We start from the raw sequence: 144,179 nt of genomic DNA on the forward strand, positions 1-144,179 counted from the left end.
GCGGCTCGCCACAGATGCATTCTGACATAGCTCAGGGAAAGTGCTGCTGATGGTGGAGCTGCTATAGGGATTGTGTTAGGAGTGATTTTAGGCTTCAAGAACCCCAACGGTCCTTCTTAGGGCCACACCTGACTGTGTGCAGTACTGTTGAGGCTGCTTTTTGCAGTGTTGCCTTTTTTTTTTTTTTTGTATATCGGCCGTGCAAAGCATTGCGTCCTCAGTCTGCAGTAATTTTACATAGTCCAGGGCCAGTAGTGGTGAGCCTGAGTGTACTGCATCTCTGCTGGGGGTAGTAGTCCTAATTAATACGCAGCCAGCTAAGTGTTACAGCAGGCTTGCACAAAATTCTTTCCTGGCTCTGCTGTGCGTTACACATCACCGCTGTCATCCTGTCCAGAAGGAAACAGTCTGCAGTAATTTTACATAGTCCAGGGCCAGTAGTGGTGAGCCAGGGACAGTAAAAGAGATATACTGTGTATATAGGCAGTGGGCTTTTCCAAAAAAATTTGGGAAAAAACATTCTATTTGGGCTGCCTGTGACCGTCCTGAGTGTACTGCGTCTCTGCTGGGGGTAGTAGTCCTAATTAATACGCAGCCAGCTAAGTGTCACAGCAGGCTTGCGCAAAATTCTTTCCTGGCTCTGCTGTGCGTTCCGTAAGCGAAGTCAGCCTCCAACCACAGGCCAATAAGCGGCACATTTAATTACAGCGTTCTGTTTCTGCACTACTGGTAATACACCATGCTGAGGGGTAGGGGTAGGCCTAGAGGACGTGGACGCGGGCGAGGACGTGGCGGCCCAAGTCAGGGTGTGGGCACAGGCCGAGCTCCTGATCCAGGTGTATCGCAAACGACTGCTGTGGGATTAGGAGAGAGGCACGTTTCTGGCGTCCCCACACTCATCTCACAATTAATGGGTCCACGCGGTAGACCTTTATTGGAAAATGAGCAGCGTGAGCAGGTCCTGTCGTGGATGGCAGAAAGTGCATCCAGCAATCAATCGACCTCCCAGAGTTCTGCGCCGTCCACTGCTGCAACTCTGAATCCTCTGGCTGCTGCTCCTCCTTCCTCCCAGCCTCCTCACTCCATTACAATGACACATTCTGAGGAGCAGGCAGACTCCCAGGAACTGTTCTCGGGCCCCTGCCCAGAATGGGCAGCAATGGTTCCGAATCCTCTCCCACTGGAGGAGTTTGTCGTGACCGATGCCCAACCTTTGGAAAGTTCCCGGGGTCCGGGGGATGAGGCTGGGGACTTCCGGCAACTGTCTCAAGAGCTTTCAGTGGGTGAGGAGGACGATGATGATGAGACACAGTTGTCTATCACTCATGTAGTAGTAATTGGAGTAAGTCCGAGGGAGGAGCGCACCGAGGATTCGGAGGAAGAGCAGCAGGACGATGAGGTGACTGACCCCACCTGGTTTGCTAAGCCTACTGAGGACAGGTCTTCAGAGGGGGAGGCAAGTGCAGCAGCACGGCAGGTTGGAAGAGGCAGTGCGGTGGCCAGGGGTAGAGGCAGGGCCAGACCGAATGATCCACCAACTGTTTCCCAAAGCGCCCCCTCGCGCCATGCCACCCTGCAGAGGCCGAGGTGCTCAAAGGTCTGGCAGTTTTTCACTGAGAGTGTAGACGACCGACGAACAGTGGTGTGCAACCTTTGTCGCGCCAAGATCAGCCGGGGAGCCACCACCACCAGCCTCACCACCAGCATGTGCAGACATATGATGGCCAAGCACCCCACAAGGTGGGACGAAGGCCGTTCACCGCCTCCGGTTTGCACCGCTGCCTCTCCCCCTGTGCCCCAACCTGCCACTGAGATCCAACCCCCCTCTCAGGACACAGGCACTACTGTCTCCTGGCCTGCACCCACACCCTCACCTCCGCTGTCCTCGGCCCCATCCACCAATGTCTCTCAGCGCACCGTCCAGCCGTCACTAGCGCAAGTGTTGGAGCGCAAGCGCAAGTACGCCGCCACGCACCCGCACGCTCAAGCGTTAAACGTGCACATAGCCAAATTTATCAGCCTGGAGATGCTGCCGTATAGGGTTGTGGAAACGGAGGCTTTCAAAGGTATGATGGCGGCGGCGGCCCCGCGCTACTCAGTTCCCAGTCGCCACTACTTTTCCCGATGTGCCGTCCCAGCCCTGCACGACCACGTCTCCCGCAACATTATACGCGCCCTCACCAGCGTGGTTACTGCCAAGGTCCACTTAACAACGGACACATGGACAAGCACAGGCGGGCAGGGTCACTATATCTCCCTGACGGCACATTGGGTGAATTTAGTGGAGGCTGGGACAGAGTCAGAGCCTGGGACCGCTCACATCCTACCCACCCCCAGAATTGCGGGCCCCAGCTCGGTGGTGGTATCTGCGGCGGTGTATGCTTCCTCCACTAAAGCACCCTCCTCCTCCTCCTCCTACGCAACCTCGCAATCAAGATGTGTCAGCAGCAGCACGTCGCCAGCAGTTGGTGTCGCACGGCGTGGCAGCACAGCGGTGGGCAAGCGTCAGCAGGCCGTGCTGAAACTACTCAGCTTAGGAGAGAAGAGGCACACGGCCCACGAACTGCTGCAGAGTCTGACAGAGCAGACCGACCGCTGGCTTGCGCCGCTGAGCCTCCAACCGGGCATGGTCGTGTGTGACAACGGCCGTAACCTGGTGGCGGCTCTGCAGCTCGGCAGCCTCACGCACGTGCCATGCCTGGCCCACGTCTTTAATTTGGTGGTTCAGCGCTTTCTGAAAAGCTACCCACGCTTGTCAGACCTGCTCGGAAAGGTGCGCCGGCTCTGCACACATTTCCGCAAGTCCCACACGGACGCTGCCACCCTGCGCACCCTGCAACATCGGTTTAATCTGCCAGTGCACCGACTGTTGTGCGACGTGCCCACACGGTGGAACTCTACGCTCCACATGTTGACCAGGCTCTATGAGCAGCGTAGAGCTATAGTGGAATACCAACTCCAACATGGGCGGCGCAGTGGGAGTCAGCCTCCTCAATTCTTTACAGAAGAGTGGGCCTGGTTGGCAGACATCTGCCAGGTCCTTGGAAACTTTGAGGAGTCTACCCAGATGGTGAGCGTGGATGCTGCAATCATTAGCGTCACCATTCCTCTGCTATGCCTCTTGAGAAGTTCCCTGCAAAGCATAAAGGCAGACGCTTTGCGCTCGGAAACGGAGGCGGGGGAAGACAGTATGTCGCTGGATAGTCAGAGCACCCTCCTGTCTATATCGCAGCGCGTTAAGGAGGAGGAGTAGGTGGAGGAGCATGAGGAGGAGGGGGAAGAGACAGCTTGGCCCACTGCTAAGGGTACCCATGCTGCTTGCCTGTCATCCTTTCAGCGTGTATGGCCGGAGGAGGAGGATCCTGAAAGTGATCTTCCTAGTGAGGACAGCCATGTGTTGCGTACAGGTACCCTGGCACACATGGCTGACTTCATGTTAGGATGCCTTTCTCGTGACCCTCGCGTTACACGCATTCTGGCCACTACGGATTACTAAGTGTACACACTGCTCGACCCACGGTATAAGGAGAACCTTTGCTCTCTCATACCCGAAGAGGAAAGGGGTTCGAGAGTGATGCTATACCACAGGACCCTGGCGGACAAGCTGATGGTAAAATTCCCATCCGACAGCGCTAGTGGCAGAAGGCGCAGTTCCGAGGGCCAGGTAGCAGGGGAGGCGCGGAGATCAGGCAGCATGTACAGCACAGGCAGGGGAACACTCTCTAAGGCCTTTGACAGCTTTCTGGCTCCCCAACAAGACTGTGTCATCGCTCCCCAGTCAAGGCTGAGTCGGCGGGAGCACTGTGAAAAGATGGTGAGGGAGTACGTAGCCGATCGCACAGCCGTCCTCCGTGACGCCTCTGCCCCCTACAACTACTGGGTGTCGAAGCTGGACATGTGGCCTGAACTCGCGCTGTATGCCCTGGAGGTGCTTGCTTGTCCTGCGGCTAGAGTCTTGTCAGAGAGGGTGTTTAGTGCGGCTGGGGGAATCATCACGGATAAGCGTACCCGCCTGTCAACCGACAGTGCCGACAGGCTTACACTCATCAAGATGAACAAAGCCTGGATTTCCCCAGACTTCTCTTCTCCACCAGCGGACAGCAGCGATAGCTAAGCAATACGTAGGCTGCACCCGCGGATGGAAGCATTGCTCCCTATCACCATCAAAAATGGGGACCTTTTAGCTTCATCAATCTGTGTATTCTATTCATCCTCCTCCTCCTGCTCCTCCTCCTGAAACCTGACGTAATCACGCCGAACGGGCAATTTTTCTTAGGCCCACAAGGCTCAGTCATATAATTTTTGTAAACAATTTTTATACGTTTCAATGCTCATTAAAGCGTTGAAACTTGCACCTAAACCAATTTTTATTTTAACTGGGCTGCCTCCAGGCCTAGTTACAAATTAAGCCACATTAACCAAAGCGATTAATGGGTTTCACCTGCCCTTTGGTTGGGCATGGGCAATTTTTCTGAGGTACATTAGTACTGTTGGTACACCAATTTTTTTGGGCCCTCGCCTACAGTGTAATCCAATTAATTTTTTGCCCACCTGCATTAAAGCTGACGTTACATCAGCTGTGCTGGGCAATGCAATGGGATATATTTATGTACCGCCGGTGGCTTCCTGGGACCCACCCATGCTATCGGTCCACACGGAGTTGTAACTGCATGTGTCCACTTCTAAAGAACCCCAGTCTGACTGGGGCATGCAGTGTGGGCCGAAGCCCACCTGCATTTAACATGACATTACCTCAGCTGTGCTGGGAACTGCAATGGGATATATTTATGTACCGCCGGTGGCTTCCTGGCACCCACCCATGCTGTCGGTCCACATGGAGTTGTAACTGCATGTGTCCACTTCTAAAGAACCCCAGTCTGACTGGGGCATGCAGTGTGGGCCCAAGCCCACCTGCATTAAACATGACATTACCTCAGCTGTGATGGGCAATGCAATGGGATATATTTATGTACCGCTGGTGGGTTCCAGGGAGCCACCCATGCTGTTCGTCCACACGGATTTCACAATAGGGAGTTGTACCTGCCTGTGTCTACTTATAAAAATCCCCAGTCTGACTGGCTATCGTCCTGCCCCTTTTAAAGAGGGTCGCTGCCTAGCCGTGCCAACCCTCTGCAGTGTGTGCCTGCGGTTCCTCCTCATGGCAGACGCACTTATAAATAGACATGAGGGTCGAGCGGCATGAGGGCAGCTGAAGGCTGCGCAGGGACACTTTGGTGTGTGCCGTGGACACTGGGTCGTGCGGGGGGGGGGGGGGTTGGGCAGCATGTAACCCAGGAGAAGTGGCAGCGGAGTGTCATGCAGGAAGTGATTGTGCTTTGTTGGAGGTAGTGTGGTGCTTAGCTAAGGTATGCATTGCTAATGAGGGCTTTTCAGAAGTAAGAATTGTTGGGGGGGGGGGGCCCACTCTTGCCGCTATTGTGGCTTAATAGTGGGACCTGGGAACTTGAGATGCAGCCCAACATGTAGCCCCTCGCCTGCCCTATCCGTTGCTGTATCGTTCTCATCACTTTCTTGAATTGCCCTGATTTTCACAAATGGAAACCTTAGCGAGCATCGGCGATATACAAAAATGCTCGGGTCGCCCACTGACTTCAATGGGGTTCGTTATTCGAAACGATCCCTCGAGCATCGCGAAATTTTCGTCCCGAGTAACGAGCACCCGAGCATTTTGGTGCTCGCTCATCTCTAGTTATAGCTTATTACAAGTGTGGAGGATAAGACTGTGCTACTGTATGATGGTAGATCTGGAGGCATGATTGAAGTCCCTGGCTTAGATGCAAACTCTGCAGACTCCCAGCCATGCCCCTTTCTCCCTCAATATTATGTGCCAATTGCACCAATAGTATCTTCTGGGCTCCCTCATTTTTACAGCATTCAGCATCCAAAAACATGTGCTAAAATTATTTTCTGGGTCAACACGATTCAGGTGAGAGCAACTTTAGGGCCCCTGCACACTTGCGTTTTTCTTGCGCATTTTTTTCACGTGTTTGTCAATGGGACTTTCTAATATTAAAAACGCATCACATAAAAATTGCAAAGCACAAACTTGCGATGCGTTTTTTAACATTAGAAAGTCCTATTGACAATTGCCTGAAAAAAACACGCAAGAAAAACGCAAGTGTGCAGGAGCCCAAATACAATTTTTTTTCCAAGAGCCATAGCATTTTTTCTATCGACAGAGCTCTATGAGGACTTGCTTTTTGCGGGGTGAACTCTAGTCTTCACTAATTCAGTTTTTAGGAAGATATAACAGTTTGATTGCTTTCTATTAAATTTCCTTCTAGAGGTAGGCTTAACAAAATCTGCGATTCTGGCATGTTTTTTATTTTTAATGATGTTACCCCGGCAGTATAAATAACACGGTAAATTAATTCTGTAGGTCAGTATGGTTATGTCAATACCAAATTTATATAGGGTTTTTTTTGGCAGCTTTTTCACTTTAATTATTTTTTCACATCGCTGTGTTCAAAGACCATAATAACATTTCTCTTTTTTGGTAAGCAGCGCTATGTTAAGGGGTTTTTTTGAAGGATGAGTTGTACTTTTTAATAATACCATCTGTTAATTCATACTATGTTTTGATCACTTTCTATTCTGTTTTTTGAAAGGCGATATAGGCAAAATTAGCTATTTTTGCCATGTTTTTTGTATTGTGTGCACTGTGTAGGTTAAATAATGTACAATCTTTTGTTCTCTGGGTTATTAGTAAATAAAGAAATACCATATTTGTGGGGGGTTTTCACAATTTTTTTTATTTTTTTTTTACTTTTTATTTTTTCCCACTGAGGGACTTGAATATCTAATATTTTATCACTATTATCATACACTGCTATTCCATAAAGCATTGTATTATAAATATTGTGAAGCTTAGCCAGAGGCTGAGCCTCGTAGGCAACCGTAACTGGCAGACCTGGAGGTCATGCCATTTTAAGTAGAGATGAGCGAGCACCAAAATGCTCGGGTGCTCGTTACTCGGGACGAAATTTTCGCGATGCTCGAGGGTTCGTTTCGAGTAACGAACCCCATTGAAGTCAATGGGCGACCCGAGCATTTTTGTATATCGCCGATGCTCGCTAAGGTTTTCATTTGTGAAAATCGGGGCAATTCAAGAAAGTGATGGGAACGACACAGCAACGGATAGGGCAGGCGAGGGGCTACATGTTGGGCTGCATCTCAAGTTCCCAGGTCCCACTATTAAGCCACAATAGCGGCAAGAGTGGCCCCCCCCCCCCCCCCGCACTGTCAGCATAAAGATCGTTCTCCTCTGCCACAGCTGTAACAGCTGTGGCAGAGAAGAACGATGTTAGCCCATTGAATTCAGTGGAGCCGGCAATACAGCAGGTTCCACTGAAAGCAATGTGCTGCCGGCGTGCGCGGGATGAATTGTTGGGAAGGGCTTAAATATAGAAGCCCTTCCCTGCAATTCATCCAGAAATGTGTAAAAATAAAAATATATACCGTATATAACGGCGTATAAGGCGACGGGGCGTATAAGACGACCCCCCAACTGTCACCTTATACGCCGGGAATACAGCGGAGTAAAAAATAAAAATCATTACTCACTTCCCCCGGCGTTCTGCGGCGCTGCTGCAGGCTGTCGCTCCCTCCTGGTCCCCGGCAGAGCATTGCTTTCTGCACGCAGGGCTTGAAATCCCCGCCTCCAGAAAACACACGTGCCTTCAGCCAATCACAGCCAATGACAATGATGTCATTGAATGGCTGTGATTGGCTGACGGCGTGTGTTAGCTAATCACAGTAGCTTTCTGGAGGCGGGGATTTCAAGCCCTGCGTCCAGAAAGCGATGCGCTGCCAGGGACCAGGAGGGAGCGACATCCTGCAGCAGAGCCGCAGACCGCTGGGGGATGTGAGTAATGAATTTTATTCTTTGCTCCGCTGTATTCCCGGCGTATAAGGTGACAGTTGGGGGGTCGTCTTATACGTCCCGTCGCCTTATACGCCGGTATATATGGTATATATTTTTATTGTAACACATTTCTGGATGAATTGCAGGGAAGGGCTTATATATTTAAGCCCTTCCCGACAATTCATCCCGCGCTCGCCGGCAGCCCATTGCTTTCAGTGGAACCTGCTGTATTGCCGGCTCCATTGAATTCAATGGGCAAACATCGTTCTTCTCTGCCACAGCTGTTACAGCTGTGGCAGAGAAGAATGATTTGTCTTCTATATGTTCTCAATGGGGTCGGCGCTGCTGCCGCCGGCCCCATTGAGCGCATATAGAGAAGAGAACAGGAATCGCAGATCGCACATAGGTGCGATCTGTGATTTCTATGGCCTAAGAAGGACCGTTGGGGTTCTTGAAGCCTAAAATCACTCCTAACGCTCTCCCTATAGCAGCTCCGGCATCAACAGCACTTTCCCTGAACTATGTCAGAATGCATCTGTGGCGAGCCGCGGGCGGACAGATTTTAATACTCGAGTGACACCTAATCTCGCCAGCCACTCACTGCAGGGGGGTGGTATAGGGCTTGAACGTCGCAGGGGGAAGTTGTAATGCCTCCCCTGTCTTTCTATTGGCCAGAAAAGCGCGCAAATTTCTCAGGGAAGAAAATGAAAGTGACTCGAACATCGCGTGGTACTCGTCTCGAGTAACGAGCATCTCGAACACCCTAATACTCGAACAAGTATCAAGCTCGGACGAGTATGCTCGCTCATCTCTAATTTTAAGCCTTTGGGTGCCGTAGCAAACTATTGTGACCCTGTTATCACATCACAAGGGTCCAATAGTTGATGGAGCCCTTCCCCTCTGTCAGCATTTTACATACCGTGGTTTCGTTGGTCAAAGTGTTAAACAGTGGGCATTGGAAGTTTCTCTGGTTGCCACTGTTTGAGCAACAGCCAACCACTCACTCCGAAATCAGTTTTTTACTTGAGTATGATAACGTATTGAAAAGCCATTGTTATATTTTCCTAACATAGCAGATGGCACTAAAAAGCTATTGTGTGTTAAAATAAACTGTGGAACAGAACTTTCCATTAAAGTAGCCCTTCGATTTCAGGACTAAATTCTGTCCCAGGACAGGAGGATGAGAAGTGTGTACTACCTGCAGTTGTTCTCCTCTGCTGTCCCCCTCATCCACTGGTTGTGGGCCCCATTATGGCTGCAGCAATTTTCTAACTACCTAATGTACACTGTGCACTCCTCTATGATTGGCTAGTGCTGATCTTCTGAACAGCTCTGGCCAATCAAACAGCAAGTTTAGTGCATTGGTAGTCTAACACTATGCAGTGCACTATGGGGATTAGGTAGTCTGAAGACTGAGTGGACCATCTTCGATGGCTGAAAACAGGACCTGGAACCAGCAGATGGGAAAGACAGCACAGCAAAACAACTGCAGGTACTATACCCCCCTCTGGTCCTGGGACAGAATTTTTCCCAAAACCAGAGAGTCACTTTAATTCATTAAGGGTGGTTGCCCATTTACCTGATAAACCCGCTTTAATAGGGCCCCCTGTATTAAAATAATAAACTGAACTATACTTACCCCACTGTGTTCCTGGCATTTGTTGTGAGAGATCATATCACTCTGCAAATTAGGTGACCTCTGCAGCGAATCAGAGGCTGTAGCATCATTGCTTGTTCTCCTGGCATCGTTACTCACATGCTGAGCGCCATGATGCTAAACTTGACGCTGCAGCGCTCTTACCTGATTTCCTATAACATCCGCTGTTAAAATAATCACCGGGACCACACCGGGGCCGCAGCGTTAGATCCTGGCGGTGGTGAAGGAGTAAGTATAGTTCTGTTTACTATTTTAATACAGGGGGCCTATTGAAGCACGTTGCCTGGTAACCAGCCAACCCCTTAATTATTGGTTAAACTTTGCTTAAACTTTGCTACATCTGTATGTATAGTAATGACTGACACCTTTCAAGATGTCTAGCTTCTTCTCAAGTTACAGAAATAGCTAACATACAAGATCCTGCATAAAGCATATTTAATATAGAAAAACATCTGTTTTAGAGAACTTGTGGTTGCAGAAAGAGGAACTCACAGGGAGGGGTAGGGCTGAAACAGAGATAAAGATGAAAGAGTTAATTATAGGAGAGATAGACAGATTTGGGCTCCAAAAAGACATACAAAACTTACAAAAAGGTAAAAAAAAAAAAAGAGCAGGAAGTACCAACTGGACCGGAGTGCAACAATGTTACTGGTTCGTAAATGAATGATCATTGTCTAGTTTAGGCCACGGTGAGGCTGGGATAGGAAGTGTAACTTCAGCAAGCAGAGCACTAACCACAACGAGCCTGTCCTCTTCCTGTTACTAGGATCAGTGTCACCAGCTTATGTGTGCATAGAGATTGTGATAGAACTAGCTATAGAATCACTAACGATTGTTGCAGTGCAGGACATAGGACATGTGCTGACCCTGTTAGTATATAGTGCAAGCAGATTGCAGAAGAAGCAGAAAACAAGGGATACAAGCAAGCTTACACAATAAGCTCAAATTGGGTTGGATGCACAGGATACATGGATCAGTCAATATGATGCGTATTATGAAGAATTAGAGAAGACATTTAATAATGAGGAGAAAAGATACAAACATAAGAAATCAAGAGATCAAAAGAAATAAAGCACAAGTACAGGCAAAGCTGGATGGAGAATTAGTTGTGACCAGATAGTAGCAACTAAGAGTTGTGGTACGAAGAGTAAAAAGGGGGAAGAAGTGCTATTAAATGGGGAGCAGAGACACTGCAAGATATCTAATGCCATCATCAGGGTCACCTACTAAAGAAAGAGAAGTGCAGCTTTTAATGGCTGACCATGAAAACGGTGAGTATCCTACAGTTTTACTACTAGAGCATTGATGTCATTGTTATGTATGATCTCATTTTGGATGATCTGTATATTATTTTATTGTTTGATGATCAATGTGACTCATAGAGATCAATGGAAACACTTTTCAATATATTGAGAAACTGCTTAATTAATGGAATCTGACAATTAGAAATGTCAAACTTCACAGGAATTACCTGTAAGCAAACTCCAGGCATACATATAAGAGTAAGATGCAGACTTTATAGAGCAAGTCATCTCTACTCTGCCAATAGGTAGCTTAGAAGCTGGTAGACATTGTGTTTTTGCCACAGACATAGGTTTGTTAGGTATCGTTTTTAAGCAATTCTCTAATATATTGTAAACAATGTTGCAACTTGGTCTGAGATTTATTGTGCTTTCTCCATTGTGTTTTTTTCTGTACTTAACACATTATTCCATGAGTTTTATTATATGTGGCTCCTTACAAAGAGCCTATTAGTAGGTAACATTTGAAGTGTAAGGAACACTTGTTTGATAGATGCATTGACCATTGTTAGGCTCCATATTAAATCTCACATGGGATTGTGATCTGAAATTATATTTGCTGTTTGCATCATATCACATACAATTTTAATATAAACCCTTTGAGAAAAATATATTGTGTGCTAAATCTGATCATTGCAAAAAGAAATCAGCAATCTGTAATAGTCATTTACAATTTCATGTGACATACATTATAGGAGCACATTACAGTACATGTAATATTGTGCTACACTATATCCAATGACAAAGCTCCAGGGAGCAGCTGAACAGTTGGATCAATGGATAATCGTCATTCTTCACTTGACATATTAGAGTTGCCTCCACTGCTTGCTCTCCTTGGATTAAGTGGTTCCTGTGGAGTTGGGTTCTCTGAAGACTTTGCACCCATTGATGCAAGAGAGTTACCATTCAGTCTCATTCCATGTCAGGTGCTATATCACACTGGGATCTAACACAACTGCATAAGTGCTACCATAGAGCTCGAGCTCTATGAAATGAATTTCTAGGAAAGCATTGACTACTCAAGCAGATCACACACTATAGTACTGCTGATGACAATTTGATCCTTTGCTGCCTATCGGTAGGTAAGATATATTTACATGTGTCTTGCCATACAGACAAGATATTGAACAACTTTGTATACTGGATATAAACTTGTGGTAGGATTAGCTACTAGTATCATATTGATAACTGATGTGTAGTGCTGTGAAACATAATGTTTAAAGGCTATGTCCACCTTCACAGCCAATATTTGTATTCCTGTAATAGAAATGAAAAATGGAGCAATTTCAGAAGTTGAACTTGATTAAAAATTTCCTGAACTTTTATTTATACAATTTATATGCAGAACTACGTGTCTACAAGGTAATTAACCCTGTGTATTCTGATTTTATAGCCATATTCTTCTCCATCTGTGATTTCCCAGTTTATTAGGCCAGATTCGCAAGGGCAAATTTGTGCATTTATTTGCACACGCAATATGCAGAGAATAGAACCCATTGAATTCAATCTATTTGTTCACATGCACGTATTTTATCTGCGCATTTCAGTTGTGCAAAAAAAAATGCAACATACCCTATTTTCCTGCGCATTTGCACATCAGAATTCCCCATGGGGATGCACAAACACATGCAAAATACAATAGGAGATGCGTAAAACACTGCATAATTGCGCAGAAAAAAGACCATATCTGGAACTCATTAGACTAATTAGCCATTTCAATCAGTAGGTATTTTTTTGCTGCATGCAAATGCACATGGCTGACATGTGGGAAAACTGCAGTAAAATATGCAGAAGTATGCACAAAAAAGCACAGTTTGGCCCACAAAAATGCTGCACTCATGCGTGCACAAACACTTATAGGATTGTGTGAATCCGGGCTTACATACCAAATGTACATTGGCAAAAAGTTGCAGATTTTTCAGATGGCCAAAATAGACTCTTAACCCTTTCCAATCCAATTTGTATCCTGGTTTTCCTAGGGGGATTACTCTTTTTCTGCTGTTATACAACAGCGCTATATGCTGGTTAAACCTAGTACTGCATGCGGTGACACGTTGGATAGGCTCCGACAGTAGAGATGAGCGAGCGTACTCGGAAAAGCACTACTTGCTCGAGTAATTTGCTTTATCCGAGTATCGCTGTGCTCGTCCCTGAAGATTCGGGTGCTGCTGCGGCTGACAGGTGAGTCGCAGCGGGGAGCGGGGCAGAGCGGGCGGGAGAGAGGGAGAGAAAGATCTTACCTCCGTTCCTCCCCGCTCTCCCCTGCAGCTCCCCGCTCCGTGCCGGCACCCGAATCTTCAGGGACGAGCACAACAATACTCGGATAAAGCAAATTACTCGAGCGAGTAGTGCTTTTCCGAGTACGCTCGCTCATCTCTATCCGACAGCAGAAAGCCTGGCAATATACAGTAAGAGAACCCCGACGGACGTCTTCCAACATCGGAGCTGTACAGCCTTAAATCATAATGTCTTTAGATTTCAGACAGTGGATTGGAAAGGGTTAAAGGAGACACATACACAGGACAGACCTTATAGTACATCATAGTGCCTGATGCTTTTTAATGTGTTTAATAGACCTATTGGGTTATCCTATACACTAGTGTTTATACTAACAGGTTTCCTTGCACATTGCGATCTCAATGGCTTCTTTCTCTGGGATTTCCTTTGCTTGAAATATACAGCACGATGTCCCTACTTTATTGTTCCTGTATTCTGTGCAATTGAAATGGGTTGGGCGCGTGAGTGGCGGGTTACACAATGGTGCAGCAGCTGACTGGTGAAGATGGAGGCAGGATTTTTTTTGAACAAATTAACTATATTTAACATAAAACACAGTGCTGGATCACTCACACAGATACATAGTATGATAGGCCGAAAAAAGAATTATGTCCATCCAGTTCGGCCTATTATCTCCAAATGTTGATCCAGAGGAAGACAAAAAACAGAACCCACTGAGGTAGAAGACAATTTTCCCCATTTAAGAAAAAAAAATGGCTTCCCGACTCCAATCTGGTAATTGGAATAATCCCCGGATCACCGACTCTTCTGAACTTATATTAATTATTACACCATATAATATTGTATCACTCAATGAAGACGTCTAAGCTCCTCTTGTACATTTTTATCAAATTTGCAATCACCATGTCCTTAGGCAGAGAGTTCCACATGCACAACAAAAAAATTACAGACTGTGTCTTGCAGTTTGTTCCCCATCTGGGTCCATGGTGCCATCAGCTTGTTCCGAGACTGAGTCCCATGTGACAAGAGAGTCTCCACATGGTGTGTTGTCATGATTTTCAGTCCCTGGCCATCAGGGCCCTCTTGGTAGCGATCACGTGGCCACTTCCTAGCGTGAAGATGCAATCTGCTGCATTGCTCCTCCGCCACTTTAAAATTTTACTGGTTGTGCTGCTACTGCTTGGCTTCTCTCTATGCTGCGTCTTCCCCTGTTGTGGTTCAGCTTCTTTACTTTACATAGGATGCCCTCTAGGCTCCTGAAAGCTTCTCAGCTTCTTAGGACACTGAGCTTAGGCCCCTCTTCACTTCCCTGTATACGGAAAGCTCTTCCAGCAGTGATGCATCAGCTAAGTCACTACTGATGTTATCCAGGAGGCAGAGCCTCCTCCTTCAGGGCTCGCAGCTCTTTTAAGGCCCATTTACACTGGACGAATGTCAGGCAAACGATTCCTGACACTCGTCCCTATGTGTACTTGCTCCCCTGCTGTCCGTTACTTTCTGGAGCTCAGAGTGCCTATTTTCTGATCCACTTCCCATGCCTTGCCTGACAGAGGGGCAGATTTTTCTGCTGAAGCTCATCTGGGGCTCATACAGTGGCTGAGCCACTGTCTTCTATGAGAGGGGAGTGGGGCACCACTCACCCCTCTTACACAATTATATTTCACTTTTTAAGTTGTCCTATCTGAGATTCCAATAACAGTGCTTCCATTTGTGTAACAAACTTATGTTATGGGAAAGATTTGATAAGAAAGCAGAAAAGCCAGAAACCTATTCCCTGCACTCTTTGAAACGTTTTAGGATACGCTATGTTTGCTGGGCCAAAAGTAAAGAAAAGGCTGCCATAAAGAGCATCCTAAATTCTATTGTATGTTTACTAGTAGAAGTAGCGAATTAATTATAGAAGTGCTTCATATAGTAGAATTGTTGTTCGTTGTTGATCGGTATTGTCCTCGGCATTGTTCTCTGAATAGTTACAATACACTTGGGACACATGAAAAACTTGGAATGCTTTAAATAGCAAATAGGAGCAGACGCTTCCTCTTTTTACGATAAATACCTCAATGCATCACACACAGGACTGAATTTGTAATTTAGATCCTTTTTGTAATTGCATCTGTTGGCCCTGATCAAGGTTCTGAAATCTGCTGTCAACAGCAGTAATATAAGGAAATGAAAATGTGCTCTCACAGGGAAGCGTGTAGTTCTGGGATAGTGTAATTGGAATTTTTTTATACTCATCCACTCCCGCAATCCAATGCTGTCACTCATTGAAGCCGGTGTGCGGTACATAAATTCGACTTTTCCCATGCGTGCACTCTCCTATGCAGGTGTATGGGAGAGCACCCGCACGGGACAATAAAAAAGTTGGATTTTGCTTTAGCAGGTGACAGCGTTGCATCACAGGAGTGGGTGAGTGTAAAAAAAAAGCACATCACCCGACTTCCTATCTCGTCCCCTAACAGCACCATAACTTATTGGATGGTGCTTTGGGGCATGACCATTTCTCTTTAAGTAGCATGGTCTTCGTTTTACCTCACCTTTAAGAAGCTTTTCCCGTGGAATGCAATCTGCAAGAAAAATTACAGCTCCCTGTATGTCCTGAATGTCTGCAGTTGTCAGGTCATGCTGGGAGTTATAGTTCTCTATGGGGGGGAATGGATGACAGAAGTTTGAAATTGAACTTATTTTAGTTACCTTCAGTAGTACACAAGAGGACACACATTTTTTTTTCATAGTAGTCTCCTATTAGGCCTTTATCTCAGATTATTTCTGTCCTGAGTGCCCTCTCGGTAGGTAGCCTCCTTCCTGGCACTTGTCTTGGACTAGTGCCCCTTTCAGCTTTGGGTGCATCCACATCAGCATTGGAGTTTCCATTCGGAACCTCAATGGTTGATTTCTGCTAGAAAGCAGGATGAAATTCACTGGGGGACCATTTGGCTCCATCTGGTTTCATCATAAGATCGACCGTTCGGCCAGGGGGTGCTGAATGTGAACTCGCCCTTAGTGAACCCGGTATTTGTGCTCAAACAGCATTGGGCAGCAGCAAGAAGCTGCAAGATGATTGGTAATGGGGGCCCACACATTGTAGTTGAGAAGGCAAGGCCCAAGGAAGGAGGATACTGGCTGGCTTGCAAATGCATCTAGATGTCATCTCAACCAGTGTCTATATAAATAGGTAAACTGGTCAATGTATATATATGGACACAGGTTGGCTGAGATACTGATTATCTGTATGTACTACAGTGAGTATACTGCACCGTGTGCAGCTCATTTAGGGTGCTGGGGGCAAACACCTGACACAGCGCCCACTGGAGGTTTCACCTGCTCCCCCATGGGTGAGTCCGCGTCTGCTTATTGTATATGAGGCATAAGACATTGGTGTATCGTAAGAGGTTGAATACCAGTGGGATGTAGCATGGGTAGACTGTAGGTAAATTGGTATGAATGAAATCAGGCGTTTTGTGCGTTAAGAGGCGTACCCAATGTGGTGGCAAAGGTCTAAGTTCCCGGTAGTAAAGTTAATACCAGATATGTGCAGTAATTATCTGAAAGTAGCGTGTGACTTGTTGCAGCCCAGCTGAAAGGGTTGTAATGGAGATGTACCATGAGTAGAGATGAGCGAATGTACTCGTCCGAGCTTGATACTCGTTCGAGTATTAGCGTGTACGAGATGCTCGTTACTCGAGGCGAGCACCACGCGATGTTCGAGTTACTTTCACTTTCATCTCTGAGACGTTAGCGCGCTTTTCTGGCCAATAGAAAGACAGGGAAGGCATTACAACTTCCCCCTGCGACGTTCAAGCCCTATATCACCCCCCTGCAGTGAGTGCATGGCGAGATCAGGTGTCACCCGAGTATATAAATCGGCCCCTCCCGCGGCTCACCACAGATGCATTCTGACATAGATCAGGGAAAGTGCTGCTGATGCTGGAGCTGCTATAGGGAGAGTGTTAGGAGTTATTTTAGGCTTCAAGAACCCCAACGGTCCTTCTTAGGGCCACATCTGACCGTGTGCAGTACTGTTGAGGCTGCTTTTAGCAGTGTTGCACATTTTTTTTTTTGTATATCGGCCGTGCAGAGCATTGCGTCCTCAGTCTGCAGTCATTGTACACAGTATAGGGCAAGTACTGGTAAGGCAGGGACAGTGGGAAAGGTGAAAGAGATATACTGTCTATATAGGCAGTGGGCTTTTTCAAACAAATTTGCCTGTGACCGTCCTGAGTGTACAGCGTCTCTGCTGGGAGTAGTAGTCCTAATTAATACGCAGCTAAGTGTTACAGCAGGTGTGCGCAAAATTCTTTCCTGGCTCTGCGTTGCCCGTTACATCACCGCCGTCATCCCGTCCGGAGGGAAACAGTCTGCAGTAATTTTACATAGTATAGGGCCAGTAGTGGTGAGGCAGGGACAGTGGGAAAGGTGAAAGAGATATACTGTCTATATAGGCAGTGGGCTTTTTCAAAAAAATTTGGGGAAAAAAAAATATATTTGGGCTGCCTGTGACCGTCTTGAGTGTACTGCGTCTCTGCTGGGGGTAGTAGTCCTAATTAATACGCAGCTAAGTGTTACAGCAGGCGTGCGCAAAATTCTTTCCTGGCTCTGCGTTGCCCGTTACATCACCGCCGTCATCCCGTCCAGAGAGAAACAGTCTGCAGTAAGTTTACATAGTATAGGGGCACTACTGGTAAGGCAGGGACAGCGGGAAAGGTGAAAGAGATATACTGTCTATATAGGCAGTGGGCTTTTTCAAACAAATTTTGGAAAAATACTATCTTTGGGCTGCCTGTGACTGTCTTGAGTGTACTGCGTCTCTGCTGGGGGTAGTAGTCCTAATTAATACGCAGCTAAGTGTTAAAGCAGGCTTGAGCAAAATTCTTTCCTGGCTCTGCGTTGCCCGTTACATCACCGCCGTCATCCTGTCCAGAGGGAAACAGTATACATATATACGCTGCCTACAGTATCTGTCTGCTGTCTCAGCTCAGCCTTTAAAAAAATAGAAGCAAAACACTTAAGGCCTACTAGTGGCCTTTGGACACTTGACTGCTTCTGCGCTGTGAATTCCACTAGCTCAGTCATACGCACCTTCGTCTCACTACAGGCTTGCGCAAAATTCTTTCCTGGCTCTGCTGTGCAATCTATCGACCACCCAGAGTTCTGCGCTGTCCACTGCTGCAACTCTGAATCCTCTGGCTGCTGCTCCTCCTTCCTCCCAGCCTCTTCACTCCATTACAATGACACATTCTGAGGAGCAGGCAGACTCCCAGGAACTGTTCTCGGGCCCCTGCCCAGAATGGGCAGCAATGGTTCCTATCCCACCGGAGGAGTTTGTCGTGACCGATGCCCAACCTTTGGAAAGTTCCCGGGGTCCGGGGGATGAGGCTTGGGACTTCCGGCAACTGTCTTAAGAGCTTTCAGTGGGTGAGGAGGACGACGACGATGAGACACAGTTGTCTATCACTCAGGTAGTAGTAATTGCAGTAAGTCCGAGGGAGGAGCGCACAGAGGATTCGGAGGAAGAGCAGCAGGACGATGAGGTGACTGACCCCACCTGGTTTCCTAAGCCTACTGAGGACAGGTCTTCAGAGGGGGAGGCAAGTGCAGCAGCAGGGCAGGTTGGAAGAGGCAGTGCGGTGGCCAGGGGTAGAGGCAGGGCCAGACCGAATAATCCACCAACTGTTTCCCAAAGCGCCCCTCGCGCCATGCCACCGTGCAGAGGCCCAGGTGCTCAAAGGTCTGGCAGTTTTTCACTGAGAGTGCAGACGACCGACGAACAGTGGTGTGCAACCTTTGTCGCGCAAAGATCAGCCGGGGAGCCACCACCACCAGCCTTACCACCACCAGCATGCGCAGGCATATGATGGCCAAGCACCCCACAAGGTGGGACGAAGGCCATTCACCGCCTCCGGTTTGCACCACTGCCTCTCCCCCTGTGCCCCATCCACCAATGTCTCTCAGCGCACCGTCCAGCCGTCGCTAGCGCAAGTGTTTGAGCGCAAGCGCAAGTACGCCGCCACGCACCCGCACGCTCAAGCGTTAAACGTGCACATAGCCAAATTGAAGAGCCTGGAGATGCTGCCGTATAGGCTTGTGGAAACGGAGGCTTTCAAAAACATGATGGCGGCGGCCGCCGCGCTATTCGGTTCCCAGTCGCCACTACTTTTCCTGATGTGCCGTCCCAGCCCTGCACGACCACGTCTCCCGCAACATTGTACACGCCCTCACCAACGCGGTTACTGCCAAGGTCCACTTAACAACGGACACGTGGACAAGCACAGGCGGGCAGGGCCACTATATCTCCCTGACGACACATTGGGTGAATTTAGTGGAGGCTGGGACAGAGTCAGAGCCTGGGACCGCTCACGTCCTAGCCACCCCCAGAATTGCGGGCCCCAGCTCGGTGGTGGTATCTGCGGCGGTGTATGCTTCCTCCACTAAACCACCCTCCTCCTCCTACGCAACCTCTGTCTCACAATCAAGATGTGTCAGCAGCAGCACGTCGCCAGCAGTCGGTGTCGCGCGGCGTGGCAGCACAGCGGTGGCCAAGCGTCAGCAGGCCGTGCTGAATTTACTCAGCTTAGGAGAGAAGAGGCACATGGCCCACGAACTGCTGCAGGGTCTGACAGAGCAGACCGACCGCTGGCTTGCGCCGCTGAGCCTCCAACCGGGCATGGTCATGTGTGACAACGGCCGTAACCTGGTGGCGGCTCTGCAGCTCGGCAGCCTCAAGCACGTGCCATGCCTGGCCCACGTCTTTAATTTGGTGGTTCAGCGCTTTCTGAAAAGCTACCCATGCTTGTCAGACCTGCTCGGAAAGGTGCGCCGGCTCAGCGCACATTTCCGCAAGTCCAACACGGACGCTGCCACCCTGCGCACCCTGCAACATCGGTTTAATCTGCCAGTGCACTGACTGCTGTGCGACGTGTCCACACGGTGGAACTCTACGCTCCACATGTTGGCCAGGCTCTATGAGCAGCGTAGAGCTATAGTGGAATACCAACTCCAACATGGGCGGCGTAGTGGGAGTCAGCCTCCTCAATTCTTTTCAGAAGAGTGGGCCTGGTTGGCAGACATCTGCCAGGTCCTTGGAAACTTTGAGGAGTCTACCCAAATGGTGAGCGGCGATGCTGCAATCATTAGCGTCACCATTCCTCTGCTATGCCTCTTGAGAAGTTCCCTGCAAAGCATAAAGGCAGACGCTTTGCACTCGGAAACGGAGGCGAGAGAAAACCGTATGTCGCTGGATAGTCAGAGCACCCTCCTGTCTATATATTAGCGCGTTGAGGAGGAGGAGGAGGTGGAGGAGCATGAGGAGGAGGGGGAAGAGACAGCTTGGCCCACTGCTGAGGGTACCCATGCTGCTTGCCTGTCATCCGTTCAGCGTGTATGGCCTGAGGAGGAGGAGGAGGATCCTGAAAGTGATCTTCCTAGTGAGGACAGCCATGTGTTGCGTACAGGTACCCTGGCACACATGGCTGACTTCATGTTAGGATGCCTTTCTCGTGACCCTCGCGTTACACGCATTCTGGCCACTACGGATTACTGGGTGTACACACTGCTCGACCCACGGTATAAGGAGAACCTTTCCACTCTCATACCCGAAGAGGAAAGGGGTTCGAGAGTGATGCTATACCACAGGACCCTGGTGGACAAACTGATGATAAAATTCCCATCCGACAGCGCTAGTGGCAGAAGACGCAGTTCCGAGGGCCAGGTAGCAGGGGAGGCGCGGAGATCAGGCAGCATGTACAGCGCAGGCAGAGGAACACTGTCCAAGGCCTTTGACAGCTTTATGGCTCCCCAGCAAGACTGTGTCACCGCTCCCCAGTCAAGGCTGAGTCGGTGGGAGCACTGTAAAAGGATGGTGAGGGAGTACGTAGCCGATCGCACGACCGTCCTCCGTGACGCCTCTGCTCCCTACAACTACTGGGTGTCGAAGCTGGACACGTGGCCTGAACTCGCGCTGTATGCCCTGGAGGTGCTTGCTTGTCCTGCGGCTAGCCTCTTGTCAGAGAGGGTGTTTAGTGCGGCTGGGGGAATCATCAGGGATAAGCGTACCCGCCTGTCAACCGACAGTGCCGACAGGCTTACAATCATAAAGATGAACAAAGCCTGGATTTCCCCAGACTTCACTTCTCCACCAGCGGACAGCAGCGGTACCTAAGCAATACGTAGGCTGCACCCGCGGATGGAAGCATCATTCTCTATCACCATAAAAATGGGGAACTTTTAGCTTCATCAATCTGTGTATTATATTCATCCTCCTCTTCCTGCTCCTCCTCCTGAAACCTCATATAACTTTTGTAAACAATGTTTATATGTTTCAATTCTCAATTCAATAAAGCGTTGAAACTTGCACCTGAACCAATTTTTATTTTAACTGGGCCGCCTACAGGCCTAGTTACAAATTAAGCCACATTAACCAAAGCGATTAATGGGTTTCACCTGCCCTCTTGCTTGGGCATGGGCAATTTTTCTGAAGTGCATTTGTACTGTTGGTGCACCAATTTTTTGGGGCCCTCGCCTACATTGTAATCCTAGTAATTTTTAGCCCACCTGCATTAAAGCTGACGTTACCTCAGCTGTGCTGGGCAATGCAATGGGATATATTTATGTACCGCCAGTGGGTTCCAGGGAGCCACCCATGCTGTCGGTCCACACGGAGTTGTAACTGCATGTGTCCACTTCTAAAGAACCCCAGTCTGACTGGGGCATGCAGTGTGGGCCGAAGACCACCTGCATTAAACCTGACGTTACCTCAGATGTGATGGGCAATGCAATGGGATATATTTCTGTACCGCCGGTGGCTTCCTGGGACCCACCCATGCTGTCGGTCCACACGGAGTTGTAACTGCATGTGTCCACTTCTAAAGAACCCCAGTCTGACTGGGGAATGCAGTGTGGGCCGAAGCCCACCTGCATTTAATCGGACGTTACCTCAGCTATGATGGGCAATGCAATGGGATATATTTATGTACCGCCGGTGGCTTCCTGGGACCCACCCATGCTGTCGGTCCACACAGAGTTGTAACTGCATGTGTCCACTTCTAAAGAACCCCAGTCTGACTGGGGCATGCAGTGTGGGCCGAAGCCCACCTGCATTAAACCTGACGTTACCTCAGCTGTGATGGGCAATGCAATGGGATTTATTTATGTACAGCCGGTGGGTTCCAGGGAGCCACCCATGCTGTGGGTGCACACGGAATTCCCATTGCGGAGTTGTACCTGCCTGTGACTATTTATAAAAAACCCCGGTCTGACTGGGGCATGCAGACACCTTGACAGAATGAATAGTGTGTGGCACATGGGTTCCCTATTGCTATGCCCACGTGTGCAGCTCCTGATGGAGGTGGCACAAGATTGGATTTCTCATTGCTTCTGTACAGCATTATGGGCTATCGCCCCGCCCCTTTTGAAGAGGGTCGCTGCCTGGCCGTGCCAACCCTCTGCAGTGTGTGCCTGCGGTTCCTCCTCATGGCAGACATGCTTATAAATAGACATGAGCGTGGTGTGGCATGAGGGCAGCTGAAGGCTGCGCAGGGACACTTTGGTGTGCGCTGTGGACACTGGGTCGTGCGGGGGGGGGGGTTGGGCAGCATGTAACCGAGGAGAAGTGGCAGCGGAGTGTCAGGCAGGCAGTGATTGTGCTTTGTTGGAGGTAGTGTGGTGATTGGTTAAGGTATGCCTTGCTAATGAGGGTTTTTCAGAAGTAAAAATTGTTGGGAGGGGGGGCGGGGCACTCTTGCCGCTATTGTGGCTTAATAGTGGGACCAGGGAACTTGAGATGCAGCCCAACATGTAGCCCCTCGCCTGCCCTGTCCGTTGCTGTGTCGTTCCCATCACTTTCTTGAATTGCCCAGATTTTCACAAATGGAAACCTTAGCGAGCATCGGCGATATACAAAAATGCTTGAGTCGCCCATTGACTTCAATGGGGTTCGTTAATCGAAACAAACGCTCGAGCATCGCGAAAATTTCGTCTCGAGTAACGAGCACCCGAGCATTTTGGTGCTCGCTCATCTCTAACCATGAGTATTGCGCACAACATAGTAAATTGTGCGTGTCGTTTCATGCAACATTTAAGTACCAGAGCCCTTCTGTGAAATGAAATGTCACATATACTATTGTGTTTTTTTTTTCTGTTTGTACTAATACTGCAGTGGACCTATCCCAATAATATGTGGCCCTTAACCAGCAGAATAAGGCAGATGTACAAAGTTTAACTTGAAATAAGTGAATGTGTTGTTTTGGCATAGATATGTGCTTCCTAATAAAGCTTTTCCTTGGTGTTCTAGAGTCTCCTGTCAAGCACACGTAGATCCCCCTTTCCTCTTCTCCTAAGATTAAATTGAGACGTAATACACTACAAAAAAGTTCAATGCCGCAGTTTATTTGCCCCTTTAATAGCTTTACAATGATTTTTGGTGTGATAGGCCACTCTCACACATGGCATCGGTAAAACCATGATTTTGATCTGCATTTTCAAACGCAGGTTACTGCATTCTACAGCATTTTTTAACACACCCCATCATTCTGGTAGGTGATAATGTGCCTTTAAAAGCGCAAAAGCACACCAAAATAAATGCTGTGTTCAAGAGCAAGTCTGCGAGGTCCCATTAAAATCAATGGGAGCGTTGTACTGCAATTGGCAGTAAAAAGCGCATGTGTAAGAGTGGCCCTAAGATAAGATAACCATGGCTTTTCAGTGGCTTGAGATGAGATAACTTGTTGCAAAAAGTTATCGCACTCAAGTTAAACTTTGCTGCATCTGTATGATGGTAGAATCTCCTTAGGCCATTTAGTTCCTTATTTAGGGGTATTTGTTGCTTTTGTAACAGATGGATGGCATGTATGGGGTAGTAGCTGACAGTTGAAGGCAGTTCATTGCAGCTAGTATGAACAAACATTTGAGAATTCAGTTTGGCTGGTTCATCAGACTGTTGCAAAAAGTTTGGTTCTATCCAACTTAGTTTGAGTTGAACCGGACGTTCAGCAAAACCTGCAAAACTGGTACATAAAATTGTCTTAGAGCCATAGAAGCCCTGTATAACTATCTTAGAATGTTTTAAAGTGCTTTAATGGCACTTAGACAGTGGGCAGACGCCAGTATAGTCAATAGGGAACAACGCAAATGTGGAGACTCATTGAGAGGGCCTGTTGATTAGGACCAAAGAGATAGTATAAGGGCCCTGTTGACCAGGGGGCTAAAGGCGTATGATCAAAGGGCCCTGATGACCCATTTTTACTGAAGCATAAATGATGTGTACATTATGCGCTATGTTACATAGCACTCCATCAGATGACATGCAGCCAATAACAAAGCTCAGCAATTGATCACTGAGCTCCATTACTGGCTGCAGCCCCTGTGATAACTCATAAACCAGACAGGACTGCAGCTCTAAACACAGCCCAGAGAGGGGGATTAAAGCACAGCGGGAATGGGGAGAGGTGAGTATATGGCTATATTGTATGCTACTGCAGGGGAAAGGAGTTGAACTTTGATATTACAACTTAGACAACCCCTTTAAGCAACTTTCAAATGAAGTGTATCTTTCTCTGGAATGGTTTCGTTATAGTCGAGGTGAAATTATCCTAATATGTCCTCTTGAATATTTTTATATACAGTATTTCTAAAAGTATTTATTTGTTTCCATTCAATAGGAAACACAATGAATCAGTCAAATGAGACAAAGATCGCTTCACCAACCCGAGACGAGCTAATGGAACAAATTAAAGTGTGTTTGTACCCTATTTTGAATCCATCTAATACTGCTTACCCCTGATTTCTTTATTTCTTTATATTTCACAATAGTAGTATTACTCTATAAAACTCTTAATTTCATGCTCATTTTATTACTACGATTGAATTCAGTTTGCAGTGACTTTTATGGCCAAGGCACACACATGGTTGGATGTCAGATTTAGGGCGCCCACCCACTGGCGATTTTTTTTTCTTTGCGTTTTGCGTTTTTTCTGCAGAGCAATTAGAATTGAATGTACTCCTGTCCACTGGCGTTTTGCGTTGCGTTGCGTTGCGTTTTTTAACATAGGAACTGTCAGTTGCATATGTGTCCTTATTTTTCTCCTAATGCACCCATGAAAGTCAATGGAAATTAATGGAAAAGCCGCGAAAACGCCGCAAAAACGCGGCACGAAAATCGCAGACGCCAGTGGGTGTGCGCCCTCACACTGACATAGTTAATTTTTGCTTATCTAAACAATTTTTGAATAATAATTAGAGATGAGCGAACGTGTTCGGCCCCGCCCCTTTTCGCCCGAACACCGAACTTTGCGAGGAATTCCGTGCTCGGGCGAAAAAAGTTTGGGGGTCGCCGTGGCAGCGCGGGGGGGTGCGGCGGGGAGTGGGGGGGAGAGGGAGAGAGAGAGGGCTCCCCCCTGTTCCCCGCTGCTGCCGCCCGCGCCGCCGCGCCTCTCCCCGCCCCCCGGCGCCCCCCGAATCTTTACGCGCGAACACTGAAGTCCTCGGAAAAGCCGGTGTCCGGGTGCGTAAGTGCTCGTTAAGAACACGTTCGCTCATCTCTAATAATAATCATTCCCTGTGAAAAGGCCTTTAAACTAAGGGCTCATTCACATGGGCGAGCAATTCACGCAGCTGTTAGCTGCGCAAAAAAAAAATCGAAACTCTAGCTACAGAAAAATCATCTGAACAGACAATTTTTCTGCGCTGAAGTCCCAAACTACAGCTGCAATTTTTCCATGCTGAACGGGGGGGGGGGGGGGGGGTTTGAAAATATGCACTGCTGTAGAGAGAGATGAAGAGGAATCCCTCCAGCCCTGCTGAGATGAAGGGAGTTCCCGGCGATGAAGGGAACCCCTGGAAAATAAAGGGTGTATCCCCGGGGCTTCCCTTCATTGTGGGGACTCTCTTAATCTCAGTGGGAGTGAAGAGTTTCCCATGCAGCGGGATAAAGGAATTACCCTGGGGATAAAGGGGTTCCCGCAGCGGGGCTGCCCTTCATCTTCACGGGGACACAGTGCTTCTGGGTTAAAAGGGTGCAGCTAAACTCTCTCCTCCTCCCTTTTTTCAAGTTGCTGAAATTCAGTCGCTGATGTCCTATCTTTTTAGGTGCGATTTTTTTTTTATTATTATTATTATTTATTATTTTTGCGCGGCTAAATTTCCTTCATCTAAATGTTAGCTGTGCAAATTCCCTCATATGAATGAGCCCTTAAAGTGAATTAAGTAATTTAAAGAACACCAGCTTATACCTGGCATAGATTTGATTCCATGATGCACGGACTGCCAAAAAATGTGTTAATTTTATTAAGAACCCTGCACCTCTTAATACATTTGTTGCATTTTACTCTAGTGCACTACATATTAAGACAGGCATAGGAACGCAGTGTGAAGATAGTATGCACTAAGCTCCTGTGCCCCTCCTAAGCTCCTGCGCCCCTGTGCCCCTGCTAAGCTTCTGCGCCCCTCCTAATGGTGACTGCAAGCTTCCAGAATCTTAAGTACTATAACTGTCTGTTACAACAGAATGAGAAAAATGGAGCTTTGATTACAATAAATATAGTAAAGGGGTCGTGTCAAGATCCACCAGATAGGGATAACATTTTGTATGGAATGGTGATCGTACATGTGTCCTGCTGCTCGATTCATTTCAATGGGAGTGCCAGGTATTATTGAGCGTTTTGCACTCAACAATCTCCAATACTCGCACTGAAATGAATGGAGCAACAACACACATATGCAACTGGCGATCCATTCATGCAGGAATATTTAAGACCCTGTACTTTGAGGGGGTGGCAGTGGTTGGCTCCCCACAGATCAAAAAAGTAATTTGCTATCCTTTTGGATAGAGGATTACTTCATATCTTGGCATGATCTATTTTGAAAAAATTAATTAGTGCAGAATTTTGGACCTATTGAGATACAAAAATAGTATTGAACCACAGGGACCCCCTGCACAGTACCTCCATAGAGGTTCCATGTACACGACTGTTGGGTGCATGAGGCCTTATAGCTCAGTAAATAGTATATACTTGCAGCCTTGTTATAGAGAGTCCTTGAAGACTGGAGGTAGTAAATACAGAACATATTCAATATGTACTCTATTGACTTTTGTTTTCCTTTTGAAACCTTTTGCTTTGTCTTCCTTCTCAATTATTGTGCGCAGAACTTACAGAATGATATAACCGAAATTGTGGCTGAAATAGACGATTTTGAGCGCCTGCAGTTAAGGTGAGCGGCATTTACTCTGTAGGTTGGACATAAACTAAGAGTTTTAAGTCTAAGCTTTAATTTGTTTTCTCATAGTCGAAAGAAACAGAGGGACAATGAACTGCTCAGTGCAAGTAGGAAATTTAACATGGACCCAGAGAAGGTGAATATAAAAGAAGTAGAAAATAACAGGGAATTAAATAATATGTTACTAGTACATCCAGACTTGTTGGACCAGTGACGGGGTGTAGCTACAGGGGGAGCATAATGAGCCATAGCCTGGTTACAGGTTTAGCATTAGGATCTGGAATATTCAATTTATGCCTCTGATCAGCGGTGTGATGTCTCCAGCTCTCTAAGGGCGGACTCACACAAGTCTGTTTGCGTGCGTCTCTGCACGTTTGTTTTTTGTGTGCGCGAAATCTGCGCACACAATACGCAGAGAATAGAAGCCATTGATTTCAATGGTTCACACTCATCAATCGTTTTTGTGCGTGCATTTCGTGTGGGCAAAAAAACACAGTATGCTCTATTTTTGTGCACATTTGCGCACCAATAGCCCCAATGAAGTCTATGGGAGGTGTGCAAATATGCCCTCAATACCCACACAATTATGCAATACGCTGCACAATTCTGCGGGAAAAAGAACACATCTGGACCTAATGAAGTTAAATAGCCTTTTGTGACCCGCACCCATGTGAAAGGGCCCTGCAAGCGCAAAAGCTATCAAAAGTAATATGCACAAAAATGTGCATTGTCCATGGTGCAAATGTGCTGCGATTACACAAGTGTTTTTGCGCATATGTCCTTGTGAGGTTGTCCTCATAAAGACCTTTAGGGTATGCTGGAAGTTGCAGTTTTCACAAGTCTGAATTTTTTGAGCAAGTTCTCTCTCCGTTTGAGACGGACAAAACTTGCACGTAAAATGAACCCATCCATGAAAAGCCTGTGCAAAACACACTTATGAAAACAAGCCCAAAATATAGATGTTGCTCTATCTTTCTGCGTATACCTCAGCATCCTCATTCATTGCAAAAATACATTGCGTTGAGGCGAGTGTATTTCTTAGACAGTGTTATGCATCAGTGTTCAGGACTGGTATAGAGCAAACCGAAACAGTAGAACCCTGTTTTGGGTAGAGCTTTGCTAAAACACCGGTTCACTCAACAACACTTGTTTTGAGTATACTGAAACATTCGAACTTTGCTAAAAGTTTGGTCTAGCATGAACCCGAACCTTGGACAGTTTGACTCAGCCGAGCTCACTCAAACACCTCTGTCTCCTCCTCTTAGGGGTATTGGTAAAGTTCTGGTTCGGTTCGAACAAATTTGGGCCGAACAAAACTTTTTGCCAAAATTCGACGAACCAACTGAACTAAACTTTTCAAAAGTTCACTCATCAATAATTATAATAAATCGGCTATTATTTTATCCTCTTAAAGTGGCATGCCAGATCAGTGCAGAGTCTGATGAGAAATGGATATCAAGCACAGTACAGCAGGAATGTGGAGCAGGGAAGGGGGGGGGGGGGCATAATTTATGGATTACCTATACTGTTTCCAAGTAGATAATAATGTTTTCAATTCAGAGCTCAAATGAATGAATCTCCTGCACTAAAAAGATTCATTTAATGGTGATGGCATCTATCAGAAAGAATGACAGGCACCCACTGCAAACAATTACTGCTTGCACTTAGATAGCTGATTGAACAGAGTGAGAGACAAAAGTTGGGGTCTTGTAGGCTGATACCCCAGGTTTGGGCACTAAGAAAGTTTGTTGCATTACCAATAGATAATGTAGCTAAGCTGGAGTCTCTGATTGAAGTTATTGCCTTTACTGTTAGTAGATGTTCTAATATTATGTAACATATTTATAATTAAATGTATTTCTTTTTTCATAATTATATATGGCATCCAGGGAATTCAGTTGCTAATTACAAAGAAATTTGTGGAAAAAGAACCAGAACAAATAGCAAACTTCTTATTTAATGGTGCAGGACTCAGCAAGGCTGCCATAGGGGAATACCTTGGACAAAGGTGAGTATATGATAAAGCAGAGACAGCGTGTGTTCTTTAAGAATAAATGATACTTGCTTACTCTTTGTTAACAAAACTCTCTCAACTTCCCTATTAGTCCATCTGCAGACACAAGCTGCTCCACAATCAGTAGTCGGTCATCCGTATAGCTACCCTACAGTATAGTATGTGGGATAAATCATATTTTAATCAGCATTATATTGTCCTTGGGAACATTACCCTAATGGCAACGCTGCTAATAATCTCTTAATTGCCATTAGATTTTATAATGAATTACAAGAGTAAAAACAACTACAAGTGATCGTACACGTGACAATTAGCATAGCAGGGCGCTGCTGTTACGGGCTTATGTCACAGCTCGGTGGCCGTTCAAAGCAGCAGAACAAATTGGTTTATTTGCAGAAATAGTAACAGTCACTTTCATTACTGATCTTCTATGCCTGTCATTTGCTTTATGCTAAAACAATCAGCAGAAGACCAATACTGCAAACATGGATGCCAGAATGGGATTGTGCATGTTAGATTGTGCATAGAAAGTACACGGAGCACTAGAACTATTCTTTAATTCTAATATAGCAATTAAAATGACAATGAATATATACATGGGAGGGACAAAAATATGGAAACACCGTACAAAATGCACAGGATTTTAATCATTAGCACTGAGCTGCCCTTGTGACCCCTGCTTGGCAGAGAGCTTCCCCACCCAATTTGTGTTTACTTCACCTCTTGCCCTGCTCTGGGTGGTTTGGGGAACCAGCTGGTAACAGCAACTGAGTGGGTCAAACCCCTGACCAATGATACCTTGATGCTCGGGCAGATGTTCACTTTGGCCTGGCAGCATCTGTGTCATATTACCTCCACTTATAATTGGTCTCTACATGTCTTATTCAAATATGGTTTAAAATCCCATATAACTCAAGACATGCATTTCATACGGTGTTTCCATATTTTTGTCCACCTCCTGTAGTTTCATAACATACAAATGAAGCAAAGCTAAGGGTGGTTTCATATCTGCGTTGGAACATTCAGTTGTAGATCTGGCTCAAAACACTGGAAGAAAAAGCATTGCGTGCAGTGCTTTTTCTTCCCTCTGAAGGTTACTTGGCTAGGCGGTCCCCATTATAGTCAACGGGGTCTGTTTGACGCTGTTCTGTTCTGTCTTCTAAAGGAGCCATTCATTTTTGAGGGTGCGAAAAAATAGGACCGGCTTTATCTTGTGCGTGTTTGCACACAAAAGATCCCCATAGAGAACTATGGGAGGTGCGCAAACATGCACATCTGCCCACGTCAGTATACACTAAACGCAGCACATACCTGTGATCACCAGGCAAATTAGTCTTTTAGATCAGGGGAGGGGTGATTACCCTGCACATTATTGGTGCAGGCATGAGCACTAAATACACTGTGCAAAAAATAACTGCGTAGGAGCAAGCGTATTACGTTACACGCTCATCTGTCGAGGACGTAACCAGTCATTTTGACAATGTATTGCCTGTGGGCTTTCATAGCACTGCAGGAAAACCCATTGCATTATTGTACGTCATGGTGCATAAAAAAAGCGTCTGAATGATAAACTGGGCTCTGTGGAATGTGTAATAGTAACATCTGAATGGGTCATCAACTTATATTTTTTTTCTTTGTTTTCCATTGTATCTTCCCTTTGCTGTTATTTTCCTCTCGCCCCCATCCCATTTCCTTCCTCTTCCTTTCCTTTCTCTTTTGTTCTGTCTCCCCAGGGAGTCACTGAATATTCAGGTTCTGAAGGCTTTCGTGAAATGCCATAACTTCAACAAACTCAGTCTTGTGGATGCTCTGAGGTGAGAAGCTGATCCTATCAGTACTGTTGACTGTCAGCCAAGGCTACAACACTTTAGTAGCTCTCAACTTGATACGTAGACTTAAAGGGGCTCTACTGTATTTGATTCCGTACATACAGCTCTTGACTGGCCTACACACTTGATCCCGTAACCCTTTTTACCCCATCTCATTTTACTGACTCCATAGCATATTCTATTATACATATATTGGCCTCTTCAGTTTTTAAAATCTACATTTATTAAACAGCAGGATAGACTTGTCTGATTTAGTAAATCTATTTTCATACTATATGTCCTATAAGGGTCTATTCACATGATGCTGTTGAGGTTCAGTTCTTGCTGTGCAGTCAAGAACCTTCCACATATTGCCCTGGTTCTATAGGTAGTCTGGGTGCAGCTCATTACAGCTACAGAAGTTTGTAATAAACTTGTAATTTTTGCTGCAGGGACCACATCTCAACTGCTCCAAGTTAGGTAAAGGGGTTGTCTAGAACTTTTTTTTTACTTTCTTCCGGACAGGTGATCAGCACAGGTGTGGCTCTCAAATCTTCACCCATGAGCCAACATTATGGAAAGTGCAGGAAGTAGATCGTGCTGTCCATAACCCAGCAACCTGGGTTGATATTGCAGGCACAGATCTTGTTGAATTCAATGGCAGCTGCACGTGCAGTAACAACCTGGGCTGTTGCGCTATGGTCAGCACAATGTACTTCTTGCGCTTTCCTCAGTGACAGCAGCGATCAGGTGATCAGTGGGGATTTAAGCTCCAGAACCCCACCCATTATATAGTCATTAATAGAAATAAATCTAAATAATTCCAGATAGCTTCTTTAATAGAGCAAGGTCCTCTTTTTAGGATCCCTACCTATTAGTCAGAGTGGGGATTGGCTACAGAGACTGCCTCTCGCTCTGGAGGACGTATCCTGTTTCACTTGGACACCTCATTAATTTGAATGGGCAATGTGTAATGCTTCATTTTTCCTGTGGGTTTCTGCATGGAAATTGCCTTGTTCACATCTGCATTTTGGGATCCATTTTCCCGCTCCATTATGGGAGCAGAAAATTGATACCCAGTGGCGAAACAGAACTGTCAATGACAAAACCAAATGATGCCGAACAGACCCCATTGACTATAATGAGGTCTATTTGTTTTCCCGCTGGGCTTCCATTATTTTATAGGAGAAAACAGAACAGTATGCTGCACTATTTCATCCGGTTTATCAATGTAATTCAGCAATAGAGGTTTTGAATGTAACCCCTGCCACTGATGTGAATGAGCCCTTATTATCAAGTAACTCTTGAGACCATAGTCTATCTGAAAGTGGCGGCATTGAGTGTATCACTGCACCATTTGTAGTTGGGGGATTGGCCATCCGTGACAAACGTCACTGGTGTCAATCACGTGACTGTCTCTTTTGATTGGAAGAGCAGAGGGGAGAGGAAAAGTAACCAATTCACCAATCACAGATGGCTCTACCGGCTGCATTCTCATACTATGGTAGGGATTGACCAACATGGAGAACCTCTTTAAACTGTAAACGCCATTTCAAAATACATACATTTTACCAGAATCCTAAGCACTGACATAACATATTAAACTGCAACTTCCAATACTCATTTTGCTTTTGCATCCTCTAGTCGAATTAGTTTTGATTAACAATTGCCACTTCACAGCCTCTCCTTTCCAAACTTTTAGCTGCTAACCTCCTATCTCGATCCTGGAAAAGTCAACTGCTACTATGTGGCATGACAGATAGGGACTGGTTGGTGATACTCTAATCACTCCATAGTGGACAGTTTTCTATGCTCTCTTCCTCCTATGAGATAAGCTTCTTTTTTCCTTGCTCACCAAACAAAGAGCTCCTTGTCCTTACTCCCTGATTCTCCTGATATTGTCATTATGTATCCTTGTTGTCATGCTCATATAGAATGGTAGAGTTGGAAGGGACCTCCAGGATCATCTTGTCCAACACCCTACTCAATCCAGTATCACTAAATCATCCCAGACAGATGTCTGTCCAGTCTCTATTTGAAGACTTCCATTGAAGGAGAACTCACCACCTCCCATGCCAACCCGCTCCACTCATTGATCACCCTCACTGTGAAAATTCATCAAGCTTGCGTTTTTCTGATACATTTCAGTGCTACTACTTGTTGATATTCCTCAAATGGAAATAGTCTTAAATGTTCTTGCACACGTTGGTAAAATCTGATAATATGGCCTTCAGAGCAGAAAAGCTTGTGCGCATCTGTCGTAGCCAAAGACCAAAGATAACACTTAAATTTGCATAATATTTGTTCTTCCAGACGATTTCTTGGTAGTTTTCGGTTACCAGGAGAAGCACAGAAGATTGACCGTATAATGGAGTCTTTCTCAGCTCATTACTGCCAGTGTAACCCAAGCACTTTCAAGTCTACAGGTGACCAAACAAACCACAACTGACTATCATAATTATTAGCACTATTACATATGATTACATGGTCAGAACGGGTAGTAATTATTTATAACTAATCACTGATAGGAGGGAAAATAATCGTCAAATTAAAGACATTACCATGAAGTGAAATCAGCCACGACATGGGCTCCCCAACGGTTCATGGTGATGTGATGGACAGTTAGATAGATGTTCTCTGGTCTCAGGAGATGTAATAATTACCATTTATTATAAATATAAAAGTCTGAAGAGACACTGTTGCTCCGAAATACGTCTTTTTGGATAGTTTTAATTTATAATAAATGGTAATTATTACATCTGCTGAGACTAGAAAATATCTATCTAACTGTCCATCACATCATCATTAACCAGTGGGAAGCACATGTCTTGGCTTTTTTCACTTTATGGCATTGTCCTAGTCCTTGGTTTATACCGGAGCGGTATCATAGTAAGTGTGGTATACTTTGTGGTTGCACAGGGTCATGAGGGGAGCAAGTTTCTTTCCTTTCATTGATTTATTTTTTGAGAAATAGCCTCCAAAATGGTGCTTGGCCGTTTTTTGTCTCTTTTGTAGGATGCATGCAAGATATGTCATTATAATGCTTTATATTCGCATGCAAGTGACCTCTACAATGCTGCACAAACCAAGACAAAAAGCTGTTACCCTGGCCTAGAACTATATATAAGTTGCCTTTTATGAACACCTTAACCCCTTAAGGACCAGGGTGTTTTTTATATATTTTTTCTTTATTTTACTCTGTCATTTTTGTAAATTTATGTTTGTAACTATTTATTTTACCGTCTATGACCTCCATGACATCATATAAGACCTCTGGGAGTCATTCACTTGGTCTTTTTTTTCCTTTACTTTTTGGGCTTATTCAGATGAGTGTAGGTGCCACTATGCTCACCGGCACGGAGTGTAGTTGCGCCTGAATGAGGGAAGGTTTTCCTGTTTACCAGCTTTTCAAACTCTGTGCCAGAGCACAGGAGTTTGAAGATAACCGCGAGAAGATCTGCCAGGTCTTCCCGCATGTAGTATTCACTATGTCCGGGAAAGATAGGGCAAGTTCTATTTTTTCTCCACAGTACAATTAACAGGGAGAATTCCAATAGTAAAAACAAAACCAATGATATCCATTGAAATCAGGGGTTTCGTTTTGTCCCCTTATGCAGCCGTGATTAACATGGCCGCATAAGGGGAGAAAGCAATGTTCGTCTGAATCTGCTCTTCCACTGTAGATGGGGCATCCATAGGAGCAGCCTCCATAGGAGCCCCAGTTACAGGGGAAAACATCTCCTTGTAGTGACAATAGTCACTAACAGAGCTGATCAGGGTCTGCTAGGACCCCTGAAACCCATATACTCACCCTTCTGCTAGTCTTCAGAGCGCCGCTTTTCCTTTTCTCAGCACTGCTGCAGGATTTACACACTGATGGCAGTGTGTGTGCCTGGACTCCTCCTTCCCTTTTCTCCTGTGGAACCAATGAGGAAAGTTCAGGGAAGGAAGTTCCTGGGTGCACACACTGCCATCAATGTGTGCATCTTGCCGCAACAGTGAGTGATTACCAGCCAGGGAGCCGCAGCGGATAATCACCTTCATGGTGACTCGGCGTCTCGAAAAGTGGGGCAAAAGGGTGTCTCGCTTGGGACCCTGGGGGAAAGCGGGAAACAGGGTCTCAAAGCGGTATTGTTACGCCTAAATCAGGATGTCTGGTCACCTTTTCATAGTGGAAGTAATACTTTTATTCTTTAGTACATAGTGCTCCCTTTTCCCCTAGGTCCTTGGCTGTGTCTGACAGCTGAGGACCTGAACTTCTTCTGCTTGATTGCAGAAGCGGAGGCTTTAATCCTGTGCTGTTCTTCTGCTATCGGCTGGGATTAAAGCCCAGGACCGAGTGCTGTATATTTACCACGCTTGGTCCTTAAGGGGTAAAAAGTAGTCTTCCGGGCAGTGCCAGCAGTCAGTGCTAGGTTACACCGGGGTCAGAGCAGAAGCCACTGCTCCAACTCCTGTGTAGTGGCCGGCACTTGGATTTGCAGACGCAGCTCCCATTGACAATGTCACTTGCTCTGTTTTTGCTAATGATATATATGCTTGTAGCTAATTAGAGAATCCAAAATAATGAATCATTGTGGAGACTGCAGTACGGAGCTGGAAATGGGATATTTGATCTGCTTCCCTCCCACTGACATTACCTTTCATTTAACCACCAGTTTGTGTGCTTTCAGAGAAACACATGAGCATAAACCATCAATACTACATCTAACATTGCCGATGGGCATCCTACCCGCATAGTTTGCAGCTTATAACATATATTTTTTAATGATGCAATGATATATTTGACCCCGTAATTTATGATTTACGATGCAATGCCTCAAAGCGTCTTTTCTTGGTTGATATATGAGGGTCTCGATGTGATGATTCTGTGATAACTGTAAGTATGGTGTATCTCGCTATAGGATTTGATAAGCCTCCGCCACTTTGTGGTCTGCGGTGCTGATGTTCTGCACATCCTGTCTGATGAAATGGTCTCTGTGGAAACAGTAATTGAGGGGTTGTATTAAAAATGCAGAATGTTTGATGGCTGTGCGGCTAATTACATACCGCAACATGCAAAATGTGCCACATGCTACCGTAATCAGTCAGAATATCCGATGTACGGCTCCTGCACACAAGCGTGACGTATTAACGCTTGTGAGAGCGTGACGTGATTGCGCTCTCAATGGAGTGCTATCACATGTTTTTGCTTTTACTGTACTTCCTTGCGCTGCCGGGCCCATTCACATCAGCGCTGGAAACACCTGTATCGGTTTTGAACCGTCTTAGCAGCCTAATTAGTCCCCGGTGTTAGCAAATAACATAGCAAAATCACACAGTTACACGCACGTTTTTGTGCTGACAGGATGCGCAATTGCACACCCAGATAGATTGCCTCTATTGAGCCTCGGGTGCGCACAAAAATAGAGCATGTCACATATTTTTTCCCCATTGGAAATCTTATCACCTGTGCAATACTGAGGAAATCCTGAAAAAACATGACCTGTGGGGGTTCCTGAGGACTGGAGTTAGGGAACACTGTAGTAGGCCTATGAGAGGAGCCTATTAGACTCTGCCAGAGGCGGGGTCTAATAGGCTAAATTACATGGCAGACATGAAGGTCTTTGTTAGGCTTCCAGCTGCCGTGGGAACCCTTTGGTACCTTGCAATTGTGATCCCTCTCCCTGTCACCTGCTTACATTCTGTAGTTGCTATTGGTTGTGGTATGTAAGGGGTTGAACTGACAGGTTCTGAGGTTTCTTCCAATTTGACAGTTAGCACAGGAGCCTGGCTGTTAGAAGTCAGCCGAACCACCACCTTAAAATATGTATGTTTAGATTTACAGCCGTTAGTGGAGTCAGTAATAAGGCGTATTGGCCGTCGCTATGAGGTTATACAGTCTTACAGATGCACTCCTCCTATTATATATTGGAGGACGTACCAGGATTTCACAGGACTTTAGATTGGAATTTGTTCAATCAAGTCGCAGAACATCAATAGATGATTATTGAAAAAGTGTACATTTTACGAGGTATGCAAATGGAAGATGGAACAATGCCTGCCTCTACAGCGCCACCTATTGGAAGGCAGCATTCCTGGAAGTCAATGTCAGACATTTTAACAAGCCTTGTGGTATGCGGCGCTGCAGAGGTATTTTTCCTTCTTTCAATTTGCATATTTCCCAGAGGAGCATGGATGGCCCTTTAAGTCATTCACATTCTAGGTAATCTCCCTTATGAGAAATGATACCCTTCCTGACCCTGGCCTTCCTGTCAATAGGCCTTTCACTAGTCAAGATAGAAACCTGTTACACACTGATGAGGGGCAAACACCTTGAAACAGCTGACTGTATATGGCTACCCTTTCCTTCTGGAGAAGACTCTGGCTTTGGTTCACAATTCCCGGTCATTGTTACAAGGCTTGTTAAAAGGTCTGATGTTAACTTGCAGGAATGCTGCCTTCCAATAGGTGGTGCTGTAGAGGCACTGTCCTATCGTTCATTTGCATATTTCCCAGAGGAGCATGAATGGTCTTATAAGCCTTTTCACACCTTCTACGTGCTCTCACTAAGGAGAAACAATACCATTACAATGTCGGCTTGTGTGTTTGATTGAGAGAGGTGGCTTCATGCCACTTGTGTGGATGTAGATGATGTGAGGCACGAAGTTTGTTATACAGGGTGCGCCACGGACAAGTAGCCCGGCACCACACTGTTATGAAAGCTGTCTAAAAGAAAGTCTTTGTTGCCCTTAACAACCAATCACATCGCAGCTTTCATTTAACATCAGCAGTATAAGAAATGAAATCAGTGCTGTGATTGGTTGCTGTGTTCAACTAAGAAATTTTCTTTTAGACCCCATTCATAAGAGTTTGGTGCTGGGCTGCTTTTCCGTCACCCACCATGTAGATGCTATGGTGATGATGAGTGAGTGTGAAGCACAGCGTGTAGTTACATAACGCACACACAAGAGGGCAGAGCTGTTTTGATGACAAACCACCCCACATCAGGCTAAGATGTATATGTTAGATCAGTCCCCTTTTGTTTGCCACAGCTCAGTCCATACATCCCCCATCTGCAAATTTTATGGAGCACAACTGCATATTGTGGCCACTCGCCTTGTCATGAGTGAGAGGAAAGCAATGTACGGCTGCATTGTTTACAGTCCCAAATATTAGATAGATCACAGCACACTTTCCACCTTATAGTGTAAAAGGGAAGATAATCCTCACCACCAGTGCACACTCATTCAGAGTCCTGGATCCTGGACCATCGTTCAAATAGCACAAGGTATGGAAGAGCAGCTTTTTTTTTACGGGATCTCTGTTATCCCAATGTGTCCCAATGCGGGAGTCCCACTTAACGGGCATTTATGACATACCTTGTATGCATGCTTCAGATGGGCATAAGCCTACCGTGCCATTGTATATAGTTACTGCTCATTCTGCGGCAAGACTCACACATCTGCTGTTAGATCCACATGTTGTGCAACTAGTATGTGCATTTTTGAGTATATTGGCACAATATTACCAATATTTTATATTTAGCCAATGAAATTCATTGTGAACATTTAGAGTATACACCAGGAAATGCTACTGGCTGACATAATAAAAAAAAAGTCCATATAGCCCAACAGACCTTAAAGGAATTTTTCCATTACCTGAAATTGCTTCATAGTCACTCTATACTTCTTGGTTTCTGCTGCAGCCAATCACTAACTACAGCAGTGACCTTCTATAGCCAGTGATTGGCTGCAGTAGTCACATGTCCTGGTCAGCTACAGGAAGTACAGTGTGACTAGGGAGCAATTTTAAGAAATGGGAAAGCCCCTTTAAGGATGCCAAGGTTGCTTTAGCATCCACTGGTCAGTTATATGCCGGCACACCTTTTATTTTACTGTACTGCAAAGAGCAACCTGCTACACTTTCTTATATAGTAGCCCACTGCAAAAAGTCTACCACACTGTATATCTTTGGTTTGTTTTTTTTGCATGGTGGCTTATGTATGACATATTTTCCTGTGTGATATACAATTGCACACATCAAGGGTAAGGCCCCCTTGTCCACAGCAGTGATTTCGCCGTCGGTAAATCGCCGTTGAATCACGCCGGCTGAAGCTTTTCATAGCGGTGCTATGGAAAGCGCCGTCCCTGTGTCCACGAGCAGAGAATCATTGCGATTCTCCGCTCATGGCTGGCAATTCGCAGCATGCTGCGAATTGCCACGATTCTCCGCGGTCATCTGTCAGATAGGCCGACCTGAGATTCGCTGCGGCATACCACAATGCCTGTGGACAGGGGGCCTAATTTGGTGATTTTCCTGTGCCGAAAGTAAAAAATGTAACATGGTGAACAACCCCATACACCAACTGTAGGCTGGAAGGCTTGCGTTGGATTGTATCCACCGGTACACGTAGTCAAGCTCCAGCATAAATTATGTTCCCCTCAATTCCTTCATCTAATATATATTTCTTGTACATTCAGACAGCTGCTACATTGTTTCCTTCTCGTTGATCATTTTAAACACCAGTTTACACAACCCAAGTGTAAAGGAAAAGCCTGACCTACAGAACTTCATATCTTTACATAAAGGTGTGCATCCAGGCGGAGACCTACCCACAGAGCTGCTGACTGTAAGTACGCTCCAAAAATGGGAACCTGCCACATCCCATATGAACCATAAACAAAGCCATGGTGCTGATAGGACAGGGACTGAGGAGTCTAGCGGTGTACTTGGTATACGTATCGAGCTCCCCGCTCCTGCACTGTCACCCCTGGAATTCTGCGCTCGGTCTGTCAGCGTGATTCTTTTTTCAGTAAGGGTCCTTCCCACAAGTGTACGCAGAATTGTGCGCGATTTAGTACAACCTATTTGAGCTATGAACGAGTCTTTTTTGCGCGTGTATCAGCATGTACAAAACCACTGTACTTTTTGTGAGCGCAGAGGTGTTTATTTGCATGGAGGACACAATCATACCCCGATTTAAATGGCTATTTAGCCTATTAAGTTCCAGATGTGTTGTTTTTACTGCGGAATTGCTCAGTATACTGCGCATCCAGATTGGCATTGCGCGTGTGCAGACTTCTATGATGACCCTTGGTGCGCAAATGTGCTTAAAAGTAGAGCATGCTGCATTTTTTGTACATGCATGAAATGCACTTACAAAAAAAGGAAATTAAGTCAAACCCATTGAAATCAATGGGTTCTTTTCTCGGCGTATTGCGCGCACAAATATGCCCATATGAAGCTAATTTCACACAGGCGATATTGCGTTCGGAAATGTATGATGTCCTGGCAGATACAAAGCATTTTTATGTCAAAAATGCCTTCTATCACTTAAGGGAAGTAGAGCTGGAGGATCAGCAAGTGTTTCCTATTGTTTTCAATGGGAAGCCTCACATTGCATCACACTCTCGTGCACTTTGCATGCCATGCAATATTTTTTCCAGCCCCATTGAAAACAATTGGCGAGGCGTTCCGAAGGAACACCCAAAGATAAGACATGCTGCGAAAAACTGCTAATGTATATGACTCCATTAGAGATGAGCGAACGTACTCGTTTCAAGTAATTACTCGATCGAGCACCACGATTTTCGAGTACTTCCGTACTCGGGTGAAAAGATTCGGGGGGCGCCGGGGGGCGGGGGGAGGCGTGGCGGAGCGGGGGTAGCAGCAGGGAACAAGGGGGAGCCCTCTCTCCCTCTCCCCCCCACTTCCCGCTGCAACCCCCCACTCATCCACGGCGCCCCCCGAATTTTTTCGCCCGAGTACGGAAGTACTCGAAAATCATGGCGAAAAAGTGGCGTGGCCGAGTATGTTCGCTCATCTCTAGACTCCATTCAATAGAATGGGGTCAAACTCGTGCACACTCTGTGTGTCTTGCAGCATCCATATCTTGCGCGATATTCTCGCCTGTGTAAAAGCGGCCTGAAGGAACCTTCAGTGTGCGCACACTCCTACAGAGAACAGTATGTTTTAGAGTGCTTTCACATCTGCGCTGGGGATTCTTCTTTACTGCTCTGTTCAGGGAAAAGGGAACGGTGGTATTAGTCACCGACAGTAAAAAAAACACTTATACTGATGTATAACAGACTAACAGTACACTCTTTTGGCATGTTTAAGGTGAATGGGGCCCTATGGATTAGTTTGGTATGTTTTCTGGGAGCTGTCTCAGTGCATATACTAAGCATAGGGCATAAACACCGTGGGGGGTTTATTTACTTAGATCAGAATTTCCTAGGTCGAGCTATATTCCACAAACTTTTTAAGAGGCTTGCCCCTCTTAATATATTCATCACATTTGGCGACACCACCGTGCGCCATGAGGAAACCAACACTAGCTCTAAGACGGTGTAGGTTTCTGCTAAAACTTATGCCAAATTATGGCACACATTATAGTCAATTTGATAGGTCGAGTGTGGCTACGACTCCAGATGCAATTGATTTCAATGGTTGTGTTTTCTAATGAGGAAATGGGACTTGCTATAGCTTTCTTGCAGGTAGTATTAACTATGTGTAGGAAAGATAGGACCAATCTTCCTGTTGTTTTTTCTTCTAACTCGCTATCACTTTAAATGGCCCAATAAAAAAGAAAATCCTGTTTCATGCACAACTACGCTCCATAGTGGCGAGCATAGTTGCGCATACACTCATGTTTCGCTCTACAGAACCTCCATACCTATTTGTTCTTTATGGCAGGATATGTACGAGAGCCTGAAAAAGGAGCCATTTCAACTTCCTGAGGATGAAGATGCTTGGGAACTCACACTTGCCTTCCAAAAACCACAACGAGAGGGTTGGCTTCTCAAAACAGGTAAGTTGTTTTACCGATTGCTTATTGGCAGGTGGTTTATACATGTGACTGCCATGAACAACTTGGGTGCTTCACAGAGGTTTTCAGTTTTATGTAATTAAACCTATCAGTGCCCAACGTTCTTTGTGTGTTAATTATCAAAGGAGCGCGGGTTGTTTTTTACTTCACTTAATTATCAGCCAGGCATTGAGCTCCCGGACCGTCTGTGGTGACATCGATGGCGGTATACGATTTGTGTAGATCAGCTCATTTTGAAACTATGGACAGAGAATTGTAAGCAAACCACAAAAGTAACTACGTCAAAATGTACGGGTCTTAGTTCTCGTTTTTTTGGCAAATAATTCTGCATTCCAGCAATACCCGTCGTCTCACTTCCTATTTCTTCACAGGAATGTAAATGTCCTGTTTCCAAAATTACACACTGATCTAATATCCCTGAATGTGCAAAGAGTACCACATCCGTATATCGCTAGCTTTCATGTTCGCTGTGTTCATTGGCCATCTCCAGGTTTAGGCTCCCTTCACACACGACATCTGAGCTGGGGAAATTCTGCCGTGGAATTTCTGTTGTGTTTCTGCGGAAGTTAACAAGCTTTGCAACATTTGTTGCCGATTTTGTATATGTACTTAAAAATCAACAGCAGAACTCTATTTGTGGATTTTGGCGCAGATTTCATGAATTCTATTGGTTTTATGGAGAAAATAGACATGTTTTAGATTTCAAAACCACTGCTCTTTTCAAATATTGGCCTACTGCAGATGGACGTGACGTAATTACGCTCGCGAGAGCATGATGTGATTGTGCTCTGAAGGGAATGCTATTACGTCCTCTAGTGAGCGTAACCACTCCTTTACTGTACTTTTATGCACAGCCAGGCCTGTTCACATTGGCGCGGGCCAACCGTGCCATGTTTGAACAAGCGGGGCAGCCTAATTAGTAAGCGGGCCAGCTTACTCAGTAGGAAGGCTAGCATAATTAGTCCCTGCTGTTAACTATTAACACCGCAAAATTGCGCTGATCAAGACAAGTGTGCCTATAGACTCCTATGGGGCCTCTGGTTCGCAAATGCGCAGGAAAAGAAAAATAGAGAATGTTGCATATTTTTTTAACCGACAGAAATGTGGGCACAAAAACGAAACTCATTGAAGCCAATGGGTTATAATGGTTGCGGTTTCTGCCGACAATTTTCTGCGTGTAAAACCACGTACAAAATCGCTATTCTACTGAAGACCTTCATGTTTTCCCACAGCAAAAAAAAATCTGCAATGTGTGAAGATTTGTCAGATCTTCACTTGCCTTGTATTGTGAACGATGCAGAATTTCAACAGCAATTCCGCAACATTCACTGCCTGTGAATGTGGGCCTATAACTTTCACTGGGTGCTGGTCAAATGGTTCTAAAGCCATTATTATATATTCTGCTTTGAATGAGAGGCGTTTGCATGAGTTTTTATTCTTGCCTAAATATGGATTGGATATTAAAAAAAAAACATGAAAGATCCCAGATTTGATTAAAAGGAAAAAAAAATAGTTGGGAAATGCACTGCAAAACTAAAGACAGATCACTGGGAAAGTCAGAAGGGGAAGGAACGTGTATAAGGGATGTGACTAAATGTGTCACAGGGCATTCGGCTATGATCTGTGGGGGAACTACATAGATTACAGCTTCACTGCAATACATGGCATGGTCTATATAAGACTGCAGCTTATATAAAACTCCCAAGCCCACTTGGTTCTCTCTTTGAAGAGAAGCTTTATCCCACTGGCCCACATTAACGGAGTTAACCTGCCAACCAGTACCCTGCTGTGCACTGATGGGGGGCAAACATTCCAAAACTGCCTGTCTGCTGGTGGGTGTCTTTTCTTTCTGGACAAGACTTTGGTTTGGCCTTTATCCTTACTTGTGTTTTCAAGGACGGTTGAAAGGTCAAACATTGACTTACAGGGACCTTACATTAAGTAGCACAGTGAAGGTATTTTCCATCCCCTATTTGCATATGTTTTTCCCAAGGAGCATTGCATGGCCTATATAAGGCTCCCTAAGCCAACTTGGTGCTCTTTTAAGGAGAAACGTTTATCCTTCCCAGACCTGCAGATGCCACTAAAGTCAATGGAATGACTATTTAAAGGAAATCTATCAGCTCGAACATGCTCTATAAACCACAGGCATCATGTTATAGCGGCTGGAGGAGCTGAGCAGATAGATGTATAGTTGTATGGAGAAAGATTCAGTATAATTTTTATTTTATTCATTTATACCTCTGCACATTCTGAGCTGAACAGTCCATTGGGCGAAGCTATCAGTGATTGACAGCTAACCCTGTAGGTACAGTCATTTACAGATAGCTGTCGATCACTGATAGCTCCGCCCACCAGACTGTTCAGCTCAGAATGTGCAGAGATGTAAATGAATAAAATACAAGTTATACTGAGTCTTTCCCCAATAAAACTATATATCCATCTGCTCAGCTCCTCCTGCTCTATATGCCTGCAGTTTGGACAGAGTGTTCGAGCTGATAGATTCCCTATAAGGGATAGACGTTTCAGGTCCTTCAGAAAGAATGGCACTCTTTAAAGCTGATCTGATGGATGAGAATACCATGTGGGGACCTGCCCTCCACTAAAGGGGTTGGCCATTTTATGCATAATTAGAGTGGGGAATAGGGTTATTGATAAAATGAAAGCTGAGCTCTGGTTGTTACTGTATGAACGACAAGAACACTTTCTGTGAAAGACACTTTTGATGCATGAGACCTCTGAGCACCATGGATGTAGCAATGGAGAAGACAGAAACTTTAACCCCTTAAGGACATGGCTTATTTTGGCGTTTAGGATCAATTTTTGGTAGATTTTCATCTCTATTTTTCAAAGCCATATCTTTTTCATTTTTCCGTCGAAGCCGCCGTATAAGGGCTTGTTTTTTGTGTGGCGAACTGTAGTTTTTATCGTGCCATCTTTGGGTACATAGACTATATTGTAAAACTTTTATCATTTTTTTTATGATCGTAAGTAGAGAAAATGCATCAATTCTGCCATAGATTTTTTTTTTCTTTTTAAAGTGTTAATCATGCAGCATAAATGACACACTACATTTTTTCTGCCAGACGGTACGGTTACCAAACGTAACCAAAATTCTTACATTTTTTTTAGGTTTTTCCAGTTTTCTGTAATAAACAACCCTTTTTTTGGAAATCCTTTTTTTTCTAAATTGCTGCATTCAAAGCCCTATAACTTTTTCTGTATTTCCATGGACGGAGCTCTGTGAGAGCTTATTTTTGCGATATGAGCTGTAGTGTTTATTGGTTCCATTTTGGGGTACATACGGCTTTTTTATCCCTTTTTATTATCGCTTTTTGCCGTGCAGGACAAAAAGCGTGTTTGATTTATTGTACGGGCCTTTACAGACACGACGTTACCAAATATGCGTTTCTTTGTTGTTTTTTTTTTTTATGCTAATATGAGAAAAAGCATAAAAAAGGGTGCTTTTTTACATTTTTTTTTGCAATTTAAATTTTTGTACATTATTTTAGTTTTTTTTTACACCATCTGTGTCCCTCTGAGGGACTTACACCATACCACCGATGATCGCTACGATAAGGCATTGCAGAACTTCTCTCCTGCAATGCCTTATCGCTTATTACTGCGATCATAGGCAATGACAATACAGGACGCCGGTATCTGGTGTCCTGTTGCCATGGCAACCAGCCGGGCTCTCTGCGATAGCATCGCGAGAACCACCTGAAGTCACAGAGGGAGCGTGCTACTTAGATCGCGGCAGGGAAGGGGTTAACAGCGGGGGGCGCATCTCCGGTGCGCCCCCGCTTTTGCAGCGGGAGGCCGGGAGATCTGTCATGATTTTGCGCTATCCCTATGACGTAAGAGTACGTCATTTTGCGGGAAGTACCCCGCTCCCATGACGTACCCTTACGTCATGGGGAGGAAAGGGATTAAAGCTTTAAATTGCTACTTCATACTTAGGTGTCCAGCTGTCATTGGTAGGATCTGACATATAATGCTTAAAGAAAAGTAAACAAAAATGGCGTTCAGTGGAATGAAGATGAAGAATATCAAGGATTATCTCCGATAGATTTAAAGGGTACTTACAGTGAAGGGAGGGACATCTAGGTGAAAAAAATGGCTTCACTCCCTCAGAAAAATCAGATAGGCAGTGTAAAGCTGGCAAAAGTGAATCCAGATCCAAGCTCAGAATGTAATGCCAGATGCACTTTAATGGCAATAAGCTCAACGTGTTTCGGGGAGGCGAACAGAATAATAGCATAAAGTGGCACTTACATAAATAGTATTCATGAAAAGATAAATTCCGGACACTGCGGCTTCTGTCACCTCCTGCCCAGTTACCACCCAGAAGCAAGCCACCCACTGGATGGGGTGTAATGTGCTTAAAGGAGCCTCAGCAAGATAAATATGTTGACTATGGGTAAATTAAAGTTTATCTTCCATCAATCTGTAACACCGCAGGATGGGGGGAGGCCTGTTTTTTGTGATGAGCTCTAGTCTTCATTTATCTAATTTTTGGAAACATATATATTATTTTGATTGCTTTTAATACATTTTTTTCTAGAGGTATGATTTTAAAAATCTGCAATTCTGGCATGTTTTACGTCAATACCAAATTTATATAGTTTGGGGGGGGGGGTTTGCATCTTTTTCACTCTTTTTTAAAAGCATGTATTTTTTTGCTGTATTCAAAGACCTGTAGCATTTTTCATTATGTGAACCTCTAAGATGACCCATGTCAGATCCAAAAGTCCCCTTTGTCCAGTGTTTGTTTTACCAAGGTCCATGGTAACCAGTGGTTTTCTTCCTAAATAGCTGTTCTTTAGTAGTTTTAATGACTCAACTTCTTACTTTCTGTGCAATGATTAAGAATGCACAGAATTCTGGAGGTTCTTTATGTTATAATAAAGATTTTACGATGATGCTGAAAAAGCTGGATCGAGCAGTTTTCTGACATTGACTTTGGCACATGGCACTTTCAGTAAAAGTGGGATCCTTGCCCCTCGGGACTTAATTACATCACATTTGGTGAATGATTTTTTTCGACTGTCTTTTTCACCGAAGTCCCTTGTGTCTAGTGGTTTCTTACCTGAATTCCTGGTGACTTGTGGTTTCCTTGCTAAATTCCTAGACTTTAGTGGTTTTAATGCCCCTTATTCGTAGCTTTTGTGCCATTCTTAAGTGACTTTTCAACAAGTTTTCTTATATAACAGGTTCTCTTCACCAACTCATTTCCTGCTGTTTCATGTCTGTAAATTGAAATTTTAAGGTGGTCTTCCCCATTTTTTGTTGCCCTGCCTTGCCATTTACAATCCACTTTCATATACTGGGCATGTAGTAACACTAGTATTCTGCCAGTAGTTCACTGTCCTGCAGTTTCTTACCCTGACCTCCCATGCTGCATTATATAGTCTGTGGTCCAATCAGCAGGCGGTCAGTATCTAAATGCCAACCCCTCCGCTCTTCCAAGATGATTCAAGAATTATAGCCAAATAGTGAGTAAAATCAATATAATGTGTGCACATGCACACCCAGGGAAGGCAGAGATTGCGGCAATTGTTATCACAGTGTCTGTAGAACTGTCAGCCTACAACCTCTGAGTGCATGGCCTTGCCCCTGTGAAGATAGCTCCTCACCCATTGCTAAAGAAATGTCCCTGTGTCCTTGTTATTACTGAAGCTCTGAACCTAAAAACAGAGAGTGGATTGCAGGGGAGCTGGAAGGAAGACTCCTTGTGGCAGCCACTTCAAATGTGATTTACAGTGATAAAGCAACAAACGTTTTAATGCAGGTATATTACAGAAATGATTAGACTAACACAAGCTAGTAGATGAGCAGAAGTTGCCTGAAAGGATAGTGCCCCTTTAACTCAGTAGTATCATTACAGAATGATCAGATAAAATGTTCCCTTTCTTGAATCAACCTCTGTGTCAGTGATAAGAAGAGAAAACAACTCAGCTAAAGTCAACTTTAGACAGTTGCTCCTTTCATTCTTGTGATCTGCGCTTGAGCTACAGTATTAAGTCTGCATATCCAATAAAAATCACAAATAGAGTACTATTTCCATCACTGGCTAGTGAAAAGTTAGTTTTCGATCTGTGAACTTTTCTATCTCTGACATGTTTCTGGAGCAGGAAATTCTGGGGTTTTCCAGTTTTCTGTAACTACTTAAATTGTAATCATATACAGGATAATTACAGGTTATGCAAATGTATAATATATGTAAGATTTCTCTTCTTCCTCCTTTTGTACGTTTTCTGTTTACTATCAGTGAATGAAAACATTTTTTGCTCACATCCAGAGAATAAAAAGTACAGACCTACAGTAGTCCAGCTCTTGGATGAGATTTAGTGCATAGAACCCTGTGTAGATTGGACACAGGAACAATCTCTTTTTCTTAGAAGGGTCTCTGAAAATAAGCCGGTCACATGCTGTCCTGCTGTTGGAACTTTAGCAATCAGCTGTAGTATGAGAAAGCCTAATAATAAGTGCTCAATTTCCCTGCAGCTCCTCCACAGGAGAACTGAAGCATTGCATGATGCCCACTAAAATGCATGGACAAACCAGGTCATCCAGAGAGAGACAAAGACACTTTTTGTAGCTACATGGATGGGTCTGGTCACATGACCCTCTGAGTTGCCATGTTTATGATGATAATGCAGTGATGGTATTGCAGAGCAAAGGGGACAGGGTTTTACAAAGGCATTGGCGCTGCTCTAAAGAAAGACATGTTGCCACTAACAAGTACCTCATTACAAACTTTTTAGCCCATTTTTAATAACAAATATATAAAGTGGCCAACTCCTTTAAGGCTCTGTTCACATCAGTTTTGTGACTTTTGGTTTTAATGGGAGTCACAAAGCTGTACTGCATCTGTTGTACAATGACGGAGCCCCACAGCCCCCAACGACTTACAGTGGGGTCTGATGGTTTCTATTGAGGTTTCTGGCATTTTGACAAAAACACAGCACTGCTTGTGACAGAATCTGTGTCGGAGGCTCTGAATGAAGCCTATGATGCCGATGTGAACCCAGTACAACTCAGTATGCCTTAAAATGGTATTTTAAATGAATTTTCTGCACTGGATAGCCCATTCAAACGTTATTGCTTAAAAAATAGACAAACATTTAATAGACTTTGTGTCCATGAGACAAAGAAGTACTGAGATGCATGTCACATTCACGGCAGCCAAAACAGAACACTACAGGGAAAGCACTTTTTTGGTAAGAAAACACTTGTCTCGTCTTCCTTGATTTCAGGCTTTTCAGTTTGATTAATGAAGTGAACAATGTTTAGCTATAATGTGAAATGTAATATATGCAAAAAGTACCAGAAGTAAGGAAGTCTGTTTTACAGAAGGAGAAGTAAAGTGGAACATGATCTCACACACATACTGCAAGTGGGGATGGGAACATTGCTTCACGTACGGGAAAGTAGCAATTAGAGGTTCACTGATAGAAATATAGAAAATGAACAGCAGAGCATACCACACTGCCCATCTAGTCTGCCCTTATATTATTTCCTTTGCTTATCCCAGGCAGCTTAAATTCATTTATTGTTGATTTTCCAAACACATCTGCTGGAAGTTTGTTCCAAGCATCTTCAGTAAAATAATATTTTTGACATTGTTTCTTTTTTCCCCCAACTAATCTCAGATTGTGTCTTCTTCTACTTCTATTTACTTCTAATAAAACCACTTCCTTCCTAAACCTTATTTATACCTTTAACATATATAAAGGTTTCCATCCTGTCCCTCCTCTCCTCTAGGGTATGCAAATTAAGTTCTTTAGTTCTATGATAAATTTTGTTCTTGAGACCTTCTACTATTATTGAAGCCCATCGTTGGACGTTCTATTTTATTAATATCTTTCTGTTGGTGATGTTTCCAGAACTGACCCCAGTATTCCAGAAGTGGTCTCACCAGAGCTCTATACAGCAGGATCACAATCTCCCATTTTCTGCTGGTTATACCTCCAGCTATGAAGCCGAGCATCTTACTTTCTTTCTATGCTGTTTGGCTGCACTTTGGACTCATTTTGAGGCTGTCAGAAATTAGAACCCCTAAATCCTTCTCTTCTGAAGTCCTGGATAACACAAAATACCCAATACGATACTTAGTCTGAGGATTTCTTCTCCACCAAGTGCGTTGTTTTACATTTGGAAACATTGATCTGCAGTTTCCATTGTTTTTACCATTTATTCAGCAAGGCTAAATCGTTTTCTATGTTTAAGACACCCCCAAGAGTTTCAACGCTATTGCACACTTCCGGGTCATTGTGAAACAGACAGACCTTATCTGCTGAACCTTCTTCTATGTCACTTATGAACATATTAAAAAGAATAGGACCCAGGACAGACCTTGTGGTCACTACATGTAACTCATCCCTGTTCAGAATGCACTCCATTAACAACAACACTCTGATATCTATCTTTAAACCAACTGCAAATCCACCGAACTACCAAAGGATTAAGTACAGTTTTCAATAACCCGTCTATGAACTCTTTGTGTGAAACTCTATCAAAGGCTTTACGGAAATCTATATAGGCTCATCCACCACTTTTGTCAAAGAAATGAATGAGAATAGTATGACATAATCTGCTCTCAGTAAAGCCATACTGTTTGGGGTCCAACTGGTTGTTGGTTTTTCTATTTCTGAAAGTTGTTAGGAGTCATGCAAGAGTCATGTAGGTTGTCAGGTAAATTATGTTGTGGAGTCTGAAGACAGGAATCCCTGACTAGCAAGGGGATAGATCAAGAGGAGCAATGAACATCACTGATGGAGTCCAGAGTAAACACAGATCATATTACAGGGACTAATTGAATTGAGCTGGCAATCATCGGCATTGGCTCCAAACAAAATTTTAAAAAATGGCTTTATATACAACAGCATAACACTAAAACCATGTACTAATGAAACAATGAAGAAAAGAGAAGAGTAAAAGTGGAGAGAATAGCGGAGCAAGGAAAGAGTGGGGCGAGAGGGAGTTTTTAAGTTGTCAAATATCCTCTTAATTTAACAATTACAGATGTCAGACTAACTGGTCTGTAATTCCCAGCTTCTTCTCTACTATCTGTCTTGTGGATGGGTACAACATTGGCCATTCTCCAATCATCAGGAACTTTACCTGTAAGAAGGAACTAGTTAGACCAATTAGAGATGTGGCCATCACTGATTAGTAACCACAGATACAAAGCATATTCATTGTGTAATGAAAAGTTATACACATGCTATAATTCTAGACCTGTCCAATAGATATACTGCTAAAAGAAGGAGATTGCTAATAAGTGGTAGCCGTATGTGAATTTTTAGTACAGGTTTCATTTTCTGCATGTAGACAAGAGTGTTCATTCACCACCAGCAAGCAGAGATTTTACAACAGATGAGAAACTGAAATACAAAAGCATTTGCAATGAAGGAAATCTTCTTCAACTTGTAGGTCAGACTTACAAATTCTTGTAACTTTTTTTCATTTCATAATACAGAATAGTGTGATACAAAATATATTAGCAGAGTACAAGTTAGCAATTAACAGGAAGTCCCTACTGAGTGGTTCATTATAAGCCAAATTCAATGATCAAATCATTTCTAGAGGGGTATCCCTGGTATTGATATTTTTGAAGAATTCAGTGTGTATAAACCCCTATGCAGTTAGCTACCCCTAGTGGTGGCCATGGGCAAACAAAATTCAGTCCTGTAACTATAAAACAAATCTCCATTGAAATAGCATGGATTTATAGGTATACTTACCTGCTCTAAAACATCTCTATTAACCCTTGCACCATCCTAAACCACCAGTAATATTACATGTTAAGCAGAGTTGCAGACAGCCGATATAATGTGTGTATGTGTGTGATGGGGGAAGGAGGATTTGCCATCTGCACAGTGGGCAACAACCTGCTTGGAAACTCCTTATTATCAATTGAACTGGAGGATATTAACATATATATAGGAATAGAGGTTTGTCTCTATACACAGCATAATGGCACTTATCCATTCATTTGCAAAGGCAATTTTTATCAATGACCTGCAAGCATCTACAAAGTCAATGTCCATTTTCCTCTTCATTATGGTGATGATCAGTTTGACAGACGCAGATATTACTTGTTACAGGAGGCCGTGTGAAGACTTGGAAAAAACGATGGTTCATTCTCAAGGACAACTGTCTTTATTACTTTGAATACACAACGGTGAGAATGACACATGGTGAACGACCAACAAAAGGAGAAGGTCGAAATGAAGAAGTATTAACAACCTCCTATATTTCTGTTCTTGTAGGATAAAGACCCGCTTGGAATAATTCCTCTGGAAAACTTATGTGTTGAGTTAGCAGAAGACCCTAAGAAGCCGGTAACTATAAGGGTGCTTTCACACATACCAAAATATTCTGCTATATGCAGCGGTATATTCTGCCACACAGAAAAATCTACACCAAAATCTGTATGCCTAACATGGAAAATGGCTAATTTCTGCCGCAAATCCGACTCAAAATCTACATGAAGGAGACACAGATTAGATATTAGACAGTGAGGGGGATCAATGAGTGGAACAGGTTGCCAAAGGAGCTGGTGAGTTCTCCATCAATGGAAGTGTTCAAACAAAGGCTGGACAAATATCTGTCTGGGATGATTTAGTGATTCTGCACTGAACAGGGGGTTGGACCAGATGACCCTGGAGGCCACTTCCAACTCTATGATTCTATGTGAAATATCCAGATTTTGGTGCAGATTTCCACAGCAAAATATTCCAATACATATGGAAGTATTATAAACAGTAAAATGGAAGAAAAGTTGCTTAGGCCCCCTTCAAACAAGTGTACGTACATTTGTGAACGCCTCAGCGCAATGTTTTTTCACACCAAACAAGGCTTTTTTGTGCATGTATCAGTGTATTTTACTGTACTCTTTGCACCCACAACGCATGTTCATTTGTGCGCTGTAAACAGATGCACAGATTGAAATTGTAAATTAGTCTAATGAGTTCCAGATGTGCTCTTTTTCCAGCGGAATTATGCAGGGCATTACACATCTCCTTGCATATTGTGTGCATTTGAGCAACCCATTGACTTCTATGGGGATCACTGGTGCATAAATTTGCAGGAAAAAAAGCTGCGCTTTTTTGTGTGTGACCAAAACGCAGAGGAGAAAAAGTGCATTTTAACGAACTCATTGAAATCAATGGGTTCTATTCTCTGCAAATATCCCCATGCAAAGGGGGCCTTAGTCTAGTCCTCAGTGGTTCACATAGAAGAATGGAGGCCCCATAGCCAAGAGCAAGCCCTCCACCTCCCTCACCTCCCATCCTTTATGTCTTAAAGAGGGAGGAGGGATAGAAAGGACCAGAGAAAGATTAGCTAAATAGCCCAGTATTTTATCAGAAGTTTGCTCCATCTACACTTTTGATGGGGTATAAACCTGGATTTCTTATTAGCTAATGCAGTCCTGGATAACGCCCTTTAATCATCCTTGCAGGAAACAATAAAGATTTTTAAACAATCTTCCAACTACTTTCGGCCAAATTACATACAGTAAGCTAGAGTTTTTGAGTAGTATACGATCCCCCAAGTGGTCAATTTAAAAATTGCAAGTAAGCTGCACACATTACGTCATCATTAAATAACATTTTAGTCGCTGCATTAATTCTGCATAAATGCTGTCTTTTTCTTTATTTAGCACTGCTTCGACCTGCATGCAAGGGGGCAAACTATTAAAGCATGCAAGACTCAAGCAGATGGGAAAAAAGTGCAAGGAAACCACCAATCTTATCGTTTGTCTGCTGCAAATCATGAAGAAAGAGAGAGTTGGGTACAAAGTCTTAGGTTAGTCTTTACAGAATATGTCAAATAAAATTAAGTCATATGTTTGGCCAACCATAAAAAAGGTGAGCGTGTAATGTGAGTGATCTACGACTATGGTAGATAACTTCTACCAATCACATTGCCTGCCTGACAAAGAGACCTAAGAGTTATTTAAATAGTTGAGTGTTTACCATAACCTTTATGTCTGTAACTTTATTGGAGCAATTTTGCTTTTACTGACTTTCTTCTTACCCCATACCTGGACATTTTTACTGACACAATGGAAAACCATAATCAATCATAGAGGTTGTAAGGGTGGTTTCACAACCGAGTCTGTCCTTCAGTTTTCGTTTTATAGTTTTTGTTTTTAAATACTGAAGCAAAGTGGATCCATACAGAGCAATAAATTGTTTGCTCTCAGTTTAGGTTCAGTTTGACTCTGTTCCATTTGCTTTCTGTTTTTCAGAACATGAAAAAAGCACAGCTTTCAGCGTTATTGTTTCTGTTCAAAAAATGAAATGTGAACGGAAAGCACCTTTCTGTTTAGTATTATGCATTAAAATCAAGGACAGAGGGACGAAAGTTGAGGGGTCTCAGCCTACCTTCAGTGTTAAATGGGTCCTTTATATCATTACACTGCAAAGCAAAACAATAGGTGACCTCAGAGGTAGAAGGAGGGGAGCGAAGATGAGAGAAGGGAACCCCCAAGAAAAGGAATAGGAGGTAGAAACCCCAGCAGCCTGAGGGATGAGAGGAGGAGGGAGAAGCCCAGCCACCACCCACCGGCCAGGAGTGTGTATTGTGTGCGTTGTGCTGGCTTGGAGGAAGAGCTCTGAAAAACATCCCAGAGTGAAACTTGTGTTTTGCCTCATTTTGTAATCCGTCCACATTCAGTTAAAGGGGTTGTCCCGCGAAACAAAGTGGGGGTATACACTTCTGTATGGCCATATTAATGCACTTATGTTCCGTTGCTAGCGTCCCCGTCTCCATGGTGCCGTCTGATCTTCAGCGTCTAATCGCCCGATTAGACGCGCTTGCGCAGTCCGGTCTTCTCCCTTCTGAATGGGGCCGCTCGTGCCGGAGAGCGGCTCCTCGTAGCTCCACCCCGTCACGTGTGCCGATTCCAGCCAATTAGGAGGCTGGAATCGGCAATGGACCGAACAGAAGACCTGCGGTCCACCGAGGGTGAAGATCCCGGCAGCCATCTTCACAAGGTAAGTCAGAAGTCGCCGGAGCGCGGGGATTCGGGTAAGTACTGGACGGTTTGTTTTTTTTATGCCTGCATCGGGTTTGTCTCGCGCCGAACGGGGGGGCTATTGAAAAAAAAAAAAAACGTTTCGGCGCGGGACAACCCCTTTATTAACTGATCAGTTTTAAAAGGACTCCAAATGCAGGTGTGAAACCACTAAGTGACACATATGTCTAGCTCACAATACTGATGTGAAGACATTAGCAGCATTCCCTGTTGCATGATAATTACAATCACAATATTCTGTACAAGCTTTGCCAGGTTAGAAAAAAAAAATCACTGACTCATTTCATTAAAAAATATGTGCCTTATTTTTATGGTCTGTCCAGGAATTTATGGCAACCCTGATGCCAAGTTTTTTCCATTTGTGTCACTTCTTTTCAACTCTTCTAGGTTGTGCTTTCTTGACCCACAGACTTTTCCAAAAATCGACAGATACTTAAAATGTAAAATTTTGCATTAAGGCAATATCTCAACTGTACATTTACATTGACAGTTAAAGTGGATATCATGGAAAAATTATCTTTCCATTCAAATCAACGATATTTTGCTCTGAATATTGTGCCAGATGGTCAATAACAGATATCTCTGGATAGTGCTAAAGGGGGTTGAGTGCTCTACAGAGCCCTTTTATTCAAGTTACTATAGGCAGTCTGAGCTCACGGGATTCTCCAATGTGACCTTCTCACATAGGATTTTCCATTTATTCTAATGCTAGTAGAAAGCCGCCCCAGGACAGTGACTGCAAGTTCCATTTATACACATTTTATATATATATATATATATATATATATATATATATATATATATATATATATATCTATGCTCATGAGACACTTGCTGCACCCTTGCAGGTTGCTATTCTTCGCTTTCATTGGCTCATTCTCTCCGCTTGCACAACGCTCCTCTTCACTATTATATATTCAAGGATGTATTGGGATTTTACAGGACCTTAGTTTGGAATTTGTTAAATCAAGATTTTGCTACTTCATAGAACTGTTGTCCTGGAACCTCAGCCAATGACTCATGAAAAAGTGTACATTTTATGTTGTAGGTTTGTGTTTTTGGTTGAGAGAGGAAAATTAGCAGTCTCCACCCTCTTATGAAAGATGTCAAAAAAAAAAAAATTGTTGCCCATAGCAACTTATAACAGCACAGCTTTCATTTGACCTCAGCAGTATAAGAAATGAAATCATTGTGATTGGTTGCTGTGGGCAACAAAGACAGATTTTCTATTAGAACACTTTCATAAGAGTTTGGCGTCGGCTACTTTTCCATGGCCCCCCCTGTAAATGCTAGGGTGATAATGAGTGCGTGTAAGCCACAGCGTGTAATGGTACATAATCTAATATATATATATATATATATATATATATATATATATATATATATATATATATTTATATACACATCTTGATGTGGTATAGTTTGTTATCAAAACTACTCTGCCCCCATGTGGATGAATTATGTACCACTACACATTATGCCTCTCATTCAGGGAGCGTTCATGCTGTGTTTTTGTATCGGTTAAGCATATACATTGTTATGCGGTAAAGTATAAAATCATTGTCAAAAAACGTAAACAAACATACTTTTTTTGCGGGACACAATAGCGTAGTCAACAGTGTACTGTAAAAAAACGTGTTCAAGAATAAGCTTGTGACCATAGGTTTTTCTATATTTGTGTATCTATTTACTATAAAACTCTATGTATACATGAAAGTATATCTTTTTAGACTTTTAACAGCATAAAAACACATTGTGAAGTCTCCCTCACACTCACTCATCATCACCATAGCATCTACAGGGTGGTCCACTGAAAAGTACACTCTTATAAAAATGGTCAAAAAGATAATCTATCTTTGTTGCCCAGAGCGACCAATAACAGTACAGCTTTCATTTCTTATACTGCTAAGATTAACTGAAAGCTGCTCTGTAATTCGTTGCTATGGGCAGAGTTGTTTTGATAACATACTGCAGCACATCACACTAAGGCTCTTTTCACATCTAGATCAATGAGTTCTGTTTTCCTGCTCCGTTTGGGAATCAGGAAAGGGGAATCCCCATGCCAATCAATTTTGTCTTATGATGGAACCGATCAGCAGCGAACGGACTCTATTGACTATAAGGGGGTCCATTTGGTTTCTCCTTAGCTGTCTGGTATTTTACCGTAAGAAAAAGTACTGCATGCTACAGTATTTCATCCGGTATTTTGTGACGGACCGGCGACGGAGGTTCCAGCGTAGATGTGAACCCGTCCTGAGATGTATATACAGTATATTTGATTTTGCCTATGGATACAATCTCTATGTATTATTTGCAAGGGAAATTGAGCAGACTTATCATCTTTCAGATCCAGCATTTCTTGGGATCCTTTCTATGAGACAGTCACCATCCAGAAGAGGATCTCAGCAATCAAAAATGGTCACTAATAAAGACAAGATCAAAAGTTGCATATAAGTAACAACCACATGAACTCTACACTTAAGATTTCATTTCACACATGGCAAAGTATTATGGACGGTTAAGTATTTGGACCTGTTTGCAGCGACTGGTCCACAATGGAGATCCTTGTTCCAGTTTGATATGTTTACAGCACTTCTCAGATTTAATATTTTGCAAAAAAAAAGTGTCAGCAACCGAAGCTGAAAAATGGAGGTGGTGTAAAGTTCCTGCTGTAACTTCATACTCAAGAAAGTCCTCCTGGAAGTTCACAGAACAGATATGGCTCTCCAAGTCACCAGTATCCCTAACTACCTTCATAAACTCTGCTCCATGATGTCAAGTTTCCACAACTATGTACAGTCCATCAACCATGGAAAAAGACAACATAGACTATAAGAAGACATGAGATGGAGACTCAAAGTTACTGGAGACCCCTGGTCAAAACATTAGATGAAAGCCCACCTCCGTTTTTAGGTGACGGACTCATAATTAGAAAAAGGGAAAAGAATGCATGTATAAATGTGTCATGAATATCAATACAGCTGTCCGAACTATATAAGAGGAGTATGGAGGTGGTCAGCCAGGGGTGGAGACCCCAGGGCAACTGTCCCCCATTTGCTATCTTTATAATCCAGCCCCCAGCAGTATCATTCTTTGAGGGTTATCCCAGTGCAAGACAGTTCAAAGCTTTAATAGATGAGTTAAAACAGATTGCGCATATCTGTTCACACAGGAAATGGAATTTTCTATACATAGGAAATGTAGACAGGAAGTTACTCTACCTGCACTGTATGTAATAGTTTACTGTACATATTCAGTCAGTGCCAGCATTAGGTTACATGGCACCCAGCGCAGAACTTTTGCTTGGGCAACCCATCATAAGAAATAAAACAAAATATAATACACTGATAGGCAGTCTGCTTGTATTCTGCTTGAATACAACACCAGAACAAAGTTCATACCATAAATACAGCACCAGAACTAAGCTCCTAACATAAATACAGCATCAGAACCAAGTTCATACCATAAATACAGCACCAGAACTAAGCTCCTAACATAAATACAGCATCAGAACCAAGTTCATACCATAAATACAGCACCAGAACCAAGCTCATAACATAAATACAGCATCAGAAATTAGCTCATAACATGAATGCAGTGCCAGGACCAAGCTCATAACATAAATATAGCATCAGAACCAAGTTCATAACAAATACAGCATGAAAACTAGGCTTATAACATAAATACAGCATCAGAACTTAGCTCATAACATGGATATAGCACCAGAATCAAGCTCATAACATGGATACAGCACCAAAACCATGTTCATAACATAAATACAGCACAAGAACTAAGCTCATAACATAAATACAGCACAAGAACTAAGCTTATAACATAAATACAGCACCAGAACTAAGCTCATAACATAAATACAGAACAAGAACTAAACTCATAGCAGGAATACAGCACTAGAACCAATTTCCTTAACAATTTAGCCCCAGAATCAGCTCTCAACACAAATACATTAGTATAACTGATTGTGTTGTGTGGGCGCTCACAGTGGAGCCTTGGAAAATCAGGGTAGAGGAGACAGGGCCAGGAAGATGATAATTCATGCAGCTTCGTGAGATACTGCCGCACAAAGATTATCTGGCCAGGTGGACCTAAAAGGGGTGATTACCACAAGCCTACATTTGCCTGGTGCCCCTCCCTAGTGGTCGGTGCCTTGTGTGACCACACAGATCACACGTACCTAAGGCCAGTTTATGTACACAGTACTAATCTACTAACAGGTTAAATCACCCAGGGTATGTTTTTGTAATAATGACTGTTATGTACCATCTAATAGATGAAACATTTTATACCACTGAATTTGGTAAACTGAAAAATAAAAGCAATTTTTGGAATTGCTTGATCAGCTATATCCCATCCAGCCAGCAGAGGTCATCCGGCACCGTGATACTTGCCGAAGATGTAATTACTCTGACTACTCTACTCTGCAATTATATCAGCATTGCTCATAAAGTCTGCTGGCATATTTCACAGCTAAAAAAGACAACTTAGCAGGATTACACATTGGTGTCACTTCGATTTGCAAGCAACTAGAAACATATTAAAGTGGTGTTGAAATATAGGTTACCCATTAAAACATGCACGATTAATGCTGAATATTACAGTTTTCAGCGTCACTTTCATCATATTTTCGGAGAGAAGAAGGCAGACCCCCCTTGGAACTGATGCACGGTTGCATGTGCTCCTCTCGGAGTATTGCAGCTGAAGATGAATGCTATCCCCTCCGGCAATGAAACACTTTGAAAATCTGATACATGTCCCTTACACAGATTGTGCATACATTCCATACCGGCTACAGATCTGTCCTCATTAAAACTGATGTATGCAAATGAGACACCAAATATTTCTTCTTTGAAGTCCTTGCTAACAAGCAAGATAAAAGGGATGCAGTTTAACCCTCTCATTGCAGACAGACACAAGTGGAGCTATTACTCCTATCTGTTTCCTGATGGCTGCATTTCCACATCTCAGAAGCCCCAAGCCCATACCGAATCAGGGAAGGAGGGGAGTAAAGGACCTTTCATCTTAATCCCTCATCGCTCCCTATCACCCTCTAGTCAGATTTACCTCTAGAGGAACATTACTGTCAGAAAAATAATTTGCAGAGGGGATCTGTAAAAATGGCTGCCCGCTGGAAATTTTCAAAGCCAATGCTTTCTAATTGAGTCTTGGCTATTGGTTGATATATTTAACCCACTTGTTCCATAGTTGAGTGTAATGCATTTATGCAAGAGGGGTGGTGGGGGGCATTTTGCATCAGTAAATAAGTAGCTACGAAGACTGCGCATTGCAAATTGGTTTTTAGTCCGTGCTTGTATTTTAATGTGAATCCCTTTTCCTCTTGCAAAGTATTTAATGCATGTTGGTGTGCTGACGACGCTGCGTGCACGGTGTGATGTGTGTGGTCTATGGATCACTGGACTTGCAGCAGTTGAAGCATCAGGTTTAATTGGTGCTGAGGAGAGGAGGTTTCCATGGTAACAACACATCCCATCTCTGCAGTGCGCTACTGTGGGGTAGGACACACCCCGGAGAGAGGGATGGGGAGACGGAGAGAGGAGAAAAGGAGGAGAACAGTGGAGGAGTGAGGGAGACCGGCTGGTGGAAGGAAATGACTTAGATGGGCAATGCATATCATATATCGAAATGAGCAAAGTGATTGCAAAAGGTGGTGGTGGGGGTGATGATAAATGTTTAATAGGTGACAGAAAAACAAACAGCGGAGGAGAAAAGGGAGGGACGGCAGGGAAGATAGATGGAACGGTGAAGGAGAACTTCAATCCCCTGCAAGACCTTATTGGCTGTATAGGAGGATGGATCACCTAGTAGAAGGGAGTATTCGGCTGTGATGGCTCACTTCAATAGCTGCTTTGACTTGTGAGTCTATTGTATTGTACCATGGAAAAGAAATGTTCCGAGTTCTAGAACACTTAACCCTGTTGCATTCTTACTAAGAGTATCATTAACTCCTTTCCCTCCGCATACTTGCATGTGGTTGCATGTACATTTGACAGCATTGCGTAGATAAATCTATCAATGAGGCTGTAAGTGTTGCCATCTGTCACTGATCTGGATACATGAAGATGAATTCAGCCTCACTGTTTGCGAGAGGGAGGACAAGGAGACCTGCCACCATGATAGATAAGGGGGAGGAAAGAGGTGAGAGCGGAGATTGTAAATCACATGCTGAATAAGCCAGTTCCTGCTGTTTCTCTTCACCAACCAAGCCTAGAGAAGAGTCCAACAAGTAGGAAAATTTGGGTCTAAGACAGCAATAAGCTGGAACCAGATATTACTATAAACTGTGAAAGTAAAGCATCCTCTTTGTAGGTATCGTAAAGGATATATGAAGGAAATCACCAAAATTGCCTTCCCCGATTATAAGGGTTGTATCAAAGTTTTCAACTTGAAATTAACTCTTTTTTTGGAAAGAGTCCATGCGTTCACTGAAATTCTTCACAAGCCACTTAAAATGTTTGTCATGACTCTACCACATACCAGCTTCCTTTGTCAAGACTTTTCCATAGGTATCTACAGTATGGCACCCCATCTACTGTGCCTGGATATCAAGCACCAAATAAAATCACAGAGGTGAGAGAAAAAATTAGGGACATTATTCACTGAAAAGGAAGCCAGTAATGCAACACCTGATAGACCGCAGGCCAGGCACAATCACCGTAGACCCTCGTAGAATGCAGTGGGCCATACGATAATTTGGAGGAGCTACATGTTCAATGCAGACTAATAATGCAAGCTACTCACTCAACCCAGCCCAGATTGGGGAGGAGTGACTGCAAACAAACATAGTCTGCACATGTGAACGGATACCAAGACACCAACCACAGATAGGTGCGCCACACTATACAGGAGTGCGACCCCTACTGGCAAAGCAGCAGATCACCCTGTAATTATCATATGGCCCACTGCATTCCACTAGGGTCTACGGCAATTGAGGCTAGCCTGCAGTCTATCAGGTGTTGCATTACTGGCTTTCTTTTTAGTCAAGCACCAAATATATCTAATTTCCATTAGATGCACCCCAACCAATCTATCCAGTGCAGTAGCGTAGTTAGGGGGGGCAGGAGGGGCATGTGCCCCAGGTGCAGCAAGGAAGGGGAGCCAGCCCAGTGTACAGCCAAAGAAGACAATCAGATGATTGCTGCAGAGAAAGACATTACTTTGGGTCTGAAGTAACTTTTATGTGATGATCAGGTGACCAGTTACATGTATAGAGGGGCTGCTGGAAAATCTGAAGGACCATTGATGATGTCATGAGCATGTAATCACCCACGTGAGTGGGAGGAGTCAGGCTCCAGGCTGTGCTTCCAGGGGAGTTTCTTGCAGTTTTTTCTACAGTGTAGGAAATGAAGAAAAACTTAGGGCTTAGGGCTAATTCCTATGGGCATATTTCCACCGCATCTATTGAACCTAATAGCACAATGCTCACGGTGCAGAATTCCACCGTGAAATCACGCGTCCTCACCCGCGGCATGTTCTATTTTCCGCAGGCATACACACGGACGGCTTCCATTGCAGTCACGTGAAAACGCTTCACCGCCTACCGCCAGCCGCATCATATGACGCGACCGGCGTGTCACATGACGCTGCCGGCGCGTCATGCGCGCCGAAGCGCCATACGGGACGTTGAGCGGCGGATCCGGAGGTAAGTATAGGGTCTCTGGAGGGGCGCCGTGACGGGCTCTGCTGCGGAATTCCCCTTGTGGAGCCCATCACGGCCGTGGGCACTATGCCTTAGAGTAGGGTCACAGAGCAGCATGGTGACATTACAGTCGAGAACTATGCCCACATACTGTACTGCTTGGCGCAGATTCAAATTGATTGTTAAATGACTGCACAATTTTGCAGGTAAACAGTGACTTTTCCTGCAAAGCTGTGCGGGTCAATAACAATTGGTTTAAAAACTATGCCAGCATGCACTTCAGCTCGTTTTTCAGCTGTATGATGACTACCAAGAAGCCATACTGTAGAGTCTTATCTAGAGATGAGCGAACGTACTCGTCCGAGCTTGATACTCGTTCGAGTATTAGCGTGTTCGAGATGCTCGTTACTCGTAACGAGTACCACGCGATGTTCGGGTTACTTTCACTTTCATCTCTGAGATGTTAGCGCGCTTTTCTGGCCAATAGAAAGACAGGGAAGGCATTACAACTTCCCCCTGCGACGTTCAAGCCCTATACCACCCCCCTGCAGTGAGTGGCTGGCGAGATCAGGTGTCACCCGAGTATAAAAATCGGCCCCTCCCGCGGCTCGCCTCAGATGCGTTGTGACATAGCTGAGGGACAGTGCTATCGTGTTGGAGCTGCTGTAGGGAGAGTGTTAGGAGTTAGTGTAGGCTTCAAGAACCCCAACGGTCCTTCTTAGGGCCACATCTAACCGTGTGCAGTACTGTGGAGGCTGCTTTTTGCAGTGTTGCACATTTATTTTTTTTTTGGTATATCGGCCGTGCAGAGCATTGCGCCCTGCAGTAATACTACAGGGCCAGAATTGTGTAGGCAGGGCCAGAAGACATATATTATTGACTGAATATACGCAGTGGTCCTTTTCAAAAAAATATTGGGCAAAAAATCTATTTGGCCTGCCTGTCACTGTGCTCAGTGTTCTGGGTCCGTGTGTGCTGGGTGTAGTAGTTCTACAAATAAATACGCAGGCAGCTAAGTGTTACAGCAGGCGTGTGCCAAATTATTTCCTGGCTCAGAAATCACCGCTCTGTTGCAGTTAATAACAGTGCGACACTCTTTAGTTCTGTCACACACTCCAGGGCCAGAAGACATATATTATATTGACTGAATATACGCAGTTGGCCTTTTTAAAAAAATATTGGGCAAAAAATCTATTTGGCCTGCCTGTCACTGTGCTCAGTGTTCTGGGTCCGTGTGTGCTGGGGGTAGTAGTTCTACAAATAAATACGCAGGCAGCTAAGTGTTACAGCAGGCTTGCGCCAAATTATTTCCTGGCTCAGAAATCACCGCTCTGTTGCAGTTAATAACAGTGTGACACTCTGCAGTTCTGTGACACACTCCAGGGACAGAATTGTGTAGGCAGGGCCAGAAGACATATATTATTGATTGAATATACGCAGTTGGACTTTTCAAAAAAATATTGGGCAAAAAATCTATTTGGCCTGCCTGTCACTGTGCTCAGTGTTCTGGGTCCGTGTGTGCTGGGGGTAGTAGTTCTACAAATAAATACGCAGGCAGCTAAGTGTTACAGCAGGCGTGCGCCAAATTATTTCCTGGCGTTCCGTAAGCGAAGTCAGCCTCCAACCACAGGCCAATAAGCGGCACATTTAATTACAGCGTTCTGTTTCTGCATTACTGGTAATACAGCATGCAGAGGGGTAGGGGTAGGCCTAGAGGACGTGGGCGCGGCCGAGGACGCGGAGGCCCTAGTCCGGGTGTGGGTACAGGCCGAGCTCCTGATCCAGGTGTATCGCAGCCGACTGCTGCGGGATTAGGAGAGAGGCACGTTTCTGGCGTCCAAACATTCATAGCACATTTAATGGGTCCACGCGGTAGACCTTTATTAGAAAATGAGCAGTGTGAGCAGGTCCTGTCGTGGATGGCAGAAAGTGCTTCCAGCAACCTATCATCCACCCACAGTTCTGCGCCGTCCACTGCTGCAACTCAGAATCCTCTGTCTGCTGCTCCTCCTTCCTCCCAGCCTCCTCACTCCATGAAAATGAGACATTCTGAGGAGCGGGCAGACTCCCAGGAACTGTTCTCGGGCCCCTGCTCAGATTGGGCAGCAGTGGTTCCTCTCCCACCAGAGGAGTTTATCGTGACTGATGCCCAACCATTGGAAAGTTCCCGGGGTCCGGGGGATGAGGCTGGGGACTTCCGGTAACTGTCTCAAGACCTTTCAGTGGGTGAGGAGGCCGATGACGATGAGACACAGTTGTCTATCAGTGAGGTAGTAGTAAGGGCATTAAGTCCGAGGGAGGAGCGCACTGAGTATTCTGAGGAAGAGCAGCAGGACAATGAGGTGACTGACCCCACCTGGTTTGCTACGTCTACTGAGGACAGGTCTTCAGAGGGGGAGGCAAGGGCAGCAGCAGGGCAGGTTGCAAGAGGCAGTGCGGTGGCCAGGGGTAGAGGCAGGGCCAGACCGAATAATCCACCAACTGTTTCCCAAAGCGCCCCCTCGCGCCATGCCACCCTGCAGAGGCCGAGGTGCTCAAAGGTCTGGCAGTTTTTCATTGAGAGTGCAGACGACCGACGAACAGTGGTGTGCAACCTTTGTCGCGCCAAGATCAGCCGGGGAGCCACCACCACCAGCCTCACCACCACCAGCATGCGCAGACATATGATGGCCAAGCACCCCACAAGGTGGGACGAAGGCTGTTCACTGCCTCCGGTTTGCACCGCTGCCTCTCCCCCTGTGCCCCAACCTGCCACTGAGATCCAACCCCGCTCTGAGGACACAGGCACTACCGTCTCCTGGCCTGCACCCACACCCTCACCTCCGCTGTCCTCGGCCCCATCCACCAATGTCTCTCAGCGCACCGTCCAGCCGTCGCTAGCGCAAGTGTTTGAGCGCAAGCGCAAGTACGCCGCCACGCACCCGCACGCTCAAGCGTTAAACGTGCACGTAGCCAAATTTATCAGCCTGGAGATGCTGCCATATAGGGTTGTGGAAACGGAGTCCTTCAAAAGTATGATGGCGGCGGCGGCCCCGCGCTACTCAGTTCCCAGTCGCCACTATTTTTCACGATGTGCCGTCCTAGCCCTGCACGATCACGTCTCCCGCAACATTGTACGCGCCCTCACCAACGCGGTTACTGCCAAGGTCCACTTAACAACGGACACGTGGACAAGCACAGGCGGGCAGGGCCACTATATCTCCCTGACGGCACATTGGGTGAATTTAGTGGAGGCTGGGACAGAGTCAGAGCCTGGGACCGCTCACGTCCTACCCACCCCCAGAATTGCGGGCCCCAGCTCGGTGGTGGTATCTGCGGCGGTGTATGCTTCCTACAGTAAACCACCCTCCTCCTCCTCCTCCTCCTCCTCCTCCAACGCAACCTCTGTCTCGCAATCAAGATGTGTCAGCAGCAGCAGCACGACGCCAGCAGTCGGTGTCACGCGTCGTGGCAGCACAGCGGTGGGCAAGCGTCAGCAGGCCGTGCTGAAACTACTCAGCTTAGGAGATAAGAGGCACACGGCCCACGAACTGCTGCAGGGTCTGACAGAGCAGACCGACCGCTGGCTTGCGCCGCTGAGCCTCCAACCGGGCATGGTCGCGTGTGACAACGGCCGTAACCTGGTGGCGGCTCTGCAGCTCGGCAGCCTCACGCACGTGCCATGCCTTGCCCACGTCTTTAATTTGGTGGTTCAGCGCTTTCTGAAAAGCTACCCACGCTTGTCAGACCTGCTCGGAAAGGTGCGCCGGCTCTGTGCACATTTCCGCAAGTCCCACACGGACGCTGCCACCCTGCGCACCCTGCAACATCGGTTTAATCTGCCAGTGCACCGACTGCTGTGCGACGTGCCCACACGGTGGAACTCTACGCTCCACATGTTGGCCAGGCTCTATGAGCAGCGTAGAGCTATAGTGGAATACCAACTCCAACATGGGCGGCGCAGTGGGAGTCAGCCTCCTCAATTATTTTCCGAAGAGTGGGCCTGGTTGGCAGACATCTGCCAGGTCCTTGGAAAGTTTGAGGAGTCTACCCAGGTGGTGAGCGGCGATGCTGCAATCATTAGCGTCACCATTCCACTGCTATGCCTCTTGAGAAGTTCCCTGCAAAGCATAAAGGCAGACGCTTTGTGCTCGGAAACAGAGCCGGGGGAAGACAGTATGTCGCTGGATAGTCAGAGCACCCTCCTGTCTATATCTCAGCGCGGTGAGGAGGAGGAGGAGGAGGAAGATGAGGAGGAGGGGGAAGAGACAGCTTGGCCCACTGGTGAGGGTACACATGCTGCTGGCCTGTCATCCTTTCAGCGTGTATGGCCTGAGGAGGAGGAGGATCCTGAAAGTGATCTTCCTAGTGAGGACAGTCATGTGTTGTGTACAGGTACCCTGGCACACATGGCTGACTTCATGTTAGGATGCCTTTCTCGTGACCCTCGCGTTACACGCATTCTGGCCACTACGGATTACTGGGTGTACACACTGCTCGACCCACGGTATAAGGAGAACCTTTCCACTCTCATACCCAAAGAGGAAAGGGGTTCGAGAGTGTTGTTATACCACAGGACCCTGGCGGACAAACTCATGGTAAAATTCTCATACGACAGCGCTAGTGGCCGAAGGCGCAGTTCCGAGGGCCAGGTAGCAGGGGAGGCGCGGAGATCAGGCAGCATGTACAGCACAGGCAGGGCAACACTCTTTAAGGCCCTTGACTGCTTTGTCACCGCTCCCCAGTCACGGCTGAGTCGGCGGGAGCACTGTAAAAGGATGGTGAGGGAATACGTAGCCGATCGCACGACCGTCCTCCGTGACGCCTCTGCCCCCTACAACTACTGGGTGTCGAAGCTGGACACGTGGCTTGAACTCGCGCTGTATGCCCTGGAGGTGCTTGCTTGTCCTGCGGCTAGCGTCTTGTCAGAGAGGGTGTTTAGTGCGGCTGGGGGAATCATCACAGATAAGCGTACCCGCCTGTCAACCGACAGTGCCGACAGGCTAACACTCATCAAGATGAACAAAGCCTGGATTTCCCCAGACTTCTCTTCTCCACCAGCGGACAGCAGCGATACCTAAGCAATACGTAGGCTGCACCTGCGGATGGAAGCATCGTTCTGTATCCCCATCAAAAACGGAGACCTTTTCGCTTCATCAATCTGTGTATAATATTCCTCCTCCTCCTCCTGCTCCTCCTCCTGAAACCTCACATAATCACGCCGAACGGGCAATTTTTCTTAGGCCCACAAGGCTCGGTCATATAATTTTTGTAAACAATTTTTATATGTTTCAATGCTCATTAAAGCGTTGAAACTTTCACCTCAACCAATTTTTATTTTAACTGGGCCGCCTCCTGGCCTAGTTACCAATTAAGCCACATTAACCAAAGCGATTAATGGGTTTCACCTGCCCTCTTGGTTGGGCATGGGCAATTTTTCTGATGTACATTAGTACTGTTGATACAGCAATTTTTGTGGGCCCTCGCCTACAGTGTAATCAAATTAATTTTTTGCCCACCTGCATTACAGCTGACGTTACATCAGCTGTGTTGGGCACTGCAATGGGATGTATTTATGTACCGCCGGTGGCTTCCTGGCACCCACCCATGCTGTGGGTCCACAGGGAGTTGTAAATGCATCTGTTTCCACTTCTAAAGAACCCCAGTCTGACTGGGGCATGCAGTGTGGCCTGAAGCCCACCTGCATTAAGCACGACATTACATCAGCTGTGATGGGCACTGCAATGGGATATATTTATGTACCGCCGGTGGGTTCCAGGGAGCCACCCATGCTGTGGGTGCACACGGAATTCCCATTGCGGAGTTGTACCTGCCTGTGACTATATATAAAAAAACGCGGTCTGACTGGGGCATGCAGACACCTTGACAGAATGAATAGTGTGTGGCACATAGGTTCCCCATTGCTATGCCCACGTGTGCAGCTCCAGATGGAGGTGGCACAGGATTGTATTTCTCATTGCTTCTGTACAGCATTGTGGGCTATCGCCCAGCCCCTTTTAAAGAGGGTCGCTGCCTAGCCGTGCCAACCCTCTGCAGTGTGTGCCTGCTTTTCCTGTGGCAGACGCACTTATAAATAGACATGAGTGTGGCGTGGCATGAGGGCAGCTGAAGGCTGGCAGGGACAGTTTGGTGTGCGCTGTGGACACTGGGTCGTGGGGGGGGGGGGGGGATTTGGCAGCATGTAACCCAGGAGAAGTGGCAGCGGAGTGTCATGCAGGCAGTGATTGTGCTTTGTTGGAGGTAGTGTGGTGCTTAGCTAAGGTATGCATTGCTAATGAGGGCTTTTCAGATGTAAAAGTTGTTGGGGGGGGCGGCCCACTCTTGCTGCTATTGTGGCTTAATAGTGGGACCTGGGAACTTCATATGCAGCCCAACATGTAGCCCCTCGCCTGCCCTATCCGTTGCTGTGTCGTTTCCATCACTTTCTTGGGTTTTGCAGATTTTCACAAATGAAAACCTTAGCGAGCATCGGCGATATACAAAAATGCTCGAGTCGCCCATTGACTTCAATGGGGTTCGTTACTCGAAACGAACCCTCGAGCATCGCGAAAAATTCGTCTCGAGTAACGAGCACCCGAGCATTTTGGTGCTCGCTCATCTCTAGTCTTATCCTCAGATGTCCAGATCTGGACTCCTTAATGTAGGTACATCTATATATATAAAATTGAATGTATGTCTGTCTGCGTGTCTGTCTGCGTGTCTGTCTGTTTGTCCTTTATGCGCTACTACACCATTCATCCGATCGCCATGAAACTTTGGGAAGTTGTTGAGTACACTCCTGGGAAGATTATAGGCATAGTACATTTATGCTATGATAAATGGCACGCGGGCGAGCGTCGTCGACAGTTACGCCCCCCCCACGTAGATCGTTCGATTTCCATCATTGCCACTAATTTTCTCACTTCCCGATGTCGTAGAAACATGAAATTTGGCACGAGCATTGATTATGTCATAAACAGGAAAAGCTAATGGGTCCCAACTCGATTATTCAATTCTAAGCGCAAAAGAATTAGCATCCAAATTTTACGTACGGAATCTAATTTTCTCACTTCCCAATATCATAGAAACTTGAAATTTGGCACGAGCATTGATTATGTCATAAATAGCAAACGTTTTAGGGTCCCAACTCGATTATATAATTCTAAGCGCAAAAGAATTGGCGTCCAAATTTTACGTACGGAATCTAATTTTCTCGCTTCTCAATGTCATAGAAAATTGAAATTTGGCACGAGCATTGATTATGTCATAAATAGGAAAAGCTAATGGGTCACAACTCGATTATTGAATTCTAAGCGCAAAAGAATTAGCGTCCAAATTTTACGAACAGAATCTAATTTTCTCCCTTCTCAATGTCATGGAAACTTGAAATTTGGCACGAGCATTGATTATTTCATAAATAGGAAAAGTTAATTGGTCCCAACTCCATTATGCAATTCTAAGCGCCAAAGAATTAGCATCCAAATTTTACGTACGGAATCTAATTTTCTCACTTCTCAATGTCATAGAAACGTGAAATTTAGCACGAGCATTGATTATGTCATAAATAGGAACAACTAATGGGTCCCAACTCGATTAGTCAATTCTATGCGCCAAAGAATTAGCGTCCAAATTTTACGTACGGAATCTAATTCTCTCACTTTCCAATGTCATAGAAACTTGAAATTTGGCACGAGCATTGATTATGTCATAAACAGGAAAAGCTAATGGGTCCCAACTCCATTTTTTAATTCTAAGCGCAAAATAATTAGTGTCCAAATTTTACGTACGGAATCTAATTCTCTCCCTTCCCGATGTAATTTGGCACGAGCATTGATAATATCATAAATAGGAAAAGTTAATGAGTCCCAACCGGATTATTCAATTCTAAGCGCCAAAGAATTAGCATCCAAATTTTACGTACGGAATCTAATTCTCTTACTTCCCAATATCATAGAAACTTGTAATTTAGCACGAGCATTGATTATGTCATAAATAGGAAAAGTTCAAGGGTCCCAACTCGATTATTCAATTCTAAGCGCCAAAGAATTAGCGTCCAAATTTTATGTACAGAATCTAATTTTCTCACTTCCCAATGTCATAGAAACTTGAAATTTGGCCCGAGCATTGATTATGTCATAAATAGGAAAAGCTAATGGGTCACAACTCGATTATTAAATTCTAAGCGCAAAAGAATTAGCGTCCAAATTTTATGTAAGGAATCTAATTCTCTCACTTCCTGATGTCATCTATACATAAAAACGAATGCATGTATGTCTGTCTTCGCAGCAACGCGCGACGGGTAAGCTAGTAATAAATAAAACAGTCATGTTACATTAATTGACTAATTGAGGGGGGGGCACCAAACTGAATCTTTGCCCCAGGTGCTGGAAGACTTTGTGTCTTACAAATTCATCACAAGGCCTCTTTCGCATGAGCGTTGGGATTTTCAACCAGCCCATATCGTGGCTGAAAATCACGAGTGAGAAAAAGCTGCGGCAAAGTCGCTGTAAAATCTAGTGTTTTCTTGTTCATTCACACGGTCGGGTGCGGTGTATATACACCGCAGCCCTGAAGTTCTTCGGCCAGTATAAGTACTTCAACTGGCTCAATAGAGCCAGCTGACATAGTTTAGCAAGTCGCTGGTAAACTCCCTCAACCACCTTTTGCCGGCAGCAAGCCTATGAGAGCTGCCAGGTGATCACAGCTGAAAGATAGGGCAAAAATGTATCTTTTCTGGCTGCCTCAGAACATTGCTCCGCGTATTTGGCAGCCGATGGCCTATCTTTGCCGGATGGCGTTTTTACGCACCTAATAATCAGCCATGTGAATAAATGCATTGGAATCCAATGCTTCACATGGTCACAATGTTTATCGCGGTTAAATTAGCCACATAAAAACGCTCATGTGAATGAAGCCTCGGGCTAACTTCACACTGGAGAGAGTGAAATAGGGCCGTGAATCATTCCCCCATATCATGCTCCCCACCATGTGAATTCCCCAAGGATGCGAGGTGTTTTTTTGTTAAAACAGCCTCACATCACTTCGGGTTGTTGTTTTCAATGGGAGACCTCACATCGCGTGCACCTAGCACATTGAAGCGATGCTGCCGCCGGCCCCATTGAACACAACGGGCAGTGCAATGCAAGAGAACGCAGAAAGATAGAACATTGCATTGCAGTTCCATGCAGAAAAACATCGCTCATGTGTATGACCCCATTGAAAAGAATCAGGTTCACATTTGTGCGCGCAAATCTCGCACGATTTTCTCGCCCGTGTGAAGCCGGCCTAAGGGGGTGAAATTGGCATCAAGATCTGCACTGATTTTCTGCTGTAGAGAATCTCTAGCAAATCAGCTACATGTGAACGTACTCTAAAGCTGCTCTTATAAGCTGCTCTTATACTCGTACTTAGCTGCGGTCTGAATGCTCATTCGGTTGTTAGCTATTCCTCCCAACTCCCACATACACATTCATGCTTGGCTCAGTGAAGACAAATGTGTTTTCTGAGAGGAAAGAGGAATAAGCCACTACTAAACATCTCTGCTGTTGGGGTGGGGGAGGATAGAGACACCTCCATATACATTACATAGTTGACTGATCCCGCTGAAATTGGCGTGTTAGCCCAACTTTCATCTAATGTGTAGGTGGCTCTTAAGGTCTTATAGACATGACAAAGATGGTGATACATAGGGTCCCCGTGGCCATTTAGTGCTTCGTCATGGAGCATGTCATAGTTATTGTTCTTGTTTATTAACCCCTACATCTCCATGAAAATTCAAAATCATAATATGTTTCAGAAGTCGAAACCCGGCAGACTCAATCTTTATCTTCAGCCAAGTAATGGAGAAGGACCTGAAAGCTATGTTTCTTTACTATCGTGCTTGAACGTCTTCCAACCTTGAAGGGAAATAAGCATGATGCATCTTTCATCTGCTGCACTGTTTGGCCGATCACTGCGTCTACGGTCCTCAACATTGCCCATTTCTTTGTGCCTCTTCAAAAGAGTTTGAACAGCACATCTTGATACCCCAGTCTGCTTTGAGATCTTTGCCTGGGAGAGACCTTGCTGATGCAGTATAATTACCATGGTGTATGACCTGTGACATGAAACTGTCTTCCACAACCTCACCTTTGTCGCAGAATTTGGTAGTTCCTCACCCAGTTTTATCATTATCACCTGTTTGGTATAACTGGTTCTTCATACACCTGACTATGATCCTACAAAATCCGTGACTTTGTGCAACTGTACCTAGAAGAGTTGATGGTATTTTGAAGCTGAAGGACAGTCACATTAAATACTGATTTGATTTTGATTTCTTTTGTGTTCATTTACTTTGAAGGTTGTTAATTGACAACAATGAGCAATTAACTCTTCTATTTTTGGAAGCATTCTTTGCAGAATTTTTTCCACACCTGCCTAAAATTTTTGCACAATACTCTATGTGTCCGGTAGTGTTAGGAAACTTTTATAGTCAATATACTTATTATTAGCAAGTGTATCACTTTTATTTTGATTTGTGTGTTCCTCTCACCTGTCTATCAGGTTCAGCCAGCCCACCTATGAGGGTCTCTCACTTTGAGCCAATAAGTTTGCTGGGTGAGTCGTATGACCCTGTCTACAATATGTGCCAGTAAATTGTGGAGTTGTGGTGTGTTCCACTATGGTCTCTGTCTGATTATTCTGTGTATCTGAGCCTGGTCTTGTATCTTGTATCTATGGTCTGTGTTTGTGTTCCTGATTTCCCCTCCTTTATTCCATTTACTCTGATTCCTGGATTCTGACCTCTGCTTGCATGTCTTCTTTCCATTTGTCTGCTGTTCTTGTTTACCCTTTGGCTCTAACGTTCTTTGATTTGCTGGTACTCATCTCTGACTTTGTCACCTGTAGGTGCCACCAACTAGTGGCTACTCTGGTAATGCACTGTAGGGTTTTTATAACAGCTGAAGAGCACATCCTGTTTGGAGGAGTTAAAGGATGACGCCCTACAGTCCTTGGATGTTGCCAGCCAGAGTAGCCTACGAATAGTCGAATGGTGAACACGCATTTTGCTAGACAGGATTTCCTCTCGAAGGATGGCTTCACATGGGCATATTCCAAAATATGCTTGCTCCCGTACAACTTTTTTTGCACAGGGAATGAGGGCACTTTGCACACTTGCCTGTGCACAATACTATACGTTGGGGCAGTGTAGATAGAGAAGACAAGGGGACCAAGGACAGAGCCCTGGGGTACCACAACAGCGAGAGGAAGTAGAGAGGAGATAGATCCAGCAAAAGAGACACTGAAAGAGCAGTCAGAGAGGTAGGAGGAGAACCAGGAGAGAGCAGTGTCCTTTAGACCAATAGAGCGAAGCATACTGAGGAGGAGTTTGTGGTCAACAGTGTCAAATGCAGCAGACAAGTCAAGGAGGATTAGTAGGGAGTAGTCGCCCCTTGACTTTGCCATCAACAGGTCATTTGATATTTTTATGTGGGCAGTTTTGGTCGAGTGCAGAGAGCGGAAACCAGACTGGAGGGGGTTGAGGAGAGAGTTGTCAGAGAGAAAGCGTGTGAGGCGGGAGTAGACCAGGCATTCTAGTAATTTGGAGATGAAGAGGTTTGAGATGGGTCGGTAGTTGGCAGCATCAGTCGGTGCCATTAAATATACTATATAATGTACTGAAAAACTCTTTAAAAAATTCTAAATGGAGTAAAACTTTAAAAAAATGCAATTCTGCATTCTTTGGGGGGTGAGAGTGGGGCTTGTTTATATAGTGTACACATTACAGCAAAAAAGACATGATAACTGTATTCAGTGGGACAGGAAGACTATGATGATAACTAGAGATGAGCGAGCACCAAAATGCTCGGGTGCTCGTTACTCGAGACGAAATTTTCGCGATGCTCGAGGGTTCGTTTCGAGTAACGAACCCCATTGAAGTCAATGGGCGACTCGAGCATTTTTGTATATCGCCGATGCTCGCTAAGGTTTTCATTTGTGAAAATCTGGGCAATTCAAGAAAGTGATGGGAACGACACAGCAACGAATAGGGCAGGCGAGGGGCTACATGTTGGGCTGCATCTCAAGTTTCCAGGTCCCACTATTAAGCCACAATAGCGGTAAGAGTGCCCCCCCCCCCCTCCCAACAATTTTTACTTCTGAAAAACCCTCATTAGCAAGGCATACCTTAGCTAAGCACCACACTACCTCCTGGGTTACATGCTGCCCAACCCCCCCCCCCCCCCCCCCGCACGACCCAGTGTCCACAGCGCACACCAAAGTGTCCCTGCGCAGCCTTCAGCTGCCCTCATGCCACACGCTGGCCTCATAGCCACACCACCCTCATGTCTATTTATAAGTGTGTCTGCCATGAGGAGGAACCGCAGGCACACACTGCAGAGGGTTGGCACGGCCAGGCAGCGACCCTCTTTAAAAGAGGCGGGGCGATAGCCCATAATGGTGTACAGAAGCAATGAGAAATCCAATCCTGTGCCACCTCCATCAGGAGCTGCAAACGTGGCCATAGCCATGGGGAACCTATGTGCCACACACTATTCATTCTGTCAAGGTGTCTGCATGCCCCAGTCAGACCGGGGTTTTTAAAAAAATAGTCACAGGCAGGTACAACTCCACAATGGGAATTCCGTGTGCACCCACAGCATGGGTGGCTCCCTGGAACCCACCAGCTGTACATAAATGTATCCCATTGCAGTGCCCAGCACAGCTGAGGTAACGTCTGATTAAATGCAGGTGGTCTTTGGCCCACACTGCATTCCCCAGTCTGACCGGGGTTTTTAATACATAGACACTGGCAGGTACAAATCCCTAATGGGAAGTCCCTGTGGACACACAGCATGGGTGGCTCCCTGGAACCTACCGGCGGTACATAAATATATCCCATTGCATTGCCCATCACAGCTGAGGTAACATCAGGTTTAATGCAGGTTGGCTTCGGCCCACACTGCATGCCCCAGTCAGACTGGGGTTCTTTAGAAGTGGACACATGGAGTTACAACTCCGTGTGGACCGACAGCATGGGTGGGTCCCAGGAAGCCACCGGCGGTACATAAATATTTCCCATTGCATTGCCCATCACAGCTGAGGTAATGTCAGGTTTAATGCAGGTGGGCTTCGGACCACACTGCATGCCCCAGTCAGACCGGGGTTTTTAATACATAGACACTGGCAGGTACAAATCCCTAATGTGAAATCCCTGTGGACCCACAGCATGGGTGGCTCCCTGGAACCCACCGGCGGTACATAAATATATCCCATTGCAGTGCCCATCACAGCTGAGGTAACGTCAGGTTTAATGCAGGTGGGCTTCGGCCCACACTGCATGCCCCAGTCAGACTGGGGTTCTTTAGAAGTGGACACATGGAGTTACAACTCCGTATGGACCGACAGCATGGGTGGGTCCCAGGAAGCCACCGGCGGTACATAAATATATCCCATTGCAGTGCCCAGCACAGCTGAGGTAACGTCAGCTTTAACGCAGGTGGGCTAAAAATTACTAGGATTACACTGTAGGCGAGGGCCCAAAAAATTGGTGTACCAACAGTACTAATGTACCTCAGAAAAATTGCCCATGCCCAACCAGGAGGGCGGGTGAATCCCATTAATTGCTTCGGTTAACGTGGCTTAATTTGTAACTAGGCCTGTAGGCAGCCCAGTTAAAATAAAAATTGGTTCAGGTGCAAGGTTTAACGCTTTATTGAATTGAGAATTGAAACGTATAAACATTGTTTACAAAAGTTATATGACTGAGCCTTGTGGGCCTAAGAAAAATTGCCCGTTCGGCGTGATTACGTGAGGTTTTAGGAGGAGGAGGATGAATATAATACACAGATTGATGAAGCTAAAAGGTCCCCGTTTTTGATGGTGATAGAGAACGATGCTTCCATCCGCGGGTGCAGCCTAAGTATTGTTTAGGTATTGCTTCTGTCCGCTGGTGGAGAAGAGAACTCTGGGGAAATCCAGGCTTTGTTCATCTTTATGATTGTAAGCCTGTCGGCACTGTTGGTTGACAGGCGGGTACGCTTATCCGTGATGATTCCCCCAGCCGCACTAAACACCCTCTCTGACAAGACGCTAGCCGCAGGACAAGCAAGCACCTCCAGGGCATACAGCACGAGTTCAGGCCAGGTGTCCAGCTTCGACACCCAGTAGTTGTAGGGGGCAGAGGCGTCACGGAGGACGGTCGTGCGATCGGCTACGTACTCCCTCACCATCCTTTTACAGTGCTCCCACCGACTCAGCCTTGACTGGGGAGCGGTGACACAGTCTTGCTGGGGAGCCATAAAGCTGTCAAAGGCCTTGGACAGTGTTCCCCTGCCTGTGCTGTACATGCTGCCTGATCTCCGCGCCTCCCCTGCTACCTGGCCCTCGGAACTGCGCCTTCTGCCACTAGCGCTGTCGGATGGGAATTTTACCATCAGTTTGTCCGCCAGGGTCCTGTGGTATAGCATCACTCTCGAACCCCTTTCCTCTTCAGGTATGAGAGTGGAAAGGTTCTCCTTATACCGTGGGTCGAGCAGTGTGTACACCCAGTAATCCGTAGTGGCCAGAATGCGTGTAACGCGAGGGTCACGAGAAAGGCATCCTAACATGAAGTCAGCCATGTGTGCCAGGGTACCTGTACGCAACACATGGCTAACCTCACTCGGAAGATCACTTTCAGGTTCCACTTCCTCCTCCTCCTCCTCCTCCTCCTCAGGCCATACACGCTGAAAGGATGACAGGCGAGCAGCATGGGTACCCTCAGCAGTGGGCCAAGCTGTCTCTTCCCCCTCCTCCTCATGCTCCTCCCCCTCCTCCTCCTCCTCCTCAACGCGCTGACATATAGACATGAGGGTGCTCTGACTATCCAGCGACATACTGTCTTCCCCGCCTCCGTTTCCGAGCGCAAAGCGTCTGCCTTTATGCTTTGCAGGGAACTTCTCAAGAGGCATAGCAGAGGAATGGTGACACTAATGATTGCAGCATCACCGCTCACCATCTGGGTAGACTCCTCAAAGTTTCCAAGGACCTGGCAGATGTCTGCCAACCAGGCCCACTCTTCTGTAAAGAATTGAGGAGGCTGACTCCCACTACGCCGCCCATGTTGGAGTTGGTATTCCGCTATAGCTCTACGCTGCTCATAGAGCCTGGCCAACATGTGGAGCGTAGAGTTCCACCGTGTGGGCACGTCGCACAGCAGTCGGTGCACTGGCAGATTAAACCGATGTTGCAGGGTGCGCATGGTGGCAGCGTCCTTGTTGGACTTGCGGAAATGTGCGCTGAGCCGGCGCACCTTTCCGAGCAGGTCTGACAAGCGTGGGTAGCTTTTCAGAAAGCGCTGAACCACCAAATTAAAGACGTGGGCCAGGCATGGCACATGCGTGAGGCTGCCGAGCTGCAGAGCCGCCACCAGGTTACGGCCGTTGTCACACACGACCATGCCCGGTTGGAGGCTCAGCGGCGAAAGCCAGCAGTCGGTCTGCTCTGTCAGACCCTGCAGCAGTTTGTGGGCCGTGTGCCTCTTCTCTCCTAAGCTGAGTAGTTTCAGCACGGCCTGCTGACGCTTGCCCACCGCTGTGCTGCCACGCCGCGCGACACCGACTGCTCGCGACGTGCTGCTGCTGACACATCTGCTGCAGGAGCGAGATAGAGGTTGCGTAGGAGGAGGAGGAGGAGGAGGAGGGTGGTTTACTGGAGGAAGCATACACCGCCGCAGATACCAGCACCGAGCTGGGGCCCGCAATTCTGGGGGTGGCTAGGACGTGAGCGGTCCCAGGCTATGACTCGGTCCCAGCCTCCACTAAATTCACCCAATGTGCCGTCAGGGAGATATAGTGGCCCTGCCCGCCTGTGCTTGTCCACGTGTCCGTTGTTAAGTGGACCTTGGCAGTAACCGCGTTGGTGAGGGCGCGTACAATGTTGCGGGAGACGTGGTCGTGCAGGGCTGGGACGGCACATCGGGAAAAGTAGTGGCGACTGGGAACCGAGTAGCACGGGGCCTCCGCCGTCATCATGTTTTTGAAAGCCTCCGTTTCCACAAGCCTATACAGCAGCATCTCCAGGCTGATCAATTTGGCTATGTGCACGTTTAACGCTTGAGCGTGCGGGTGCGTGGCGGCGTACTTGCACTTGCGCTCAAACACTTGCGCTAGCGACGGATGGACGGTGCGCTGAGAGACATTGCTGGATGGGGCCGAGGACAGCGGAGGTGAGGGTGTGGGTGCAGGCCGGGAGACGGTCGTGCCTGTGTCCTGAGAGGGGTGTTGGATCTCAGTGGCAGGTTGGGGCACAGGGGGAGAGGCAGTGGTGCAAACCGGAGAAAGAATTTTGCGCAAGCCTATAGTGAGACGTAGGTGCGTATGAATGAGCTAGTGGAATTCACAGCGCAGAAGCAGTCAAGTGTCCAAAGGCCACTAGTAGGCCTTAAGTATTTTGCTTCTATTTTTTTAAAGGCTGAGCTGAGACAGCAGACAGATACTGTAGGCAGCGTATATATGTATACTGTTTCCCTCTGGACGGGATGACAGCGGTGATGTAACGGGCAACGCAGAGCCAGGAAACAATTTTGCGCAAGCCTGCTGTAACACTTAGCTGCCTATTAATTAGGACTACTACCCCCAGCAGAGGCACCGTACACTCAAGACGGTCACAGGCAGCCCAAAGATAGTATTTTTCCCAAATTTGTTTGAAAAAGCCCACTGCCTATATAGACAGTATATCTCTTTCACCTTTCCCACTGTCCCTGCCTCACCACTACTGGCCCTATACTATGTAAAATTACTGCAGACTGTTTCCCTCTGGACGGGATGACAGCGGTGATGTAACGGGCAACGCAGAGCCAGGAAACAATTTTGCGCAAGCCTGCTGTAACACTTAGCTGCGTATTAATTAGGACTACTACCCCCAGCAGAGACGCAGTACACTCAAGACGGTCACAGGCAGCCCACAGATAGTATTTTTCCCAAATTTGTTTGAAAAAGCCCACTGCCTATATAGACAGTATATCTCTTTCACCTTTCCCACTGTCCCTGCCTCACCACTACTGGCCCTATACTATGTAAAATTACTGCAGACTGTTTCCCTCTGGACGGGATGACGGCGGTGATGTAACGGGCAACACAGAGCCAGGAAATAATTTTGGGCAAGCCTGCTGTAACACTTAGCTGCGTATTAATTAGGACTACTACCCCCAGCAGAGACGCAGTACACTCAAGACGGTCACAGGCAGCCCAAAGATAGTATTTTTCCCAAATTTGTTTGAAAAAGCCCACTGACTATATAGACAGTATATCTCTTTCACCTTTCCCACTCTCCCTGCCTCACCACTACTGGCCCTATACTATGTAAAATTACTGCAGACTGTTTCCCTCTGGACAGAATGACAGCGGTGATGTAACGGGCAACACAGAGCCAGGAAAGAATTTTGCGCAAGCCTGCTGTAACACTTAGCTGGCTGCGTATTAATTAGGACTACTACCCCCAGCAGAGACGCAGTACACTCAAGACGGTCACAGGCAGCCCAAAGATAGTATTTTTCCCAAATTTGTTTGAAAAAGCCCACTGCCTATATAGACAGTATATCTCTTTCACCTTTCCCACTGTCCCTGCCTCACCACTACTGGCCCTATACTATGTAAAATTACTGCAGACTGTTTCCCTCTGGACGGGATGACGGCGGTGATGTAACGGGCAACGCAGAGCCAGGAAACAATTTTGCGCAAGCCTGCTGTAACACTTAGCTGCGTATTAATTAGGACTACTACCCCCAGCAGAGACGCAGTACACTCAAGACGGTCACAGGCAGCCCAAAGATAGTATTTTTCCCAAATTTGTTTGAAAAAGCCCACTGACTATATAGACAGTATATCTCTTTCACCTTTCCCACTCTCCCTGCCTCACCACTACTGGCCCTATACTATGTAAAATTACTGCAGACTGTTTCCCTCTGGACAGAATGACGGCGGTGATGTAGCGGGCAACACAGAGCCAGGAAAGAATTTTGCGCAAGCCTGCTGTAACACTTAGCTGGCTGCGTATTAATTAGGACTACTACCCCCAGCAGAGACGCAGTACACTCAAGACGGTCACAGGCAGCCCAAAGATAGTATTTTTCCCAAATTTGTTTGAAAAAGCCCACTGCCTATATAGACAGTATATCTCTTTCACCTTTCCCACTGTCCCTGCCTCACCACTACTGGCCCTATACTATGTAAAATTACTGCAGACTGTTTCCCTCTGGACGGGATGACGGCGGTGATGTAACGGGCAACGCAGAGCCAGGAAACAATTTTGGGCAAGCCTGCTGTAACACTTAGCTGCATATTAATTAGGACTACTACCCCCAGCAGAGACACAGTACACTCAAGACGGTCACAGGCAGCCCAAAGATAGTATTTTTCCCAAATTTGTTTGAAAAAGCCCACTGCCTATATAGACAGTATATCTCTTTCACCTTTCCCACTGTTCCTGCCTCACCACTACTGGCCCTATACTATGTAAAATTACTGCAGACTGTTTCCCTCTGGACGGGATGACGGCGGTGATGTAACGGGCAACGCAGAGCCAGGAAACAATTTTGCGCAAGCCTGCTGTAACACTAAGCTACGTATTAATTAGGACTACTACCCCCAGCAGAGACGCAGTACACTCAAGACGGTCACAGGCAGCCCAAAGATAGTATTTTTCCCAAATTTGTTTGAAAAAGGCAACTGCCTATATAGACAGTATATCTCTTTCACCTTTCCCACTGTCCCTGCCTCACCACTACTGGCCCTATACTATGTAAAATTACTGCAGACTGAGGACGCAATGCTCTGCACGCCCGATATACAAAAAAAAAAAATGTGCAACACTGCTCACAGCAGCCTTAACAGTACTGCACACGGTCGGATGTGGCCCTAAGAAGGACCGTTGGGGTTCTTCAAGCCTAAAATAACTCCTAACGCTCTCCCTATAGCAGCAGCAGCATCAGCAGCACTGTCCCTGATCTCTGTCAGAATGCATCTGTGGCGAGCTGCGGGCGGGGCAGATTTAAATACTCGGGTGACACCTGATCTCGCCAGCCACTCACTGCAGGGGGGGGTGGTATAGGGCTTGAACATCGCAGGGGGAAGTTGTAATGCCTTCCCTGTCTTTCTATTGGCCAGAAAAGCGCGCTAACGTCTCAGAGATGAAAGTGAAAGTAACCCGAACATCGCATGGTACTCGTCTCGAGTAACGAGCATCTCGAACACGCTAATACTCGAACGAGTATCAAGCTCGGACGAGTATGTTCGCTCATCTCTAATGATAACACATTTATGTAGTTTTACTTTTGCTGTACTACTTTAAAAAAATAATATATCTTTAAAAAAAACAATTATTTCCTGCCACCATCTTCTCACAGCCCTAATTTTTATTTTTCCATAAATATAGTTGTGTGTGGGCTCTTTGTGTTGCGGGACATCCTTCAGTTTACATTGGTACCATTTTGAAGTTCGTGTGACTTTTTGATCACTTTTTATTTCTTGGTGACCAAAAATGCATAATTCTGGTGGTTTTTATTTTTTTCTGATAAAGTTCATCATGTGGAATAAATAATGTGTTACTTTCATACACTATGGACACAATAAACAACGTTCATGCGCAAATATGCTCTGCTGTGGCAAGCGGTTCTGCACATAAACTCATGTGAAGCTGCACTTAGATATGCGCAAAAATGATCACCACAGTGTATATTCAAGGTTGGATGAGGTAAATTTGCACATGCGTCTGCACATATTACTGTACTTTTTGCGCATGCATAGCCAGTTCACACGCACTTGCAACATACCTTTTCCATGCATTAAAAGGCTAAGTACCCCAATGAGATCCAGATGTGTTATTATCCCCATGTTTTGCGGAGTGTTTTATGTTTCCTCTTGCATATTTGCGCACTTCCCACAGACTGCTATGGGAGCCTTTGCTGAGCAAAACGCAGGAAAAAAGGGGAGGTTCCACTTTTATCCACACGAGCGAAGTGTATGTGCAAAATGTGCTCATGAGGACTAACCCATTTAAATTAACCCCTTCCCTCCCCATGACGTAAGGGTACGTCATGGGAGCGGGGTACTTCCCGCTAAATGACGCATCCTTATGTCATAGGGATAGCGCGAGATCATGACAGATCTGGCGCAATCCGGCAGTGGGAGCCGGCTTTCACTGATAGCCGGCCTCCCGCTGCAACAACGGGGGTGCATCGGAGATGCGCCCCCCCCCCCGCTGTTAACCCCTTCATTGCCGCGATCTAAGTAGATCGCGGAAGGGAAAGGGTTCACAGAGCAAGCGCACTCCCTCTGTGACTTCAGCTGCCTCTTGCGATGTTATCGCAGTGAGCCCGCCTGGTTGCTATGGCAATGGGATGCCAGATACCGGCGTCCTGTATTGTCAGAGCCTGTGATCGCTGTATAAGTGATAAGGCATGGCAGGAGAGAAGTCCTGCAATGCTTTATCGTAGCGATCATCGGTGCTACAGTGTAAGTCATTCAGAGGGACACAGATGGTGTAATGTACTAAATAATGTACAAAAAATAAAAATGAAAAAAAAAAGTTAAAAAAAACCCTTTTTTATGCTTTTTCTCGTATTAGCATTAAAAAAAAATCACACATATTTGGTATCGTCGTGTCCGTAAAGACCCATACAATAAATCGAACACACTTTTTATCCTGCTCGGCAAAAGGCATAAAAAAAAACGCTAAAAAACTAAGGCATAATGCTAATTTTTAGCATTTTACCTGCCAAAAAAACGCTATAAAAGTGATGAAAAAATGTATGCACCCCAAAATCGTACCAATAAAACTACAGCTCGTCTCGCAAAAAATAAGCCCTCACAGAGCTCCGTACATAGAAAAATAAAAGAGTTACAGGACTTTGAATGCAGCGACTTAGAAAAAAAAAAAAGATTTCCAAAAAAAGGGTTTTTAAATTTTATTGCAGAAAAGAGGAAAAACCTAAAAAAAATATGAGAATTTTGGTATTGTTGTAACCGTACCGATCTGCGAAAAAAAATGTAGTGTGTCATTTATGCTGCATAATTAATGCTTAAAAAAAAATCTATGGCAGAAATGATGTGTTTTCTCTCCCTACGATCATAAAAAAAAATAATAAAAGTTTTACAATGTAGCCTATGTACCCAAAAATGGTACCAATAAAAACTATAGTTCGCCATGCAAAAAACAAGCCCTTATACGGCCACGTCGACGGAAAAATAAAAAACTTATGGCTTTTGAAAAATGGAGATGAAAATCTACCAAAAATCATTTGGTCCTCAACGCCAAAATAGGCCATGTCCTTAAGGGGTTAATTGGGTCTGTTCTCTGTGTTTAGCGTCCACAAAATGTGCACAAACACGCTCATATGTCTCTGCCCTAATACACGGACACATACTCCCATGTGAATGACCCCTTATTCAAGCAGTGAGCCAAAATGTACTAATAGGGAGCATAGGGCATGAGAAGCAAGATTAATGTACGCTCGCAGGCTTGTAGGAACCGTAATTGCGACCAACCTCCCAGTGTCTGTGACATGGCAGACAATGATAAGAACGTCATGTTAGTACGGGTTATTAGGAGCTACGAGGATCCTTAACATTTCATTTTTCACTGGAGACACTCTTAAAGATAATAGTGGGGGAAAAGGTGGAGAATAGAAAAAATAGAAAATTACAAAAAATTTCAAGAACATCCCAGAAGAAACTATTTCAGATTTCTATGAACAGTGTGGCAACGTGAGGGTTACTCACTCATAGGGATCTCCATCTAAGATGGCTGGTGCCACTCTCAGAGATACTCTGGACAACCAAATTTCTTGATACTCTGGCTTCTGACAGCTTTATTCCACACTCCACATCAACATACTGCAAATTCACTGGAACATAACACAATTTCTGGGCTGACAGCCCACAGTGTCTTTGTCGCTATCTCCACCCAGGGTGTCTAGAGGGCGTCCTTCCCTGTCAGAGTCACGACAGACACAGCCTGGTCCGCACCGGACCTCAAGCTTGCAGCTCCGTCGGTGCCTCAGCAGCCTTTTCCCTCTTGCAGGAGTGTGTCTTCTCCTCCAACCACACCGCTACAGCTGTTCCAGCCAATTTAGCACACAGAATTCCTGATTTCATGCCCCCTAAAGGCCATCATGTGCACTGCACTTCAACAGTAAGGTCACCACAATAATTTGTTATGCACAGTGATGGAAATTAACCATTAACTTGCATTTCCAGTACCCCGAAGTAAAACTACAACTAACCCTACAAAATACACAAGGTGTCATTACTGTTAGGACAGCGCCACACAAGCATATGCGCAAATACGATCATCGCAGCATATTTGTGCATGAATGTGGTTTGAAGAGGAACATAATCGGTCTGTTGTGCGTTTGTCTGTGCATATAATGCTGTAGTTTTTGTGCACCGACCATAGGGCTCCTTCATTTAGGTTTTTCTTTGTGGAATTGGAAAATTCAGTAAAAAAGTTTTTATATTAGTCTGTTCATTAGCTGTAAAATGGTGAAATCAGTGAGATACACAAGGCTTACTGTAGATATATAGAGATGAGTGGAATCAGGAAGTACATAGAGGAACGCATTAATCTGCAGGTCTTTAATTAAATGCCTTTTAGGCAGACATCAAACAAGATTGCTAGAGAGGAAACGAGATGGAGAGATGTACCAGTAGAAATAGTGAGTGCGAGCAAGGCAGGCATGAATAGCACAGTTCAGTATAGAAGTCTGGAAGAACCGTGGAGAGTGCACAGAAGAGATGCTTTTCTCTAATAAGGGCTCCTGCTGACGGGTGATTTTGCATGCATTTTGGCGCACCCAAAATCGCTCAAATAAACTCCCAAGAATGGAACCAATTGATTTCAAAGGTTTCCTCGCGTTCAGCGTTTTTGCACTATAATAGGCTGCTCAGCCGGTTTACTCATGGCACAGGTATGTCCTGCGCTGATGTGAATGAGCCTGGCAGTGTAGAAAAGTACAGTAGAATGCATGGATACCAAAGAGAATGCTCCCTTTAAAGTGCTATTACGTGATGCTATTGCGAACGCATCTACACATACACTCATCTGCAGGAGCCTTAAGAGTTAAATATTTGTGTGGTCCATTACCAGCAACTACTTTAACTTGTCTGATGTTAACTAGAGATGAGCGAACGTGTCCGTTACGGACACATCCGCACCCGGACACCGGCTTTAGCGAACACTGCAGTGTTCGCGCGTAAGTGTCCGGGTGCCGCCGGGGGGCGGGGAGATGCGCGGCGGCGCGGGCGGCAGTAGCGGGGAACAGGGGGGAGCCCTCTCTCTCTCCCTCTCCCCCCCACTCCCCGCCGCACCCCCCCGCGCTGCCACGGCGGCCCCCGAACTTTTTCGCCCGAACACCGAGGTGTTCGCAAAGTTCGGTGTTCGGGCGAAAAAGGGGCGGGGCCGAACGTGTTCGCTCATCTCTAATGTTAACCCTTTCCAATCCACTGTCTGACCTCTGAAGACATTATGATTTAAGGCTGTACAGCTCTGATGCTGGAAGACGTCCGTCGGGGTTCTCTTACTGTATATTGCCAGCCTCTCTGCTGTCGGAGCCTATCCAACATGTCACCTCATGCAGTACTGGCTTTAGCCAGCATATAGCGCCGTTGTATAATGGCAGAAAAAGAGTAAGCCCCCTAGGAAAACCAGGATACAAATTGGACTGGAAAGGGTTAAGCCACTCTCTCACATGCATTCAGAAAACAGCGCTAAAAATCGCAACATTTTTACGCATATCACAGCATTTGACAGCATTTTTTATCGCACCCCATTATGGTGATAGGTGATGAGGTGCGTTAAAAAGCACTAAAACGCATGAAAATAGAACAGACAGCGCTCGAAAATCGTGGGGTTTGAGCACAGGTCTGTGAAGCACCATTAAAATGAATGGTGGCATTGTACTGCTAACGCGGTGTTCGGGATGCCACACTAATCATGGTAAAAAGCAGCCGGTGTGATAGCGGCCTAAACAACACGTCAAAAGCACTGAGGTGCATGTGCTAATAATATAAACCAAGGGTTTTTTAGTTTGTTTTTTTTTAAACCAGTTAAACTCCACTTTAGTTAGCGCAAGTTTGAAAAAAACAGCGGGAAGATAGGTCCTGCCCGATCTTTCTTGTACATAGTATTAACACTAGAACCCCGATAGTGAAATCGAAAGCCTTGAAATCAATGGTTTGGTTTTGTCCCGATACTCTTAAGCCGTCAAAAGTATTTTAGTTGAACATAGATGAGCAGCTGATGGGTCCACCAGAAGGCTGGAGTAGTCCTACGTTACGCCACACGGAGCTGGCTCCAGGTTTACATGGGTAACTCGGGCAATAGAGTTACAGTGAGCCTCCTTAAACCTCAATTTCTTCCATCTGGTCAGAATACTAGGCCAATGACATTTTGCTCATGGTTTGTGCTGAATTTTTTTGTTTTCCAGTAAAAAAAAATAATATAAATACATTTTCCTGTAATTTTTACCAAAGAATGCCAAAAAATTCCACATGTGAACATAAGCTAAGAAGGAGAGAGACAGCGGCATTCCATGTAAGCTGAAGAACTGAAGCCACCTTAAATCAGAACCACGTAGCTTTGCTGCACTAGAGCTGCCTGTAGATAGAAGATAACTTGCTCTGATAGGAATACTCTTTTAAAGGGGTTTTCCAGGACAGGTCACGTATACCAGATGGCTAGGGGTCCAATGCTCTGCATCCAAACAATCGACTGTTTGCCAGACATGCAGTTCACTTGCTGGAGCCACTATGCATTGGGAATGGCAGAGCTCTGTAAGTTGTGCTGTGGACTAAAATGTTACTGCAAGCTCTATCCCATTCAAGTGATTCATATAAGGGCAACCATTGAACTAGCAGTAGTATCATGGAAACCCAAGGCTCACTGATGCACGAGAACAGTGAAGGCGGGCCTGGTCTTGGTCTGGTCTGATCTCACAGACGTACAGTACTATAGCAAAAATTGCTGAGTGATAACAGTTCCGATTCCTGCTGGCATAATATGTCTGATCCATGGAGGTCACACTTTGTAGGACTTCAGGGATCTGCTGAACGATTGTGTAAAAGGGCCCTTAGTCTTTAAATTCCCCAGATCTCAATGCAATCGAGTATCTATATGAAGTGCTGGCAAAATAAGTCCAATCTATCAAGGTTGCAACATGAAGGACTCAAAGGATCTGCTGGTAACTTAAAGGGGTTGTCTCGCGGCAAGCATCAAAATTTTACCTTACCCCATTCCCCCTGTCACCCCCTGGCATAAAATAGAAAATTAAAGCGGTTTTTAAACCGCTTGCTACTCACCGATCCGACGAAATAATGAGTTTAAAAAATCTTCTCCCTAAGATGGCCGCCGGTCCTTTCCCAGGGATGCACTGCGGTTTTCTCCCATGGTGCACCGTGGGTCTTCTCCCATGGTGCACCATGGGCTCTGTGCGTTCCATTGCCGATTCCAGCCTCCTGATTGGCTGGAATCGGCACACGTGACGGGGCGGAGCTACAATGACGACGCGGTGACCAGCTCTCCGGCACGAGCAGCCCCATTCACCAGGCAGAAGACCGCACAGCGCAAGCGCGTCTAAAAAAGCAAGAAGCCAGCTAAATTAGACGGAGCCATGGAGACGTGGACGCTAGCAACAGAGCAGGTAAGTGAATAACTTCTGTATGGCTCATATTTAATGCACGATGTACATTACAAAGTGCATTAATATGGCCATACAGAAGTGTATAACCCCACTTGATTTCGCGAGACAACCCCTTTAATGGTGCCAAATATCACAGGACACCTTCAGAGGTCTTGCGAAGTCCAAAGTTCTCTATAGAAAAGCACATATAAGGAGTAATATTCAAGTCTCTCTATAAACATCTGAAAACTCAAAAAAGACCATAAAAGACAGAAAATGTTTCTTTTATTCCTTTCAATATAACTGGCAGTCTGGAAGAGATAAAGCAGCTCCCTGTATAAGGATCCCACCATAAAACTTCTTATTTCTCAGCTCTGGGAACACTGTGTGAAAGTGTGAAAATGTGAAAGTGGTAAATTGGAGTTAACAACTACAGTCACATGTGGATTTTCAGGTTTTAAGTGCACTAAGGCTGGATTTGCAGCAGTTAATATTAACTTTCTTTTGCTCAAGTTTTAGTTGCTTGGAGTTTTTTATCATTGCACCATTAAAAAAATAGAAAAAGCAGATCTCCATGCATTGACTTCCTGGAAAATTTGTAGCATGCCTCCCAACCATCCCGGATTCTGTGCGACAGTACTGGATTTGGGATGCTGTCACGCAGTCCCGGGCAACAGGAGTCCAGTCCCGGGCGGTCAGTCAGTGGGCTGGCCCTCACAACACAGTAAAAACTGCACTGATAATTCTGGCTCCATATTATCAGTGCAGTTACTGATACTAGACTGGATGAAGGACCCGTGATGACGTCACATGACCGTCACAGGTCCTTCATCCTGCAAGTCATTTAGCAAAAGGAAGTAAAATACTACTGCTATTTAAGCTACACTCTTGATGCTGGGGCAATAGTTTGTGTTTTGTTCTGCACACCAGTGTTAGGCTAAGACCACACTATCCAGCTGGCCGCATGTGACTTACAGGCACAATCATGTGGCCATTAGCCGCTGTGGATGGCTCTGGGACGAGTTTTCACTTCCATCGGTACTGTTTTAGACAACACGTAACTTTTTGATCACTTTTTGTTGTGTATTTGGGAGCAGGATGAATAGCAATACTCCTTGCTACAAACATATCTCCTTTTTGGAGCTCAAAATTTGGGAGATGTTTGTAGTGAGCCTACCAATCTGAACACACAGAACGATTATGTAAAACTTGAGGTTAGAACAGAATTCTGAGCCAATAATGATGAAAGTGGTGGCTTTCAGACTCACATCTTTGCCCTAGTGGATGACAGTACAAGAAGAGTCAAGAAACCACCATGAAAGAAAATAACTAGGAAAGCATTATTCAAAGTTAGTGAGAGAAACAAAATGAGAGCCCATAACTAGGCATTAAATCTAACATTTTTTAACCTCTTTCTGACCACATCACGTCATTATACGTAATATGGTCATGAAGGGTATATGCAGTGGGCTTGGTAGCCAACCCTGCTACCCAGTAGCTGTCAGCTATTTTTCGCAGCTGGCAGCAGCTGCTGTGATGAGAAGTAGCTATAATAAGAGCAGTAAACTGTTTAGATGCTGTAGTCAAAGCTGACTTTACATCTAAAAAGTCAGAAGGGGGACCCCTATCCGCACTCCCCACAATGTGATCAGGAGTGCCAATAGGCTAATATGACAGCTGAAGCCTACTCAAGGCTAACAGGGCTGACAATGTATGGATTTCTATGAAGCCCTGCCTGTGGTAGGACTTCATAGGCAACAATAAAAAGCATTATTTACTGCAATATCGAAGTATTGGAGTATATAGTACAAGTGATCAAATGGTTGCAAGCTCAAGTACCCTGTCAGGACTATATTAAAGTTTAATAAAATAAAAGATTTTTTTTACATTTTTATTTAGCCCCACAGGGGACTTGAGCTTGCAATGATCTGATCACTTGTACTATATACCGTATATACTCGGGCATAAGCCGACTCGAGTATAAGCCAAGGCACCTAATTTTACCACAAACAACTGGGAAAACTAGGTGCCTTGAGTATACGCCTAGCTAGAGGAGGTAAAAAAAAACACAATACTCACCTCCCAGCCAGTGTCTGTGTTCCTGGCACGATTGTCTCCCCGGCGGTGCGGCAAGCTGCTATGTAATTCTCCCCACTGTCATCCCTCTGCTCAGATTTGAATTCCCCCACCGTCAGCAAATAAACGCTGTGATTGGATCGAATGCCAGCCAATCACAGCTGGCAGCAATGCGATGTGAGATTATTCTAAAAAAAAGACCTCTGATGCTCACAGTAAATTTTGCCATGATTTCTTTGCAGCAAAATCGCGATCGCCCGTGTGGAATTAGCCTAGCCTCTATGGGAGTAACAGAAACATAGCAGCTCAGCCAGACTTGCCTGTTTCCATCATCTCAGCGACCCAGCCACCTTGTAACCAGTGATATTCACTTACAAAGACAGTACACGTCCCACCCTCATAAATCCCCCTTCCTGCAAAAACAACTCACAAAAAAAAGCATTATTAAACTCCCTTCCAGAATGGTTAATGCAAAAGTCACAGACCAAACTGGCAAAACATAAAAGAGTTAACATCCAGCATCCCCTGAAAAACAATATTCCAGCAATTCTATTGCTGGGGTGCCCCATGTTGTCCACTAACTGTCAGTGTAGCAGGAGATCCCACTGCACTATCAATGATAAAGAATATGTCCTTGTCAAAGATAAAAGTTTGAGCTGTTTTGACCTACAGGGTATTCAGTAGCCATATTCACAGTTCAACAAGTCAATGACGTACAAGGTCTCCAAGCCATCCATCCATTCCTCACATAGGAGAGAGGCTGCTCCACCGCTTCACTATCTTCATCCCCTACTAGTTTCCCCGCGGGGATGAAGGAATCCTCTGCCACAGCTGTGGCAGAAATCCCTGGCATTCTATTCCATTGCTTTAAATGGGATCGGCACTGCTGCAGATCCCATTAAAAGCACTGCTGTCTGCCAAGCCCCGCGGAATGATTATCGGGGAAGAGCTTGAAATATAAGCCCTACTCCGATAATCTGCCAAAAGTGTGAAAAAAAATAAAAAATGTATTACTCACCTCTCCTGCACTCAGCCGCGTCCTCCTGCTGGCTCCGTGGCACTGCTATGAAGCTCTTTCAGCAGTCGGGGATTTAAAAATCCCCGTCTCCTGAAAGGGCTGTGCAGATTGGTTGAGGGCTCAGCCAATAGCAGCTACTGCTTAGCTATTAGCTGAGCGCTCAGCCGATCACACATAGCCCTTAGCTATTCATTCATGAATAGCTATATATTGGTCGTGAGTTTTTTACACGTGTGATTTTTGCATGCATAGGTCCCCATGTGAAAGAGGCCTTAGGCTTTGCTCACATTTGCATTTGAGTTTCTCTTCAGATTTTGCCACAAATTGCAGCAAAAACTGTGACAAACTGCTTTGTACAATGATCCCTAGCACAAATGTATGCAGGACCTGCTGAAAGAACTGCACAGGTCCTGAAGCCAGAGTGTAGGGCAGCAGGGCTCCACAGAGAAAAAGAGTATGAGCTGCTGTGTAAATGTATGGTCTGGGGTCTGTGTTAGTTTTGGGAGTGTGGCCTGTGGTCTTTATTTAGGGAATGCTACACATTGATTTGGTTTAGGGCGAAAACCAAAAGGCGACACCTGGGGAACCCCGAACTTCACCCTTTAACCCCAGCAGATGGAATGTGGGTGTTATGTTCGTGTGGGCAAACAGGCACCGGGCTCACATAAACCTGACCCAAAGACAAGGGTTAGGACCAAGGGACCAAAACCGAACAGAGACTGAACGTGCTGACAGAAACACCAAACAGTACAGAGAACTGCATACTGCAGACTGAACTCACGGACAGCCATAACCTAGGACAAATGGCCAACACACTCGCCAAACATCCCCGCATGCTAAAGCAAATAGAATAGCTGAATATAAATACGAGGGATTAGCTCGTGAATTGGCCAGGTCACTTAAGCCGCGAGCCCTGCGATCAAGGGTCCTCATGTCTCATGGACCCTACTCTAATGAGACACATGATCCAACAGGACACAGTTCACTCAGCAAGCTGCAACACCATGGCAACAGAACACAAGTCACACAGCAAGCTGCAACTGAAAGGTAACAAGACACAAGCCACACAGAAGAGAACATGACTGCTCACCCTGGACACCAAACAGACACTGAAAGGGGCCTATATTTATATATGAGCTCAGACCCTGGGGATTGGCTGGCAAGAGCAAACCACACCCAGCCCGCTAAACTATCCCTCGCCTGTGAAGGTGTGCTCCTGGAACCCTGTAGAACAACAGAATCCAGCAGCACAACCTGACAGTACCTCCCCTTAAAAAAAGAGGCCTCTGGACACCCAAAAAAATAAATTATAAAACGCCTCAAACCATGCAGGCCTCCAACTTTACTTATCCTACGGGCCTGACTCCAACACATGTCCACCATACAGAAGAGAGTAAAATATTGTGCACAAATGAGCAGAATCACTGCACCTTACACAAAAGGCCACCAAACAGTAGCCTACACAGAAAATGCACCAATCCAGAGGGGAAAAATGGCAACCCTCCCTACTGACATAGTGTGCATAGGACTTATCCATATGAGCCTAGTGCGGATGACAGCGAGTCAGCAGGTGAAGGGATAAAACACAGGTAAATTCAGCACAGGAGTCTGCAGCAACAGGTAAGGCTGATCATGTTACGTCTGCTGGGCGCACCTCGCCACAGCACGGACGCCAGTACTAGGAATTCAGGTGGCTAGACGCAGAACGGGAGACTGACTACAGGCGAAGAGATCGCTTCGATAAAGGCAGCCTCACGCTGGAACATCGGACCTGACATACCCTGCAAAGGAGGTCAATGGAACTAGGCGGAATCTGAGACATTATGCATACCACACAATGCATCCCAACACAATGCATGCCGACTCAGAAGGAAACATGACTGCTCATCCTAGACACCAAACAGACACTGAAAGAGGCCTGTTTTTATGTATGAGCTCAGACCCTGGGGATTGGCTGGCAAGAGTAAACCACACCTAGCCAGCTAAACTATCCCTCACCTGTGAAGGTGTGCTCCTGGAAACCTGTAGAATAACAGACTCCTGCAGCACAACCTGACAGTGGGATTCTGCAACAGATGCAAAATATGACACCGTAAATAAAAAGCTGGATATCAAAGTAATTTTAAGAATAACTTCTATTCAACTGCTTAAAACATTTGCATACAGCAAATTTTGTCTACACATAAATGGGGAGAGAGGGGGGGGATTGGGGGGGAGAGAGAGGAGGGGGAGAGAGAGAGGGGGAGAGAGAGGGAGAGGGGAGGGAGAGGGGAGGGAGAGGGGGAGAGAGGGGGAGAGGGGGAGAGAGGGGGAGAGGAAGAGGGAGAGAGGGGGGGACAGAGAGGGGGAGAGAGAGGGGGGGAGGGAGAGAGGGGGAGGGAGAGAGAGGGGGAGGGCGAGAGAGGGGGAGGGAGAGAGGGGGGGAGGGAGAGAGGGGGGAGGACGAGAGAGGGGGAGGGAGAGAGGGGGGAGGGAGAGAGGGGGAGAGAGGGAGAGGGAGGGAGAGAGGGGGAGAGAGAGGGAGAGGGGGGAGAGAGAGGGGGAGGGAGAGAGGGGGGAGAGGGAGAGGGAGAGGGGGAGAGAGAGGGAGAGAACAGTCTCTTAAAGAACCTTATATTTGAAATAATAGGCTCATTTTTAGGTGCTTCCTTGGTTAATTCAGTCTTTTATTTGAGAGTTACACTTAAATTGGTTCTGGATGCCGGTTTCAGTGTCTCTGAAGATTGTGCGTGTTGCAGATCCAGTAATGGCCCCATACACAGCACACATTCTTCTTGTGTCATTAGCTAGCACTATTTCATGTCCCTCCATTTCAGCTCTGAGCTGCAGCACCAATAAACCTGAGGCTCTCTCTCTCTCTCGGTATACTCACAAATTCTGCTGCAGCTCCCACTAGCTGAGTCTCTCTCTTCCCTGCATTTCTAAAAACTGCTAAGTCAAACCTAAACCCAGGAACAGGACCTCTCCTCTATATCCAATCATTCAGCCAATCAGTATGCTGGAATATTGTCAGTCCATAGAAACAACAATTAGAGTGAACCATGTCATGTGATCTCTCTCTGAAGGTCTTGCCAGGAACATAAAGTGCAGCAGCAATATTCATATATATTCTGTATATATGGGCATTTAATCAATTACACTTCGCTGCAGGATCCCCAGGCCAGAATTCTGGAAGTGGTCCCAGTCATATGACAGCTGAGGGTACTATAGAGCAAGGCACAGTATCTGAGGGTCTTAACAAGAGCAGAGTCATTCAATCTGGGCCAGGGAAGACAGCACAAATTCAGAACAAGGAACAAGCTGGAGGTCTAGGCCCCCAGAATGGGTTGAGCATAGTACAACAGGCCAGAGTTCAGAATAGGCAGCAGAAGGAAGCGTGGTCAGAGCAACAAGTCAAGGTCAAGAGTGGAGACAGGAACGAAGTCAAGAATAACCATAGTCAGAAACCAGAAAATCAGAACACATTGAAAAGCTCCTTAAACAGGATCAAATGACCACAAACTCAGGCACCCATCATAGGCAAAAGATGTCTGTATATGCCAGGGTACCACATGATTGACAAGAGTTTATAAGGTCCATGCTGACCCCTTAAAAGTGTTGGCATCTGTGCATGTGCACCCTCCATGCTTGTAGCGGTTCAAGCACTAGGGTGGAGCCTTAGGTGTAGTAGCCACAGGTCTGGAGAGTAATTAGGGATGAGCCAGGAGTCAGCAACAGGAGGTCTGTTTGCAGTACAGAGGGATGAGGCAGTAACATAGTCAGGTGGAAAGCCAGAAGCCGGTATAAGGAGGTCTTGTCACAATAACAGAGGCGCAGACAGAAGCGGAGCTGCTCAATGCTGTGGAGCAGAATAAGTGGCGGTGCCAGGCTTTTATAAGAAGTGCAATCAAGAACAGAGGTGGGGTCAGGACAGAGAGGCAGGAACTAGATCAGGAGAAAGGAACCAGAAACAAGGATTCAGCAAGGGAGCTTATCCAGAGAGCAGGATAGCTCAACATGAAAAGCTGCTGGTGAGAGTGCAGGAGATCCTGGGTTTGATCCCTGACAATGCTACTGTCAGAGACCAAGCAAATGTATCTGCTGAAAGAAAGAGCAAAATGCACTTCACGACTGCAAGAGGAAGAAAGCTGGCGACTACAGCCATGAGCTGCAACAGCACTGTATGTATCCAACTTTCTAAAGAAGAGGCAATTTGCTTCATAACATATAATTTTCCGGTTCAATAAAAGAGAAGTCATTTTTAGTCCCTTATCCTTGAGCTCTGTCTTCACCTATCAAGGTTCCACGAGACCGCAGTTTCTTTTCTCTTCTATCAGTGCTTTGTTCTGGCATCTGCATTTGTTTAGTGGGGGTTTAGTCTGGGGTCTAAGTGTATTTGTGTTGCACTACAGACATTGGAGATGGTTGAATTAGTAAGGGGCCAAATATATTTTGACAACCAACTCTACAGTCATTAGTTGAAGTCATTATGATGGCCTGGACTGGATGGAGAAGAAAAGGAAGGAGAATGACTATGATAAGAGAAAACATCACCTGTGAGTCACTGTATTTATAAAATAACTGTCACTCTTCCTGGCATGTCTAGTAAATACTTGTATTCCACAAAAAGTCATTTTGTAGTCTTGGCCTAATTGACAACTGGGCATTACTATAACCCCTTGTCAAGACGAGGGTTCCATATACAATCTGATACTGTCAGCGAATATTTGACAGTCTTAGTGTGTAGAAGTATCACGGATGGTGGTGCGACACAGGTTTGGCATGACGCAGTGGTGACAGGTAAGGCAATACCTTTTGCAATAAACATAAACTTTTAGTTAACAAAATGGTTATCATTAATGCTTCTGCTCCATGGGAGAGTATTGGTACCGTGAACATTACATAATTTAGCCGAAAGTCACACACTAATAACATGTCTTGCCAGTGTTAGTGAAATGAATGTGACTTGATGTTCTGTCATATGCGTAGCCATTTTGTGAACAAGTAGCCATCTTCCGTGCCTCTTTTCACTGTATTCATCTGTCCTCTTTCTTGAGGATTTATGGATATTAAATAGTTATCCAATAAGCCTTGCGTGAATGACTAAGGCCAGGTCTCCAGAAGATAGCTATGTGGCATTTAGACTGGCTGGCAGGTCAAACTGACATGTTCCTAGTTTTTCACATATGTTCATAAACATTCTCTCTAAACAACTTATTGCTTAGATTTACTGTACTCTTGTGTTCAAAGAAGTTAATCACGTATGATTAGTTTGCGCTTGTGTGCGTTTGCCTGGCATTTTAGATGTTAAATTCCTTATCGACCAATGGTAATAAATGAATTATAAAAGATTTGATTTACTGTAATCGAAGCATGTGCCCCTACAAAAACTGCTGCCTGTCAATTAGTAAATAGATAACTATGATTATGCTAAGTGTTGTTGTGATGAGAGTTATTCTCCTGAGTTCGGCTACCCTTTAACTAAGAGCTTAGTTAGAAGCATATCGTATGGCAAATAGTTTTGTTTGCAGTAACACCAGCATACATTCTGCAGCATGGAGTCAGTGCACCATAGGTGCAGGGTATCTCTCTTTCATTTCCATTCATGATGACAAGACACTTAACACACCTAATTACTATCCACTATCCTTGTATTGCTCCATAATAATCCTTGTTCTACATACTATTTCTCCAAGGTCCACTATATGACTACCTCATGGCCTAAGTCAGCGTTGGTGCCAGAGTATCTTTCCAAGTCTTGTAGTCCCATATCACTGCAGACCTTTACATCTCACTCACCTGAGCAAAATGCAACTACCCCAAAGTGCCTTGTTCCTCAGTCACAATATACTTTGCATCATAAATCTGTACTCATTAATAACATAACTGGTAACCCTAAACATGGCATCACCACCTTTGGGAAGATACTACTCCAGTCGCATCTGTCAGTCCAAGTCTCTTTCATGTACACACTACTGTTATTACACCGGTTTTACGCATCTAAGCAGCTTTCATCTTTATCCAGATTCTAGGTTATGGCACTGTCTTCTACTTTGAGGACCAAGTCCCCTGTGGAAAGAGTATCACTCTTTTTCTTCCATGAGGTCTGTGGTCATTTCCAGCCCTGGAACCTCAAGTCCTTCCTTTGGTTGATTCATGCGCTGTTTCCCTTGTCTAGAGACAGCGCTCAGATTGCCTCACCCACTGGCTGCCGCCATGAACTCTACAGCCTCTGCTCTTGGCTGCTTTTACTGTTGCCAAGCAGCACATACTGCTCCTCTCACTTCAGCTGCGTACATTCTCTATCCCAGTGCTGCAGCTCAAATTCTATTTAAGGCCAAGATCACTAATGAGTGCTGTAGAGGCGAGCCTGGGAGGGGCCTAGCCTGATTTTCTACACTTTCCCTATCAAGGGGGCTGAACTTCTGGGCAGTGATATGCCATTCATTTCACCACCTGTATCACTCTGGAGCAGAACCTTTCTGCAGTCTCAGAGAGGCTATGCCAAAATGATGCCATCCATTCTCTTTAACATGGCATTTTAGTGTGTTCAAACTCTTCCCTCTGCCTCTCCCCTTCCTGGCCATGGCTCTGGCAGCAGAGCGGTGCTTCCAGCACACTGCGGCAGCACTGTACAGACCGGCACAGACAAGCCCAGTCTCTTGTTCTCCTCACTCCCCCTCCTGACCGAGTACTGGAACAGAGGGGGTGGGGTTTCATTTGGTAGTTGGCCCCCTGCTCACAGAATGGTGAAGTCCCCCACCTGTAGGAAGGCGGCGCCCCTCCTACAGGGGCACAGCCTTTGGATGAGTGGAACATTAATAATATCCAGTTATCAATGCTAGCACAAAAAGGCGGCATTGATTCTTGATACAGTGTGGCAAGGCGGTGCTGTGGAAGAGAAAGTGCAAGTTTGGGGAACAGCTCATGGTCTACTTAATTTACCACTGATGACATCACACCAAGTACATATATTTTTTTACATTTTGCCATGAGTTTCATATGAGCCTACACCCACACACCAATCCCTCCACCGCTGGTTCAGCGCTTTCCTTCATACACTCCGCTCACGCCTCTACCTGCTCCCACTCTCTCCACTGCTGTCTGAACAAATTTCCTCCCTCACCGCCTTCTTTCTCTTGCCTCTCTCACAGTTTTCTTCTCATCCACAGGGAAACTGGATTTTCCACCTAATCCTATTACCCCCTGTGATTCCACAGAGTATCATTAAAAGCGCTCAGCACATCAGGGTAGCACGGGGGTAAATCTGTCAGTGGGAACACAATAAATCAGGAAGGAGAAGGTGATGCTAAACAACCTGTAGCGGTGCTTACTGCTAATAAAAGGCTGAGAGAAGAATATGTGGAATTGATTAGAGATATAAGAGGCACAGATGAACAGATAATGTTTGCAAACTAAGACACAGATAGACAAACAGGGTTGCTTCTCGTTGCTATCCCTGTTATACGTCTTTGGTACTTCGATTGGCTACTATACCAAGTGAGCTACTGGCCCCGGGGGGCTATTAATAACATGTTCTGATTCTTGCACAGAGAATAGCATTGGCACCCGTCATAAATGCCTCCTAGCCAGAAGCAACTACACAGCTGCATGTCAACTGCAAACTGTGCAGAGCTGGAAGGGAGAAAATATGTGCAAGCAGTAGAGAGACATAACACATTAGGTAGCGACAAAGCTGATCTATTTGACTTGGTATGGGGGATAAAGAAGTGACACAGCAAAAAGGAACAGAATTAAATATTGCAACTTTCCTATTGAATGTATTATCTTCATTTTAAGAACTATTTACAAATATTGACACTTTCCCCCAAAATAGCTACATTTGTATCTATGCAATGAAGTCTTTTATTTGAACACAGACTGTGAAATTTGCCTTTCAGTCATGGGTGGCATGGGGAAGAGCACAGATGGCACTAAGGTTATATAATGTCACTTGTTTGTCCCTTTCCATAGAAGTTGTACACACATTCAGTAAGGGACTCTCTAGCTCTATGTGACAAAGGTCTCTTTTTCTGCAAAGAAAATCTGAAAGATTGTGTACTATTACGCCAGGGCACAGCTGTTCTGTAAAGATGTGTTATGACCTCTAATGACTCGCTTAGCAAAGAGACCACACGGCGTATGAAAGTAGTTATAAAAGGACATGCAGGGAGCAAGGGACATTATATGAAGACAGATGGCAGTGGCCAATCTGTGGTGTAAATTATTGACTTAATACATAGAAAAATTGCCAGTAGTCAGCAGTTCTAGAGGTAACATGTACAGATGATAAACTGTGAAAAGCTAGCTGCTGGCTTTTGGAAATAGAGGGTAATGAATTTTAGTAACCTATTAAGAATTTTGATGCTTGCAGCCTAGTCCAAAAGCTTACAGATTGATAAAGGACTGAAGATTGACTTGTCAGTGAGGTTGTCTGTAGCCACAGAGCTGTATAGCCCCAATGGCTTCTGTGGCATGTGTCATATGATTACCTAGATGACCCTAAAAAATGGCATGTGAACCATACAAGGGGTGGACAAAAATATAGAAACAACCTTATGAAATGCATGGGATTTTAATTATAAGCACTGAGCTACTTTTTTGACCCCTGCTTGGCTGAGAGCTTTCCCACCAAATTTGTGTTTACTTCACCTCTTGCCCTGCTCTGGATGGTTTTGGGAGCCAGCTGGTAACAATGGAACCTTGTAGCTTAGGCAGATGTTCACTTTGGCTTAGTAGCATTTGTGTCATATTACCTACACTTAAAATTGGTCTCTACATGTGTTATAGAAATATGATGTATAATCCCGTGTAACTTAAGGCATGCATTTTGTATGATGCTTCCATATTTTTGTCCACCCCCTGTATGTAGATGAAAATGCATAATTAAGAGTCTTCCTCTGTAGATAAACAATGTTCATATGTTCTATTAAGGTATATGAATGCTATACAGGGTTGTAACCCAACCTGGGATCTCTCTGCATAAGCCGGAGTGGAGAACCACTAAAAAACAGTGGCTGATGCTCTAGTGGATTCAAGCAGTCCATGTAGAACCTGGATGGCTATATGTCTGATATTGAGGTAATATTAATCAGGCTGTCTGGGTTTTTCTCAATCAGCTGCTTGCTGGGTGATAGAAGAGGTTGAAAAGGCAGTTTATGATGAGACAATCCTTCAGAAATGTGCCTGCTCCCAAGCAGATCCAGCGATATACCTGAATAAAATCTATGTGAAAACATGAGATTTGGTCAAGTGAAACATATTGCAGTATTTACTCATATATACTATTGGGAATTCTTGCAAAAAATGTTTGCAGCTAGAAGAAAAGTTAGGCTTCATAGCTTTTGAATTATTGAGTACATGGTGGTTTTAATAGGATTCACTGGAAAACATCATATTAGTCAATTCACAAACACATGCTATACCACGTAAGAAGGATTTAGAGATGAAGATGAACCAAATGGCCCATCAGAACGATGGCACATCATTACATCATTCTATCAACATGTCAAATATGCTTCCATGAGTGGCACTAGTCTCTTGGACCTCATGGTGTCCATTACTGCTACCTGACACTGATAATATTGCAATCTAGTAAACTGCCCAACTTGCTAGTTACTGGCATATTTGCTTCACCACATGAATGCTTATGTATACAGTACATGTTTTTTCTTGATTTGATTTTCTACATCGTAGATTCATATTGAAAACATGAAAACTATGAAGGAACACATATGGAATTAAGTAATAAATAAAGAAGTGTTAAACAAACCAAAATATGTTTTAGATTTTAGATTCTTCAAAGTAGTCCCTTTGATGACAACTTTGCATACTTTTGCATTCTCTCAATCAGCTTCATGAGGTCGTCACCTGGAATGGTTTTGCAGCAGTCTTGAAGGATTGTCCAGAGGTGCTGAGATTGTCCGCAGGTGCTGCGGTCCAACTCATTCTACATAATCTCATTTGGGTTCAGGTTGGATGGTTGTGGAGGTCATTTCATCTGATGCAGCACTGCATCACTCTTCTTCTTGGTCAAATAGTCCTTACATAGCCTGCATGTGTGTTTAGGGTGATTGATCTATTGAAAAGCAAATGATGATCCCACAAAGTGCAAACTAGATGTAATGATGTTGCTGCAAAATGCTTCTGGTATCCATGCTGGTTAAGTGTGCCTTGAATTTTGAAAAATCACCAACAATTTCACCAGCAAAGCATTCCCACACCATTACATCTCTTCTATGTTCCTTACGGTGGGAACCATGTAGAAACCATCCACTCATCTTTTCTGCGTCTCACAAAGACATGGTGGTTGGAACCAAAAATCTTACATTTTGACTCATCAGACCAAAACATAGATTTCCACTGGTCTAATGTCCATTATTTGTGTTTCTTGATCCAAGCAATTATCTTCTTGTTGATGTCCCTCGGTAGTGGCTTCTTTTTAGTTATTTGACCATAAAGGCCTGATTCTCGCAGTTTCCCCTCAGCAGTTGATGTTGAGATGTGCCTGGTACTTGATCACTGTGAAGCATTTATGTGATCTCTGAAGGTGCTGATATGTATGGTTTCTGAAGCTGGTAACTCTAATGAAGCACAGGAAACTCTTGGTCTTCCTTTTATTGGGGCGGTCCTCATGAGAGGCAGTTTCATCATAGCATTTGACATTTTTCATGACTACCAAAGCTCTTGAGCTCTTCTGGATTGACTGATCTTCATATCTTAAAATAATGATGGACTGTCACTTCTATTTACCTAGGCCAGTCACTGCAGAATGAAATTTAAACTCCTCACCCTCACCCACAAAGCTCTCCATGCCGCCGCACCACCGTACATCACTTCCCTCCTTTCCGTACACCACCCAGCCAGCACACTCTGATCTGCTAACACACTCAGACTAAACACTCCTCTAATACAAACCTCACATGCTTGCCTACAGGACTTCACCAGAGCAGCACCCATCCTCTGGAATGCTCTACCCCAAGGCATCCGGACAATTCCCAATGCATGAAACTTCAGACACGCCCTAAAAACGCACCTCTTCAGGGAGGCATACCAAATCTCCTGCCCTAGTCCCCCTGCCCCTCCCTATAGCTCCTCACACCATCCACCCTGCTTATCGCATATGACCTCCACCCATGTACCTCCTTACTGCCCCATCCTTCCTAATAACTGATTTGCACATGTAATTCCCGTACTGCCTGTGTTCCCCCATGCCTCATCTCCCCCTCTCCCACCCCCTGTACCTCCTGTATCAAACCCGACCCGTTTGTTTCAAAATGATTGCATATTACATGTAATTGTTGTATTGTCTGTGTTTCTCCTATGCTTGAAAGCGCTGCAGAATAAGTTAACCTTATACAAATAAAGATTATTATTACCTAGGTGTGTTTAGATGGAATGATTATTGTTAAAAAAAAAATCACTGGATTGTTCAAATCTGAATGATAGTTGTTCAGTGTAAACACATCCAACAATCGAACCCTGAATAATAAATTGTTCATTTCATGCAAACATGAATCTCATTATTGGCTTGTTCTCTAATACTGATCATCCAGTAGTTTTCATACACTTAGGCCTTATTCAGCCATGTAAAAACGTCGACCGAAAATTGCGACCATCTGAAGCATTGGATTCCAATGCATTCATTCAGGTGGGAGATTTTCCGACGTGTAAAATCGAACGACCTGAAAAGACAGCCCATACGCTGCACATTCCGGCCGTCTGCTTTTACGGGCGGCCGGAAAAGATAGATCTTGTCTAGAGATGAGCAAGTATACTCGCTAAGGCACATTACTCGATCGGGTAGTGCCTTAGCCGAGTATCTCCACGCTCGTACTTAAAGATACGGGGGCCGCGGGGGGCGGGGAGCGGCGGGGGAGATCGGAGAGGAACTGAGGGGAGATCTCCCTCTCCCTCTCTCCCGCCCGCTCCCCCCCCCCACTCCCCGCTGGAACTCACCTGTCACCCGCGCCGGCCCCCGAATCTTTAGAGACGAGCGGGGAGTAATGTGCCTTAGCGAGTATACTCGCTCATCTCTAATCTTGTCCTATCTTTTGGCTGCAATCAGCTAGCAACTCTCATAGAAGTCTATGGGAGCTGCTGGCAGAGTGAGTTTAATTCCACAGCAGTGCCATTCACTTGCAGGGGAGAATAATGGGTTCTTTTAGACGTGATTTTTTGATGTGCCTATTCAGCGTCAAAACAACGTTCCTGTGAAGGAGCTCACATTTGGTGCTAATTAATATTTGCGTATGGAAAAAAACAGCATGTTCTAGTTTTGTGGACATTTGTGCTCCAAAGATACCCATTGAAGTATATGGGAGATGTGCAAATGGGCAATTGATACGTGTGAAATGTGCAATATGCTGCACAATTCTGTGAAAAAAAGAACACATCTGGACCTCATGTGAACATACCCTGCAAGCGCAAAACGTATAGTAATAGGTGCCAATACGTGAACAAAAGCGTCTCGTTCACGGCGCAAATGTGTTGCTTTGCAGCTAGCGCAATTGTGCATACGTTTATGTGAAGAAGCCCTCACTCTTGACAAGGCATGCCTGTTAATTGAAAACCATTCCACGTGATGACCTCATGAGGCTGATTGAGAGAATGCCAAAACTGTGTAGCATCCCCGTCATCAGAGCAAAAAGGGGCGACTTTGTAGAATGTAAAATCTAAAACATATTCTGGTTTGTTTAACACGTTTTTGTTTATTACTTGGTTCCATATGTGTTCCTTCATAGTTTTAATATGAATCGACGATGTAGAAAAAAATTCTGGTACTGTAAATCACAGCTCTACTGTTAACACCTCATATAGTGTATACTGATGGGGTAATAAAATATTTATGGGAATGCAGAGCAGGTATTGGCACAGTGACAGTAGGGGGGCTCTGTTCAGCAGGAGAGCTTCTTCACTGTCAATATTTATAGAAGAAAATACTTTACATCCCATATCATTCACTAGAAGAAGACATACAATACAGAAGCGCCCAACAGTCATTCCAGTGATTATCGCTCCTGTGCTTTCACACAGCAGCAATGATCACTGAGTGATTGGAGGCAAGAAGGGCTGAAAATCACTTCTAGCCGCCCGCCTCCATTCACAGTAAACAGGCAGTTGTTCATAGATGAATGACAGCCTGTTTACACTGGCAGATCGGCGTTTGATTATTTTGCCTGCCTAAGGGCTTAAACAGATTGGGGTGATTTTGTCCCGTTTGGCGGACATGAAAATCACAGCCACAAAATGGAACAAAACAAAACCATTTATTTTAATGGTTTCATTTTCACTATCAGGATTTTTGCCCATTAATACTACGCACGAGCAAAGATAGGACTTGCCCTATCTTTCTCGCACATAGTTTTTCTATGTACGAGAAAACTAGGGAAGAACTATTGAAAAGTCGAAAAAACAAACAAACCCCACTTTGGCTCTAATACGCTCCGTAGCGGCGAGTGTGTTTGCGCATGCGCCAGTCTGAAGCCGTCCTACACTGAATGAATTATAATTCTTCGCTCAGCCAATTTACAGAGGAACGATCATTCAGATTTGCATGATCCAGTGATAATTTGAATGATAACCGTTCCGTGTAAAAGGGCCTTTAATGCAGCTGGAAATATGTACAGTACAGGATGAAAATCATGAATACCATCACGATTACAGCAAATTTACTGTAAGTGACTTGTCCCATATTCTAACTTTCACACACACCTTCCTTTGGATCTCCAGATCCCATTTCTTATTATGGTCAATTAATTTGGCATAAATTGGCTACTTTGTATGCAGTGGGAGGCTGACAATGTAAGCAGACTATACGAATATACAGAGCCCATGGGACAGGGGGGCCTGGGGCCTGTCCCACCGCTGACTCACCTCCCCCTTCCCTGAAAGTCCAGCAGCACAAACGTCTCTTACATTCCTTCTGATTTCCCAGTCAGTGCAGGCCGCTCAAACCCCTCTTTCCTGCTGTCAGTATAGTACTGCCCAGAGAGGGGTAGGAGCCGGCTGTACTGACTGAGAGAGCAGCATGAATGTAAAGGGGCTTTTAGTGAAGCTTGTGCTGCTGGATATACAGGAAAAGGGGAGACGCAAAGGGGATGCCAGTGCTTTGAGGGGCCACAGAGGGAACACAGTGCCTTGAGGGCCCACAGAGAGAACATCATTGCTATTGGGGGCCAGTGAGGGGATATTGTCTAATGGGGGGCCACTGAGGGGACACTGTATAATGGAGGGCCCCAGAGGGGACACTAGTATTATGGGTGGGAACAACAGATAGGACACAAGTGATATAGGGGGCCACAAAGGGGACAACAGTACTTTGACTCGCTGCTAAAATTCATATATTGATGAGCACAAAAGGATGTACATTCGATTTGGATCAGCATTTTCATATAATATGAAATTTTGGCATGATTTTGAGGGTTCCTCGCTGTCTCACTGCCAAAAATGTTTTTGGTCAATCAACTCTAAGATAACCCAAATATTATCTAGAAGGAATAAAGTTGTCATTCGAAAGAAATGTGGTATACATGTTATGTAATTTCAAATTGTCTTTGAAATAATGACCTTCTCAGAGTCAATAAAAAGTCTTAACACTTTATACCTCCCAATAATACCTTTGATTAATAAAAGATTCAAACAATGGAAAATATTCCAATTAATGGAAAGATATTGAGGGAAATTTCCAATGCTGGACTTAGTACAGTCTTCCCCAGCACACTGTGCACTTAATACATGAAGAAGTGCACTCCTCTTCATGTATAAGCGCACCCCTGACTCCTCCATGCTCCCTCACAAAAAAATCTACATCAGAGTTGACTTGGAGTACATTTCTGGTATATTTTTGCCATACATTTGTTGGTCTGGGGTGGTCACAATTCAAGAAAGTGGTGACGCTGACACGGAAAGAAGAAATGTCAAAAAATTATGACTTTCTACAGCCAGAAACTGGCGTAAAACATCTTTTCTAAAGTACTACCATTAAGAGCATAGTTAGTAGATACCAAGATACATTATTATATTACAGATAATGTTTTATCTACAGCAGAGGAAGAGGCTGTGTAATAATATTAGTAGGTACTAGATGTTCCTTGGCTATAAGAACAGGACCTAAGGCCAATGTATCATAATTATTATTGTTACTTCAGATGAGCAAAATTGTGAAAATTGTGCTTTTGCCAATAGGCAAATGTCCAATTGCAAAGTGATATTTCCCGTACTGTTCCTATAAGACAATGGAGCCTGAAATAGATAGTATGGAGGAAATATAGCCCCATAATAGGAATACTCTGCAGCTGGGACACGTACCAGTGTCAATAATAACTATATCTAGGGTTATGATTAATTCATCATGAGCTTTAAGGGATTGTCCAGGACATTCATCAATAATAAAAGTCCATAAAAGTTCCAGTCAACCCTTTTAAGGAAAAAAGTATAACATTTTGGGGTACCTTATTGGTGATTCAGAAAGCAACCTAAAATCCATGCAACCTCCAGCAATTCCCTGGTGTCCTCCATGATTATCACAGATGTTGGGTCCACAGTGCAATAGTTGCAGATTCAATGTGTTGACTACTTAACAATAAAGTCCCATGGATTTGAAGCCCCAGATAAATTGCAGGCTTTTCAGGTTATGATGCATTTAACCTCCTATTTCTTGTTCATTGAGATGAAAATTGACCGTTGAGGTATGTGGTGTTTGTGGTGTTGATATTGTTGTTGGTTATGTCCTTGATTTCTGCAGAAAGGAACTATGCACACATTAACAAAGGAGCAAGAGTTGTCACTGTGGTACTTGTTAAATTTCACAACTTCCTTTGTGAAAACGCATTTAAAACATGATTCATAAGTCACTTTTGAGTTTACTATCAAAGAATATTCACATATCCAATATCATATTATTTAGGACACTTAATTGGAGCTTAGTGCTAAATCCCTATGATTACGCCATTTTATATTATTTACAATTGAAAGTTTAAAAAATTCACAGAACGCATTGTAAAGTCTAATACCAAGGAACGAGGGGTGACAGGGTGTGAAATTACACTCCTCTGTGTGAGTTGTGCTAATAAGGCACTGCTCTAATGAAGGCTTATAGGGTATTTTATTGGCTGCAACTCCCACAGCAAGTCTGTGAAAAATAAGTTTTAGTGTGAACAGAAGCCCTGCCAGAGTCAGAGGTTCAATTCACTCCTAATTGAACAGTTGGGCCACGTGTTGTCCGACTTTTCAATAGACGTGTAAATCCAACTTTGACTATGGCAGGGCTTCTATTGACAGCAACTTCTTTCAAAACGTAACATTTCAATGTTGGCATCATTCCTGACTTTGCAGGAAATATTCGAGTGGATGTAATTAACTTGAACTACTACATCCAGTAGAGGTCAAGTCATTATGTCTGAAAAAGGAACCAAAATTGTACTAGAAATGTTACATGCATCTCTCCCAGGTGTTGTGTACATAAGACCTATTCTAAGGAGTTTTGCCTGGTAGTCAGATGGTGACATAAAGAAAGTTGTTTCTTTGCCATATCTGCATATACTCTTGTTATAATTTCCATTAGCCCCACTTTTCCTTGGGAGGTCACCACTAAACTTTAGTTCTAAATCCATATTTATTTTGCTAGGCCTTTTGTAAGATAATAACTTTCCTACAAAGGTGCATATGCAATCTGAATAGAGTAGAAGTCTAGATTAGAAGTAATTCTTTCATATTAACATCTACTGTGCCTACTTTAACCATTGGAAATGTTATTTGTAACACATTGAATACCACTGATAGTGGAGTATATTTACTTCTGAGGACCCTAGGAAGTATCTTTACTAAAAGCTGTAACTATTCCAACATGACACCTTGAAGGAATGGACAAACAGAGTGGATGACTAGATAGCTAAAGATGCATTACAGTGACCCTCCAGTTTTTGGGACAAAATTCTATTCTGGGACTGGAGTGGCTGGGAGTTATATAACATGCAGTTGTTTTTCTCTGCTGCCCTTCCAATGTGCTAGTTTAAGGCCCTGGTTTCAGTCGTCTAAGATAGCTGTAGCAATTTTCTGACTCGCTAATGCACACTACGCACTGCTCTCTGATTGGCCAGTGCTGATCATATGAGCAGCTCTGGCCAGTCAGAAAGCAAGTATAGTACATTGGTAGTCTTAACACTATCAATGCACTGAAGAGATTGGGTAGTCTAAAGATTGTGTTGGCTATCTTGGCCCCAAAACAGTCAGATTGGAGGACCAGTAAAGAAGAAGAATTGCAGAATTGGAATATACTCCCTTCCTCATCCAGTTCAGGACAGAAATTTTCCCTGAAACTGGAGAGTTACTTGAATGGACGGCGAATAGCAGAGAGGACTAGCACCTTTATTCTTAACTCTGCAAGCATCCTGATATTAGATGTTAGCCATGCTAAGCTTCTGTGGTGGAACATCCTTCCTTGATTGCCCTATTCCAGAATTGAAGAATAATTTTGAGAAGAAATAGACTTTAGGTTCAGCATTTTATTCATTTGCTCAGTATGATTCTGTGTATGACTAGCAATACAGAACAGATCCAAAGTTGGACCTAGATGTAATAACTGAAGTTACTGGACTTGTTTCGTATAAGGATCATACAAAAAATGAACAAAACTGGCTTCACCACGTTTATTTGTGAAGTATGTTCAGAAATCTGATAGCATCAGACTGTTCGTGAATTACTCACAAATAATTCCCAATGACTTGTTTCTTGATAACCTCTTTGCTCTTTCTTACCAAGAAATATATAAAAACCCATTTATTAAATACTTCTCCTGCACAGGTTCATGATTGGTCATCTTCGAGTGCCCCTGTATGTAGGATTCTAGCTATGATTGTCCTTGGTCCAAGAGGATGCCTCCAAAATGGATGGAAAATTTTGTCAGCTAGGGAGAGTTGTGTTGCCTTAGAGGGACCTATGTAGTTCATACCCTTGAAGCTGATTTGGTAAATCCTTTCATTTTGTATGGTAGTTGCATGAACATCTCTATAGTCCTACTTACCTTGATGGAAATGCATTAGTAGTGTTTCTCTTATATAATACACAAGTCTAACTCTAGTGGTTGCATAGGTAGCCATTGCATCCGTGACTCAGTACGTGAGGGGACTCTGAGACCCTACTGCTACATAAGAAGACACCAAATTATACTATGAATGGCACATGGCAGCCCTGGCCCAGATTTTGCATTGGGACTCAAGAACTTCAAGTTACATGACCAATATCAGTGTTTTTCAGCATTTTTACCATAATAATATTTTTCATCTTCGACAGTTCATCATAAAAAAATATTCAAGCTGTTCTGTTACCAGCATGAGGGGAAAAAAAATCACACAATTGTTCCTGGTTTTCATAAGAAATTTATTGCAAATATAGAAATAGAATTTTTTTCCATTCACTAATCCTTTTTCTTGACTGTTTTAGGAACAATTGTGTATCATTAAAACAAAATTTGAAAGACAACAAACTGGAGGACTTTCAGATTCCTCATTATCTTCATGAGATAGGGGACATGATTGCTGGTATCTGCTGGGTCACATAAGGTGATAAAATAATCAGCTGAAAGGTTTTTGGAAGGATAAGATTAATGTAAAGTTCTTCTAACAACATCGGATAATTAGCATTGGCATATACAATCTAATGGGAATCGCTTTTTCAAGGCCTTTCATATTATAAATGTGTGATGTAACAATTCCAGTGCCTAGAATACAGTCTAGGTTATTAGGTCAACAGAACATTTTCCTGCTTTGTGCAATATGCTTACAGATGTAGCTAAGTTTAACTTGACTTTTAATGCATTATGAAAACTTTCTGTGCCACAGATTGTTTAGCCTTTCAATTGCTTTACAATGGGCTTTGCTGTGTTAGCATAACAATAGCTTTTGAATGGCTCAAGATAAGAAACATTGTTGCAGAAAGTTATCAGACAAGTAAAACTCCCCTAGATCTATATGTTAAAAATATCAATTATATATGTATATATATATATATATATATATATATATATATATATATATATATATATAATTGATGTTTTTTTATTTTCCACTGATTGTATAACAATTAGTAGTTTAATCACTATGTCACTGTCTGCATTTTCATACTTTCAACCAACACACGCACACAAGGGACTGAGCACAAAAATTGTTCATGTCTTTTTGCCAAATTTAATTAAATCTGTAACTATTAGTATTCCACATTTTCTGTCAAAGTCCCTAAGAGGGATTGTCTGAGATTAGGAAAAAGGATCTGCTATTTTTTCCAGAAACAGCACCACTCTTGTCTGATGGCTGTGTCTGGTATTGCAGCTCAACCTCGTTTACTCGACGACTCCTTTACAAAGTATGTAATAAAGGACAAGATGTGCAATGCTTTTCTTGAGCAGGGATTGAACCTGCAACCTTCAGGTCATTAACGAGAGCTTAAGACTGCTTACTGCTGCCTTAACAAACTATGCATGAGTCCATATGTACTTTATATGCCCATAGACAGGTGAACCGTTCTCAAGCTGGACACTTTCTTTGCTCCTATTCGGTTATGAAAAATATCGGGTCCCAGATGAGCTATTTCTAATGTATCTTCTTCAGGAAGGGCAGATGTAACAGTTGTACTCAGGTTTTGGTGACGTTGGAAACTAAAAGACCCACCTGTCACATAAGAATACACAAGTCTTATAGATAGCCCATGGTAGGTGGGGGTAAACCAGTTGCAAACTTTGCTTTGAGGCCCAGGAGCATCAAGTTATTCCTCTGGTCATTTTCACCAACTCATCAGACATCATCATGTGAAAAAATTTTTTACTTAACACATACTGAAGTTTAAGGTGTTATTCAGGTTTAGAAAAAAAACATGGCTGCCCATTTCCAAAAACACAGCACCACACATGTCTACAGCTTATGTCTGGTATTGCAGCTCATATAGTAAGTGGACAATCCCTTTAAAGGTACACGATTCTATATTCTACCCTACCATGTTTATCTGCGAGAAAGGCCTGATTGTGATTATGATAACTGATTTACACAATCATTTATAAAAGAACATTTTTTTTCCTTTAAGGGATATGATCTATTAAATTTTGACATATGAGGTTATTCATACAAACAGCGACATTGTATTAATCACACAACGTCAATGTTTTAGTATTAGTTATTAATTCTTCTGCTGTTGCTTCTTAAATGAGTTATGAGTGGGAGCCAGGAACGAGGTGGCTAACAGGCATCTAATTAGAGTCGGGATATCCATTCATTACTTACTTGTCTTCAGTTCCCTCTTTTAGCAATTATATATAGGAAAGGTCAGTGCTAAGCTATGATACTGCTGCCCTGCCTGCTGGACAGATCCAACCTCAAGGCTCTGCCTTAGGTTATGGTTGTCCAATTAGTAGACATGTCTCTTACTTAGAAAAGACAATTCTATTGCATGTCTTAGATTTAACAGTGATTATATATAATCATGTCATCCCAGTGAGTGAGTAATATAGCAGGGCACTTGTATTATTAGTAGGATCAACATTAGGCTCCACTAATTGATAACTTGGTTCTAATACCTCAACAGAATGTCATTAGTAATGAAAAAGTTATGCAAACTGTTTTTGTACCGAGGTAAAGTGTCATTAAAAAACTAAAAATGTCACTTCTTAGGGCCTATAGACGTCAGCCATATGTTCAGTGCCCCGTCTTATAGGATCAGGGAAATGATTCCCATATTAAAATTTGGGAAAGGAGTACCGGATCTAATTGAACAAGTGTAGAAATATAATACGGCTGTGTGCATGGAGCCTTCTCTTTCATTAGTTTAAACCTCTCTATATTTTTAGATATTATCCACTTATCTGATATTCATAAAAGTCAGAATATTATTTGCGAATTGGACAAAGCATGACTTAAAAAGGACAATAAGTGCCACTAGAAATGAAAAAATATTCCTCATCATAAGTAACAGGTCAGCAGTTATTTCACAGCCTCAGAGGTTCTCAGAAAATTAAGACCTTTGACCAGAAGTAGTGAGTCAATTCTGTAGGCACCAGGGGCGTAACTATAGAGGATGCATCTCTTCTCCATAAAGGGAGCTCAGTACTATGAATAAACCATTATAGTTGTGGGCCCTGTTACAGGTGTTGTACCAGGGCCCAGGAGCTTCAAGTTACGCCTCTGGTAGGCACCATATTGTAGGTAAACCTGTTGACCTTTGTCCAGACTGCAAAAGATCAAATGAGGTGGAAGAAAGTAACTCTGCTTTGTATATGGCATTGGGGGATTTATCAGATCCTGAGGGTATAATGACTAGTTCATTTTTTGTGATCAGTTCTAGTACACTGTCTGGTCAAATATCAATCTCTGACAACAAATGTTTTAAACCTTCTATGGTAAATTCCAACTTTTGATCAGATCAAACTTACCTGATGGAAAAAATGAAACAGAAGTTTTACAACTGAGTTTACTACCGTGTCCACAAATGTGGTGGCCCCAGATCATTCTTCTTTTACTCTCATGTTATGCTTTTTATGTGATATGGCTGTTTTTATATTCATATTTACTATGTATAGGCAGTTACTTATTTCCAGGGAAATTGTTTAGCCACGTAAAGATCTTGTAGTACTATATTTCCTTTTTCAGTTCTCTTCATAGATTTGCAAGACTGCATATAGGAAAAGCAAGGGGGTCAAGAGCCAACAATCTGTTGAACTAACTTATTTTCCTTACTGTATCATGTTATAAAACCCATTGTCTTGAATCTCAACAAATTGTTCTTATCAGAGTTGGCAAGATGATGTTTCAAGACCTGTTTCCCGTTTCACTTTTGGAAACATAACCATTACTTTGCCAAATGCTGTACCATTAGGTATAATGCAGGCTAGAAAGCCCAAGTTGACTATGGGTAGATTTGTTGGCATGCATTCTTTTGGAGTAGGTTTGAATAAGCTTGGAGTCCATATTATATGGAGGGCAAGATGACTAGGCTCAAGCTCACTTATTTTGGACATGCGTCACTTGAAAAATTTGTTTAGACAGATTAGTGGCAAAAGAAGACCTGGCACCAAAGGACACGATGGCTGATACTGTCAGAGCTGATACTGGCATGGATATCACGCAACTGAAAGAAGCAGTACAAAACCAAAAAACATTGATTGAGCTCACCTTTAGTGTCACCGAGGGTCGTGAATGACTAAACGGCTCACAATACAATACCATATCATATTGAGATGTTTTCTTTAGATAATGTAATGTAAGGATAAGGCATATTAATTGAAGACATAGTAAGGTGGATTGCAAATTATTTTTGCCTTCTGGGTCCCATCAGATACCAGTCAATCCTCAGCAGGCAGGTTTTCCCCAACTGCTGGATTTCTTTTAAAAGTGAAATGTGCCGAGTGCTTTTATATTTTTTACTTCTTCATCTCATGTGTTTTTGTTCTTTTTTTCTTTTTTTTTTACACTAATGCATGCAAAAAATACAGTTCCCATCTCCTCTCTTGAAAATCATTGGCCAAAAGTCTTGTGTACATTCCCCTCCATCCCTTTTTTTCCCAAACCCTCCCATACCCCCAATTCCACCCAAAAAATTGAAACAGAAAACAAAAAGCCAAAACAGATTATGTCTCTGACACCACAGCATTAAACCTTTAAATTATATCTGCAGCTTACTCACAATACAGGCACCCATTTTGAAGGCCAAAAAGTATTTATGAGAATATCAGTGCTATTACTGAGATACTTTCTATTATTTGATCTGTGTAAATTAGTACTTTGAATTAGCCACAAAATGGCTGCCTCCAATGCATGTGAGCATTTTGTAGTCTTTAATGTAAAAAATTAACCTAAAAATGCCATTGTGGCAGTTAGCTTCTATGAAGTCAAAAAACAGAGGGCAATGTAGAAGTGACAAAGTTAAAACCATGCACTGATAAACTACAGAAAGGGATGTTGCAAGCTGACATCACGGAAATGTGTGAATAGAATAAGCAGACCTTATGGTGTGAAATGCGGCTCATATTCTACTTTTTGTAATTTTTAATTCCAAAGAATGCAGTTGAATTCAGACCCTTGAAGACTAGATAAAGCTCAAAGTACAAAGATTTAATTCTCGAAGGACTTAAGCTGCTATATTTTATTTATCACTGTTCTTTTTTTGACCCCTCAACTAAATATGAACCATCCACAAATATGGTATAGTTTTAGAATCTTCTCTGTGTACTACTCTCATACCATTATATGTCATCAATGAATATTTTGGAATTCCTAATAAATAATGCTATCTATGTTGATATAAAGGAACCGTGAGAGTGAATATGTCTCACGTTACTCCATTTTGAACAAGTTAGAGTAGATGAACCTTTAAGATCCTCCATTCTGTAAGAACTGTTGCTTTAATTTTATAAATGCTAGGAACATAGAATCTTGTATGTTGATGAACTTTGAAACAATTGTCTAGGACTGTGTGTGTGTGAATGCTCTAATCAACTGTATTTCCAGATGCAATGGCAGGGATCCCAGACTGTATATCTCCGATGATGAACTGCATGTACTTCTTGTTTGTTCATAACTAACTGTATATCTTGTTCTTATGTTATCTATCCTTGGTATTTCATGAATACAATTATACTTGCAGAAGAACTGGCATTACTTCTAATGTATGTATTACTGGGTATTTTTTCCCCAAAAGGGCTAATTGGCTTCTGCCCTTGGGGTCTTTTGCCTTCCTCTGGATCAACACATGAGGATAGACAGGCTGGACTAGATGGACATTGTCTTCATTCAGCCTTACATACTATGTAAGATTCATAAATGTTCTCTGTTCATAAAAGTTCTCTATATGTGTGACTTTACAATACAGTTTTGGAGCATTTGGGTTAATAATCTGTGTCTTTGTTGCCCGATATCGTACACCCTTGCCCCAGAGAAGGACTCTCCTCATGATCTCACTACTCTGACATTTTACATAGTTGGGGTGTAGCTTACCTTAATGGGGCATCTATTAGCATTTATGACCTGCTACTGCAGGCAGGTCTACAACTGTAGGAGGAAAGCAGCTAGTTGTCTTACATGGATGGAGGCAATGACAAACCTCCTGAGGCACATATGGAATTATGTATGTATTCCCATAGTTTTAAATTGAATATGAGACAAATACTGTATTATTAATGGATATTAAGGGAATCATTGGATTTTAAAAAAATCTTTGTGCATTTTCTATTAGATCTCTATTGCTAATCTTAAAGTCCTGTAGCCAGCTCAGAATACTCTAAACAGAAGCATACACATACTGTACATTAGCAAAAACTACTAGGGTTTGTAAGGCTAAATGTGCTTTATGGATTATTCGAGACTATGCTATTGCAGATTTCATTAATTTAGTTATTTTGTAGCCACATGTTAAAAATGATTTGAATTCACTTCCACACATATTTTACTATTGCAAACTGTCCGTAACAACGTAAGATGAGTCAAGGACATCTAGCACCTTCCCTTTGGCAAGCTAAGCACGTTGAGAAATATCGTATATCAGAAGAACCGGTAATGTCATAAGTCATCACACATAAGCAGTGAAACGGGGTCACTATGAAATTGTGAATTCCAAATAAAGCTATTTATACAAAAGCGTACCAATTAATTCTTGTTTGATATGATGTGATGGGGAGTAGGGAGGTTTTTCAATCCATAGTATAATCATATATAATGGAATTTATTATGCTGACTCAAACTTCTCCGGTAATCATGGCCAACATACCTGTACATTACAGAGCATTTAAAAAAAACTTTGGAGCAACTATTTTTAACTTGTGATGACAAATTCCATTTAAGGTCACTATTTCATTAGTGTAAGCAGGGCGCACTATTCTCCAGAGGTCTGGGAAGAAAATTCACCATAATGTTAGATTGCTGCTGTAAAGTCAGCTTTGTGTCATAACTCATTGCTATCAATTTATACAAGCATTTAAGAAAACGGAGGTGAAGAATATTGTTTAGAGGAATGTGAGCAGGACTGTGCATGATATCAGCTTGCAACATTTAGAGCAATACATATCATTTCTTTAACAAAATGATAAGGATCAAAGAAAATATTCAGCAACAAAAATATGTAAATGGAAAAAAAGTCACCAATACAGTGTGTGGAGACGTGGGGGGAGTGTTAAAAAGGGGAGGAGGTCTGTGCCAGAAAATTCCCTGTGCAGAACTCGCAAATCTTTGTCACACCTCTGCGAGGGTACATCCCCGCCTCCAATGTAAACTTTAATTGCAAACTGTAGTGCTTCAGCACCACAATTCTCAGCAGACACATCCACAGCCCTAGCCGGCTCTAAGCACCTCGATAGGTGTTATTTACAGTTTCTGTTGAGCAGATACTCCCTTCCAGTAATCCAAGATATCGTGCAAGTCCTCCCCTTTGGCAAACTGGACCTTTTTGCGCAAGGCATGTCCAGCTGCTATGTAGACCTCTTCCCGGGTGTGTTTTTTATATGGACGGAAGCGCTCCCAAATCTTGTGGGTGTTTTCAGTGGAGTACTCTGGACTGGAGGAATATCCAGAGAAATGGTGTCTTGGTGACAGTTGGGAGTAGCTAGAGTCTCTCTTAGAGCGGGAAAGTGGCTTCAGAAAGCTGACTCTCTGGCTTAATGTATCAGCGCTTTCCTCATAATACAGAGCAGGGAAGGAGTGACGGTGTTCACTACAGTGATAGGAAGGCTTGACATCTAAATGGTGAACTCCAGAAGAAGATACTAGTGGAAGGCGATCCAATGGGCTATTCAAAGGGCTGCTCTTCTCAATATACTTGGAGTCACACTTTAGAGGCTGATCAGGTACATCCAAGCTAAATACTCTGGCACTTTTAATGGAGCCACTAGACGAAATGCTGCAACGTTTCTTCGCAACTGTGGCAGCGTCTGCACTGAGCTGCCGCTGAAGAGGATGGACACCCTCTTTGTATGGAGGAGAGAGGAAGCTCAACCGTTCTAGATGACCCGAAGAGCTGGCTGGGATTGACTGGCAATCGTAGCCCAGCTCCGGGTCCCCTCCCCCTAAAAAAGAAGCCGTGTCTAATTTTAGGGCATCAATGCAATTATTGATGATTTGGTTCACTTTATCTACCTCCTTGGCAATTGTTGATATCTCAGATGCTGATCCCTCACCATTGTCTAGTTCTCGAAAATCTTCTTCATCTTCATCACCTCCTGAAATCCCTCTTCTTTCTAGTCCTTCTGCACTTCTTACTTCCATGTAATTTGTTCCCTTTGGACCTTTAGGCGTTCCCATTTGAGAATTCATAGGTTTGGAAATGCCTTTATCTCCACTTCCAAGCCCAGAAACTGAAGTGGGAAGTGAAGAAATGCGAGATATAGGGATGGGATGTTCTGACATCTTCTGTGATGAATGGGCTCCCAGACATGGGTCAACATCTGAACCATACCGCATTTCAAGAATAGTCTTTTTAACATTTAGTGATTTTTTCTTCTCTTCTTGCACCCTCCTCTTCCTTAAACAGTAATACACAACTCCTAGTATTATAACCATGCCAAAGAGGCAGCCCAATATGGTCATGATATAGTGTGTAGTGGTGGAAGGAATAGGAGGAAAATCTTCCTTATCCTTGGATCGTGTGAATACAAAAAGGCAAGTATGGTTGTAGCGTTTTGAGTTGCGTATGGAAGCCACACAAAAAGTGTAATTGACATGAGCTTTCAACTTATCTAAGGTTATATACTCTTTCTTGTGCTTCAAAGTTGTTACATCATATACAAAACTGTTATTATACTGTACCAGAATATACATCTTTTTATAAGGATATGGAATAGTGACAATCAAAGTAGCTGAGCTTCCAGTCACATGATGAATTTCAATAGTGGGCATAACAGAAGAGTCAGTAGTAGAGGGAGGAGTTGGCTCAGGGTAAAGAACATCCCCAGGACTATACCCAGAATTTTCATCTGGATCGTGTAAAGAATCTGGTATGAGTGGAGTTGGTCTTTCGCGAGGTACAGAAAATATTCCTCCATTTTTGCATCGAGCTTGAAGAACAGTTATAGCATTTCGACTGTGGTGAGGCCTGGGGCTTAAGAGTGGGTAACCAGCAAACTCTCGAGGACTTTCACATTGTAAGCGATCATAATTTCGAGTGAAGTTATTAAACATGACGAGCCAATCAAGAAAGCCGTAGAGCTCACAACCACAATGAAAAGGATTTCCAGCCAGTTCACAAGCCATCAGTGCTGGAAGACCAATAAAGGTAGAACTATCCAGTTTTTGAAGACGATTAGAAGATAAGTCAATGCTTATAAGGCTCAAGCATTCAGAGAAAGCTCCTGGGGTCACCACCTCAATCAGATTATGCTGAACGAAGAGGAATTGTAACCTGGGCATACCCCTTAGCATTCCCTCAGACAAATTGGTTAACTTGTTATAACCAAGCTGAAGAATCTGTAAATTGGATTGTCCAAGGAAGGCTCCATCTTCAATATAGGAGATTTCATTCTTGGTTAGATTCAAATCTGTCAGGTTTCCAAAGCGGGATAGGGAAGCATAACCAATAATCTTTAACTTATTTTCGTTAAGCCTGAGATCATGAACTGTACTGTTGATATGCTGAGGAATGGTCTCATAAGGTGGTTGATTCTGACTACATATAGCCAACCAGACATAACCCTTGTCTCCCTCAATCAACCAGCAATCACTATGTGCTCCTGGTGGGAAGTACGAGAAACAAAAAGTTATTGTCACAAAGGCCCACCAGCATGACATGATGGCCATATCAAATTGAAGGGCCAAGGCAAGAGATGATGTCTTAACTCTGAAGAATTGTGCCTAAATTAAAGAAGTCTGTGTTCCACAGTCCTGAAAATTCTGCGCATCATGTTCTACGGGACAGGATATGAGAACAAGCTTCTTTTAAATTAAACAATTTAATCAACTAGGTTGCTCCTCGTTAGCAACAGTTACTCATTTGTATCTTCACATCTTCTATCGAGCCTTGGTCATTGAGAATGGACAGAAAGAATGATTGGAGATAGAAGACAGAGAATGTGTATGTGTGTGCCAGCCGCCTCTGTGCCCTGGGATGTAGATTTCAAGAGATGAATCCGTCTCTGTGTCTGTCCATCTCCAGCTGCCACCAGAATCTGAAAAAACGAGAGACAAGACTACGTCAGTAAAGGAAGAAACAGGAGTGAGAAAAGGGAAAGTAAGGCAGATATTTGAAGGCAGAGAAGAGATGGATATAGAGAGGAAAGAAAGGCATGGTGTCATAGATGGAACTAAAAGTGACAGAACAGATTCTAGATAATGCAAGAGAGAGAAAGATGAGGGACTTAGGCAAGTGGAAGTAGGTGATAAATATGTAAATGATCCTCACGCTACACAGAAGGGGGAGTCAGAGGAAGATTAGAAGGAGATATAGCAGCAATCAAAGCCAGTGGGTTGAAAGATAAAGAGAAGAAGAGTGAAAGAATCAGGATTGAAGAGGTTGATGTAAATTAAAGTTGACAAGAACCAGTACAAACTCAACCCAACTCCCACCATCGAGGGGCACTTTCTGAGCATTAGTAAACATTACAAAAAGATGGTCTTTGTCAGATATTCTCTCCTCTCTCATACGGAAAATATTCCCATATGAATTTAAGACATATTGTTTCTACGTCTGAAATAGTCATACAGAAGATAAATATAGGTCATTGCTACACACGGAAACCACATTGCCTTTTGTATTGATGTATGAGGCTATTATTTGCTGGGTAAGAGAAACTATCATTCCCTAATTGCCATATACTTAAAACAAACAACAGCAATTTACTGGCTGCATAGATGGCTGCTTGGGTAGGCATTGCTTAGATCTGCCTTAAATAAAAGGAGAAAACCTTCACAGATGTTCGCTTGTACAGCACTATCAATATGAAAAAGCTGTTTGGAGCAAAGGGAGGTGGGGGCAGGGTTAGCATCGGCGGAAAGCTTCCTATCCTCTTCACATGATACAAAGCTCTCTACGGCAACTCATCATCCCTATTGACATGATGGTACTATCATACTGAGAACCAGGGACAGATTGTTCTCATGTTTGGGAATATATTGATATAGGAAGATTACATCATGGTGGTGCAGAACAGTTTTGATTTAATGCGTGGAAGTATGAACTCCTCAACTGTTTTTGAGCATGTATGCTTTTCATATAATGCTCTAACTTGATGACAAAAGAGTTTTGAGGACAGAATTAGTTCATACAGTATAATAGTTCTTTGCAAAGTACATTAGCATGCCCTTCTGACTGCAGAGTAACAGAAGAGCAAATAGTGGTTTAATATTTGCTGTCCTCTAATGACCGCAGATTCATCAATCTATGATCAGAAAATATATGGCATAGAATGTAGAGCTCCATGGCAGAATGGTTGTATTATTGCTCCATTTCATACAAAGCCATAAAAGCGGATCCATAAAGGTACATTTGGCTTCCACTGTGTAACGTTATGCAGTCCAATTGCACAATAATGTACGGGATACACCCTAAGAAGTTAATGCTGTCTCTAAGAAAAGACTGGAGGTCTGGAAATGCCTAGAGTGTCCTGGGCTTCACAATGGAGCACCAAGATGGTTGCTCCAAACTAAACAGAGCTGATGTGTCTACTGGACACTTGTTGATTGGCTGATGGTTTAACTATAAAAAGGACAATTTTTGCTGTGTATTGAGGAGGACAGACCAGTGCTGAGCTGAAGTGTGCTGATGCAGAATGGATGGCTGAGCAGGTTGGATTTGGTGTTGCCTGGGACAGAGAGGAGAAAACTCAGAAAACTCTGTAGAAGAAATTGGGTCGGTAGAAGCGGCAACTCCCATGTGATGAATTGTAAGTGAGGCCGGTTTCTAAACAGGCTTTGGGACTGTAGGTGTGCACACTATAGGGAGTCAACAATTGTTAGCCAACACGCCTGCTGCAGGATTTAAGAACTGCACTGAGGGAATTGTACTGTTCAATTTCTATAGCTCGAGCTTTTGATCACGGTCTGAGATATATTCCCAGGGGGAAGGTATAACAAACGCTCAAGGAGTGTGCGAGCCGTAGATAAAAGAGTTGCTGCAAGTTACGTTCTATAATCTACATTTCTAAGAGACTGTGTTGACACCAAAAAATCTGTTGACAAAATCGTCTGGAAGGTATAACTGCATTATAGTTAATATCACACTGAGTGTAAAGGATCTAAGGGAAAGTTTCCTTTTTCATTATCATTCCATTGTTCCCTTGTTCGTAAATAACTATTGTGCACTTTGGTTACTCTACCTGCTGATCCTAAATTTTATATATATATATATATATATATATATATATATATATATATATATATATATATATATATATATATATATATATATACATATATACACTACCGTTCAAAAGTTTGGGGTCACATTGAAATGTCCTTATTTTTGAAGGAAAAGCACTGTACTTTTCAATGAAGATAACTTTAAACTAGTCCTAACTTTAAACAAATGCACTCTATAACTTGCTAATGTGGTAAATGACTATTCTAGCTGCAAATGTCTGGTTTTTTGTGCAATATCTACAAAGGTGTATAGAGGCCCATTTCCAGCAACTATCACTCCAGTGTTCTAATGGTACAATGTGTTTGCTCATTGGCTCAGAAGGCTAATTGATGATTAGAAAACCCTTGTGCAATCATGTTCACACATCTGAAAACAGTCTAGCTCGTTACAGAAGCTACAAAACTGACCTTCCTGTGAGCAGATTGAGTTTCTGGAGCATCACATTTGTGGGGTCAATTAAACGCTCAAAATGGCCAGAAAAAGAGAACTGTCATCTGAAACTCGACAGTCTATTCTTGTTCTTAGAAATGAAGGCTATTCCATGCGAGAAATTGCTAAGAAATTGAAGATTTCCTACAACGGTGTGTACTACTCCCTTCAGAGGACAGCACAAACAGGCTCTAACCAGAGTAGAAAAAGAAGTGGGAGGCCGCGTTGCACAACTAAGCAAAAAGATAAGCACATTAGAGTCTCTAGTTTGAGAAACAGACGCCTCACAGGTACCCAACTGGCATCTTCATTAAATAGTACCCGCAAAACACCAGTGTCAACATCTACAGTGAAGAGGCGGCTGCGGGATTTTGGGCTTCAGGGCAGAGTGGCAAAGAAAAAGCCATATCTGAGACTGGCCAATAAAAGAAAAAGATTAAGATGGGCAAAAGAACACAGACATTGGACACAGGAAGACTGGAAAAAAGTGTTGTGGACGGATGAATCCAAGTTTGAGGTGTTTGGATCACAAAGAAGAACGTTTGTGAGACGCAGAACAAATGAAAAGATGCTGGAAGAATGCCTGACGCCATCTGTTAAGCATGGTGGAGGTAATGTGATGGTCTGGGGTTGCTTTGGTGCTGGTAAGGTGGGAGATTTGTACAGGGTAAAAGGGATTCTGAATAAGGAAGGCTATCACTCCATTTTGCAACGCCATGCCATACCCAGTGGACAGCGCTTGATTGGAACCAATTTCATCCTACAACAGGACAATGACCCTAAACACACCTCCAAATTGTGCAAGAACTATTTACAGCAGAAGCAGGCAGCTGGTATTCTATCGGTAATGGAGTGGCCAGCGCAGTCACCAGATCTGAACCCCATTGAGCTGTTGTGGGAGCAGCTTGACCGTATGGTACGCCAGAAGTGCCCATCCAACCAATCCAACTTGTGGGAGATGCTTCTAGAAGCGTGGGGTGCAATTTCTCAAGCTTACCTCAACAAATTAACAGCTAGAATGTCAAAGGTGTGCAATGCTGTAATTGCTGCAAAAGGAGGATTCTTTGACGAAAGCAAAGTTTGATGTAAAAACAATGTTATTTCAAATACAAATCATTATTTCTAACCTTGTCAATGTCTTGACTCTATTTTCTATTCATTTCACAACGCATGGTGGTGAATAAGTGTGACTTTTCATGGAAAACACAAAATTGTTTGGGTGACCCCAAACGTTTGAACGGTAGTGTATATATATATATATCTCAAAGAACATTAGGAGGGACAGGTCCTTAAGACCTCCGCATATAATATATACAGTGGATTTTCACAGCTTTTGTCTTCTCTGTTCTCACTTCCCAGTCATTCAATGAGTGTTGTGTATAGAATAGATCCCATTTCGGTGGTCATATGATTTATACTGTGAGCTCCGGGATATCAGCTGTTAGATCTAATAGTCGCTATATCTGGTCTGATTTTCCCTGTAACTGGTGTGCTGCCTCTGTTACAGAGTTAGAGTATAATGCAAAATTATAAAAATTGTCTCCAATAGACTTTTTTAGAATTATGAGGGACAAGTCATAAAAATAAAATTTTAAAAAGTAAAAAAAATCCTACAAAAACATACAAATAAAATACCTCCAAAAGAAACCACACCCACCAATCACCTTAACACTTATTCTGGCCCAATTATCATGCAAAGTAATATATCAGAATTAATGGTATACAATGTTTAACACAAATAAAAAGTCTATTTTAGGGTAACTCTATATGATTGCCAGAAAAATTCACTAGAATGTAAAAAAAGGCATATTTATTTATTACTTTAACTATAAGCCTAAAACTTCAAAAAAAGAACAAAATTATGTGATCAAAATTGATTAAAAAACAGCAAAAATTGTTACCCCAAGCAATAAAAAAGTTATAGCAGTTCAACTAACGCTTACGAAAAATGTCTACAATGTATCTGGTCTTGAAGACCCAAAGTACCTTGGGCTTGAACCAGTTAATCAAACAGGTTTCATATTATATTACGCCCTTCTGTTTGAGGATTATCAGGACATAAAGGCAGGCCATGATCTCTACATCATACTGTCTTTGAAGATCTGGTCAGTCAGAACCCACGCCAAGTGGCAGGATCAGCCCACATTAGCTGTCAGCTCAAAGCAGTCATAGCCTGACTCCAAATTACTTAGATTATGATTATATGTAACATAAAGGTAAACCACATCATAGGAGATGTCAGACATTGTGCATGTAGAGCTGAAAAAGACTATTTTTTTACCTATTTTCTCTATTTGCACATGTATTTATGCGCGCAATAGAGACAATAGATTACAATGATTTCAATGCTTTCGTTCTCATGTGCATATTTGGCAAGCGCATTTCGGTTGTGCCAAAAAATCAGCAGCATGTTCCATTTCCATGGGCCTTTGCACAGGAAAAGAGAACATTTTGAACTAGTGAAACTAAATGACCATTTCAAAGACTTGAAAACGCTTAGTATATCGGCCGAAATGTCGTTAGCTGTATATGGATTACAATAAAGTGACTTCCTCTTTATGAGGATGTGATTGTTTTGGAACCTATTTGCTGCTCCTGGACTTTCTATATCCTACCATTTCAAAGGCTAGGAGCATTGGTTCGTGTTTTTTTGCGTGCACAAATGCGCACAATTTGTGCACAGAGAAAGTACAGTAAAAACGCAGTTGCACGTGCAAATATGCAATGCTTATTACACAAAAAATCAGTGCAAATATGCATACGCTCAAGTGAATTTGGTCTTACTTATTTTACAGCTAAGATAGGGCATGCAGAGCATGTGCCCCCAGCGCATTAAGGAAGGAGATAGGGGGCTCCAGCCCAGTTAGCAGGAGGCAATCTGTTCCCATTGAAGTGAATGGAATGGAGGCACGCATGCACAGATTCTGCTGTCCATACTCTGGAATGTGCCAGAGCTGAAACCACAGGACCTGTGGGGGTGCCAGAGGTCAGACCCCTACTGATCAGCAAGTTATCGCCTATCCTTTGGATAAGGGCATAGGTTGCTGTGATGGGAATTCCCCTTTATGCTTCAAATGGAGGACAAAGCTGAATCTATGCTCTGGGTGCAGAATAATAAGCCGCATCTCCATTACTTCTATGAGTTGTGTTGCTGGTCATGTACAGTAGTTTTTGACAATAATTCTATAATGAATATATGCGCTTATGGAAGCCCAACTTATCACAAAATAATCAATTTTGAAGCTCACTACTATGCACAGCTCAGTTTTACATCCAAATAAGGGTGCTTTTAGATGGAATGGTCATTCAAAAAATCATTCAGCCGAGTAAAAGTGAATAATAATTCGGTCTATCTGCAAGCCAACGACAAATGAGAACTGTGCGCTTCTCGCTCGTCATTCATTTTATGCGGGCATAAAAATCATTTTTGGCTTGTTCGCTTCTCGTTCAGTTTAAACAGCAATCGCTCAGTGTTCATAATTCATTATTTGAAACACTGAATGATTCTCGTTGAAAAAGACAATGATGAATTTGTCTGTCTAAACGGGCTGCACGAGAGCGAACGAGCTGATGATGATGTCACCAGTTCGTTCGCTCATGCAAACGACAATCATGCCGTCTAAAAGGAGCCTAACTGCAATTATTGCAAGTATGCAATCTCTTTATACTAAGAAATCTTCTACTGCACCCAGCAAGGAATGCCCATACTGGGACAGATACATCCTTTGTGAATAGATGATATAGTAACTGTACTCCTAGTATTCTTAATAAGATATGGTAGGTGTACATTACTCTTTATAATACACACCTTAGCTGGTGCAAATTCTTCTTTCTGTAAGAAGTAGATGACTCCCCATGGATGAAGAGACTGGAATTCCCATTTTATACTATACTAGCTGATTACCCAGTATTACCCGTGTATTTTATTTTTAGACACAAAAAGAATTTAAATATGTGTGTGTGTATATATGTGTGTACTGATTTAATATATTAGTATATGAGGAGGAGGTCGTCTGTGTAATATCTCACTGCATGAGGAGGAGGTCTTTTGTATAATATATTAGTATATGAGGAGGAGGTCGTCTATGTAATATCTTACTGCATGAGGAGGAGGTCGTCTGTGTAATATATTGGTATATGAGGAGGAGGTCGTCTCTGTAATATATTGGTATATGAGAAGGAGGTCGTCTGTGTAAGATATTATCTGAGGAGCAGGAGGTCTGTGTAATATATTAGTATATGAGGAGGTAGTCTATGTAATATCTTACTGCATGAGGAGGAGGTCGTCTGTGTAATAGCTTACTGCATGAGGAGGAGGTCGTCTGTGGAATATATTGGTATATGAGGAGAAGGTCTTAGGAGCAGGAGGTCTGCGTAATACTAGCATAATTAAAAATCAAACACTTCCCCTGTAATTTTTGTTGCCAATAGCAACTAATCACAGCTCAGCTTTCACTTATTATACTGCTGAGGAAAAATGAAAGCTGCACTGTGATTGGTTGCTATGGGCAACACAGATTTCCTTTTGGACAGCTTTCATAAGAGTGGGTGCTGGGCTCATTTCTGTGTGGTACATGGTGGCTTACTGCTGGTGGGAAGCTGTGTGGTAGTTGCAGCAGAGGAGGAGGTTGTCTGTGTAAGGTATTATTATCTGAAGAGAAGTTCTGTGTAATATATTAGTATTTGAGGAGGAGGAGGTCGTCTGTGTAATAGATTAGTGTTTGATGAGGAGGAGGTTGACTGTGTTAGATAAGACACTGTGAAATAAAAACCATCAGTTCAAGTGCAATTTCGGCATTCCACCCCCGCCCCATCCCCCCCCTTCCCGGGGTAATGGGGCTGTCATATTCCCTGCAAATTTGTCCCCATGGGATGAGTTATATATGTACCAAGTTTGGTTGAAATTGCTCCAGCGAGGACGGATTTTAAATGGCAGCAGCGCTCTGTTAGTAGTGGTTCCAATATGCGTAACGTCATAATAGAATCATGCTGGTGTGAGGCTGTGTGGTAGATGAAGGCTCAGTGCTGGTATGAGCAAACACACACACACATTCCGCCCTCCCCCACATGGGTAGGGGGGTTGTGTTACTCCCACAAACTTTGTCCCCATGGGATGAGTTATATATGTACCAAGTTTGGTTGAAATTGCTCCAAGTGTTCATGAGTTATGGTCGCACATACATACACACATCCTATTTTATAAATAAATAAATATATATATATATATATATTGTGAGACGGTGACCGGCAAGGTGCTGGAGGGCAGGTATGTGTCGCCTAGGATGCTCTCCTATGCTGCCTTGGGGAGCGCTTGGGCAGATGCGTGCCACCGAGCAGCCTGGGCTCGGTGGAGGAAGCCGGCAGTATAGTGTTAGTAGCATTAAGCCACTAACACGTTGTAGTATGTAAGTGGCTCGAAGCCACATAATCCGGGCCGGCTTTTCCTGGAGTGACCAAAGTGAAGGGTGGGATGGTCACTCCCACGTACCAGGTGAGGCTGGTACCAGGCCATATAAAGCCTGGGCCTACAGGGCCTAAGAGAGAGCTGAGACCTCTGCAGGTCTGAGAGTCCTGGCTGGCTGTGTGCAGGAGCCATTTTGATTACCAGTGTGTAGACAGGAACGCTACGTGTTTATTAAGTGCTCAGACGAGCAGGATTTCCTTTATGTTTGCCTGATGTTAAGGCCGGTATTTTGCTTTGTTTGCTTGGAAATAAACCCAGGCAAAGCCTGGACTAAAGACTTTATCGCAAGTGTCACTGTCTCTGACTGCTTATGCCCAGGTTGCTACCGATCCTAAACACTAATCCCTCACAATATATATATATATATATATATATATATATATATATATATATATATATATATATATATATATATATATAAATATATATAAAATATATATATTAGTAAATATTAGGACACTATAGTCCCAGTGTTGTTTCTGGTGGCACATCAGACAAACACAGCTTGGCTCCTCCCACAGCAGTGACATCACCACAGGTCCTTCAGCCCACTGGATCTCTGTGGTGGTGGTAGGTCAATGTGTTTTGCAGGACTGCTGAGTTGTGTAGAAAATTATAGTACCAGTGCTTCCGGTGGCGCAATGTGCCACACAGCTCTGCTACATGGTACATCCATCATGATCCCAACACATCACACACAGCTCTACTACACCCCACACATCACACACACAGCTTGGCTCCTCCCACAGCAGTGACATCACCACAGGGCCTTTAGCCCACCGGCTCTTTGGGTGGTGGTAGGTCAGTGTGCTCTGTCAGGACTGCTGAGTTGTGTCTTCTGAGATAATAATGGTTTAGTTGTATTCTCATTTTGTTATTTTTGTCCTCCCCTTCCAAGAGCCGTAACTGTGTTGTTCTTCTGTCGGTCAGACTCTGTGTTTTATACATGTTGTAGGACCTTCGATGGCGTCACCAGGGGCGGAGCGATGATGTTACAAGGGACGAAGCATCAGAAGCACTCACACACATACATTAGGTGTCGTTAGTAGTTTGATTATGTAATAAGTATGTTTTTTTTTTAAGTTCGAGAGAAAGCCTTACATTTTCACTTGTGTACGCCTTGTGACTGAGACATGTTATATTGTGATGTTCAGTAGTTAATAGCATTGGCATTATGGCATTGCAGAGTAATAGACACAAATGCCATGATTGTATGGTAGCTAGTTTTGACCACCATGAGAACACGAGGACGTGATTATTCTGTGTTGCTCACATGGACCTGTAGAAAAGCTATTTAGAGGGGTACTTTTCCACCATGTTTGGTGACGAATGTATGTAGTTAATGAAGAGAGTGTAAAAGCTGTGACAGGGGTATGAAGCATTACAACACAGGAGGGTTCGCTGGTGTTGGGGCCTTTGTCAGGCGTATGCACTTGCTATGAGCACTTTCCTCTCAGATGGCGCAGCAGAGTGGTCTGGATAGGAGATCATGACCAAAAGTGGGTCTGCAGCAGTTATAAGGCCAAATTTATCAGAACCGTGATCAGGTCTGCTGGCAGTTAGGGACAGCGAGAGGCACCATGTACTGTAGCTGTGTGGAATGCAGAGGGACGATTGTACTGAACTGCCATCCTGAGGAACTTTGACTATAGAGTTCTTATGTATGTACTGCGCCTCTCCGGCTGGAGAAGACCAACACTTTGCATTGAAAGATTATTCTTAAGTTTGTCTATTGCTGCAAGATAAAGACTATCCCTAAGTGGCCAATATTTTGTCCGTTTCATTTCTTAAAGATCAGTTCCCACACTTAAAAAAGCTGTAGTTTTTGTGGCAGTGGATCCAGCAGGTAGGAGAAGTATGAGTCCTTCCTTTATACTTCTCATACCTTTTGAATCCACTTTTAGCTAAAAAAAAAAACTGCATGAAAAAATGCTACAAGACCGCCACAAAACCTTATGAAGCTACCCTACATAAAACATGTTTTGAAGAAAACTGTCCGTTTCATGTTTCATTCTCTGTGACTGCCCTTAGAGAGGTTGTACAACTGAAAACTGTTGATGGTCTATCTTTAGGATACATCAATAGTAGATTGGAAAGCTCCACCGCCAGAAAACCCAATCAGGCCAAAGTACCCGTGCATGGAGCTGCAATGTAAATGCCTGTACTACTTAGCTAGGCCACTGTAGTGGGAACAGAGCTATCTGCTTCCGGCAGACATCAGCTCAACACTCACCAGGTGAACAACTGATTACAGGGGTCCTGGGCAGTTTGTTCCCCTCCAATGATTACTGATAGCCTATCCTAAGGACGGACCATTGATAGTTTACAAATAGACAACCCCTTTAAGCATCTGCTTCCTATCCTCTCCTGTGCTGTATAGGTCACCTGCAAAAGGAGCATAAATGTCAGAATAGGCCACAAGCTATATCTACTGTTATCACATAGTATGTAGCCCGTTCACATCCTCATAGACTTCAATGTTCTTCTGTCTATTTATTGTATTACCTCAATATTACCAATGTTCTGGTAAAATAAATACTCTTTCATTGTGCCAACCGCGTTCAGTTCTTAATATCCTTGGCGATTCGTGCTTCACATACTAATTAAACTAAAAGTGATTGATTGTTGAATGTAATAATTGCTGAAGAGAGGAATTATGTTAGCGTATAGACTGTAGAGGCTTATGAGTGTCCTGATTTAGTCTGTGGTTCTGGCTTCATTTAAAAAGACAAGCATCTGTCAGTGGACTTAATTACTGTAGTGCATATTATAAGGAAAATCCTAGGCATATCTGTTCTCACATCCTCCTTTCAGCAGATTGTTTAGGATCAGATGGTACTAGATTTCCATTTAATGTAGACGTTTGCCTGCAGATTAAGACACAACAAATGTTGTGACCCAGCAAGACACTTTTGGTGATATAGTCATGATTCATCGATCAGACGTGCCCTAGAAATATGTCCTGTAAACCCCTCAGTATCCTCCAATTAAGGGCTAAAACACATGGGCTTGTTTTAGTCCCGTTATGAAATGGTTTCAATGGTTTCATACTCCCTATTGGGATTCTCTTGCGTTAGTTCTACGTGCGAGAAAGATTGGGCAGGACATATCTTCCCACTTTAAAAAAAAAAAAAAACTTGTACACAATAGCGTGTGGTTTGAATAGTTAAAAAAAAGAAAAAGAACAGTTCATGCCGTAATACGCTCTGTAGCAGCGAGTGTATTAGTGCATGCGTCTGTGTATTTTTGCCCTAAGGTTGTAAGACGTTGTCTGAAGTGTTGGCGCTAAAGGCAAAGTGAGTTTTGATCTGAGAAAAAAGGCCAAATTGTAGAACTGCAAAAAGAGCTTCTAAACATGAGAACCCGTGTGTACTACAGTGATCAAAAGAGATTAGTGGCTATGGGAACCCAACTTTAACCCTTTCCAATCCAGTGTTGGACTTTGTCTGACAGTCAGTTTTCAATGCGTACCTCTGATCGGGCGAGGTCCGACACATTTGCTAACACTATGCAGGACAGCGCAGCTATGATGTCAGAGGTTGTTCTGCATATCTGTATTACATTATGCAGGACAGCGCAGCTATGATGTCGGAGGCTGTTCTGCATATCTATATTACACTATGCAGGACAGCGCAGCTCCAATGTTGGAGGTTGCTCTGTAAATCTATAGTACACTATGCGGGACAGCGCAGCTCCGATGTCGGAGGTTGTTCTGCATATCTGTATTACACTATATAGGACAGCACAGCTCTGATGTCGGAGGTTGTTCTGCATATTTATATTACATTATGCAGGACAGCGCAGCTCCGATGTCAGAGGTTGTTCTGCTTATCTGTATTACAATATGCAGGACTGCGCAGCTCCGATGTCAGAGGTTGTTCTGCATATCTGTATTATACTATGCTGGACGGCGCAGTTCCGATGTCAGAGGCTATTCTGTATATGTATATTACACTATGCAGCACAGTGCAGCTCCGATGTCAGGAATTGTTTTGCATATCTATATTACACCGACATCGGAGCTGCTCTTTCCTGCATAGTGCAATATAGATATACAGAACAGCCTCCAACATCAGAGCTGTGCTCTCCTGCATAGTGTAATATAGATATGCAGAACAGCCACCGACATCGGAGCTGCGCTGTCCTGCATAGTGCAATATAGATATACAGAACAGCCTCCAACATCAGAGCTGTGCTTTCCTGCATAGTGTAATATAGATATGCAGAACAGCCACCGACATCGGAGCTGCGCTGTCCTGCATAGTGTAATATATATATGCAGAACCCCCATTGACATTGGAGAGCTGTCCTGCATATTCTATTCATTTCTAATTTCTCTAATGATATCTATCTATCTTATCTATATTTTTTATCTTTAGAAAAATTAGAAATGAATAATCTTATTATATAACTGTATGGTAAGTCAATATACATATATTTACAGGATAATTACAAATGATCTTCCTGATGTGAAAGATGTGAAAAACTTACAATTTACGATTGATTTTCAAAAAATTGCTAGAAAAATCATCATGACAAGTCGTTTTTATGTGTTTCTGTTGAGTAATTCCAAGGAATCCATAACACACTTTCCCACCCAAAATAAATAACAGCTGGGGAGCGTGCGAGTGGCAGAGAAATTAGAGTGGAAAGGGTTAATATTGTGCAATGTTTGGTCAACTTTATTCTTATAACCAAGAGGTCGGTGACGCATCTCCCTAATCTCAGACCATTGACTCAGAGGTTCCAATCCCACAGAAAGTGAAGAATAACAATGATAATGATATTTACTAACCAATTTTTAATCACTTGGTCTATAAAAATAATACCGCTACCACTTTATAAGTCTACCACATTTTTTGTACTAATGTAAGGATCATTTATATGTGTGTCAGTGTGTGAATGTCATAGTATATTTGTTCGTAGTCTTATTCTTTACACCCTATTTTATTATTTCCAGTTAATTGTTTGAGCCTCAGGCTATTGGATAGAGTTCCTGGAATTCTGCAATGTGATATACAGTGGTTTCCAAGTTGCTGATAATGAAAGGCAAGAACCTGTAGACGTCATATCGTGATGCCACTGGCAGTCCATTTGCAGGAAAACCTGTGGAGCATCGGGCTAATAACATTATAGTATTTGTAGGAGCTGCAGAGCTTCATACCTCTAATATCCCATTCAGAGATCTTCTTGGCCAGTATATTAGGCTGCCTGTTCAACGGCGTTGCGGTATCCCATGGCGGATCTCCGCCACGGGAGTCGCCGCCCTGGAGCAGGAGCCGTCAGATGGATCTCCGCTGTCAGCCTATCTGACAGATAGGCTCATTTGCAGCATGCTGCGATTTGCCTCCCGCCAGCGGAGAATCGCTATGATCCTCCGCTCATGGACAGGGGGGCTGCACTTTCCATAGCAACACTATGGAAAGCATGCACTGCGTTCCCTGCGGACGGATTATCGCCGCGGGGAACGTGATGCAAAAACACCCGTGGACAGGCAGCCTTAGGGTGCTATTGTGGTTAACGCTTGTGTAATAGTGCTAATTGCTGGGCTATACCTGCACTTGCAGATTTGTGGGAGAGTGAAGTCCGATCCCCTCTTTTACTTTAGCAGCTGTGCTAAGCTCCGCCCCTGCTGTCAGACAAAGCAGAGGAGTGGGATGAGGGAATAGACTGGCCATGTACTAGGCATATGGCAGAAGATTGTGGCACATGAGGCGCTAGAAATGATCTGCGCTATCCTTGTTCTTTGTAGAAGCTTCACACCATGAATGAGCGCCATAAAAAAGAATTTTTCTACTTCGCCAAAAGCAGAATAAGACAGTGCAAGGACTTAGCGTGAGAAAGGCTGCTGTCTGTAAGGCATTATTCACACTGGCTTTTTTCCAGGGGTGATATAGCGGCGATAGAAAAATGTAACCATGTGAAGCATTGGTTTTCAATGCAATCATTCAGATGACCGATTTTTAGCCGCGCAAAAATGTTGCACTGAGAATTATAGGATATCAGCGACCGAATAAGGAGGCCGATTTTATACGCAGCCGTAAAAAGATAGGTCTTACCCTATCTTTTGGCCATATATGCTGGCGGCTCAAATACACTCCTATGGGAGCTGTAGAAAAAGGAAGGAGGAAGGAATTTAGTAGCGTCCAATGCTGCGAAAACATTACGCTGACTCTACTTAACCCTTAAAAGCCATGCCGAGGATTTATGCCGACTGAGGGATTTCTGGGTTGCGGTGTATACGTATATTTTCACTAATACGCCGCAGCCGGCCATGTGAATGGGTGAGAAAACACAACTTTTCCCTTTTTTCTGTGATGTGGCGGGCATGAAAAGGAATTGCCCTAGTGAAAGAGGCCTAAGAGAAAGGAAGCCAGCAGTGCAGTACCACAGGGTCAAAAACAACTTCAGAGAAAGCTCACGGACTTTGACAGAAAACCTGCCTGCTTGGAACCCAATAGGAGAAAGTAGCCACGTTATTACCCCAACCCAGTAAAGCATCTATACTGTGATCAGGAGCAAAGAGGATGATGATGTAGAATTGCACTCCTGATCTAAGGCAGCCTGGGTTGGTGGAAGCAGTGATTCCTGCACAACACAACCATAAGTGGGGCAGCCTCCATATAGATGTGGCCACCAGAAAGGGACTCAGTCCATTAATTGGCAGGCCTGCTATAGGCTGTAGAATTAGCATTACGGACACTGGACTTAAGGCAAGTTTTGGGTGCTCAAACCCTGTTCAAGGGCTATGTTATTTAAAGGAACATCACACGGGTATAAGGGAACCCTTATTTCTTTATAGCCTGGGGAGGGTATTGATCACAAAAAGTGAAGTGTTAAAACCTTTAACCCTTTCCAATCCACTGTCTGACCTCTGAAGACATTATGGTTTAAGGCTGTACAGCTCTGATGTTGGAAGACGTCCGTCGGGGTTCTTTAATGCATTCTTTAGTGCATTAATATGGCCATACAGAAGTGTATACCCCCACTTGCTTTCGCGGGACAACCCCTTTAATGACAAACTCTACATGATTTTTTTTTCGTTCTACAAGACTGATCATTGGAATGTGTTATTGATACTGTTTTGCCTGTATTGTTTCTTATCATGCATGAAGTATTATTGATCCAAGGATTTGGTTCGCCATAGTTATCATTACAAGTGAATTCCTGTCTTGTCATTATACCATTACTGATATTGCAGATCTTTGTAACTCCTTCTGCTGCATCATATCCTGAATCTGCGTCAGCTTACCACCTACCCGCGACAGGTTCAGCCCGGCAATTGTCAGGAAAATGCAGTGCTAGCGGCTAGCTCTCGTCTCATAAATGCCTTACTGGACTGCAGAGTATCACACCACCCTTTGTCTAACAGATCACATCTGACATGAGATAGAAAACGAGAGGCGGCTGTGCGTAAGTCCCAGCTGAGAAGCAGCAGAGCATGATATTACTGTGCTAAGTGGACTCTGTTAGAAATTTATGTTTAACCCCCAGTATCCACTATCCTAGGAGAGATGTCCTGAGACTAATGGGTTTGAGATTTGCACTGACAGGCAAGAGCTTTTTTTTTTAACCCCTTACCTACAATAGACAAAGTTGCATTAGTACATTGGCATAGATTAAATAATTCTGTATTATGATCTTTGACTTTGCTTAGCCCCTACCTAAATAATCTCATATTTCATAATTGTAGTGTAACATCTCAGGGTCGCTCTTCACCCATTAGCTGCCTGATAGTCTTACTGCACTATATATTCATTTCTCTTTCCTCAATTGTTCACTCAGAAATAGAAGAGAGTGGGCTCAATAGCTAATGACCCTTTTAAACGAGACGATTCTCATTTGAACGAGCGAGTGACATCACCGCTAATTTGTTTGTGCTAGTGCAGCCTGTATATAGAGGAAGATCATTGCTGAGAATCGTCCTGTGCTTCATATTCTATGTGTAACACTGAGCGGGGAGTGTTTAAATGTAACGAGAAATGAACAAGCCGATGATGATTTTTATGTTGGCTGAAAGGGAATGACGAACGAAATGCGAACGGAAAGTGTATGATGGCTTGTTAGACATAACAATTGTGCACTTTTGGTTGTTAAAATGATTTTTCAACAATTATCGGTACTTCTAAATGGGCCCTGAGATCAAACTGATCCAGCAATTATGGTTCCAGGCTTTACTACTCAGGACAGAAGGTGTTTTTCCCCTTCGATCCTGTTTCCATGGGCCTTCACTATTTCACTCACTAGTCGCTTTGTTTCAATGAGCAATTTCTTGCTCAGTACCTTGTTGGGTTCTGTATTTACAAAGCAGAACAAGCGCTGAAAAGCACTTATTTTTCATCCTGTAGTTGTCCCATGTAAAGCCTGCCTTAGGTTCTTATTATCTAACTGCAAAGGAGGTTGGACCAAGCAGGTTTGGGTCGCCTCCCTCCAAGAGCCCTATAGCGGCTGCATGCCTGGCCTCTATGGCATATAAGGCATTGCTGAAACGTATGTAGGTGCTAGGAAACCTGATCTCAAGTTGACACTATTCTTCTGCACAAGGTTCCTCATCCCTTTAAATACAATGGAGTGATTTATGAAGATTACCTTTTCATATATTTGTTGCATCTTGGCCCATCTGTGTACCTATGCGAAAAATGTACTCCAGCTCGGAGCTGGAGGAGAATTCATGTGCAATTTATGCCCATTTCTAGAATACAATATGCATTTATATGTCAGTCCAGGTTGACCATGCCCCTCCATTCAAGCCACACCCATTCTTTTCTAAAAAGTAGTGTTGGCAAGAGTAGCTGACAAAAAGTTGGAACATTTTTGCTCAAGGTAGGCTTCAAATTTGAAACTTTTGTAGGCCTATTTTTACTTGATAAATCTACCCAATATTTGAAAACATAAGAGAGAGAAGATCAGGAGTCTCATAGATGAGATAGAAAGTGCTGGAAACAATTGCCATACTTGCCTTGCTCCTCTGTACAGAGGTAGGTGAAGCATTATGAACAAGTAATAGGTGGGGACTCTTTTTGATTTCTGGAATAGAGCCCACCTCAGCTAGAGGTCCTTTCACACAGGGCAGAATTAGTCCATGCAAATAGTTCTGCGTCATAATGTTATTCCTATGAAGCTTCAATTCCGTAAAACCACAAGATTAAAGCCCGCAGCAGAAAAGATTAGCAAACTTCTGCATGAATTGACAAAATCCACATTGGCGCTGAGACCTGTGGACAATTCCGTCCCATGTCAAAGTTCCCTAAGAGCCTTGTGCACCTGAGATAGGTAAGTCAGGATTTATTTACACGGGCGAGTGCATTATCGATCCAGGAAACTCCACTCCAATCAGCTGTTTGAACAGGCTTCGATGTTTGGATGAGACTTCGATGCTTCGAAGAGCACCATGCCTACTTTAATGTATACCAGGCACAGCGCAATATAATTTATAGTAGCTGTACCTCATATAGGTGCTCAATCCCATTCCTTTGAATTGTGTTGAGCTGCTCTTAAGCTATGTGACTGACGAATGTGGCCTGAAAAGAGGTTACGGCGCTCATCCATGTGCCGTAGGCTCTTCAATCAGCAGATTGGCAGGAGTCCTAAGATGATCTGATAATGATGCTCTATCCTGAGGATAGGTTATCAATATCTTAGTCCCAGAAAACCCGTTTAACTGCAGTAGCGGGGGACAGCTATTATAAGTTTATTTCTAGGATAGAGGCTCATAGGCCACATTCTAAAAACCCTACTATGGGCACCAAGAAAGCATGTCCCACCCCTGCTCTAAATCTACAATTAAGCTTGAGGCTCTGTTCACAGCTGCTCAATTCTGAGCCTCTAGACCACATCTGGCACAAAAGTCCAGAAAAAGTAATACATTATGCTGTGCTATTTTGTAAACTGGGTGGCATGATGGAAAGCCAATGAAGTCCATTATAGTCAATGGGATTCATTGGGTGCCAGTTGTGTCCGTTAGAGATGAGCGAACGTACTCGTCCGAGCTTGATACTCGGGCGAATATTAGCGTGTTCGGGATGCTCGGTACTCGTAACGAGTACCACGCGATGTTCTGGTTACTTTCAGTTTCCTCTCTGAGACGTTAGCGCGCTTTTCTGGCCAATTGAAAGACAGGGAAGGCATTACAACTTCCCCCTGTGACGTTCAAGCCCTATACCACCCCCCTGCTGTGAGTGGCTGGGGAGATCTGATGTCACCCGAGTATAAAAATCGGCCCCTCCCGCGGCTCGGCTCAGATGCCTTGTGAGTTAGCTGAGGGAAAGTGCTATCGTGCTGGAGCTGCTGTAGGGAGAGCGTTAGGAGTTAGTGTAGGCTTCAAGAACCCCAACGGTCCTTCTCAGGGCCACATCTAATAGTGTGCAGTACTGTGTTAGCACTGTATTTTTTTTTTTCAAAATTGGATCTGCAGAGCATTGCGCCCTGCAATTGGGACAGAAGTGGTGGTTAGGCAGGGAGAGTGTTAGCAGTGAGTGTAGGCTTCAAGAACCCCAACGGTCCTTTCTAGGGCCACATCTATCCGTGTGCAGTACTGTCCAGGCTGCTGTTAGCAGTGTTGCATTTTTTTTTTTCTTCTCAAAACCGGCTGTGCAGACCATTGCACCCGGCATTAATACTACAGGGATAGAATTGTGTAGGCAGGGCCAGAAGACATACATTATTCATTGAATAGACGCAGTGTGGCTTTTCCTTTGAAAAACAAGGGAAAAAATTCTATTTCGCCTGCCTCTGACAGTCCTCAGGGCTCTGAGTACGTGTGTGCTGCGTGCAGAACGTTAAAAAAAATCAGACGCAGCCAGCTACGTTTTACTGCAGGCTTGCGCCAATTTTTTTCCTGCATGGGAAATCCCTGATCTGCTGTAGCGAATAACTTTGCATCACTGCAGTTCTGTGACACATTTGCAGGGCCACAACACAGTTATTAAACTTAGTAGTATTCATTGAATACACGCAGTGTGGCTTGTCCTTTGGAAAACAAGGGAAAAAATTCTATTTTGGCTGCAGGCTTGCGCCAATTTTTTTCCTGCATGGGAAATCCCTGATCTGCTGTAGCGAATAACGTTGCATCACTGCAGTTCTCTGACACATTTGCAGGGCCACAACACAGTTATTAAACTTAGTAGTATTCATTGAATACACGCAGTGTGGCTTGTCCTTTGAAAAACAAGGGAAAAAATTCTATTTTGGCTGCAGGCTTGCGCCAATTATTTTCCTGCATGGGAAATCCCTGATCTGCTGTAGCGAATAACTTTGCATCACTGCAGTTCTCTGACACATTTGCAGGGCCACAACACAGTAATTAAACTTAGTAGTATTCATTGAATACACGCAGTGTGGCTTGTCCTTTGAAAAACAAGGGAAAAGATTCTATTTTGGCTGCAGGCTTGCACCAATTTTTTTCCTGCATGGGAAATCCCTGATCTGCTGTAGCGAATAACTTTGCATCACTGCAGTTCTCTGACACATTTGCAGGGCCACAACACAGTTATTAAACTTAGTAGTATTCATTGAATACACGCAGTGTGGCTTGTCCTTTGAAAAACAAGGGAAAAAATTCTATTTTGGCTGCAGGCTTGCGCCAATTTCTTTCCTGGCTTGGAAATCACTGGTAATACAGCATGCTGAGGGGTAGGGGTAGGCCTAGAGGACGTGGACGCGGCCGAGGACGCGTAGGCCCAAGTGAGGGTGTGGGCACAGGCCGAGCTCCTGATCCAGGTGTGTCGCAGCCGACTGCTGCGCGATTAGGAGAGAGGCACGTTTCTGGCGTCCCCACATTCATCGCCCAATTAATGGGTCCACGCGGGAGACCTTTATTAGAAAATGAGCAGTGTGAGCAGGTCCTGTCGTGGATGGCAGAAAGTGCTTTGAGCAAGCTATCATCCACCCAGAGTTCTGCGCTGTCCAGTGCTGCAAATCCGAATCCTCTGTCTGCTGCTCCTCCTTCCTCCCAGCCTCCTCACTCCACTACAATGACACATGCTCAGGAGCGGGAAGACTCCCAGGAACTGTTCTCGGGCCCCTGCTCAGATTGGGCAGCAGTGGTTCCTCTCCCACCAGAGGAGTTTATCGTCACTGACGCACAACCATTGGAAAGTTCCCGGGGTCCGGGGGATGAGGCTGGGGACTTCCGGCAACTGTCTCAAGACCTTTCAGTGGGTGAGGAGGATGATGACGATGAGACACAGTTGTCTTGCAGTGAGGTAGTAGTAAGGGCAGTAAGTCCGAGGGAGGAGCGCACAGAGGATTCGGAGGAAGAGCAGCAGGACGATGAGGTGACTGACCCCACCTGGTGTGCAACGCCTACTCAGGACAGGTCTTCAGAGGGGCAGGCAAGGGCAGCAGCAGGGCAGGTTGCAAGAGGCAGTGCGGTGGCCAGGGGTGGAGGCAGGGCCAGACCGAATAATCCACCAACTGTTTCCCAAAGCGCACCCTCGCGCCATGCCACCCTGCAGAGGCCGAGGTGCTCTAAGGTCTGGCAGTTTTTCACAGAGACGCCTGACGACCTACGAACAGTGGTGTGCAACCTTTGTCGCGCCAAGATCAGCCAGGGAGCCACCACCAAGAACCTCACCACCACCAGCATGCGCAGACATATGATGGCCAAGCACCCCACAAGGTGGGACGAAGGCCGTTCACCGCCTTCGGTTTGCACCGCTGCCTCTCCCCCTGTGCCCCAACCTGCCACTGAGATCCAACCCCCCTCTCAGGACACAGGCACAACCGTCTCATGGCCTGCACCCACACCCTCACCTCCGCTGTCCTCGGCCCCATCCACCAATGTCTCGCACCGCACAGTCCAGCCGTCGCTAGCGCAAGTGTTGGAGCGCAAGCGCAAGTACGCCGCCACGCACCCACACGCTCAATCGTTAACCGTCCACATAGCCAAATTTATCAGCCTTGAGATGCTGCCGTATAGGGTTGTGGAAACGGAGCCTTTCAAAGCTATGATGGCGGCAGCGGCCCCGCGCTACTCGGTTCCCAGTCGCCACTACTTTTCCCGATGTGCCGTCCCAGCCCTGCACGACCACGTCTCCCGCAACATTGTACGCGCCCTCACCAATGCGGTTAGTGGCAAGGTCCACTTAACTACGGACACGTGGACAAGCACAGGCGGGCAGGGCCACTACATCTCCCTGACGGCACATTGGGTGAATTTAGTGGAGGCTGGAACAGAGTCAGAGCCTGGGACCGCTCACGTCCTACCCACCCCCAGAATTGCGGGCCCCAGCTCGGTGGTGGTATGTTCGGCGGTGTATGCTTCCTCCAGTAAACCACCCTCCTTCTCCTCCTCCTCCTCCTCCTCAACCTCTGTCTCGCAATCTAGATGTGTCAGCAGCAGCAGGACGTCGCCAGCAGTCGGTGTCGCGCGGCGTGGCAGCACAGCGGTGGGCAAGCGTCAGCAGGCCGTGCTGAAACTACTCAGCTTAGGAGATAGGAGGCACATGGCCCAGGGTCTGACAGAGCAGACTGACCGTTGGCTTGCGCCGCTGAGCCTCCAACCGGGCATGGTCGTGTGTGACAACGGCCGTAACCTGGTGGCAGCTCGGCAGCCTCACGCACGTGCCATGCCTGGCCCACGTCTTTAATTTGGTGGTTCAGCGCTTTCTGAAAAGCTACCCACGCTTGTCAGACCTGCTCGTAAAGGTGCGCCGGCTCTGCGCACATTTCCGCAAGTCCCACACGGACGCTGCCACCCTGCGGACACTGCAACATCGGTTTAATCTGCCAGTGCACCGACTGCTGTGCGACGTGCCCACACGGTGGAACTCTACGCTCCACATGTTGGCTAGGCTCTATGAGCAGCGTAGAGCTATAGTGGAATACCAACTCCAACATGGGCGGCGCAGTGGGAGTCAGCCTCCTCAATTCTTTTCAGAAGAGTGGGCCTGGTTGGCAGACATCTGCCAGGTCCTTCGAAACTTTGAGCAGTCTACCCAGGTGGTGAGCGGTGATGCTGCAATCATTAGCGTCACCATTCCTCTGCTATGCATCTTGAGAAGTTCCCTGCAAACCATAAAGGCAGCCGCTTTGCGCTCGGAAACAGAGCCGGGGGAAGACAGTATGTCGCTGGATAGTCAGAGCACCCTCCTGTCTATATCTCAGCGCGTTCAGGAGGAGGAGGAGGAGCATGAGGAGGATGAGGAGGAGGGGGAAGAGACAGCTTGGCCCACTGCTGACGGTACCCATGCTGCTTGCCTGTCATCATTTCAGCGTGTATGGCCTGAGGAGGAGGAGGAGGAGGAGGATCCTGAAAGTGATCTTCCTAGTGCGGACAGCCATGTGTTGCGTACAGGTACCCTGGCACACATGGCTGACTTCATGTTAGGATGCCTTTCTCATGACCCTCGCGTTACACGCATTCTGGCCACTACGGATTACTGGGTGTACACACTGCTCGACCCACGCTATAAGGAGAACCTTCCCACTCTCATTCCCGAAGAGGAAAGGGGTTCGAGAGTGTTGCTATACCAAAGGACCCTGGCGGACAAGCTGATGGTAAAATTCCCATCCGACAGCGCTAGTGGCAGAAGGCGCAGTTCCGAGCGCCAGGTAGCAGGGGAGGTGCGGAGATCGAGCAGCATGTACAGCCCAGGCAGTGCAACAGTCTTTAAGGGCCTGGACAGCTTTATGGCTCCCCAGCAAGACTGTGTCACCGCTCCCCAGTCAAGGCTGAGTTGGTGGGAGCACTGTAAAAGGATGGTGAGGGAGTACGTAGCCGATCGCACGACCGTCCTCCGTGACGCCTCTGCCACCTACAACTACTGGGTGTCGAAGCTGGACACGTGGCCTGAACTAGCGCTGTATGCCCTGGAGGTGCTTGCTTGTCCTGCGGCTAGCGTCTTGTCGGAGAGGGTGTTTAGTGCGGCTGGGGGAATCATCACAGATAAGCGTACCCGCCTGTCAACCGACAGTGCCGACAGGCTAACACTCATCAAGATGAACAAAGCCTGGATTTCCCCAGACTTCTCCACCAGCGGACAGCAGCGATACCTAAGCAATACGTAGGCTGCACCCGCGGATGGAAGCATAGTTCTCTCTCACCATCCAAAACGGGGACATTTCTGCTTCATCAATCTGTGTATAATATTCCTCCTCCTCCTCCTGCTCCTCCTCCTGAAACCTCACGTAATCACGCTGAACGGCAAATTTTTCTTAGGGTCACAAGGCTCACTCATATAATTTTTCTAAAAATTTTTTATACGTTTCAATGCTCTTAAAAGCGTTGGAACTTTAACTTGAAACAATTTTTCGTTAAACTGGGCTGCCTCCAGGCCTAGTTACCACTTAAGCCACATTAACCAAAGCGATTAATGGGTTTCACCTGCCATCTTCGTTGGGCATGGCCAATTTTTACTGAGGTACATTAGTACTGTTGGTACACCAATTTTTTTGGGCCCTCACTTACAGTGTAATCATAGCAATTTCTATGTTCTTCGCCTGCACTCATGGTACAGAAGTGTGTGTGGGGTTGGCCTACACTTTAGCTACATAAATGTAACTTGGGCCTTGGCTATACTGCAGCTACTGAAATGGAACTAAGACTGCGCTCCCACTATACTGCTGCTTCGGAATTGTTCCTGGGGCCTGTGTAGGCTGCTACTATTACTTAAATGGAACTTAGACTATGCTCCTCCTATACTGCTGCTTCGGAATTGTTACTGGGGCCTGTCTTGAGTGGTACTATTACTGAAATGGAACTAATACTGTGCTCCCCCTATAATGCTGCTAGTGATATGTTAGTGGGGCCTGTCCTAATGCTACGGCTGAAATGTTACGAATTCTGGGCTCTGCCTATACCGCTGCTAATGGTATGTCTCTGGGGTGTGGAAACAGAGGCTTCCCAAAGACATGATGGCGGCGAGGCCATTTCCCACCAACGCGGTTACTGTTAAAGTGCATATAACCACGGACACGTGGAGAGGACACGTAGTGCCTCAAAAACATCCCCCTCCTCCTCCAACAATGAAAACATTCTTGGCAAATGCCTTTGCATTGGTTCGTCTGGTGGCAGTCCAAGAATTTCACCTTTACCGACACAACAAGAGAGCCCCCCCACCATCCCCCCGCCACGGCCCACTTAATCCTGGCCACATTCCGAAAACCAACAAAATACAACCGTGCTACTAGGTCCGCAGTCACCACCACATTACCACCAACGCGGTTACTGTTAAGGTGCATATAACCACGGACACGTGGAGAGGACACGTAGTGCCTCAAAAACATCCCCCTCCTCCTCCAACAATGAAAACATTCTTGGCAAATGCCTTTGCATTGGTTCGTCTGGTGGCAGTCCAAGAATTTCACCTTTACCGACACAACAAGAGAGCCCCCCCACCATCCCCCCGCCACGGCCCACTTAATCCTGGCCACATTCCGAAAACCAACAAAATACAACCGTGCTACTAGGTCCGCAGTCACCACCACATTACCACCAACGCGGTTACTGTTAAGGTGCATATAACCACGGACACGTGGAGAGGACACGTAGTGCCTCAAAAACATCCCCCTCCTCCTCCAACAATGAAAACATTCTTGGCAAATGCCTTTGCATTGGTTCGTCTGGTGGCAGTCCAAGAATTTCACCTTTACCGACACAACAAGAGAGCCCCCCCACCATCCCCCTGCCACGGCCCAC

At 44.4% G+C, this 144,179-nt stretch overlaps 2 protein-coding genes across 4 annotated transcripts; one reads left to right on the forward strand and one right to left on the reverse strand.

Moving 5' to 3' along the window:
• The first annotated feature begins 10,325 nt into the window (after positions 1 to 10,325).
• CYTH4 (cytohesin 4) lies at positions 10,326 to 59,318 on the forward strand. 3 transcript variants are annotated; one of them, XM_066596306.1, is made up of 13 exons: positions 10,326 to 10,813; positions 24,736 to 24,809; positions 27,219 to 27,283; positions 27,359 to 27,425; positions 29,179 to 29,297; positions 31,037 to 31,117; positions 33,425 to 33,537; positions 39,574 to 39,722; positions 41,789 to 41,903; positions 52,034 to 52,110; positions 52,199 to 52,270; positions 53,593 to 53,738; positions 57,320 to 59,318. In XM_066596306.1, the coding sequence occupies exons 1-13, from the start codon at positions 10,717 to 10,719 to the stop codon at positions 57,396 to 57,398; spliced, it is 1,254 nt and encodes a 417-aa protein (XP_066452403.1). In that variant the 5' UTR covers positions 10,326 to 10,716; the 3' UTR covers positions 57,399 to 59,318. The 3 variants fall into 3 exon arrangements, with proteins under 3 accessions (XP_066452403.1, XP_066452405.1, XP_066452404.1); XM_066596307.1 differs by lacking the exon at positions 10,326 to 10,813 and adding an exon at positions 11,745 to 11,921; XM_066596308.1 differs by lacking the exon at positions 24,736 to 24,809.
• A 57,299-nt stretch (positions 59,319 to 116,617) lies between these two features.
• ELFN2 (extracellular leucine rich repeat and fibronectin type III domain containing 2) lies at positions 116,618 to 119,090 on the reverse strand. Its single transcript, XM_066594573.1, has one exon. The coding sequence runs from the start codon at positions 119,088 to 119,090 to the stop codon at positions 116,667 to 116,669; it is 2,424 nt and encodes an 807-aa protein (XP_066450670.1). The 3' UTR covers positions 116,618 to 116,666.
• Positions 119,091 to 144,179: the final 25,089 nt, after the last annotated feature.

Source organism: Eleutherodactylus coqui, chromosome 3, assembly GCF_035609145.1.
Source record: "Eleutherodactylus coqui strain aEleCoq1 chromosome 3, aEleCoq1.hap1, whole genome shotgun sequence".
Taxonomy (NCBI): Eukaryota; Metazoa; Chordata; class Amphibia; order Anura; family Eleutherodactylidae; genus Eleutherodactylus; species Eleutherodactylus coqui.

Excerpts from the sequence above, each read along its gene's own strand:
- ELFN2 (XM_066594573.1), bottom strand. The coding sequence starts at position 119,090 with ATGGCCATCATGTCATGCTGGTGGGCCTTTGTGACAATAACTTTTTGT.
- CYTH4 (XM_066596306.1), top strand. The coding sequence starts at position 10,717 with ATGGGGAGCAGAGACACTGCAAGATATCTAATGCCATCATCAGGGTCA. Across the intron at positions 31,118-33,424 it reads AGTCTTGTGGATGCTCTGAG|ACGATTTCTTGGTAGTTTTC; the intron begins GTGAGAAGCTGA and ends TTGTTCTTCCAG. Across the intron at positions 39,723-41,788 it reads TACCCACAGAGCTGCTGACT|GATATGTACGAGAGCCTGAA; the intron begins GTAAGTACGCTC and ends TCTTTATGGCAG.